This window comes from Sorex araneus, chromosome 1 (genome assembly GCF_027595985.1).
Source record: "Sorex araneus isolate mSorAra2 chromosome 1, mSorAra2.pri, whole genome shotgun sequence".
Classification (NCBI taxonomy): domain Eukaryota; kingdom Metazoa; phylum Chordata; class Mammalia; order Eulipotyphla; family Soricidae; genus Sorex; species Sorex araneus.
This window is the reverse complement of record NC_073302.1, coordinates 136,847,997-136,961,023: the sequence shown is the minus strand read 5'-3', so window position 1 is coordinate 136,961,023 and position 113,027 is coordinate 136,847,997. Positions and strand designations below refer to the sequence as shown.

At 40.5% G+C, this 113,027-nt stretch overlaps 1 protein-coding gene across 3 annotated transcripts; it reads left to right on the top strand.

The window, feature by feature from the left end:
• Positions 1-57,837: 57,837 nt before the first annotated feature.
• Positions 57,838-104,806, top strand: IL6ST (interleukin 6 cytokine family signal transducer). 3 transcript variants are annotated; one of them, XM_055145386.1, is made up of 18 exons: positions 57,838-58,057; positions 67,222-67,310; positions 77,007-77,124; positions 79,251-79,328; positions 81,763-82,089; positions 83,461-83,581; positions 86,308-86,477; positions 86,930-87,084; positions 88,649-88,808; positions 91,489-91,571; positions 92,369-92,579; positions 93,317-93,499; positions 94,974-95,075; positions 95,164-95,310; positions 95,473-95,613; positions 97,035-97,131; positions 98,366-98,447; positions 99,645-104,806. In XM_055145386.1, exons 4-18 carry the CDS (start codon positions 79,265-79,267, stop codon positions 100,383-100,385), a joined length of 2,784 nt encoding a protein of 927 aa, XP_055001361.1. In that variant the 5' UTR covers positions 57,838-58,057; positions 67,222-67,310; positions 77,007-77,124; positions 79,251-79,264; the 3' UTR covers positions 100,386-104,806. The 3 variants fall into 3 exon arrangements, with proteins under 3 accessions (XP_055001361.1, XP_004608497.1, XP_055001370.1); XM_004608440.2 differs by lacking the exon at positions 77,007-77,124; XM_055145395.1 differs by lacking the exons at positions 57,838-58,057; positions 67,222-67,310; positions 77,007-77,124; ... (4 more) ...; positions 86,930-87,084; positions 91,489-91,571 and having other exon boundaries at positions 88,749-88,808.
• The last annotated feature ends 8,221 nt before the right edge of the window (positions 104,807-113,027 follow it).

The following is a 113,027-nucleotide window of genomic DNA, read 5'->3' as shown; positions in this document are numbered from 1 at the left end:
ACAAGACATAGCATGGAACTAATACCTACGGACAATAGATATGAGGGCCAGGAGGACTGGTCCTTAGTAGGAAGCTTGCCACAAAGGTGGATGTAGGGGGAGTATGGTTAGGACAGAGAAAGGACTGCCATGACAACGATAGTAGGAAATGATCAATCTGAACAAGAACTGGGTGCTGAAAGGAGGTAAAGTGATATTCATGACACCCTTTCAGTAACAGTATTGCAAACCACAGTGCCTAAAAGGAAAAAAAAATAATGAAAAGTTTCTGCCATGGAAGCCGGTTGTGGGGTGGGAGGCAAACCGGACATGGGTGGCAGGAAGTGCACACGGGTGCAGAGACAATGTTTGAACATTGCCAGACAGAAACTCAGTCATGAAGAACTGTGTAACTGTGTATCTCATGGTGATTCAAAAAGTGAAAAAAAAAAAAAAAGATTTTTAAAACAAAGGCCAAAATCATGTTTGGCCCTTTTAAGAAAACAGACTGCTTTCAAGTACTTAAAAGTATTTTTTGCAGCATCCATTCGGATACGAACAATTAATTGACCCGATTAGTTTTGTTCCTGTTGGCATTTAAGCAATCCCAAGAGGATTTCTACTTGTTTCCTATTTAATTGTTAAGAACTATGCCTTTAAAGAATAAATATATGTTTATTTTTAAAAATACTGTATAGTTTAAGCTTTCGTCCAGTCAGATCTCTTTGGCAGTATTCTGTGTGGCTGTGTTCGTGGTTGTTGTGTGGGAACTCCAGCAGCAGCCTCTCTGCGTTTCTTGCACTTTAGGCTTAAATTTACTCTATTTACTTTATTTCACTTTCCTTCCTTTTCTGCCTTCTTAATCATGATTTCCTTTCCAACATGCAGTTTCTACATGCAGTTTCCTATAAAACACATTTGCGGATCAGCTTGATATGTTCTCTGGGGCGGCCCCGTAACCTTCTAAAGCAATGATGTCAATTCTAAAACATTTTCCCATTTTCTCCAGAGACTCAAGGGTCGGGAGGGTAAATAATTAGCCCTGAGCCACCAGGCTTTGCTTTCTAGTCTTGGCTCAGATCCCCACCTCCTCCGGGCACTCACATTCACCTACCCCTCCTTAATCTCCCTTCCAGGGGGCTGGCAAGAATCACTACAGGGGAACAGCTGCCCAGAGCACCATTACTCCAAGGCACTGCTTTATGTAGGAGAAACTTCCCATGTTAGACAGGCTGTTGGTTTAAAAAAAAAAAAATCTGACCACTTTATAAGTTGTATTAATCATCAGAGGGCCTTGCAGTCTTTGGATCAAGCAACCTATGACTCCTTTTACTACAGGAAATCTATTGTGTGACAACTCTGCTAACACTGCTTAAATCTCAGAGTAAAATTACAAGAAGCAAAAAGGAAATGGTCTCAGAAAAGCTTGTTGCATACTCGAGGCTTCATTTTTAAATTGTTCTAATTTTTCTCTAAGCAGTATGAAATTTCTTTTTAAGTTACTCTTGTTTAGGTAACTGGTTGCAATAGAGTGAGTTAGCCTTTATGGTTTTGTTGTATACTGCACTGCACCACTGCCAAATTGTGCAAGCCTTTCACCTCCATCCCTATGTCAATTCTAGTCCATCTCTTCATTACTTCCCACCCTATCCCCGACTTCTAGGTGTGCTGAGTTTTGTGATTCAAGTGCAAGCAATGATTCCTATTCCCTTGTTTTACTTCTCTATACGGTACAGATGACTGTGATCATTCAATATTTGTCATTCTCCATCTAACTTATTTCTCTTCACATGATGCCCTCCGGTTTCATGCAAGTTGCAGCAAGCTTCAAAATTTCATCTTTCCTTACAGTTTCTTTCTTATTATTCCATTGTGTGTACATGCCACAGCTTCTTTGCTCATTTATCCATCATGAGACATTTGAATTGTTTCCATATCCTGGCTCTTTTAGATAGCACTGCAATGAACATGGAAATGCACACATCTTTTCAAATTAGTGTTTTTGTGTTTGGGTGCCAAGAAGTGAGATTGCTGGGTCATATGGAAACTCTATTCTTACTTTTTGAAGAAATCTCCATATTGTTTTCCATAGAGTCTGAACCAACACAATGAATTAGTTTTTCACCACATCTTTTCCAACCCAACACTGATTATTTCCAGATTTGGATCTCTCCCTCCTTCTCTCCCTCCCTCCCCCCCTACCCTCCTCTCTCTCCCAGATATGTATATAAATCCATTTTCAAAGATATTTTTTTCCTTTGGGTTCTTGTCAATAGCAGTTCAAGGTTTACATTATCAGAAGAAGGGAAAAATATATAAACTTAGAGATGAGAATTGAGATTTTTCTGGAAAACTCTGAATTAATGCTGAATTAATGTTGAATTAATGCTAAATTATGCTGCTGCGGGGCCTCTCACTTAAGCAGCCTCTAGTCTGTTCTAGGGTTTAGTTGCTGGTAGGAAAGAGAACAGGTTGAAATCAGGAAACATTTCTGTGTAAGCATTTCTGGTAAATTGTTAATTTCAGATGAAAAGAACTTGAATTTCTATAACTACAGTAATTATGATTTATTTTCTCTTTCCACACATTTTCTACCAATTTTTATATTCCTTATTTTATAGTGTTCTACTTAAATAGAGTGCTTCAAATTATGTAAGCTTCAATACCCACAATATCTGGTTCGAACACTATGTAGAATGAATAATTTTTATTTATGATTTATCTCCTAGTCTCTGCTCCTACTTTACTTAATTGGTGGCTCCTTTTGAGAATTCTAAAAACTGTTATTATAGTATAACTTTATCTTCACTCAGCCAAGACTTGGAAACTTGGAATGAGAATTTACAGAAAAGTGTGGTGGTGGGGGGAGGGTTGGTTGTGCTGATGGTGGTAAGGAGGGAATGATGGTATCAGAGCTTTGAAATGATTTATCTATTTGGAACCACTGGTGGCAGCTGCTTCTAACCCACCTTTGCTGTAGTCAGAATTCATGCCACTCCCATGTTCACCCACCCCCGTTCTTGATGAAACCCTGATGCTCCTCAAGCACTTCTCAAGATTCACTGGTCTTCAGGATCCCAGTCAAAGGCATTAGGGCAAAAGCTTCAGAGAAGATTGAAGAGTCTGAAAGACTGTTGAAGGCACTTTGACCTCAGAATGGTATTCCAAATAATATAGAGAGAAAAGAAATCTGGAGAGGGATTGCCAATCTCTCCAAACCCCCCTCAGGATTTGTGCTTTCTGTGGACTCTAGACCTCCTGGAAGAACCAGGCAAAGACTGGTATTTCGGGTCTGGAGCGATTGCGCGTCGGATAGGGCGTTTGCCTTGCACGCAGCCGACCCGAGTTCGATCCTCTGTATCCCATATGGTCCCCCAAGCACTGTCAAGAGTAATTCCTGAGTACATGAGCCAAAAGTAACCCTCTGCAATGCCGAGTGTGACACAAAAAGCAAAAATAAATAAACAAACAAATAAATAAATAAATAAATAAATAAATAAATAAAGACTGGTATTTCTGCCTACTTATGGAAAAACTGAATTTAGTAGGGAATGAGTTACTTCTGCTAGGGTGAATTTGGGTCAAGCCTGTGTCTCTGGGGTTATGGAGATTGCTCAGGGCCTAAGTGTATCCTTTGTAGGAGGAGGCCTGGGTTTGAACCCCAGCACTACATGGTCCTCTGAGCACAGCTGGGAGTGAGGTGTGGCTCCCCAACAACAATGACAATAAAAACTCAAGATCCATCTTCTTCCAGTCACCACTTCTAATTTTTTGTTTGTTTGGGGGCCATAATCAGCACTACTCATATGTAGGGCTGGGGATCAAACCTGGGTTGGCTGCATGCAAGGCAGGCACCGTACTGCGGAGATATCTCTTCAGCTTTACCATCTCTAACTCTTTATTTTTTAAATTTTGTTTCATGTTTCATCTTATTAGGTATCCCTCATATATAGATTTATCTTAAAATTTCCCACATATACATTTGTATTAGTCGGTACATTTGATTTTGTGTTTTGTTTTGTTTTGTTTTGTTTTTATTGAATCACCATGAGAAAAGCTACAAAGCTTTCAGGTTTAACTCTCAGTCATACAATGATCAAATACCCGTCCCTTCATTGGTGCACATGTTCCACCACCAAAAACCCAAGTATACCTCCCATCCCACCCCCCACCCCAACCTGTGTGGCTGATGATTTTCACTTTACTCTCTCTTTACTTTGATTACATTCAATATTTCAACAGAACACTCACTATTATTATTTGGAATTTTCCCCCAACAATCAAACCTGCCAAAAAGGTGTCATTTGGTAATTTGTTTTCCATTGCTGAGAGTGAAGAGCATATGAGCAACAGCCGCTGTGCAGTTTTGGATTTCTGGTATTTTAGTAGTTAAGTCCAGAGAAATTTCTGCCAGAAGTCATGTCACTGCAAGCTTGTACCTCTGTTTAGTGGGCCTCATAAGATGGTGGTCGCCATGCCGCCGCCAAAAGGAAAGACCGAGAGAGAAAACCTTTCCCTTCCCAGGGCGGCATGGGGCCGTAGCTTAGTTCACAGTCTAAAAGCATTTCTGCAAGAAGCTGCTGGGTTTCAAAAGTAGTTAGTGGGCCTCCGGGATCATGGGCTTTCAGGAATGGAGGAGCCGTTCCTGTGCGGCCACTCGGGGTCTCGTCTGGGTGGAGAGTGGTCATCTCTAATTCTTAATAAATATTTATGAGGAATTCAAATTCAGATCAGACTGAAAACAATCTAAGAAGAAGGTACTCCCATTACTCCAGAATTTCCAGTGCCGAATTTTGCCCCATGTGTCCTTCTTATGCAAGTATTCACCTCCAAATTGTCCCCTAGAGCAGCTCTTGTCCCACTAAGTCACTCTCCTCAAATCCCTTTCATTAATACCACTGATCCTCTATTCTCTATTTCAATCAGAAATATTTTTCTCAGACTCTGACTGAATCAGCAGCACAGCAACAAATGTGTATAATTGGATCCAACAACAACCTGTTGGAAACAGCATCCCCAACAGCAACTTGAACTTTCATGTTTAATTGTAACCCTTTCCCTTAGTTTTTTCTATTTTCTGATTGGTTATGGTCTATGAAAATGAGGGTGTGTGGGATCAACAAATGGCATCACATTTGTAAATCAGGGACCAATTGGAGGTCTTCTGGACCCTCTCTCCACACTTCCTAGATAAGTGCGCAAATTTATATTCAAGTCCTTGTTTTTAACTTTTTTGGAAATATATCTAGAAATAAAATTGCTGAAACATCCACTAAATTCTATTTTTAATGTTTTGTAAAATCATGTTTTTCACTGCAATTTCTCAATGTTACATTTTTACCAGTAATGAACAAAACTCTGGTTTCTCTACTTTACTGTCAACACTTGTGATTTCTGATACCCCACCCCACCCCCAATTTCTAATAGAAATCCTAATAGGTGTAAAATGACCCTCACTGGTTTTGATTTTAATTTTCTTAATGATTATTGATGTTGAACATCTCTTGGGTACTTATTGGCAAAAATATTTAATAAATTCTTTGAAGAAAATTTTATTCAAGTCTTTTGCTCATTTTAAAAATAGGATTGTATTTTTGTGGTGTTATTGTGTTGTAAAATTTTTTTTCCAAAATAAAAAGGGCCAGACATATGATACAACAGGTTGGGAGCTTTCCTTGCATCCAACCAACCCAGGTTTGATCCCTGGCACCCCATATGGTCCCTGAGCCCACCAGGAGTGATATTTGAGCATAGAGCCAGGAGTAAGCCCAGAGCACTGCCAGGTGTGTCCCAAACAACAAGAATAAATTTATATTTTAATAAAGACACTAATCTTGCAAGGCATATGATTTTCAAATATTTCCCCCAATTCTGTAGGTTGCTTTTACTACTACTTACACTTACTACTCTTCTCACGTACAAATATTTTATTTTTTCATAAGTCTAGCTTTATGGGGTATTACTTATTATTGCTGCATGTGAATCTACAATCATCTCAAATTTTAGTCAGACAAAATGTAAAAATCATTTCTAGATGTAGATGATAGAACGGAGGGAGTAGAATTTGGTGTGTAAACAGAGATCAACCACTCCCTGCTATGGAATAGAAAACAGAGTTGTGCAATGCTTCCTGAGCTCAAAAACTATCCATTCTCTCTTCCTGCACCTAAACCTCTATATCTGGGACTCAAAAAGTCCATAAATGCATTAGTCACATAAATTGTTATATAAATTGTTATATATTAATGAATATGTGTGTGCATGTGGCTTCATCTTGTTCTGAAAAATTAAGAAACTAACCTAGAAAGTAGCTAGAATTAATTACACATTTAACTTTAAGAAAATGAACACTCCAAGTTTTTATGTTCCTTGAAGGTTTTGCTCTTAAGATATATTGATTCTCTTTGTTGCATTGAGGCAGAAAATTTATTAATATCAGCACTTTTATAGTCTTAAAGCTAACCTTTCTCCTCTCTCAGTAATCCTTCCTCCACAGTTACATGGGCTGGAGTTTGGCCTCACACATTGCTGAAAGATCTAATTGTCAGATAGTCCTGTATTGCTGCATTCCAAGAGTTTCAGTTCCTTTTAAAACTCAAGCACAGTCATGTTTAAAGGTGTTCATAATGGTAATGCTCTAGTTTTGAAATAAGGAGATAGATGACTTCATACTTTTTGTAATGTTCTATAATTTAACCAAATGTTACATTTTATAATATATATTTTTAAAAATAGTTCAATTTTGTTTTAGTTAGGAGTATTATCATATAAAGGCACCAACACAATTTCAGGGGTCCTGGTAGGGATAAAAGAGAACTTCTCCAAGGCCCAAAGCTTGCTTCAGATTCTCTGACAATTCAACAGCCTCCCATCATCCAACTTGCATTCTTCCAGTGCATTCTTTGCTTCAATGGGACAGGTTCAGGGTTTTGTTTGTTTATTTGTTTTCCAGATGTATCTCAAGTAAGAGGATATCTGATTATATACTCTCATGCTTAAAACATTTTACTATGGGGCTGGAGAAATAGCACGGCGGGTAGGGCATTTACCTTGCATGCGGCTGACCCAAGTTCAATTCCCAGCATCCCATGTAGTTCCCTGAGCACCGCCAGAAGTAATTCCTGAGTGCATGAGCCAGGAGTAACCCCTGTGTAATGCAGGGTCACTGTCACTGTCACTGTCACTGTCATCCCATTGCTCATCGATTTGTTAGAGCAGGCACCAGTAATGTCTCTCATTGAGAGACTTACTGTTACTGTTTTTGGCATATCTAATATGCACAGGTAGCTTGCCAGGCTCTGCCGCTCGGGCTGGATACTCTCAGTAGCTTGCCAGGCTCTCCGAGAGGGGCGGAGGAATCAAACTTGGGTCGGCCACGTGAAAGGCAAACGCCCAACCGCTGTGCTATCGCTCCAGCCCGTAATGCAGGGTATGACCCAAAAAGGGAAAAAAAATAAAAGATTTTAATAGACTCTCATCAATCTCAAAATCAAGACTAAAATGCTTACCATGGGCCACCAGACATGGGCTCTTCCCAGTCTCATCTGCTGCCCCCCACACTCTGTTTGGTGCCCTTACCTATCAGACTACAGAGCACTGTTTCCTCTCTTCGAAAGCTGTATCTACCATATGTACAGCACTCCATGTCAGGGGCATATGTTTTCATTTCTCTTGAGTACATGCCTAGTAATGAGATTTTTAATCTGTATGTTAAGAATGCGTTTGTCAGAAACTGCCAAATTTGGAAAAGGAGGGTAGGGCAGAGACAGTACATTTGCCTTGCCTGCGGCTAACCCGGGTTTTACCCCCAGGTTCCCATATAGTCCCCCAAGATCACCACAAGTGACCTATAAGCATAGAGCCAAGAGTAACCTCTGAACCTCTGAGCATTGCTGGGTGTGGCCCAGAAACACACGAAAAGAAGGAAGGGAGGAGGGAGGGAGGGAGGGAGAGAGGAAGGGAGGGAGGGAGGGAGGGAGGGAGGGAGGGAGGGAGGGAGGGAGGGAGGGAGGGAGGGAGGGAGAGGGACGGAGGGAGGGAGGGAGAGAAAGAAAGGAAGAAAGAGAGAAAGAAAGAGAGAAAGAAAGAAAGAAAGAAAGAAAGAAAGAAAGAAAGAAAGAAAGAAAGAAAGAAAGAAAGAAAGAAAGAAAGAAAGAAAGAAAGAAAGAAAGAAAGAGAGAGAGAGAGAGAGAGGGAGGGAGGGAGGGAGGGAGGGAGGGAGGGAGGGAGAAAGAAAGAAAGAAAGAAAGAAAGAAAGAAAGAAAGAAAGAAAGAAAGAAAGAAAGAAAGAAAGAAAGAAAGAAAGAAAGAAAGAAAGAAAGAAAGAAAGAAAGAAAGAAAGAAAGAAAGAAAGAAAGAGCCAAATTATTTTCCGAAGTGCTTGTACCCTTTTGCATTTCTATCAGCAATGAATGACAGTTTGTTTCTTCAAATCCTTGCTAATATTTGGCATTGGTAGTTGTTGCTATATGCTGATTTATTGTGGAAGTTTTGTTTTTGTTTTTGGGGCTGTACTCAGTAGTACTCCAAGGCTACTCCCTGTAGTGCTAGGGCTCTGTGAAGTGCTGGATGGAACCCAGGCCTCTAGCACACAAAGCACACATTCCAATCTTTTAAGCCATCTCTGACAGAATGCTCTATTTTTGTTTGTTGGGGGCCATAAACACTAGCACAGGGCGACTGCCAGCTTGATGCTCAAAGGGTCACTCTAGGCTGTGCTTGAGGAGTCATGAATTGTTGGGAATCCTGCATGTAAAGCATGCACTCCCACCCAGGAAGCTCGCTCCTGCTACAGGGTGTTGGGTTTGGTTTGGGGGTCACACCTTGTGGTGCTCAGGGCTTACTCCTGACTCTACAACTCAAAACTCATTCCTAGCAGAGCACAAGGACCATCTTGGGTGCCAGGGAATAAAACCCTGGTTGACTGTGTCCAACCAAAGTTCTCTACCTGCTGTATTATCTTTGCAGCCACTATATGTTGTGTTTTTAACAAAGAAAAAAAAATAATATCTGACTACGAGGTTCCATCAAAATACAAAGTAGATGATTCATTCCTTTAAAGTCATTTCACTAAGAGAGCACTCTGGTTTGTTACCTCCTACTCAACCTCCAGTTTTCATAGGAATAAACTTTAGTCACACATCTATGAAGATATAGGGGCATTCTGACATGCTCAAACCACAGAGATTATTTTTCAGATTAGATTCATAAAAGTACAGCCGCTTCAAAGTCCTGCCCCAACACCTCTCAAGACTCAGATTTGCCCCTGACCCAAACCTTCTCTGCTGAAATCAGCGCTGTGAGCATGAAGATCACGTGTGTGGAAAAGTCACAGAGATCAGAGTCCCAGAGGGCCTCAAGACGCCTGGGAACGGAAACGCTTTTGAAGGTTACTTAACATATTTTCCAGATCAAACACTGGGTTCACTGCTTTAGAAAACTACTGGTGAATTCTTCCTTTCCCCCCCTTCGTACAAAATCTGCATGTCAGTGAGCACTGAGAAGAGGGTCTCCTTTGACAATAGTAGCTTACAAAACTACAAAACTGAGTGTATGTGTGGCTAATTAAAACACCGACTAAAAGGCTGACATGAAAATCACTAGCAGAGTTCTGCAGACCGTTTGCTTTTTATTTCATTAGACTACTCCAACGAGAATGATTTTCACTACGAAGGTGACAGAAGGCTGGACTGGGCTCTGGGGCTGCTCTGCGTTAAGGTAACTCTTGGGTGAGTCATCAGAAGTTATTAATAGAACTCAGCCTGAACATCTGTCCAAGATTGCACCACTGATCCTACAGAGGAACTAACAGCAACAGCCTGCTGGCCACGAGCACAGCCAGGGACTGTGCAGATGTAGGAAACACAGCCCTCAGGAACTATGCTCTGGCCCTGCTGTGGGCTCTAGTGTTTTCGGCACTCTCAGGGCCTCCCTCTTGGCCCGTGCAGTTGCTTCATTTCCTTTAGGGATCACCATTGCCTATGGCGGCCAAGACTTGCAAATTCTCTCTGATGACAAATCCCAGACATGGCTGCTTCAGGGCAGTTACTTCTCTTTATCTTTATTTCGCCTCCCCCATGCCACACGTACAGAGAGTGCAGCATTGCACACAGCACCCGGCAGTTGCACAGGTGGCTCTATATGCTGACATACTGGCTGGAAGGATGGATGATGTGATGACATGTGAACTCTTAGCCCCCACATAATTCTTGCCTCGATAATATTGAATTTTGCCCTTTCATATATGTATCAGACAACTCTTCAAGTCAATTGCCTTATCCAGAACAGAAAAATATCTCCACCCACAGCGCCCTGCCATGTATTTTTCACACTCCTGGCCTGCCCACTTTTTAAGATAATCGTGAGAGGGGGAATGTCAACTGGATTCAGGGTGCTGAAAAATGTTTATGTCACTCTTGGGATGCTCAGGAACTATTTACTGCTCAATGCTGAGATAGGGGAGGGGCACAGAAGCGAGGGAAAGTGGAGGTGTTGCTCCTCCTCAGCACACCATGAGGTGCCTGGGATTGAGCCCAGGCCTCAGGTATACAAAACATGCACTCAACCCTTTGAGCTCTCTCTTTGTCTGTCTCTGTCTCTCTGTCTCTGTCTGTCTCTGTCTCTGTCTCTCTTTCACTCTCTCTCTCTCTCTCTCTCTCTCTCTCTCTCTCTGGACCATGAAGAATTATTTCTTTTCTTTTCTTTTTTTTTTTTTTTTTTTTTTTTTTTGCTTTTTGGGTCACACCCAGCGATGCTCAGGAATTACTCCTGGTGGTGCTTGGGGGACCATATGGGATGCCGGGGATTGAACAGGTCAGCCGCGTGCAAGGCAAATGCCCTACCTGCTGTGCTATCGCTCCAGCCCAAGAATTATTTCTTAACAAGCATATTTATTTTGGGTTAATGCAGAAGTTCTAGAAAAGGGTAACAGGGATGGTTGCACAATGTAATGTACCAGTCAGGTTACCCTTTGGACCCCTGGGACCTGCCAACTTATCATTCCTTTGGTTAGTACCATAGCATTTGAACATTCCCATAGACTACACATGAGGACGGCATGTACCTGAAGACATGATAGAGCCCATCACAGGCCCATGGTGGTTGTTTCCCAGTGTTTGTTCAACTGAAATCATCATAACAAATGCAGTGATTTTTGAAATATCTTAAACATGTGACTTATAGTTAAATGTGTGTATGTGTGTGGAGATGTTATGTAGTTCTTTCTTTCTTTTTCTTTTTTTTTTTTTTTGGAGTGCAAGAAATTGAATCCAGGCCTCATACACACAAGATATGGGTTTTGCTACTGAGTGTCACATGTAGCACAACCTTTTTTTTTGTTTGTTTGCTTGGGGTCCACACACTGTGGTGTTCTGGGGCTGCCCCTGCCACAGTGCTTGCTTGGGTTTTTTTTCCAGAGTTACAGGGGGAACGTGCAGTGCGAGGGATTGAACCTGAACCTTCCACGTACAAAGCTTGAGCTCAAATCCTTTAAGCTATCTCCCTGGCCCCAATATTTCATCTCTTAATCAAATTCACATGCATGTCATCCTCGTCTATGAGAATCTGAAAGCAGTGGATACATTTTCCACACAATATCACATTTCCCAAAATATGCTTAGCAAATTATTTTTAAGATCAACTTCAAGTCAAAAACCAAAACCCTGTACTGGGGGGGTTGCTCAAGGGGTTATAGGGTGTCTTGATGCACAAGGGCCTGAGTTCCATCTGGGAGTTTTCCCACCACCCACCCGCCTGCAAAAAATGACTCCATACCCCCTAAATTTGGATGGGATAAATCCAATGATCCTAACCAACTCTGGTATAGATCACTTTGGTTCTTTTCAGAAAATTCAATGCCTATTTTACAGAAAGGAGAGCTAGTTTGTTTGGTTAATTCCAAAGTAAGTCAATGGTGTTTTTAACAATAGACTTCTCATGGAGTCAGGATTCCTTTATTTGTGATTATTTACAACTATGGAAAACAAAAGAGAGCCAGAAAGACAGTACAAAAGTTAAAATTCCTGACACTGTGTGGTCCATGAGCACAAGGAGAAGAGCCAGGAGTAGCCCCCAAGATGCAGTCATCCTGGTTCAATCCCACATATGGTCCCCTGAGCACTACCATTACCCCGGAGTATAGCCAAGTGTGGTCGTCCCAAAACAAATCAAAAAATGTTGTCCATTACTGGCTTACCAAACAAGGTGGATGAGTCAATGAAGGGGCCAGAGAGATAGTTCAACGGAGTGAGCTTGTGCTTTACATGCAGGAGGACAGGGTTCGATCCTAGGTACCACTTAGTCCTCTGAAACCACCAGGAGTGACCGCTGAGCACAGCTGCATGTGCTTCTCTCCCTAACAAAAATAAATGAAAGTTATTTAGAATCACTCTAGTTTAAGAAAGAAGTAAGAAGCAGAAAGATGGGAAAATAACATTAATATAGATCAAAGGAAAGAACAAAAAAACTTCTCTTTGTGCAATGTAGTAGATCTTATCTAAAGTTTCTGTACTACTAGAATATACTTTCTAAATGACAATCCTCTTTGTTTGCCCTAGTCTCCGGCTATTTCTGTTAACCCCATTACTTTGCTTCCTCATCATTCTGCAAACCATAGCTACAAGTCTTTCAGGCTCTGTTCACATTGCTTCTGTTTTAAGAGCTGCTTAAGGCAGGGAGGAAATGGGGCTACAAGTGTTTCCTTTCTATTCAAAATTAGCTCCGTTTGGTCAGGAAGGAGGCAACTGTGGGGTTTAAAACTTGCTCCCACAGATTGAGACAGAAAACTGAGTTTTCATGCCCATGTGAACTCTTTGGTTTAGAAATGACCTAAAGGGGCCAGAGCAATAGTACAGCAGGGAAAGCATTTGCCTTGCATGTGGCAATTGCCATTCCACGTGCAATACATATACATACATATATATATATATATACATATATATAATGTGTGTATATACACATACATACATACATATACACATATATACATATATATATGTAGAGGAACTGCAGGAATTTGATCATTTAAAAATTGTTTCAGGAAAACTGCCACATTTAATGTCTTAGTCAGAATTCTTTTGCTGGTCACCAACAGACCATGTCAGAAGAACCATGTTGCTTTTCTCTGCAAGTGCATGACATGGCAGGACTTTTCACTTCATCCTATAAGAGAATGAGTGTGAATGTAGCATTGTAGAAATGCTACAAATACATGCACGCACAAGCACACACACATAATCACATATACTGAGAGAGTTAGACGGCATATTAGAGCGATGTGGCTCAAAGAAACAATCCCTCAGAAGTCTGGGGAGAGGACCAGGGAGAGAACTCCAGGTCCTGAGCATACGTCTCTCAGGCAGGAAGTCCAGGTGCGACCTGGAGCTATACAGTCCCCCGAACACTGCTGAGAAGAGAACCCTGAGTTTTGCTGGTTGTTGGCTTAAAAACAAAACCAAAATGCTTGAGAAGAGTATATATATGGCCCCTGGGAAATTGTTCTGATTCGGAAACAGATTATTTTTATCTTGAGGCTTCTCCAGGCATAGACCTCAAATTCCCAACAATGCATTTACGTCAGTTTCCAAAGCACAGACAGGCATCAACAGTATCTCGGAGGACCTCAGTTTGGATGCACTGTACGAGTTCTAGGGAAAAGGTGTCTCTGTTCTCTGATAAGACAGTTGGATGGATAGTGAAGGCCTCAGGCATCTGCAAGAGATAAAGCGATGAGAGTAAAAAGCCCAGTCAGGGAGAAGGCTGAGAGGGTAGGAGTGTATGATCAGCATCCAGGACCTCCTGGTCCTATTCTGGCACCACATGTTCCCCCAGCTCCACAGGGAATGACCATTAAGCTAAAAGTCCCCAGAATAGCAGGCATGACCCCCACCCCTACCCCACCAAAAGAATAAATAAAAACCTTCCTTAGAAAAAATGAGGAGTAATGTTGGATTACACAAAGAATAATATGGGAGAAATAAAGAAGAGCTCAGCAGGCATCTGCTGTTACACTAAATCGCTATGTCCCTTGCTTGTAGCAGATCCTAGATTTGATTCCCAGCACCAAAGATTCCCCTCAGCACCACTGAGTATGGCCCCAGGGGCCATCCAACACTCTGGGATAATAACCTCAGTAATAATGGCAAATCCCCAGGAGTGAGAAGGCCAAAGAACTCCTAAAAATTACAAACTTAGTATTAAATATGAGTCTGTTTATGCTGCTGTTGTATAAATCCCAAGAAAGAGACAGATTAGCTATTCGCAAAACCATTGTATTTTTTTTTTTCCTACTAGAACTAGGTGATAGTGGTCCAGGAAGGAGCTCCGCAGCTAAGCACTTGCCTGGCCTGTGTGAGATCCTGGCTATGCTCCACAAAGGAAAAAGCCCGGCTTCATTTCCTTGCCCCTGTCGCAGTTTGGTCCTACCACATGACTAGTTTCAGTAACTAGAAAGTGGGTGTGGAAGTGGCAAATGTGTCCCTTCTGGCCCGGGCTCACGTAACTCCTGAATCATCTCTGCTCTCTCCCTCTCCTGCAGGCAGAGGACAGGCGGGAACGCCAGGGGAGGTGGCAGCCCTGGCAGAGAGGCTCTCAGTCTGGGAAGGACTATCTGGGCAGGCCCCTTCCAACTTCCACTGAACTGTGATAGGAATAAGAACTTTTCTCTTGCTGTTGTTAGGTTACTGTTAGGTCTGATACAATGGTTGACTTATCCTTACTATAAACCTCTTCACCGGATCCCTCTCAAATATTAAAAATGTCTAATAAAAGTCATGGAGGTAGCTCAATGGGCAGAGTGCACTTTTGCCTGTGGAAGGCCCAGATCCCACCTTTGGCACCACTAGGAACAAGCCCCACATCAAGCCAGAATTAGCACCTGAGCACCTGCCAGGCATGGCCTCTAAACAAATAAAAGTCTACTTCTAGGGCTGGGAATGTAGCCCTATAACTAGGAATGAGAGCAGCTCAGTGGTTATCCAAGGAGACTGAACTTCATATCTGCCTTAAAAGTATCAGAGCAGAAACCACATTTTCAAGATAGCAATATTGGGGCCAGAGCAATGGTACAGTGTTGGCCTTGATAGGGTGTTTGCCTTTGCACACGGCGGACCCAGCTTTGATCCTCAGCATCCCATATGATCCCCCTGAGCACCATAAGAGTATTCTTGAGTGCAGAGCCAGAAGTAACTCCTGAGCATTGCTGGGTGTGGCCCAAAAACAACAACTGAGAAAAAAAAATTAAAAGAGTAATATCTTCTATAATCAAAACCTATTTGCAAAAGAAGCTTTTGAAGACCTAGAAGTGATACGTACATAAAGGCCTGAGGAATTTGCAGACAGAGTGGAATGGCTTTCACACCCACAGGGCATGGAGTGAAAAATGTAGATACAGGAAAGTATCTACAGCAAATGGAAGGACGTGGAGATAACATTGGGATTTTCATGTGATTCATGATGCTCTGAGTGGAAAAACATTGGGGGCGATGTTTGGGCCAGGTCCAGCAGTGTTCAAGGATGCTCCCAACTCAGTGCTCAGAGGTTGCTGCAGGCAATGCTCAGGGTACCAGCTGATGCTGGGGATCAATTCAGGCCTCCTGAATACAAAATAAACACTCTGGCCCTTTGAGCCATCTCCTCAACCCCAAAAAACTTTTTACTCACATGATAAGGATTTGGGATTTAATAATTCTCATTCTCACAAAATCCTGAAATAATACTTACATTCATTTAGATACTTTCAGAATTATTTTAGTCTGAGACATCTCTGATGACGTCTCAATGGGGTCTAGTTAGCAGCCAGGATCTGTAGTTCCCAATTTTTGTACATCATTACATGCTTGTTGAGCATCATTACATGCTGGTCCTTCTAATGTAGTTCTGACAACTCAAATCCTTTTAATTATCTGATCATTTGAAAATGCATTGTCACCTCTCTGTGTGAAGAACAAATGATTCTTATTACCTATAAATGTGAATTTTTCCCCTCTTTTTTGTTTTTTGAGTCACACCCAGCAATGTTCAGGGCTTACTCCTGGCTCTACACTTAGAAATTACTCTCATCAGTGCTTGGGGAGCCATATGGAATGCTGGGGATCAAACCTGGGTCAGCTGCGTGTAAAGCAAACACCCTACTCACTGTACTATCGCTCTGGCTTCCTGTGTATTAATTTGTTTTTGAGGAGGGGAGGACAGGCTTTTTGAGTCACACCAACAATGCTCAGGGCTTACTCTGGCTCTGCACTCAGGAATTAGTCCTGTCAGTGCTCAGGGGACCATACGGAATGCTGGGGATCAAACCCAGGTCAATCACATGCAAGGCCAATGCCCTACCCGCTGTACTCAGTGATTTTGAATTCTTATACATGAATTTTACAATTAGGTAGGGTTATAATATACACAATATTTATGTATACATATATGTATTAATATATATATATGTGTGTATATATATGTGTGTGTGTATATATATAAAACATCTGATTCTTCCTAGAAAACACAGAAGTCTTTTTCCTGTGTTTTATCATATAGGCAGAGCTCAACACTAAAAGTGTTTCTTTCCTTCAATCCAGGCTACAGCAGTGTTAAGTAAATGGCCTTCCTGGCTGAACCTCAGCTGACCTGCCTACTGGAACCTCTCTTATCAGTGTTCCAGGAACGATCACTTTTGTTTTTTAAGAACCAGATATTAGAAGGGCATAGTGGAATCTTTTTTTCTTCCTGATTGCTTTGTCTGAGTCTGGCAGTTCTTCCTCACACAGATTAAAATTAAAATGACATATTTACTGACTTTTATCCGACCACCCCCCAATCACGGAATCCAGAAATCCGAATTCCCTTCTTCATATTTTCTCAGCAGGGTTTTATAGTTTTGTGCAAATTTGGGTTGAATATGTAGCTATCTCTTTTCCTTTGTTTGCGTGTAAGATTATTGGTGCATATTCAATAAAAACCTAGTGATTTTCTTCCATCTCACACCTCTTTCATCCTGGGAATGAGTTTTTGGGATAACTATTGCTTCTCAGACAGAAAGAAAGAAAGAAAGAAAGAAAGAAAGAAAGAAAGAAAGAAAGAAAGAAAGAAAGAAAGAAAGAAAGAAAGAAAGAAAGAAAGAAAGAAAGAAAGAAAGAAAGAAAGAAAGAAAGAAAGAAAGAAAGAAAGAAAGAAAGAAAGAAAGAAAGAAAGAAAGAAAGAAAGAAAGAAAGAAAGAAAGAAAGAAAGAAAGAAAGAAAGAAGATAAAAAGAAAGAAAGGGAATTAGGAAGTCACCAAGTAATTTACAACGCACAACACACTCCACTTTTGGTGATATTAAATCACACCAAATTATAGCCCTCTCGATTTACCAATACCCAATCAAATGCTATCTCTACCTTCTCTTTGCAGCCTTTCTATCTCTAATACTTTTCCTTCACTGTATTGCAATGACTCGTTCCAAGTTCACACTCCATGTAGTTTCTCAAATATGCCACATGATTTTGTAAAACTACCATCTATTAATTTATTGGTATTTGGTTTGCCAGTTGTGGGGGCCATACCCAGCAACACTTGAGTCACACTCAGAAGTGTTCAGAAGACCATGTGGTTCCTGGTATTGAACCCTGAGTACGCACTTCAGCCCTTTTACCATGTCCCAAGCTTCCCACCATACTACTGTTCACACGTCTTTTGTTTTTGTTTTTGTTTTCTTTCTTGGCCACATCTGTGGTGCTCAAACCTTACTTCTAGCTCTATTCTCAAGGATCACTCCTGAGAGTACATGGGTTCGCATATGGGGTGCCAGGGACTGAACCCAGGTCTGCCACATGCAAGACAAGCTCCCTACCCACTGTACTATCTCTCTAGACACCGTTGTTCACACTTTGACCTCAGCCTGGAATCTCCTTTCCTATCTGGTAGCCCTTTCCATCTGCCAATACCCAACTCAAGACTACCTTGTTTGCAGCCTTTCTACCTTCTCTAATGCTTTTCCTTCCCTGTATTGCTATACTCGTCCATGAAGCCAAGCACCTTGAGCCTATGTCTATGTGCCTCTTGCAGCACCTAGCACTGGTATTTCACTTAATAGATCACGAATAATATAGTAGGAGAAGTGGACGAATTAATAAGTAAACTGAGTTTAACATTCTCTGCCAGAAATTATTTACTCCTGGGGGGAGAATACAGCTGGAATAGGGAAGGGATCACTAAGAAAATGATGGTTGAAGGGATTGGTTGGAATGAGAGATGTGTGTTGAAACTAGATAAAAGACCAAACATGATAACCTCTCAGTATCTGTATTGCAAACCATAATGCCCAGAAGTAGAGAGAGAGTATGGGGGAAATTGTCTGCCATGGAGGCAGGGGGAGGGTGAGAAAGAGGGAGTATGCTGGGGAGATTGGTGGTGGGGAATGTGCACTGGTGGAGGGATGGGTGCTTGACCATTGTATGATTGAAACTCAAACATGAAAGCTTCTAACTGTACCTCATGGTGATTCAATAAAATAAAATTAAAGGAGAAATTATTTACTCCTTGGGAAGGTACAGCAGAAAAAGAGAAAAATTAGAGATGCTTTCTGTATTTTGTTTTGTTTTAGGGCCACACCCAAGAATGCTCAAGGATTATTCCTTACTCTGCACTTAGAAATCTCTCCTGGCAGTGCCCAGGGAACCATATGGGATGCTGAGGATCAGACCCTAGGTCAGCCACACACTAGGCAAGCACTTTATTACTTTACCCATTGGACTATCCAGTCCTTCTTTTTGTACTGTTTGTGTAACTCTATTAGCTAATAACCAGCCTTCAATCACTATAATATCTTGCTGAGTGCTGACATAGACACTTTTGATTTTCTTCCCCTATATTCAGCTTTCATCATGTACAAGTAGTTATTGTACTAGAATGGAGATCATAAGATCGATATCAGAAGTTTTGTCAAATACTGACAAGTGAGTTCCTTTGTTCACTGACAGACCAATCTGACCGGCCCATGAAGTTGGCAGAGCAGGCTAATCCTGACAGAAAAAAAAAATGCAGATCTCTGGAATAACTAGGACTTAATTCTAAAGTTACCCTTGATAAAGTGCTAAGCACATAGTTAGCCCTCCATTAGTATTAGCTCATGATTAGTGCTTTCCAACCAGCGGTGACTTTTCAAAAGCATTTTTAGTTTTAGTTTTAGTTTGGTTGTTTGTTTTTCGTTTGGGTGCTACACCCAGCAGTATTCAGGACTTACTACTGACTCTGCACTCAGGGATCACTCCTGGAAGGCTTCAGAGGACCATATGTGGTACAGGGGAGCAAACCTGAGTTGGCTGTGTGCAAGGCAAGTTGTTGTACTATCACACTGGCCCCAAAGTCTAGTTCTGAAAAAAAGTTTAAAGCTACTAGTAAACTCAGCCATAAAAAAACTGACTTGATCAACCACTCATGTCTCCCTGCGTACAAGCAAGGGAAATGAAATTCTCATCCTTGATCTAAAATCTATAGCTTTAAACTAAAGTTTTGAATAACTTTCAGAGAAATGAAATAAAGGTGAACTTTTGGAAAATTTTAACATTTGTAGAGGGCTGGAGCAATAGCACAGAGGTAGGGTGTTTGCCTTGCATACAGCCAACCCAGTTTCAATTCCTCTGCACCTCTTGGAGAGCCTGGCAAGCTTCCGAGAGTATCTCGCCCACACGACAGAGCCTGGCAAGCTACCCGTGGCGTATTCAATATGCCAAAAACAGTAACAAGTTTCAAAAAAATTTTTTAAATGGAGACGTTACTGGTGCCCACTCAGCAAATTGATGAGCAACGGAGATGACAGTGACAGTGATACGGAGTTTCTGCATGTCATGTATGGTTGATTACTGTGCTGTGAATATGTGGCAACGTAGGTTTAACTTAATTACACTTTAAATTTAAATCCAGTTCTTTTTAGTGAAGTGTGGGGTGGACCTCATCTAGCAGTGCTCAAAGTCTATTCCTGTCTCTGTCCTCAGGAGTGACTCCTGTCATATATGTTGCCAGAATGTAAACCAGGTTGGCAACATATAAGGCAAATGCTTTAACCCCTGTATTGTATTATCTTTCCAATCCTAAATTCAATTCTTTCCACTCCAGGTGCTCAACAATAACATGTGCCTGTGCCCCACGGTATTGTGCAACACAAACCTAGAACATTCTGGTCATCATGGAAAGTTTCATAGCATAGAACTGCTCTCCAGGAGGCCCTAGAAAATCATGCTAATAATGAAAGCACATCAACTTATGTGTTGTCGATAGAGTACATTTTTTTTTACTTATGATGGTTATGGGGCCACACCCAGAAGTGTTCAGAGGCTACTTGGCTACAGTCCTAGTTCAGTGAACCCCATGCAGTGCTGAGGCTTGAACCTGGGCCTCCTCCAGTACATTCACCTCTCTCTGACCCAAGAGTGCCAATTTTTTGTATTATAAATTTGATTAGTGAACACATTTTTTTTTTAGTGAACACATTTTTTTTTTTAGTACTCTTCTTTAAGCCTTGAAGCATAATATATCAAACTTCCCCATGCCAGCGGGAGTGAGTGATCTGCAGAGCAGGCACACACAGGCTGACATCAATGTGGTGGTTTCCCTTACTGGGATAAAGAGCACAGGAGGATGAAATCAAGAGAACTGATCTTGCAAGAGATAAGAGGAAGCATTTAGAATTTTGTTTGGCTTTGTTTGGGGGGCATACCTAGCACTGCTCAGGGCTTACACCTGGTTCTGCACTCAGGGATCACTCATGGCCTGTTCAAGGGACCATGTGGGGTGCCAGGGATTGAACCAGGGTCATCCACATGCAAGACAAGCATCCCAGAAGCCGTACTATTGCTCTGCCCACTGTACTGTTGCTCCAGTTCTAGCATTTCAAATTTCTGAGGTTGAATAAGTGTGTGGGTTTGAGGGCTAGTTACTGATACAAAAGCAACATGACTATAAAGAATGAATAATGCCACTTTAAATAAACCAACAAAATATTCTATAAATAAATAATCATCCTGTCGGAGCCTTGGTAGAGAGAACTCAATAGTCAGAGCACATACTTTGCATGCAGAAGGCCCAGTTCAATCCCAGCACTAGTTGGTCCCTGAGTACCACCAGAAATGACACTATCCCAAGCACCATGCCTGGAGTAGCTCCTAAGTGCCACCAGGGTTCTCCCCATAAGCCCAACAAATAAACAAAAAGATTGGTTAGCCTGTAGTGTAGCTCAAGTGTACTAACCCAAAATATTAACTTTCTCCCTATAATGTGTGTATAAATAAATGACACTTTCCATGGACGCAGCTATCTGCAAATATTAAGAACTTAAAAACAAAACACAGGGGCTGGAGCTATAGTACAAAGGGTGGGGCATTTGCCTTGCACACAGCCAACCCGGCTTCGATTCCCAGCATCCCATATGGTCCCCTGAGCACCGCCAGGAGTAATTCCTGAGTGCAGAGCCAGGAGTAACCCCTGAGCATTTGCTTTTGGTGTGACCCCAAAAGCAAAATAATAATAATAATAATAATAATAAAAGTTAGGTATGTGTGAGCAACACCCCAAAACCACTTCCAGTTCAGCTATACAAGCTCATTTATTGGCCTTTCTTCAGAGACCCATAAATAAATCCTGAAAGTGATCAAAAGCCTCAGTTAATCACAGACCCACACAAGATTGAATAGACCATGGTAAATCAATGGAGGGGGGTCAGCATTCAGCATGGTGCCCACCCAAGCAAAGCCCTGGTAGCAACTTGCTCCCATAATCTAAAATTGCCGCCATGCACCCAGTCAGACTCCACCATCTAAGGACGGACCTCACTGAGATATTAACCTGTTGAACATTTGGATATGCAGGTTTTGTGACTGAAATATCTAGGCTTTTTCAAGGTTGGGATAGGTTACCTTCCTGCACTTTCCTCCTGGAAGCACCAGCAGTCACCCCCACAAACCGTCTCCAGCTCCACCATGCAAACTTTTCTTCCAGCCTTGCTTTAGAGACCCATAAATAAACCTTGAAGAGATCAAAAGCCACAGTTAATCTCAGATCTAGACAATGTTGAACAGACCAGGATAAATTGAAGGGGGGTGGGTTTGCCTGGTGCTTACCCAAGCAGAGTCCCCTGGCAGCCACTTGCTTGTACAATCCAAAATCGCCGCCATGCTCCAGGGTGGACTCCACTGTCTCGGGATGGATCTCACAGAGATATAATTTGCTGAAAATTTGGGTATGTGAACATTGTGACTGAAATCTCCAGTCTTTCTCAGGGAAGGGATGGCCTCCCTCCCTCCTCCTCCCCGTACTTTTCTGGAAGCCTTGGCAGTCGCATCCATACCCTAAAGCTGCCACCCAGTTTTTTTTTTTTAAAAAAAGCTACTCCAACCTTACCTTCCCAATAAAAATACTGAACAATATGAACAAACATGATCACCTCTTAGTACGTGTATTGCAAACCATAATGACAAAACGAGAGTGAGAAAGAAGAAAAATGTCTGCTATAGAGGCAGGCTGGTGGGGGAGTGAGGGGTGTTGGGGGATGGTGAGAAGGAAATGGGGAACATTGGTCGTGGGAAAGGTACACTGGTGGAGACATGGCTATTGGATCATTGTATGACTGAAACCTAATGGTGAAGAGCTTTGTTATGCTCTACCTCACAAATGATGAATAAAATTTTTTTAAAAATAAAAATAAAAGTAAGGCATAGTAACATATACATCTTATCCAGATTTTAATAGAACAAATAGTCTGACCATTAGAAATGTAAATAATAGTAATAATAAAATAACTTTCTTGAATATTTATTATATGTGCCATGTTAGATACTTTATAGACACTTCATCCTTGATAACAACCCTGTAAGACATTATAGTTTTTCTTCTTTTTTTTTCTTTCACACCCAGAGATGCTCAGAGGCTATTTCTTACTCTGTGCTAGCGGTGGGTGGGAGAGGGAGGTGTCAGGGTTTCCTCCTTGTTGTTCTCAAGGGACCACGAAGTGCTGAGGATTAAACCCAGGTCTTCTGCATGCAAAGTATGCACATGACTCAGCCATCAAGCTCTCCCTTAGGTCCTTTAACTCTTATCATGAAGGCAACAGCATTCAGCAGAGTCAACTTTCTTCCTCTTATTCTTCTTTTTTTAAAGTGAATAGTTTTTTCTTTTGGGTTTTGGGGCCACACCTTGCTGTGTTTGGGGCTTACTCCTGGTTCTGTGCTCAGGGATCATTCCCATTCCTGACAGTTCTTAGGAGTAGATGTGTTAAGTTGAGATGGAGCAGTTTGGTCACATGTAAGGCATGTGCTTTACTGCTTTATTATTTCTTTAACCCTCAATTTTCTTAGGATGACACCAATAGAATTAGGGAGTGGTTGAGCAGGAGAGCACTTGCTTGTGTGTATGAAGTCCTGGGTTCAGTTCCTGGTGCCAAAAAGAAAAAAGAAACACATCAGCTAGGCAGAGGAGAACTAGCATTTGAGTCCAGATTTGTTAACTCAAGGGCCTGAGCCTCTAACTTCTGCTGTATACGGTCTTTGCTATATTTCCAACAATTTGCAGAAACTAGGTCTAAAAAGAGAATGTCGGGGCTGGAGCAATAGTACAGTGGGTAGGACTTTTTGCCTTGCATGAGGCTGACCCAGGCTCAATCCCCAGCATCCCATATGTTCCCCCTGAGTACCACTAGGAGTAGTTTCTGAGTGCAGAGCCAGGAGTAGGCCCTCAACATCACCTGGTGACTCCAAAAGCAAAAAAATAGAGTAATATAAAAAGAGAATGTCTGCTCAGTTGAATAGGACAAGTAGTTTGTTGCTCAGAATTTGTATATTATACAATACTCTGATTATCAATCCCCTGCCTTTGGCTATATGAAGACACCCTAGCATGTAGATTTATACTTCAGGATCACCAAGATGGAGTTGCCATGCAGTGAAATGGGGGGAGGACCCTCCAAAATACCCAGTCACGTTGAATTTCAGAAGAACAACAAATTGTTTCTAGGCAAATATGTCTCATAAAACATTTGTATTATATTTGGCAGTCCTTATTGAAGATACCACTTAGTTTCAGACCAAAGGGTTCGGTAGCCCTACTACTTAATTTAGTAAGAAACTGTAACAGGAGCATGTAAAATTAAAAATGGACACACGCTTGTTTCCATCCCTTCCACTGAGAATATCAGTTTATTCCTCTCTTTCTATGGGGCAAGAGGGTTCTCCCAAGCAGCGATCAGGAAACCCCAGGTAGGGGGATAGCACTGATGATTCTTGGCCAATGGCAACTCAATGCAAGAGGCCGAGGACCTGGGCCACCCCAACAGTGTTAAGTGCCTCCAGTACTCCCTTAGTAAAACTTGGGGGCCTCCAGGGTTGCACCCAGTGATTCTTGGAGGACTCTGTGATGCCAGAAATTCCACCTGGGTCGGCCATAAGCGAGTCAAGTGCCCTAGCAACTATACTATCTCTTTACCCATGTTCTTCCTCTCCTTTTGAATCCAGTCTGGTCTTAGGGACTCACCTGACAGACAGAACATGGCAAAAGTGCTGATTTGTGATTTCTGAGGCTGACTCACAGGAAACATGCAGCTGCCACCTGGATCTCTCTGTGTACTCTCTCAAAGCCCAGAACCACCAGGAAAGAAATCTAATTTCCCTGAATTCTCCACGCTGGAGAAGACGTGCTGGTGAGCTGGATGACGATCTCTGCAGAGCCAGACTTCTGGCACTGCTGAAACTCTAACTTTTTTTTTTATGTAAAACTTTTCCCCCTCGTCACCATGAATCACAGTTGCAAAATTGTTTATGATTTGAAACTCCAGCTTTATCAGCCAAGCCCAACTGGCCTCCTGGTGTGTGTGCTACTAAATGACTCAGTTAATCTCACATGGAGTACACACTTTTGACAAACCCCGGCCAAATTCCTGACCCACAAATGGAAATACTTTTGTTTGGTTGAGTTTTGGCTTCTTAAAAACTTTGATTTGTTTATTTTATCGGGGTGGGTCCTCCCAGGCCGTGCTCAGGGACACGAGGTCCACTCCCTGTAATACATAACCAACCGGGTAGGATGGTTCAAGGCTAGGGCTTGGGGATGTGATGCTTATCAGGGCCCAGTGGTGCTTAGAGGGTGAGAGGACCTCCAGGATCACACCTGGGAGGGTTCGGCGGGAACGTGCAGGGCTTCATACATACCAGGCGTGGTTCCAGCTTGAGCTATTTTAAGAATGAGCTCTACTACTGACCATCATATATTCATGAAGCTCCCCCTTTCTCTTCTCTAAATGGACAGTTCTGGGGGTGTGGCTCAATGCTAAAGCACATTTTCTGCCTGTATGAGGTCCTGGGTTAGACCCTTGCTACTGCTTTTAAAAAAGAGCATTTGTGGGGAGGAAAGGGGGAGCCAGTGCTGACACTTCTGTATGTCCTGAGTCCAGAGCTGTGCCTCACCGAGATCAACCCTCCTTTGGAGATGCTGCCATGAGCACTTATGATCAGACCTTTGTATTGACATTCTTCATTGTTTTACATCCTAACCTCACACTTTTTTTTTTTTTGGTGGGGGCGGGGGAGTTGTTTTGTTTTGGTTTTGCTTTGGGGCCACTCTTGATGATGCTCAGGTGTTAGTTCTCTTTCTGTGCTTAGAAATTACTTCTGGTGGTGCTAAGGGGATCATATGAGATGGCAAGGATTGACCACATGCAAGGCAAATGCCCTACCCACTATACTATCACTCCAGCCTCTAGTCTCACACTTCTTATACAAGGCTGTTTCCAAAATACACACAAACCTGGGTAGCAGACTCCACTTCCTGAGAGGAACTCAGGCAAGCACAATGAATTTGCAGTGAATTTCAAGGCCTTGTATGCTGCCATTATTTAGATGACAGAGGTTCAGATGTAATTACGACCAAATTTCCCAACATCATACAATTTACATTCCAAGTGACAAGCGCAAAGTAAATAAGTGAATAAAGAAGAAAAACAAAACCAGCCGTTCCTGCTGCTGCTGTCAGGAAAAACATCAACAAGGTGCTCTAGCGGCTGGGAGTGTGAGAGGGAGCTATGGCTATGGGACCAGAGGCCTGAATAATGAGCAGGTAAAAATGCAGCAAGGGCTGCAGAAAAGAGAGTTCCAGAATTCTGAGTGACGGGTCTGAAGGCCCTTAGGAGAAAGAGTTCCACCCCACAGGATCATGTTGTAGAGTCTGCATTTTAATCCAACTGCCATGGGGAACCTCTGAAAGGTTTTTCCATTAGCGTGCATATGGTGATTTGGTTTATACAGTGTTTCCTGTAAGGATATGGCTTGGAGGGACCGTTCAGGAAGTGATGGCAGGAGTCCACATGGGTGCTGCTGGTGGCGCCAAAGAAGGTGGAAGCTGGGAAGACAGAAGGGCAGAACTGCATCAGGGCTGGGGTTTTGCAGCTGAGTCCAGATCTGAGTGCCGGCCAAAAAGAACATGAATGTACCAGAGTAAGAAGCAACACCAGCAAGTTTTCTTTGGGTGCACTGAAGTGACAATACAATAGGTAGGGCATTTGCTTCGCAACCAGCGGACCAGGATTTGGAGGGTTTTTTTTAGGTTTGTTTTTTGTTTTTTGGGGTTTTTTGTATTTAAGTATTTTTATCTATTTATTTTTAAATTTTTAAATTTTTAAATTGAATCATTGTGAACTATAGTTATGAAACATCTATCATTTTTTTTAGCTTTTTGGGTCACACCCGGCAATGTTCAGGGGTTACTCCTGGCTCTGTACTCAGGAATTACTCCTGGCGGTGCTCAGGGGACCATATGGGATGCTGGGAATCGAACCTGGGTCAGTCAGCCGCATGCAAGGCAAACACCCTACCCACTGTGCTATCGCTCCAGCCCTGAAACATCTACCATTGTATGACGGACCAGGATTTGATCCCTGGCATCCCATATGGTCCCCCAAGCATCACAAGGAGTAATTCTTGAGAGCAGAGCCAGGAGTAACTCATGAGCATCACTGGGTGTGACCCAAAAGCAAGAAAATTAAGTTTTCACTGGGTGTAAAGGCTGACACCATGCCATATCCCCACAGAGGGGAGAGGGAGAGAGAGGAGCATAGGTGAAAAAAGGGAAGGAAGCAGAGAAAGCACCAGCCACCAACTCCAGTGGAGGGGAGAGGGGTGGGGAGAAGGGGACCAGACCCAAAGTCTAGAGGTCAGGGGCCAGAGCCATAGCACAGCGGGTAGGGCGTTCGCCTTGCACGCGGCCGACCTGGGTTCGATCCCCGGAATCCCATATGGTCCCCCAAGCACCGCCAGGAGTAATTCCTGAGTGCAAAGCCAGGAGTAACCCCTGAGCATCGCTGGGTGTAACCCAAAAAGCAAAAACAAAAACCAAAAAAACAAAAACAGAGTCTAGAGGTCTGCTCTGGTTCTCAGAGAAGCAGTCTACACAAACTCACCCTCACTTTTTTGTACAAGAGGAGAAAACAGGAAAAGAGATTGCTTTAGAGACTGCATTTTTCCATAAATGTTCACTTCCTATAATTTCCACAAATAAGTCTTTTAACAGAATCATCTGGAAATCTCTATTGGGTATTTGGGTCACACCTGGCAGTACTCAGAAGCCACTCCTTGTTCAAAGTTGGGAGGTTGCTCTGGGCGCTGTCAGGACACTGTTGGGAGTGCTGGGGATTGAAGGCAGGCCTCCTGCCTGCAAAGCAGGCTCTCAGCCCATTGAACTGCCTCTCCATCTCTTCTTCCTCTTTCTTTATTTTCATTTTTCTGACTGCACTTCCCTAGGGTTGCTGAGGGTCCCCAGGACTACACTCAGAGAGTTTGAGAGACCATGTACGAGAGATTGAATCTGGAGTCTTGTGCATGCCAGCCATGTGCCCTAGTCCTGTTTGTTTATTTATGTCGTGTTGTTTCATTTTGGGGGCCACACCTAGCAACACTCAGGGTTTATTCTGGCTTTGTGCTCAGGAATTACTCTCAGCAGTGTCAGGGGACCATATGGGATGTCAGGGATTGAACCCAGGTCCACCATGCACAAAGCAAACACCCTATCAGCTGTACTATCTCTCCAGCACTGTGCTCCAGTCCTTTGAGTTCTCTTCCAACCCAACTTTTGTCCTAGATGGAGATAAACGAGGGGCCACAGAGATAGTATAGAGAGAGAGTAGGGCACTTGCCTTGCATGTTGCTGAACTGGATTGATTTCAAGCATCCTACATGGTTCCCCCCTCCTAAAAATTTCCAGAAATTAGAGTGTTATCCTATTTTTACTCACAGGAATGACTAAAATGGAAAGGACATGTTGCGTGAACGTTCTGCAATCGGAGGCGCTGAGATAGGAACTCGGAAGAAATAATCACTGATTGGAGGACTAAGGCTCGCTCTGGCTCTTAGCAAAGGCAGAGGGCCTCGTGGACCTCCTTTTATTGATCATGGTACCTCTAAAGAGCGCAATATAGTGACGTCACCAAAGGCATCAAAAAATGTTACAGGGAGAACATTGAGACAATGGAACATATTGTTTCCTTGTATGGGTAGGCCTATAGCCTCGGGAAAAGAATACAGAACTCAGAAGGGAAAGATACAAAACCGAAACTGAAACCTACAGGCACCTGGATACAAAACCGAAACTGAAACCTTCTTCAGGCACCTGGATTTACATCCCAAAGACTAGGCTGTGCTTGCCACTACAAATACAAATTGGGCAGGCACCTGAAATCTGCATCCCAAAGACAAAGCTGGGCCTGCACCTGAAATCTACAATTTACAATATCAAAGGTCAGGCCTGGCTAACACCATCTGCATGTCAAAGACCAGCCAGGCTTCTGTGAGAGAAGGAAAAACTGCTCTTTTCAGTGTTCTGAAATTATTTTTCTGAAGGCAGCTTGAAGGGGGAAAATGTTCAGCTTCATCCAAACCAGTCAGGACACACGAGAAGTCTCGCCCATTTTCATGGGTCCCTATGTTCCTGTCCGTAGCACGGTACAGTATACATGGGCTCGCCCTGATAGCTCAGTCCAGCCCCAACAAGGACATAAAATAGTACATGTTGGGGCTAGAGCCCTGATATAGCAGGTAGAGCATTTGCCTTGTACACGATTGAGCTAGGAGTAACCTTTGAGCAAATTCAGATGTAATCCAAAAAAAAAAAACAACCCCCTCAAAAAAGAAGATATACTATATCTCCTATATTATATAGAGATACAAATTATATTATATAGTAGATATAATATTTGATTATAATAATATACTATAATAGTAACATGTAGATAACATATACATATATAATAATGTAATAGATATAATAATAGTAATATTATATAATTATATATCATAGTAATATATATTAAAATATAGTATATATCATTGTCACTGTCACTGTCATCCCGTTGCTCATCGATTTGCTCGAGCAGGCATCAGTAACATCTCCATTGTGAGACTTGTTGTTACTGTTTTTGGCATATCGAATACGCCACGGGTAGCTTGCCAGAACGAGATACTCTCGGTAGTTTGCCGGGCTCTTGGAGAGGGGTGGAGGAATCTAACCTGGGTCGGCTGCATGCAAGGCGAATGCCCTATTATAATATATATGGTAACAATATATAGTAATATATATGATATGTAATACATATCATATATATTATATATGGGCTGGAGTGATAGCACAGCGGGTAGAGCATTTGCCTTGCACAAGGCCAACCCAGGTTCTGTTCCTCCGCCCCTCTCAGAGAGGCTGGCAAGCTACCTAGAGTATCTTGCCCACACGGCAGAGCCTGGCAAGCTACCCGTGGCATACTGGATATGCCAAACACAGTAACAACAAGTCTCACAATGGAGACATTACTGGTGCCCGCTCAAGCAAATCGGTGAGCAACAGGATGACAGTGACACAGTGAGATATATATAATATATATAGTAATAATATATAATAATAGTGATAATATATAGTAATATATACTATATTATATATAGTTATTATGCCTACTATTTTATATAGAGATACCCTGATATTATCTATTCAGATTTAAGAGTGGGGTAAAAATTGGTTTTATAAAAAAGCAGCACTGCAAAAAGCAAGGGAGTCATGACTCTGTCTTTTTGGAAGCAGAAGAAATCACTCTTGGAGTCACCTAGATGCCCATGCATTGAGCTAATGATAGCCACAAAATTAGAACCCAATCGGGAGGAAATAAAGCATACAGCTCTCCCTCTGCCAATTAGCTCCATTTGATAAGCACAAACAAGATCCACATAAGATATGTTTGAATTGTCTACTCATTTTATTTTTATAACATACTGCAGAGGAATTGAAGCCAAAACACATGAACTCAACTTCTGATTTATCAGCCATATGACTCCAGGCCAATCATTTAATTAATCTCTGAATCTTAATTTGTCACTGCTCAAACAGGAATAATAAAAATGCACGGTCAATCAACCTAAATGAGTAGGAGTCATCTGAAAATGAATATTCTCAAGGTAAATGAAAATTATTACTATAATTAGATCTTTCTTCATGGAAGGACTGTCATTGTCACTGTGCAAGAGTGACCTCTGATCAAAGGAAGGACAAAAGTCGTGGAGCACTATCAAAAGTCACAGACAACAAGCTTAAGGAACCAGAGAAATGGTACCAAGGCATTGTCCTTGCACGTAGCAGATACACTGCACTAGATATAGTTACCTGAACACGAACGCAGAGACAGAGTAGACCCTGAGCACCACTGGGTGTGGCCCATCACCACCCCTAGGGAAAGACAAAACAAAACACTGAAAGACAATCTTCTAAGGCCCACTGCCTGACTCCCTGGCACTAAGAACCTCAGGAGAGGAGAGAGTGTGAGTTCCACTACTGAAGCACAGATTAGTTACCTCTGCCTGGTTCCAAGCGTGCTTCCTCTATGTGACTTGAATGGACTTGTATTGTAAACAGACATTACATTTGAAGCTTATACAGGAATATTTGCTGTTAGTCACATGTTTGTCTCAACTCAGTGAACATCCAAAGCCAGATGTTATTGTGCATGCTTTTTTTTCTTAGTTAATAAGTGTAAAAAAGAGAAACATAATTATGTGGCAGCTGTGTATGCTTTTTAATCAAATTATGTTGCCACATCGACTCTGGGAGAAGCAGACACAGTCTGACCTGCACTCGAAGCTGAATCCTTACAGCATTCTCCAAAGTTCTTTTCCAAGCAAAAGCAGCAGGCCTCTGAAAGTCAATCCATACACTGTGGACCTCACAGTTAATAACAAAAATTATCTGGAGAGAAAAGATTCTACGCCAGCTGTGCAAAGTCCATAATACTCAGATTCTCCAAATGTAAAGTGAGGTCTAGATGACTTGTTTTGTTTTTACGTCCACACCCGGCAGTGCTCAGAAGTCACTCCTGGTGGTGCTTAGGGGACCATATGCTGTGCTAGGCATTGTATCCAGGTTGGCTACATACAAGGCAACGCCTTACCCAGTGTACTATCTCTTTGGCCCCAACCCTTATGGTAATTTCTGACTAATTATTCATGACCGTAACTGTCAAGATCCACTTAGTTCTTGATTCCAGTTCCTGTATTGATCTATCAAGACAGTGCAAATAAAATTCAAATTTCTCCCTGAGCACCGTTGGGGAGATGTACCATCTTGGGGCTCTGATGCACACTCTTGGGAGAAACTCATATTTCTCTGGTTGATTTTCTTTCACCTATATCAAGGGATCTGCAGGGCAAAAGGAGAATCCTACCAGGAGCCTAAATTATGCTCCAGCTTGAGTATGTAACAAAATACCACAGCCAGTTGGGGTGAGAGGGCGATAGAGAGGAGATCATAGAAAATAGAAATTTAACTTCACCGACTCTGGGGTTCTTCTGATAGTATCTTTCTGGCTAGTTGCATCCACTTTCTGTCTTCTCTTGGCCTTTCCTAGGTGCTTGCATAACGAAAGAACAAGGATTCTCCTGTTTCTTCCGACAAGGGCGCGATAGTGTCAAAACAGGGCGGCACCCTTGTGATCTCATTTAACCTATTTTTTAAAATTAGAATAATCATCTCCAAATATAGCTAAATTGCTGATTAATGGGGCGGGGGGACACCAGTGCCCCCAGAATGAGTTCCTAGTAACCAAAGATCATGGAACTTCTTGCCTAAAATTCCAACCATTTGACAGAGGATCCACCTGAAGAGCTCTTGGCACACTGCAGGCCTGGCTGCATGTGGGGTGGGGACTGAGGATGACTCTGGGATACTGAGGCTGGTGCAAGAAGAAGTGGGTGAGAGGAGAAGCTGGAGGCCAGGGCACGATGCGGGTGGGCACTGGTGCTCTCTCTCCCACTGGCCCTCCCTCTTCTGGCTTGGTACTCTGAAAATTCCACATTCGTGCGTGCACTTCCAGACCAGTGAGATGGTATATTTGTCAAGGTAGGGGCACAGAAAATGATGTGTTTGAGTTTGGGGGTTTCTGTTTGATTTGGGGGGCTAGGGGCACAGCCCAGAGTACTCAGGAATTTCCCGTTTGTGGTCAGGTGACCTCACGCAAGGCAACAGCTTGGTTATTTATTTATTTATTTATTTATTTATTTATTTATTTATTTATTTATTTAATTCAGTGTATAGCACTTACATATCTAAAACATGACAGGCTGTCTCCTTTACCAGCTTTCCTAGAACCTTCCAAGCCTGGGGAACATGCCTGGTGACAACTTGTCCCATTTCCCCAGGACTCGTTTCATGACTCCATTAACCTGTCCTAATCAGGAAATAAAGTCAATGAGGGTAATATTGGTCTGGTTCTACCTGAGATAGGAATCTTTTTCAATAAATTTGTTTTGAGGGGCCCTCTCCAGTGGGCATGAGAGTCCATGTACCCTCCCCAGTGATACTTGGTCCAAGACTGATGGCGGTTTTTGATGGTTCAAGGATGGGCCTGTGATGTTCAGGCACTAGGGCCCCTTCTGGCTGGCTTGAGGGCTGCGCTGGAACTTATGCCCTCAGGCATGCTGCACCTGGGCTCCAGCCCTGAGATATCTGTCCAGTCACTGCAATCAGGATTTTGACCCAAGACTTCTGTATCTTTACAGGAGTTTTGAGTATTATGTGTTTGGGAGAATATCCCCAGTAGTGCTTAGGAACTACTCCTGGCTCAGTCTCAAGTTCACTTCTGGCAGTGCTCAGGGAACCATTTACACAGTTCAGGGAGTTGAGACTGAGCCTCCTACATGCAAAGCATACACAAAGATAGTTGAGCTATCTCTCTGGCCCTTGATAGGAATTTGGTCTTGATTCCTGTCTCAGAGTATTACTAATGGCAGTATTAGTTATTAGCACTAGGAAATACATTAGTAGATATTAGCAAACAGCAGTGTTGATAACACTTATGTGTTAATTGCTGTTCAATTCACTTTACATGCATAAACTAACTTGATCCTTCCAGCAACCTATGAGATAATCTTATTCCTGAGGCCAGGGAGATAGCTCAAGGGGCTGCAGAACATCTTTGTCATGTGAGTCATCTAAGTCCAATCCTCAACACCACACGGTCTGGGAGTGATCTTAAGAACTGGAAGTGATCTTAAGCACAATCAGGCACTGTGGCACTGTCCTCCCGTTGCTCATCGATTTGCTTGAGCGGGCACCAGTAATGTCTCCATTGTGAGATTTGTTGTTACTGTTTTTGGCGTATTGAATTTGCCACAGGTAGCTTGCCAGGCTCTGCCATGTGGGCGGGATACTCTCGGTAGCTTGCTGGGCTCTCCGAGAGGGACAGAGGAATCGAACCCAGGTCGGCTGCGTACAAGGCAAACACCCTACCCGCTGTGCTATCGCTCTGCCAGCACAATCATGTATAGAAGAAAATGAAAACAAAATGCTGTTAACACTATCCTCGCTAAATAAGAAAATATATACACAGAAGAATTTGTAACTTGTCCAAGGTAATCAAGCACATATATAGCAGAGATGGGATTTGAACAATTTGGCTTAAAATTCTACCCCTAACTATTCTAATATAGTCTCCTCAAATTAGAGCTGTTATTTATTAAACACTCTCTATATAGCAGACCTGGTGTTAACTAGTATTGTGAAGTCAGTACTATTATTTCCTCACTTTATAGGTGCAGAAACTTTGCCTTTAGAACGGCAAAGAAGTTCATCCTAAGATACACCCATAATCAAGGTGTGTTGTTAGATTTAAACAGGCTTAACCTGATTCCAAACACGTACTCTTAGCCTGATCAACGCTTTCTCAATTGCGGACCTGGAATGAGAACACAGAGGTCTCAAGAGCCTGGTTAAACCACTGGGTCATATAGTGACAGTAACCACGGAGGAAATTCACCTATGCCTAAAGAAGGCGTAGAGCAATTTGAGGAAGTTAGGTGGATTAAGATTACAGTCATATTTCACATTGGGACACACACTTGCAGTTTGAGTTGCTGTGGCTTGATATGAAATCTCAGAGTGAATCATTACTACCACATTCTGACTTGAAGCATGTGTGCTAGTCCTAGTAAGAGTGACTTATTCCTCAGGAATTTACGGAGTGGTTGAGGTAGGTGAGCTCTGAAGCAACCTAGCCCTTGCCTCTGTCTAAATTTAATCCAACATAATCTGAGGCTTCATTGTAATAATCCCATAAGAACAATATTTGACTGCATCTCAGTAGGTTGGCTAGGAAGCTTTCCTTCTGATGCTATATAGTTCTCTTGCTGAAATGCCCATGGATGTGATTGAAAGCTGGAACTATAATATACAGGATGTCACAAACACACATCATGCCCACTCTTAAGGACCTTTACCTAAAGTTTCAATCAAAACCAAAGGGGTAAACCAGGAGACTCCTGGATCAGAAAATCTTGTGCCTGTCGCAGTCTATAGGTGTCACAGTCTAGCCGGCTCAGGGGTTAAAGTTGCAAGAGAGGACCCAGTGGATTGCCAGGGCTCAGGCTTTTTGGGCGCCTTCCAGTTCTTTTGTCTAGCACAGGACTCTGCTGACCTTACTTGAAAACATTATTTGATTTGGAGAAAAAGCCTGCCTAGAGAAGTTTAAACTATAAACTCATAGTCAACACTGAGAGTTTTAGCTGAAGGAGAGAGAAACTGGCTGCTCATACTGCTTTCCTGGAAAGGAGCCTGCCTCTCAAAACCAGGAATCAGGGAACCTCTGTCCGTACATCCAGACTCTGACATTTCTATCACCAGACTTCAATTTCTTTAACACAACAAAGCCTGATCTATGCACATATTTATAACTAGGAAGTCCTCTAGATCAGGAACCTCTAGTATCTAATTCAATTGTATTCAAATAACCTGTTCTGAACACCAGAGGCTAGATTATGACTATCTCAATTTTGACTGGGTATAAAAATCAACTGGAAGGTTTTAAAAAACACAGATTCTTAGAGTCAGAAACACCCCAAGAGTTTCTGATTCGGTAAGATGGGGACAGGCCCAAGAATGCACATCTCTAAGTTCCCAGGTGATTTGATGCTGCTTATGTGTGAATCATGCACTGGGAGACACTGAACTGATGATTCTCAAGCTTTATTACTGGGGTTAGGACTCTCTCCTCCAGTAACAGAGGTTCACCAGGGCGACGAGCCTGGATACACAGTAAAAGTGTCAGATTTAAAGATATACACCAATCTGGGGCTGGGGAAATGCTCCCAGGGCTAGAACACAGCTACCATGCAGGAGACCTGGATTAGATCCATGGCACTGCATGGTTGCCCAAGCACAACCAGATATATCACCCAGCACTGTCTGGTGTGGCCCCAAACCCAAAACAAAACAAATTAAAAAAAAAAAAAGCCAACAACTCAGCATCCAAACCAAAGAACTCAAAATGGTTCGAGGCAGGTTCTAGGCTGGGGTATATTTTATTTTATTTATTTATTTATTTATTTATTTATTTATTTGGTTTTGGGGTCGCACCCAGAGATGCACAGGGGTCACTCTTGGCTCATGCACTCAGGAATTACTCCTGGCTGTGCTCGGGGGACCATATGGGATGCTGGGATTCGAACCCAGGTCGTCCGTATGCAAGGCAAATGCCCTACCTGCTGTGCTATTGCTCCAGCCCCTGGGGTATATTTTATAAAGTTCCCCCAAGCAATTTCAGTGGTAGCCAGAGCTGAGAACCTCCTAGGGCCCTCTCAGACTGAAGGCAGCAGAGATTCCTGTGTTAATCTTCCCCACCCCTAGTGTTTTAGTACCTCTCAGTGGGGGAAAAACTTTTGTTCATTTTGTAACCAGGTTGAAAATCACCAGATAAGAATGTTCAAAAGTTAAAGCCTGTACATGACATTCCCAATGCTAAACAATCAGTCACATACCAAGATTCTTTTATGATAATAATTTTCCTTTTTTTTTCTTAACCTGTCATTGGATTGGAGGAGAAGAACAAGTTTGGAGCAACCATAAGAAAAAGGAGTGGGTATAATCATGGTACCTTCTTAAGACATTTCCTGAGCCCACTAATCCCTATACCTTCCTCTGTAAGAGCTGAAACCCAGACCAGGGGGCAGCCTGAACACCACTGGCTCAGAAAGAGGACCTGAAACTTCTGAGAACTTCTTTTCTTTTTCTTTTCTTTCTTTGTTTTGTTTTGTTTTGTTTTGTTTTAGGCCACACTCAGTGGTGCTCATGCATCACTCCTGGCAGGGCTCAGAGGATCATGGGGATCAAACTTTGGTTCACCTAGTGGACGGTAAGCACCCTGCTCAATACACTATCTCTCCAGCCTTTTGTTGACCTCAGGTATGGAACCCACACACGGACTCCTGAGTTATGACTAAGTGTGATGGTAAAGACCCTCAACTTCCAAAGTAATCCAGATCCAAAGCTGTGCAACCTCTTCCACTAATTGGCTCCAGATCCAACATTGCTCAATGACGATCCCAAAACCTAAGATCTCCATTCCATAGGAACATTCCCTGAGTAAGAGTAAGGCATCAGTCTTACTCGAAAGTTTCCCTACATATACAGCCAGGAAGACAGGCCAATCTCTTTACCAGAGAGCATTATGAGACCCACTCTCATTTTCTTACAATATCATAGAGAATATAAGATGCTCAGATGACACGTGCATCCTTTCAAATAGAAAATATTGCCATGGGGGTTGGGGCCTGCCAAGTTGTCTCTCAATTGATTAATCAATTAATTAATCAGTCAGCTAGTGCTTCGAGACAACTTCTGGCAGTACTCAGCCCAGCTGTGCAGGCCAGATGATTCAAAGCTAATGCCCTGGCCCTGTGGTACTGGGACCGCCAGCACCATGCCATGCTTTCTCTGCAGTTCTAGATATCACACACACTACACATGTGCTCCAGTCCCTCGAGCAATCTTTCTAGCCCCAATACTACCATTTCAAAATATTGATAGGCACCAAATTCCCCTTCATAAACATTCAGGATTTCTAGAATTTGTAATTCTGTACTCTTGTTTTAATACATGGACATAAAATCCAGCCTTCTGCCTAACAAGCAGGATGAATGCTTGTTGGCTAAAAGATGGATGATTAATCAATTGATTAAATGAAAACATTTTCAAAATCAGATATAGTACTAATAAATAAAATCATAAGCTGTTATTCGAAATGGATAACTCAATGACTACCTCCTAAGATGAATTAATTGTATAGTCTATGACAATCCTGCATTAGAGATATTAAATATGAGAAATACATTACAAACTTCCAAATTAATCAATTTACCCATGGGTGAGTTTGAAGCAGCCGAGATGGAGAAAGTGACAATCATGTTAATGAGGTTCAGGTCTCTTACAGTGCTATGAGCCTGAGAATAGAGTCCGGAACCCCGGGGGTTGCTGCTTTATTTTTTCTTGTATTCCAGAGCATGTAGCACCTTCCAATATCACATGTAATTTATTGATACATTACATAAACCAACTGGTTCTTGGAGTTTACATCTTTTTGTTTTGGTTTTGTTTTGCTTTTTGACCTTTTGAATCACACCTGGCAATGCTCAGGGATTACTCCTGGCTCTGCACTCAGGAATTACTCCTTGAAGTGCTCTGGGGGACCATATGGGATGCAAGGGATCATCCCATAGGTCATGCGTGTTTGTGGCAAATGCCTTAACCATGTACTATTGCTCTGAGCCCTGCATTTCACATCTGTATCATGATCTATCAGCTTTCATTAAACTTCCACACTTTATTTTCATATGGTCTCCAATTCAATAATCCAGGAACCCACTGTATTCTTGCACTCAGGAAGAAGCTTACAAAAAATATGAATTTCAGTTATACACAAGTTTAACCTGAAATAGAGCATGTTTTTTTTTCAATACCCTAAAATAACATTATGTGACCCATAGGAGGATAAAGACTCTAGCCCATAGGAAACAATGTCTTAATATGTTCTTCATAGGTCCAGTTGCATACAGAATAGTTACACACTGTTCCAGACAAAAATATTTTATAAGACAAAAGTCTGTGATCTCAAACTAGGCAGTGAGAGTGGACAAAAATCTGGAGTTGTATTAGATGAAAATATGGAATTCACTGTGAATTTTATTTTAGGTATTAGAGAGGGCATGATAGCCAAGAGGTCCGGCATAAAAAACACAAACAAAAAAAGAAAAACAAACAAACAAACAAACAAACAAAAAACCAGGTAGCACAGATAGTCTATCTTAGCTCAGGTTGGTATTGTAAAATAACACAGAATGGGTGGTTTGAACAACAGCCATTTATGTCTCAGATCTGTAGTCCGCAGGGACAAAATCAAGATGTGAGTAGATTGAATTCTTGGTGAACTCTCTCTCCTTGGCTATGGATGACTTCTTCGCCTGTGTTAACATTTGGGCTTTCCTAGCTGATGGTTTCCCTCTTAAAGGCCACCAACCCTGGAAGATCAGGACCCCACACTTATAGTCTAATGTAACAACCTTAACTATGCCTATCCTCAGATACATTGATGGTTAGACTTGAACAAAGAATTTGGAGAGGGACTGAAGAGAAAGTAGAGCAAGAAGGGTGCTTCCTTTGCATGCAGCCAATCTGCCTTGGCCCCAGGAACCATACATGTCCCCAAAGCATTGCCAAGACTGGTCCTTAAGCACTGACTCAGGAGTAATCCCTAAGCATCTCCAGGTGTGACCCCCAACCAGTCTAAAGCAAAAATAATTAAAAAAAAAAAAAAGAATCTGGAGAGGCCCCAATTTTGTCCTTAATATAGCTTTTAGCTTTCAGTTCTGTAAGCCAGCCTTTCTCAACCAGGGGTCTTACAGTCCTCTAAGAGGACCCAGGAGATTCCTAGAGTGGAACCAGGTGTGTGTTGGGGGCCCCACAGGAAAAAAAACCAGGTTGAGGTCAGAAGGGGACCATGATGGTGGTGGTGGTGTGTGTGGCGGAGGGCGCGGGGCTCCAAGCCTTCGGTGAACAAACATACTGAAAGCTAAGTCCCAAACTCATGGTAAGAAAACTTTGTAGCTAAAGCTGTTCCACAAAGACTGAATTGCCACTCTCAGGCTGTGGTTTTCTAGCCCTGGAAGTCATTACTCAGTTGTGCATTTGTTTGCTTGGTGGGGAGGATGAAGATTGAATCCAAGGCTTCACAAATACAAGCAGGCATGTCCGTGGCCTCTAATTGAAGAACTGTCTCCAATACCACTAGGTTGGAAAGTATTCCTTCAGTGAATGAAGGTTTAGAACGAAAGATTGGAGATCTCTCCAACTAAAAATTTGTACCACATTTAAATCTTTAAAATGTTGCTGCTCTACTAAATTCACCCCAAATTATCTTTCCCTTTAAGAATTAGAACCAAATGTGGTTATTTTGGCATGAGAAGAAAAGTCTAGTACAAGACTTTTAATGACAAAGTTAAAATAATTTCGGATTAAGTAAAATTTCATAATTCTTGGTTTTACAAAGAGCACTGAGATATCTGAAAGTCTCATTTGGATTTTGCGGGTGGGGGAACCTAATTCTGTGTAGTATTAGGAGGAAATGGTTTAAGTAAATTCTTAAACTGTATCCCAAACTGTTTACTATTATTTTCTTAAGAAACCCACAAAGTTAAAATCTGATTTTGTGAATAAATTGGAGGAGTCTAATATGTAACCTCATTTAAAATGCAATCTTTTGCAACCTTAAACATAAAATAAGACAAAACAAACAAAGAGAGGGTATGACTCAGTGGTAGAACACATGCATTGCCTGTGAAAGGCCCTGGGTTTGATCACAACAACAACAACAAAAACCCAAAACATCAAACAAACAAACAACACTACAAAACAAAACAAAAAAAAACAGAACCTCCAGTTAAAAAAAAAAAGATTGGGTATGGAGAGTTAGTAGTCAGTAACATGCGTGCCTTGCACATGTCCAACCCGGGTTTAATTCCTGGCACCACATATGGTCCCCCAAGCTTGCCAAGAGTGATGGCAGAGCACAGAGTCAGAAGTCAGTCCTAAGCACCATCAAGTGTGGTCCCAAAATGGAAAAAGAACATTTAAAAACCAAAATTATGAGAGAAAACAAGTATATTCTTTCTTTTTAATTTCATAACACTTTTAAATTCTTATTTTATAAAATAGTTCACATTTGATTATATTTCATATTCAAACACCAATTCCACCACCATTACACCTTCCCACCACCAAAACATATTCTTTACTACTGTTTGTTTATTTGGGGGTTGTGTTTGTTTGCTTTGTTTAGAACCATACCTAGCAATGCTCAGGGGTTACTCCTGGCTCTACACCTGGGAATCACTCCTGGCAATGTTCAGGGGACAATGTGGGATGCTGAGAATCATACCCAGGCCGGCAATGTGTAAGGCAAGCACCTTGCCCACTGTTCTATCTCTCCAGCTTCTCTTTTTTATTTTTTTTATTATTTTTAAAATTTTTATTTTATCACCATGTGGAAAGTTACAAAGTTCTCAGGTTTATGCCTCAGATATACACCATCCCTTCACCATGCCCATATTCCACCACCAAAATCCCCAGTATACCCCCCGCCCCCACCCCCCACCCCCAACTGTATAAGTGATGAATATCACTTCATTTTCTCTTTACCTTGATTACGTTCCATATTTCAACACAAAAGTCACTATTGTTGTTGGAGTTTCCCCCCAAGAAAGACAGGAAGCATTTGATAATTAGTTTTCCATTAAAAGATTGTATGTTTTCAATTTTTAAAAAAGGTCGCGCGGTTCGGAGGTGTCCCAGTCCTGCATCCAGGAGCCGTGTTAGTTGCTGCTCAGTGTCGCCAGGGCTCCATCTGGAGAAGGTGTGGTGGCTGCACCTCCTCCGTCTGGATCCCCAGTGTTGTTGGCCCGGTTTCGGGTCCGGAGCATTCTCTGGCCGCATTGCTCACCAGAACGTCTGGATTCTTCTCTGTTCTCTCCAGCTTCTCTTTACTACTTCTTTTCCAGAAATTTCATGTCAGTAAATTTCAGTAAAAATCTTTCATTTCAGGATAAAGCACTACTTATAACTATTTAACTCTCTTTTACTATAAGCTGAATCATGGTCAAGGTTTAGAAAATAAGATGCTTTCATGTAATACAAATCCATTTCATATTTTTATGAAAATTGACAGTGAACATAAAATGAGTTAGTTGCTTTAGATGCCCTCTATTTAACAGAATTAATTACTCCAGGTGGGGGCAAATACCTGGCAGTGATCAGGGGCTCTTCTTGGCTCTGTGCTCTGGAGATGTCCCTGGTGGGTCTCAAATACCAAGAATTGGAACCAGAGTCACATCCACTACAGCTGCATGCAAGGCACAAGTGCCTTACCTCTTATACCATCTCTCCAGCCCATAGAATGAATTATACCTCTAAGAATATTAGGAGTGGAAAGAGCTCAAAGGGCAAGAGTGAATGCTTTGCTAGCCTTTTTACATTTTTCCTTTTCACATAGTCAAATTCCACTCCCATTCAAAACCAGATTAATTCACTCCCTCCACCTTCATGCAGTTTGCCTTAATAGCTTCACCACATCTCTTCTCATCAGAATTTAGTTTTGCCTATATCTGAAACACATCAGGTATTGTCATCTCTTGTCTTCTACTGTTTTCTCTCATATCTCAGTGCCTGACCACGTTTCAAAACCTGTCACCTGGTGTTGGGTGTGACCCTTCAAGGATGCTCAGACGATCTTACTAAACATGGTGATTCTGTTGGGCTATGGTGACGAAGATCTTGGCATGCAATTGTTGGTGCCTCTGTTAGAAAGTGACCCTCTTACAAGGCCTTTCTTGGCTCTGACCAATACATGGAGCTTGGCCTTAATGACAGTGCTAATCCCACTGAGGCCTATAACTAGAATGAGCTACAGTAATGCCATCAAAGTAGCCAGAATTTCCCATCTAAAAAAAAAAAAAACAACAAAAAACTAATAGGTTCTAAGCACCATTCATAGAGCAGGCTCTCATTGCTCTGAGGGAGGCCTGTGTGCTGAATAGGGGGTACTTATCAGACATCCTGAGTACCCCCAACTCTAGCCCCTTTCTCTGCATTTGTTGTCTTGAGAATTTCCTTAGAATTTTCTTAGAAACTGGATACTGCCCATGGGGCTCTTCGTGGTGGCAGGAAGTATTTGAGCGTATGAAAATGTGTGTAAGCCAGAGGTCACTCTGGCTTCTTAGAAGACAGGAGAGCTTTGTGTTGGAGGATGTGGGGTAGACAAGTAGACCACCTGGATGAGAGGCTGTGGATCCAGTGGAGACTGCTGTGCACCCATCATCGAGCAGCTCTGTGGCATCGTTGACTCTGCATTCTTACTGGTAAAACAGGCTGATAATCATGCCACTCTCATTTTAATCTCATGCCTGGCACCTCATCAGCTCTCAATAATTGGCTGCTACTGTAAATGAACCAACTTCTCTGCCACTCAACGCTCACTTCCGTCCTCCCTGTGGTTGTGGGAAGGGAACAGCTTCATGTTTCTCTGCAGAGGCCTGGTGGTGAATGAACAGCAAAGAGAGGAAACTGTAGTCTCAGGTGCAAAGAGAGATACTTTGCCCCAGTGCTCTCTCTGCCTGCCTAGCAGTTGTGGTTTTGTATCTCAATGTAAAAACCACCAGTATCCTCTTGAGCACTTGCCCTTCACCCTACATACTCAGAATCAGACCTACAGCAAGGAAGGTCTGTGGTTGCTATTAATGCCTTAGATTTGCCCAGAGCACTAAGGACTAATCCTTAGTGGTTCTCTATATTATTGTTGAGCACATTTCTCTCTTTTAAAACGTGAGTGTTACAAACTTTAGTACATAATTTCTCACCAAGGCAGTTTTAATGATATAACCTATTTGCTTATATAAGAATGAATATGAACTAACACTCCTAAGGCTGACCTTTGAATCCCATTTGACTATTCCGAAAGGAAACTTAGCATGACTCTATGACTTGTAAAAGGCCACTAAGTGGTTCACTAAGTTAGAGTCAGAGCTCAGAGATCGCAGAGATTCTGATTTAGTCACAGACCATTTCTTCAAAATCTACATGCCCTGTACAGAGATGAGGTTTTCCAAAGAAAAGCATAAAGCGTGCAGTGTACATCTGACATGCAAGATTATTTCTATTTGTAGAATAGTGAATTAAAAATTATTTTTTCTGGTACCAAGGATCAAATCTGGGCTGGAGCAATAGCACAGCGGTTGGTCATTCGCCTTTCACGCAGCCGACCCGAGTTCAATTCCTCCACCCCTCTCGGAGAGCCCGGCAAGCTACTGAGAGTATCTCACCCACGCGGCAAAGCCTGGCAAGCTACCCGTGCATATTGGATATGCCAAAAATAGTAACAATAAGTCTCTCAATGAGAGACATTACTGGCGCCCGCTCGAACAAATCAATGAGCAGCGGGATGAAAGAAGGATCAAATCCAGACCTCACATATACAAGTCAAGTAACCTACAGCAGGCTCATATCTCTGGTCCAATTTATAGGATGGCTGAAAACTCTCCCACTTTCACTCAAGAATTCTTTGCTTAATGTTCAAATATGTTTAAGGATGTTGCTCCCAAGGAAAAGAAGAGCAGGGGCCTTGGAGATAGTACACGGTTAAGACACTTGCATACATACATACAGCTGACCCAGGTTCAATCCTCAGCATCCCATATGGCCCCCCAAGCACAACCAGGAGTGAATCCTGAAAGCAGAGCCAGGAGTAAACTCTAAGAAACACCCAGTGTGGCCACAAAACAAAATTAAACAAAAAAAAAGAAAGAAAAAGAGGATCAAAAGAGAAAAGAAAAAATAAAAAGGGGCTTTCATTATCCAAAAGGAATTTGATATCATGCCTTAGTTCTTAGTACCCTATGTAAGTTGAGTGTTTACACAAAGTTTTATTTTTTACGTTTATTATATTATTAATTATCATATTGAAGAAGGGAACTCGAATGCTTATGATATAATGATGGGGTTGAAGATATAGCTCAACAAGCTGAACTCATTCTTTCCGATGCTCAGGAATTACTCTTGGCTCTGCACTCAGGAATTACTCCTGGCGGTGCTTGGGGGACCATATGGGATGCCAAGGATTGAGCCTGGGTCAGCCGTGTGCAAGGCAAATGCCCTACCCAATGTACTATAACTCCGGCCCTGAACTCATTTTTTGTATGGCAGGCCAGGTTCGGTCCTCAGCAGTACACCATCTTCTGAACATGGGGTTGGGAAGAGCCCCTGAGCACTGCCCAGTGTGGCTCCCAAACCAAAAATAAATAAATAAAAATTGTTTAATTGTTAAAAGGACAAAGTCCAATGAAAAGATTTGTAAACCTGTGGGGAAAAAATCATGACCTCACTGCAAATGGGAAAGATTCTAAACATTTGTTTGATGTAATGAGACAATTTTTTTAAATTTTTTAAAATTTTAGAAGTTTGTAATCTTAACTGTGAATCTTATTATGCAAGAAATCCTGGGTTAGGATAGCTAATCCTTGTGTACACGTTTCACTTTTTCACGTTAGTTTGGAACTAAAAATGTGGCCACCAATGAATCAATCTTAGTCTCTGAGTCATCCATACTCACTAGCTGTAGGAGATGGAGAGTATCTGGGTTTCAGCATCTTACAGACTTTGCTTAGAAACCTGACTGACATTTGCCAGTTCTGTGAACTTGAGGAGGTTCCCTAGACTCTTTATGCTTTGATTTCATCAGTAAGTTGGGAGACTAGTTCCAACTTTCCAGATAGCCAAGGATTGTGTTTCTTATTTAAGTGAAGTAGGATAGATGGCAAATAATAGATGATTAATAAATGGTGAGTCCAATTTTGAATACACACCATTTAACAACCATTATACCATCCAATGAAATTTTTTTTTTTTTTTTGCTTTTTGGGTCACACCTGGCGATGCACAGGGGTTACTCCTGGCTCTGCACTCAGGAATTACTCCTGGCGGTGCTCAGGGGACCATATAGGATGTTGGGATTTGAACTCGGGTTGGCCGCGTGCAAGGCAAACGCCCTACCCGCTGTGCTATCGCTCCAGCCCCCATCCAGGGAATTTTAAACAATATTCTTACAGATAATAATTCAAATATAGCAGGAAAATGACAAAAATCTATTGGTAATTCTTTTTCTTCTTCTTCCCCTTTTCCTTCTTTCTTTTTTGCTTTCTTTTTTGTGTGTGGTGCTGGGAACCACACCCAGGTCCTCCATGTCCCTGCCCCTCTCATTAACAATATTTTTAAAGCATTTTTACTTAGGTACTGGGATTAATAGTACTGGTTTTAGCTATGGTTTTCACAGATTTATCATTTCAACACCACACCAACCTCCAAAGATCCTACATCCCTCCACCAAGTGCCCCTTCCACCTCTACCCTCCCAGTAAGCTCAGTTCTCTTGATAACATAGTAAGTTCTGATGATTTTAACTATTTGTTGTTCCCTTACTATGAGCAATAGCACAGTGGGTAGGGCGTTTGCCTTGCATGCAGCCAAACCAGGTTCGATTCCTCCATCCCTCTCGGAGAGCCCAGCAAGCTACCAAGAGTATCCCGCCCACATGGCAGAGCCTGGCAAGCTACCCGTGGCATATTGTTTATGCCAAAAATAGTAACAACAAGTCTCACAATGGAGATGTTACTGGTGCCCGCTCGAGCAAATCGATGAACAATGGGATGACAGTGCTACAGTGCTAATATAGCCCAAAGGAAATATTTGGGCTACATCTCCTTTAAAAAAAATTGTGGAGGTGATCATATCTATACACATGTAGGTGACCAGAGCCAAACTACTAGAATTCCACAAAATAGTAAACCAATGATAACTTGATAAAGTAAAAGTTTTTCAAAAATTATGTATATTTAAGGTAATTCTTTTTAGCGGGGGAGGGTGTCATTTGAGCTACACCCTGTGGTGCTCAGCTATTGATCCTGACACTATTCAGGGGACCACGTAGTGCTGGGAATCAAAGTGGGGTCAGCCACCCAGCCTAGTAATTCTTCCCTGGCCTCCATCAGCTCCAATCATTTACTCACAAACCTCAGTAATTTGCAGATGAAAGAGTCTGATTCTCCACGTGACAGGATCACATTAGGACCTGATATCAGAGCAAGTTACAACAAGTCATTCGCTCTTGTGTCTTATGTACCTAGGACTTGGCGTCATCCAAATTCTGTCATTAACTGTGTTTGAACCAGGTACAAATTGGAACAGGGTCAATTGCCAATTTTCTCATTTGTAAAATGAGAAGTTTGGACATAGAAGTTTCTTCCAATTCTCAAATGCTGTGCTTCTGGAATAATCAGGAAAGAATGCTGCCTTGACTGCTCAGCAAATGCAAATCAAGAACTATAAAGATGAGGGGAAAACCCAAAATATGCTATCATTACTAAGGGTACCAACTAAGAAAATTACATTGTGTGTGTATGTATGTGTAAAATAAGGCTCTGATGTGTTTTCATTGTTATTTTGAGATCCTAAACTATAGAACCCTGCTGAATCTTCCTAGTTACTAAGCTCTAATTCTTTCAATGACTATAGTAATCAAAATCATATTAAGTTAAACATAATCAAAAATAACATAGCTCAATATTTATAAAGTATATGTTTACATAAAACACTTCTACTTACATTATCTATTTAGATTTCATAATAGTTACTGAAAAGGATTATAGTTGTATTTTACAGATAAGAAAATAGAGGCCCATAAATAATAAGTAATAGAGCCATCTGGTCTTCTATTTCCTGATCCAGATATTCATTTTTGTTTGTTAGTTAGTTTTAGTTTGAAGTCATCCCTGGCACTGCTCAGGGGATAATTCTGGTTCCCAGGATTGACTCTGGGTCTCCTGCATGCAAATCATGCAGTCCAGTCTAGTAAGCTATTTTTCTAGCCCCGGAGATTCCTTTTAGATCCATCACCATAAATGACAAATCATGGCCAATTGTCTAATCTGTAAAAGGTGTTGTGACTGCCTTGCTATACTGACTGATTGTACCAAGACCCAGGAGAACAGAAATCAAAGTCAGTGGTCATCCACTCCTTGATTAGTGCCTCATATCCAAAACATCATGTGATTAATTGCTTGAACTTTGTTTAGAGACTTACATAAAAAATGTCAAGTCATCTGAAGACACAAAATAGTAATTAACAATTCTGCATTGGCTATTCACATTCTTCCACAATGTTAGCTTTATAAATACTGTTATATTATTTCCTGGAAGGCAGTTTTAATGATGCGAGCTGTTTTCTTATGTGACAAAGGCTTACGAAGAATATGAAACTCATTACTTGCCTCAAAGAAGAAAATAGTTTGTTTGGCCCGATGTCAATAGTTAATCCACAGGTTCAATCTGACTATCCTTAACTTAGAACAAGCACAAACACGTATGGAGCCCAAATTCTGGATCTGAATCATTCCAACCCAAACTTTGAGAAACTGGCTCTGGTACAAGTGAAAATTCTAACCAAAATGAAGAATACCTCACACAGAGGTTATACTGTATGTCCTCACAGACTGATGGCAGGGTCCTGCTGAGGGGTGTCAGGAGTTTAAGATCTGCCATAATTCTAATGAGTTTTCCTCCATTGTTTGGTCTTTTTAATCCAAGCCAGAAAGTTTGCCAGGCCCTGCGGGAGTATATGCTGGTGTCTCAGCTTGTCTGACCTGGGGACAAGGCAAAGTGGGCCAAATGCTCCTGGGAGACTTTACTGTCTCCTCAACTCTCCCATCAATAACTAAATCCCACCAGAGAGACATCACAGCTAGTAAGTCACTTGCTTTGTATGTTGCAGACCAGAGTTAAATTCCCAGCATCACATATGGTCCCCCAGCCCTGCCAGGAGTAAGTCCTCAGCACAGTTGGGTGTGGCCCACCCCCAAAGAAACCAAATCCTAAAGCTGTGCAGAGAAGGGTTGGTAGCTTGGTTGTAGGAGAGACAAAGGTAGTGAAAGTAGTGGGAATAGTGAAGTGGTATCTCCTTCTGAGATCCTGTTCTGGCCCGTAAATAGTCCCCATTTCCTGCCAATATATTTAATACCTATTGAATCTATTGTCGGTTTTCCTTGAGCTAATACAAACATTATGAGTGTTGTTGGCAAAATAACTTGTTAACAATATGAAAAATTGCTTAGGTCATTCTGGCAGATTAAAAAAAAAGACAAGTATTTGCAGGCAAAAATATCCTTAGAATACAATAAAGGAAACCCATAAAAATATTCATACTTCTAGACCAAGGGAGTGTGTGCCATGGATACCTTCGGTTTCCTGCCCAATGTACCTTCTCTGTTCAGGGCATAGTCTCCTGCACTCACTTTGGGAAGCCCCCTTTGTCGTCAGATGTGTGTCTGGGAGAGCTACAAAGGTGGAGCACAACGAAGGGAAACAGATCAAGTTATCTCACTCCTGAGGCAAGTATGTACATAACCTAATCAAAGCCAGTGAGACCTGAGATGTTACTAAAACTTAAGGGAAAAGTGAAGCCATTTTCTTCTATTGGAATAGTGTGGTAATATTAGACTTCAAGCGCCTGCAGTCACAGAAGCAAGTCTGAATATCAACCCATCATACAGGCAAGGCAACTGCCCTACCACTGAGCTTTATCTCCAGCCCCTGTAACTTTTTCCTCTGTAATTTATGGATAGCCACCTCTACAGTGTTAAAGAACATAGTCTCAGAATTCAAATCACAGAATTTCCATTTAGTAGCAATGACACCTAGGGAAAATTGCTTTGCCATTCAGGCTAAGTTCCTCCATTCCTAAAAGTGGGACAATATTAATACCTACTCTCATAGAATGTTGTGGAAATTGATAATTAAGATATGCAGCACTTAAAAAAAGATATAGGAAACTTAGAAAAGTATCTGGCACATAATAAACTAAACACTTGCTATTATTATTCTGATTTTCACACACAATAATCTTTACTCATAGAAATCACTGCCATTACTCTCCAGTGTTCTAGAGATATAACAGGAATAAAAACATGTGAATAGAAAAGATTCTTTTTCCAAATTTCTCTATCATTACATTTTAAATGTGCTCAAAATAAAGAGAATCATGAGAAGGTATTATGGTAAAGTAATAACATGGACACATGAAAGAGTTTAATTTTTAGATTAGTAAATTTAGGTTTTAATCTTCATAATCCTATTTCTAGTTGTGAGGCCTTTTCAAGAGCTTAAATTCTCAGAATTCTGACTTCTTAGTATATAAAATAGGAACAACAATCCCTTCCACACTGGTTTTGCAGAAATGGAATTGAGATATGAAGTGTTTAGTATTGTATCTGCCACATAGCTCAACACTTAAAAAAGAATAGCAGTTATTCAGGCATTCAAAATTTTCTTTGATAATTTAGAGAAACAGTTTAATTTATTCATACTGGGAAAATGTCATTTAATCTTTTTGGTCATGGGTATGGGACTGGGAACCAAACTCCACCGTGTAAGGGAAGTGCCCAACCACTGAAGTACACACCCCATCCCATTTAATCTTTCTTTTTTTAATTAAGATCATAATTTCAGTTGTTCCAAACAGAGCCATGCATTTGAGGTTAGATCATCTAGTCCATCAATAGCCAGATACTAGAGGAATTTAAAGACACATTCAGTTTTTTTCTACCCTTGTACCATCACAAGAAAACTTGTAAGAACTAGTGTTCATTCTTTCACTTCTTATTTGTGCATACAAAAAAGGCAGTGAGTGGCAGAGGTGAGGGGCACTCACAATCCAGACACCATGAGTTAAGAGGACAAAGCAGAAAAAAACTGCAGAAGTGGCCAAATGGAGTGTCTCTGTGGAGTGGCACCTCTGGGATTTAGTGAGCCTCTTCAGTGCAAGAAGAAAGAGTTCGTGCTGCACACTAAGCAAAGTTCCAAGTCAAGCAGCTCTTTCATAAATTTTTCCTTTGTTTTTTAAGGCACTTCTCTTTATTTGCCACAGTTGAAAACGTGGGTTGTCTAATATCACTTGGGAAATTTCAACATAAACCTCTGAGACTTAGTTTCCCAAGTTGAACAACTCTTGGGGAAATATTTCATTTCAAGCACTGGTCCCCCAAAATCAAGTTTTCATATGGTTGACCTCTTCTCTTTTCTCATTATTTATGTAGCAGGGAACACATAAAAGAAGCATATATCTTCATTCTAATTTGAGGTTTCACACCTATGAGAGGCTTTGTAGCTACAATAAAAGAGAGGCTAGATTTGGGAGAGCTATAAGCCTTATTCTGGTAAGTCAAGATATTTCAGTAACTGTTCCAGGATATGTTTGTTTCTCTTTTAACTCCCCAATTGCTGCCTCTTCCCCGTTACATTACCAAAAAAGAAAAAAAGAGGGGGGAAAAAAAGAAAATTCACAGCACTTGCAGAGAATAAAAGATGTGAAACTCTTGACTTTCAAAAAACTTGGTCCAAGTACAAGACTGAAAGATTTGAAAAGAATTTTTGTCAGTCAGTTCTCATTGCTCTCCCACTTGATAGCCAAGCTCCCACCCAGAAGTCAGCTTACTTTGGAAAAAAGGACATGGAGGAGAAAATTCTGAAATGAATGGTTCTATTGCTGAAATTGTTGTGAAAACACAGAAATCTTAGACAACACTTCATTCTTCATCAGGTAGATTAGGGTCTTCAAGAGGAAATTAAGGTTTAGTTTTGTTTTCTTTGAAGGACTAGTAATTCTCCCCCCCCCTTTGACCCTTTAGTTTTGTAAAATCCATCAATATTAGTGGAAGGGGAAAAAAGGTTTATTGAGCAAAAATGAGTCTATAGAACTATAAAACTCAATTAGTAGACTGAAACATAGTGTGCCTCTAAGGTCCCAGACAGCTACAAAGTCTGTTTCTTAAATTTGTGTGGGTATGACCCCTTGCGCTTCATGCTCCCCTAAACACCACTGAAGCAACCCACTGGACTACTAAGCATGAAGTAGCCACTGAGTGGTGGCTACTGAGTGGTGCCCACAAACAAACAAACAAAAATAAAATCAGACAGCAATAATTGACCCAGGGAACAGAAGCACAAGCTATCTTCTCTTGGCATGAAAGCAAGAAACAGTATATTACATGATGATCCAGGAACCATTAGCAAATTGGTAATATGACAGTCTGGCATTGTAGGTTATATTTGAGACAAGTCTAGAGAAATAGATGTCAGGGAAAGAAGGACTTTTATTGTCTACAAAAGGGTTCTAGTGACGGGAAGAGAGCAATACTGTCAAGAAGGATGAGATGGTTAGATTTCCATCATTATGCATGATGGATGAGAAAGTTTCTTTCTGGCTATTACATGCTACAAAACTCAATGACTTAAATTAATAAACATTTTATAGCATTTCACAATTGTATGGGCCAGGAATCTGTGGAGATTTTAGTTGTGTGATTATTATTATTATTATTATTATTAGCCATACCCAGCATGCTCAGAAACCATGCAGCATTATGAATCAAGCCCTGGGTTCTTGCATGCCAAGCATGTGTTCAGCCCTTTGAGTTATCTCTCCCGTTCCCAGCAGGGTAGTTTTTTTGGCTCTATTTGCTGCCGATGGGCATCACAGTAGTATTCACCTTATAAGGGATCTGGTCCGAGTGTTCCACAACCGTTTTTCTAGTGTTTGGTGCCAGCCAGCAGGCCCCTCTCCCTCTCCAGGAAGTCTCACCCTTCTCCACGCTGCCTAAGAAGGTAGTTGAGCATTTTTACAAGACAGTTCAGTCAATCCAGACACCAAGGCAAAATCTCTTTGTTGTAGTTTTGTTTTGAGGGTCATACCTGGTGGTGGTGGTGCTCAGAGGCTACTCCGAACTTGGTGCTTGCGTGTAACTCCCAGTGCTACTCAGCTGACTGGGTGCTGCCGGATAATGAACGTGGGGTCACATGTAAAGCATGTGCTCCAGTCCTTTGTGCTCTCTCCTGGGCACTATGAAAACTCTCCTTAACGGCTAGACCCAGGACTGCACCAGGTTGCCTTTTCTATACTCTCCTGGGGTGCAGCACACCGTTCCGTACTCAAGCCTACCCAAGCTCACGAGGAGAAGGGAAAGAGTCACTTCTCCAAGGGATTCCTTTTCTCCTGGGATTCTTGGACTGCAGAGCAGTCTCCTGTTTAGATATATTTTCTTCTCTAGGACCAGATCTATTTGAATCGAAAGTGTTGGGGGCTGGAGTGCTAGCACAGCGGGTAGGGTGTTTGCCTTATAGGAGGCTGACCCGGGTTTGATTCCCAGCATCCCATATGGTCCCCTGAGCACCTCCAGGAGTAATTCCTGAGTGCAGAACCAGGAGTAACCCCTGTGCATCGCCAGGTGTGACCCAAAAAAGCAAAAAAAAAGTTAGATTTGAATATATAAAATTACATCAATTGTTAACATCTATGCATATGACTTTCAACTTTTGCTTGGTCTAGTGGCCTTTTTCTTCCTCTCTTTCTTTTTTATTTATCTTTTACTTATTTTGAGGCCACACCTGGTGATGCTTAGGGGTTGCTCATGGTGCTACACTCTGGATTAGTGCTGGCAGTGCTCTGGTGATCATATGGGATGTCTGGGAATAAACTCAGTTTTGCCACATGCAAGACAAATGCCCTACCCACTGTATTACTGGTTGGACCACTGTTATATATAGTTTATTCAGGGGGCAGAGGAGTTGGGCCACAACCGGTGGTGCTCAAGGTCACTCCTGGCTCTGTGCTCAAGGGTCACTCCTAGTGATGCTTGGGTGGCCATTTGTGGTTCCAGGGATCAAACTGGGACCAAGCAATGAAAGTGCATTATCCCTGAACTATCTCTTTGCTCTATTACTACAACAAATTACTATAAACTTGGCAGCTTAAGTCAATATATATTTATTATCTCATAGTCCCTATTAGGCAGAAATGTAGTCAGTCTATTGGATAGGCATGAGATCTCATCTGAGGCTTGATTGGTGCAGAATCTGCTTTTATTGGCCCAACTCAGTTTCCTGAGGTTGTAAATTGCATAGCTTCAATTTGTTAGCAGCTGTTGGCTAGCAGCTATTCTCTGTCCCTTGACATGAGATCTGTCCAGGTAGACACCCACAATAGGAGAGTTTGCTTCTTCAAAGCCAGCAATGGCTGCCTTCTCACAAGATAAACATTATAATCTCAATAACATAGAGGCTATAACATGACAATTAGATCTTTTCAAATCCACAATGGGGATCTGATATAATAAGGGAGAGCTATAAGCAAGATGGTTACTATAATCTTATGTAACATAGTCACTACATAACTGTTCACTGCTGGGAGGAGGAAATCACACAAAGAAACTAGTAAGTGGAAAGTCATAAGGTTCACTCTTAAAGTCTAGCATTCCTAAATACATAGTATGTCTTATCAAACTGCAAATTGGTGCTGGAGAGGTATGACACAGTGGGTAAGGAGCTTGTCTTGCACATAGGTGACCCATGTTTAATCGCTAACACCTCATATGGTCCCCTGAGCACCACCAAGAGTAATCCCTGAGCACACAGTCAGGAGTGAGTTCTGACACACTTGGGTATTGGGTGTAGTCCCAAATCCAAAATAAAACAACCCCTCAAACAAAAAAATAACAAAAACTAAAAGTCTATTATACCTGCTTATAGCAAAAAAAAAAATGACTTGCATAATTTGAAAGTTGAGCTAATTTAGCCTTATTATTTTTTACTATGACACGAAATTCTTTTTGTTACAGATAAACTCCTAAAGTTCTCTCTTTAAAAAAAATTATTTTGGGGCCATAAGTGGTGTCAGGGATCAAATCTAGGTTGGTCACATGCAAGGAAAGCACCTTACCCACTGTACTATGTCTCCAGTCCGTTTGAAATTATTTTATGTTAACAATAAAAAATAAAACCAGGGGACTAAATATAGTATTAATAGGATCAAGAACATAGGGACCAAGGAATCTTCCTTTGGTTGAGAGTGGCACACTCTGAAATGCTAGAATGCTACTCCGGGTTTGGTAATGGTGGGATCACGCAATTCTGGGGATGGACCCATGCCACCCACCACAAAATATGCACCCGGCCCATTGAACTATCCTTCTGGCCCAAGAGGACATCTTATAACAGAATAAGGATCATTCTTACTCTGAGGCAGTGGGAAAGAGATTCCAAGGAAAGTTAATGTTCTCAAATGATGATCTTGGTTTTATCCTAGAATAACAAAACAAGATTGTGTAAGAATAAATGGAGGGGTGGGGCTGATTGCTCAAGGAAAAGGGGAAATACGAAGTAGCATTGACAAGGTAAATAGAGCTGAAGGTCAAGGGGAAGGTACTAAGCAGTTTAAATGCTTGATAAAAGGGTGCTGCTGTTTAGAAAGATAAGAGCTTGTAGAAAATATCTGATAAACTTGTGGAAAAAAACTAGGGATCACTTTGGGGTCAAATTACAGCTTCTATGAGAAAGAGACAAAAGTGAACAAAACTCATAACTCAAAATTTTAGTTTTAGACCAATAGTTTCTTCTTGTTACTGGGGGCAAGGTGTGTCCTTGAGCCCAGTAACAAAGTACTCTGTGGGTGTCTGACTTAGAGTGAGGATGAAGATATTGTTAGAGGAAAATGAACAATCATGAGGTCAAGGCACTGAGTCACTACCATGAAGCTGAAATCATTAGGTGGGGATAGTTTAGGGCTGGCCCAGACTTCAGAATCACAACTGGGAACCAGCAAGGAAATGCATATAGTTATCTTCCTCAGGAGCAGATTTATGCAACTAGCATGATAGGCAAAGTTTGTTGATAATCGCCTTTGTTAGCAAACACCTTATTTGAAGTCAGAGAAATAGAATAGTGAGTAGGCTGCTTGCTACTCCGGTTTTATCACTAGCACTGCATATGGTCCTGAGTACCACCAGGAGTGATCCTTGAGCACAGAGTCAGAAGTAAGCCCTGAGCACTGCTGGGCATGGTCCAAACACAATAAAATTTACCTTTTCTGTGGCATTTCACCCTAGTTTTTGTTTTTGTTTTTTTAATGTTCAAGTAACCTGTGCACTCATATTATAGCCTCTCTGCTCTAGCTTTTCCCCATCAGCTGCAACATAACCAAAATCCTAAAATGAGCCCTGGTCATGGGTGGAAAGTTATCAACTGATTAATATCACTCCACACCACTGCCCCCCCCCAACCTCTTACCTTTGCATTTTGACAGGATTTTAAAGTTATTTTATTTGGGGAGAAGGGGTTTTTGGCTACCCCACTTTGGTCAGTGGCTATTCCTGATTCTGTGCTCAGGAGTGACCCCTGGCGGCACCCAAGGGGGTACCCAGTGGACCATATGCCATGCAAGGGATCAGAGGTCAACTATATGGAAGGCGAGCACTTTATTCCAGTTCTATCTGTCCTGCCCTTAACAATATTTTGTTTTTCTGGGGGGGGGCATGGAACACCCCCAGCTGTACTCAGGGATCACTCCTGACAATGTTCAGGGGACCATATGGGATGCTGGGTAGGCCACCATCCTATATGGGTACGCTGGGTAGAGCAAGGTGTCTTTATCCTCTATGCTCTTTTTAAGCCCATTAACAGGATTCTTAAAATGATGAAGCGGGGAGAAACCAAAAATGGTCATTTTAGGCCAGTACCCTACAGTTCTGCAGAGCCTGTGATTTCAACAAAATGAAAAATGGCTTTTGCGTTCTGAAAACTCTTTCTCCAACATTGATTCTTTTAACCTAGGACTTTAATCTCTACAAAGGGGATTTTTTTTCTTTTTGGGTCATACCCCGAGATGCACAGGGGTTACTCCTGGCTCTGCATTCAGAACTACCCTTGGCGGTACTTAGGAGACCATAGGGGATGCTGGGAATTGAACCCGGGTCTGCCGTGCGCAAGGCCAACGCCCTACCCTACACACTGTGCTATAGCTCCAACCCCACAAAGGGGATTCTTGCTGCTGATCTAAGTCAATACAAAGATATACACCAAAGAATGGGTTTCAGGCTTCTTGCTTTCCTGACCAGCATGAAAAGCACTGAATGTTCTGTGAGATACACATCCCCTCTGATGACTTCCAATCCCAGAGAAATATCATTTTTAATATGTGTTAAAAAAATTGAGAAGCACTAATATTGGAGATATTCCATTTAATAATGCTGAAGTTTACTGAGCACCTATTATATAATAAGCACTTCATGGAATTATTTAGTCCTTCAGCAATCCTATTAGGTTGGTACAGTTACTCTCATTTTACAGATGAAAACCTATGTCAGGGCACAGATATCAAAAGCAGCAGCAGTGGGATTCGAACCAGGCAATTCAGAACCAAGTATGTACTGTCCCTAAACAAACGTTGACTAGATCTAAATACATTTAATACAATATTAAAGAAGTGGAGGGGGGGGAGCGGGGAGAAACAACCTTGTATAAGACACCCAAACTAGAATCCAGCCTTCAGGCTGTAGGTGAGCTTTGTCTCTCCTGAAGCACTTGCCTAAATTTGCCAGCGACTCTTACAGCACTTGACACAGTGCAGCTCTACAGAACCATTTTCTGCCTTTCAACAATGTGGTCTGAATCTACCAGAATCCTCAACTTAATGTTTTCCCCAAGGGAATAATACACTTGTCCGCTCTCTGTCACGCCCCCCCCCCACACACAAATGGCACACAGCACACATACATAGAATAGAGTTTAATACGCAGCTTGACAGACAAGTACTAGACACACACACACACACACACACACACACACACAGAGCTTTGCTTTGGAAACAATGATCAGGTTCCCCACACATAAAAGCTACTTCATCAAGTGGTCCATTTTCCAGGCTGGGACAGAGTGGGTGGGCGGTACACTGTCACCGAACTGGGTTTGCCTCGATCTTTTTTCTTCCCTCCAAAACATAGGTTAGGAAGAAGTGCAAACCGCAACTAAAGACTAGTTCCTCGGCGGGTCTCGGCTTCACGGATCAATTGCATCCAAACTCATTTGCTAACTTCAAAATACAAAACGTGGCCAGGTTCGTTTACATAACACTTGAACCGAAGCCACAGTCTGCGGCGATCTCCGCGGAGCCGCCGAGCCCCTCTCGCTGCGAAGCGCCTCCGCCTCCGCAGTCCCCAGAGGGAGCGCGACGGTCCCCAGCGGCCGCGTCCTACTGCCAAGGCCGCGAAGGCAGGCCTCAGGAGCCGGCGCGAGAAGGCGGGCAGAGCACCCGGGCTTCGGCCCACGACCCCGCTATTCCACGGGGAAACGGAACATTCCGCTCCTTCTGCCCGCAAAAGGGAGGTGGGGGAACCCTTCGATCTAGTCTGGAGAGGCGACGCGGACGCAGCCACCAGAATCCGGGAGGCCGGGAGACGCGTTACGGGAATCGCAGCCGCTTCGTGTCCCGCCCCCTTGCCGTCGACCGGCCACTGGACCAATGCTCAGACGCGCCGGCTCTGGTGGGAGCCAATCAGCGCACGGACCTAAAATCCGGAGGCTGGGCGCGGCACGGGGAGCTGCGGGGCGGGGTCGAGGGGGGGGCGGGGGAAGCGCTTAACCCGGCTCCCGACGGGGAGTAGCGCACGCCGGGTGTGCGGGGAGTCGTCGGGAGCGAATCGGAGCTGGGGGCGAACCTCCGAGAGGCGAAGCGGAGGCGCGCGGTCGGCGTCCGGCCGCTGCCGAGCCAGAGTCCGCGGCTGAGCGGCCTACGGGGCCCGGCTGGGCGCCGCGGGAGCCGTGACGCTGTGGAGACGCGGAACGGGGTTGCCGCGGCCTGAGGTGAGGAGGGGCGGTGATCGCACGAAGGAAGGGCCGCGTCGGGGTGAAGGAGGCTGAGGCGAGGGTGTGTGTGGGCGGTGGGGGGGAACCCTAGCGCTCCAGGGCCACCCCCCCACTCACAGCCTTCGGACGCGCGCGCGCCCCGAGCTGGAAATCCCCGCATTCCTTCCTCCCCCCCCGTTTCCGCGCTTCCGAATTGGACTTCCAGAACTTTTGTCACCTCGATCTCCCTCTGGCGCACTCCCCACACCTCTCCTTATCCAGTCCGGCAAAGCCCCCCAAACTCCCTCGCTGGACCCTGCCCCCGGTTGCTTACCAGACACCCCCAGCCCCGCCCCCGTTCCCTTTCCCCTTCCCCAACCCCGCTCGGCCTCGGCGGAGGTTCCTGTCCCTTCCCCGCCAAGCCGACTTTCCGCAGTCACCGCGTAGCGCTGGCGTCGGGGCTGCAAGTTCCCCCGCATCTCGGCACTTGGCGGAACTTGGCGGCCGAGCGCCGGCTCTGGCGTCCCGCACCCCCTGCGCCCCGAGCGCGCGGACCCCCGCTGCCGCGCCCCTTCCAGCAGCGCCGAGGAGGGCTTCCGTGCAGCACGCGTCGTTGTTTTCAGGCGAAGAGCCCCCACCCCCACCCTATCCCCACCTCCCCACCCCAACCCTGGAGTCTTAGCTCCACTCAGAAAAGCGTTCTGGGGCTGAAAAGAAAAACAAAACAAACAACAAAAAAGGTGGTCTTGCTCTGGATCTTGCTTTTTCTTAGGAAGGATCCCGGCGTTGGTAGAACGCGTGTTGCATGGGGTCTCCCCTGCCATTCTGCTACTTGAAAATCATTTATTGTCAGAATGCGTGGACCGTCGTCTAAAAGGTCTGGAGTGTTTGGTTCTTTCAGTGCAGCGGACAGATGCTGTAGGATGAGATGACTGTCTGCTCCTAGGAACGACTCTCCTAGGAAATGGTCCTAGGAAATGACTGATTGCACAGCGTCCCAGGAGCTCTTGGTTGACCCTTTATCACGAGCCCTTACACTCTCATTTAATACTGATTTGGAACTTGTCTTTAACCGTAAACGAGAGCCCACTTTTATGGAACCATCTTGCTATGAAGTTGGATTGTGCTCTTCGGAATAATTTTGAATCTTTGTTCTTAATTACAAGTGGAAGGAAAAATTACAAGAAAGAAAGGGTTCAGGAAAGGGGGGTGCATTTTGTAGATCTCCCCATCGCAAGACTGTTATTGAAAGTCCTTTACGTTTTCTCCTAGGTAATTTAGTATATGATCAATATAGCCACCGTCAGCGAACTGAAACATTTTCTTATGGACAAAAAATGTGCTCAGGTAGTTTCAGCTCTATATATGAATGCAGTGATTACAGTTCATGTAAAGATTCCCCAAGGGTTCCTTTGTATTAACTTAAATGTTAGGGTGAGTTTCAGCTAACTGAAGAACTGTCCAGATACCCACTTTGTAGAGAAGGAAATTGAGGTTCAGATTCCCTATGTAACCTAAAACTGTCAGACGTACCTTATACTTGAAGTCATTTTGTCAGAGGAAACTTGCTGCGGTTTGGTTTCTGAACCTAGGGTTCTCCAAAACTCCTGCAGAGCTGATTCCCCCCCCCACTTCTGTCTCCCAGAAATTGCTTCAGAGCTTCTCATTTTAATTGTAGTTACAATTCCCTGATCCCAGTCAGTACCTTACTACTTGACTCCTAGCGTGGAATATTCTGTCTTACCCATTTTTCTTGTATCTCAAGGCAGTATGATCAGGGCTGAGTTTTCCACTTAGTGTTATTTTTACATAATAGATCCTAAGCACCTGCTGTTGATTATTGGAACTCAAGATGCTTGAGGTCTTAGAACCTTTGTTCAAGAGTTTATGGAAATTGTGGGGGAGGGGCAGAGTGGTGGTACAGCAGGTAAGGCTTTTGCCTTGCAAGCGGCAGACACTCGACAATCTCCGGCATCCCATATCGCCTGATGAGCGCTGTCAGGAGTGATTGTTCCAGCGTGCAGAGCCCAGGAGTAAGCCCTGAGCATCACAGGTTGTTGCCCAAAAAACAAAAACAAAAGAATTTCAGGTTGCAGAGTATTTTAAGTTCATTGTTTAGTGGTACCAAAAAAAATGCTATAGATTGTGATCATTTAGAGGTTGGGATGATCAAAGGATTATCTGAGCTCAGCCTTGACCCTGGGTATCATTTAGTTAAAGCCAAAATGAACAGAACCGATTCTATCCATTCCTAATAGAGGTATATGTATGGAAGGGTTGGGCTGGAGCGATAGCACATTTGCCTTGCTGTCCGGGGTTCGATTCCTCTCTCCCTCTCTGAGACCCAGCATGCTGCTGAGAGTATCCCGCCTGCTCGCACGGTAGAGCCTGGCAAGCTACCTGTGGCCTATTGGATATGCCAAAAACAGTAACAAGTCTCACAATGGAGATATTACTGGTGCCCGCTCGAGCAAATCGATGAGCAACGGGATGACAGTGATACAATGATGGGAAGGTTAAGAAATAACCAAGGTTTATTAGTTATGATAGCCAAATACATTCCTAATCCTAGGTTCCATTCTCTTTGCTGAATATTTTGCCTATATTCACTTAATTCTTATAACCTTGTGAGGCACACTTTATTATCCTTTTTTTCTTACAAGAAGGAAAATAGATGCAGAAAGGTTAATTAATTTGTCCTGTGCCAAGTGACTAATACATGATAGAATCAAAATTCATACTAACATCATGGTTTCAGAATCTGAATTATGTTGTTGTTTTTGGGCCACACCCAGTGGTACTCAGGGCTTACTCCTGACTTTGTGCTCAGGGATCACTCCTGGTAGGACTCAGGGGACCATATGGGATTTCTGGGATCAATCCCAGGTGGGCCCATTGCAAGGCAAGCACCCCATCTGCCGTCTGGCCCCCAGACTCTTGAATTCTTGATCATACTTCATACAGTGTTTCTTCATAGAGTATATTTGAGTGAGAGTGACTGGACTAGTATAGCCGTACCAATAGGTTGTTTTTAGGGTTAGAATGAGGGCAAATTTGACAGTACTTGGATGCTTCTCCAGGGTTTGTGCTTGGGGTCACTCCCAGCAATGCTCAGGGGATCGTGCAGTGCCAGAATTGAATCCAGTGTGTGCAAAGCATGCACTTCAGCCTTAATGAGCTGTCTCCCTGGCTCAGTAAGGTAATATATTAAGAATTGAGGTGCTGAATGTCTAAATAAGATTGTGGTGTAGAGGGTAGAAAGGGAAGGACTGAAGGGACAAAGACATGAAAGAAGTCTGGGTATTGTAACTGAGAAGATCTGTTGTATATTGAGTAGGTAATAGACAATAAACAGACCCCAATAACTGAAGCAATTGAAGAAGAGAAGGAATTTTAGATGGGGAGAAAAATATAAGTACTGTGATTTTGCATTTTCGGGGGGGCGGGGGCACATACTTGGCAGTGCTTAGGAGACTATTCCCGAGTCTGTTCAGGGATCACTCCTGGCTGTGTTCAGGGGACCATATCTAGTGCTGGGAATCAAACCAAGGTTGGCCACACACAAGGCAAACATCTTACCCACCTATACTATCTCCTATCCTGTGATAATTTTTTTTCTCAGTGTGGAGTTATGTATGTCTGCATGGGCATGTGTAATATGCAGGACCTGTTAAATTTGAGCCAGAGACAGGATATCCAAGATCATGATAAACAACTGGAATTTAGTAACAAGAGGTTCAAGCCTGAATTCTTGAAATTCTTTGAAGGTAATAGTGTTTTATATATCATCAAGGATGTTGTTACTTTAAAAGAATTATAAATACCAAATACTTTTGAGTATATTCATAGTCAGGAGGAAAAAAAATTAGCAGAGAATTAAGTAAAGGAGAGAAGAAAGGGGGAAGGATTCAGCTACGTGATACTGTTACATAGAAACCAGGAGATAGAAATTTAAGAAGCAGAGATTGGTCAACATTGCAAATGCTTCAGAAATACTTGAGATATTGTCACAGTTGCTACCTATAGTGGGGTCTATTCTAATATGTCCTAGATTTAATAGAAATGAATTCGCTAATTGACAAGAGAGCTACATCTGTTGAAATGGGTCTGTTGTATACGTTATTACTCAATTCCAGAGCAGGAATTGAATCCATTTCAGTACAATAAATCTGTCCCTGTTCAAATTTTAATTTTCTCGTTATTTAAAGTAATTTCATCTTTTGCTCTGGTATATTGGTTTATCATTACTTTTGAATCATGCTTTTCATATTGATCTCCTCCTAAAACAGAGTCAGCTCATCAGAGCTTTGTTTCAGATAAGATGATTCTGGTTTGTAGGCAGCATAATCTGGAATGTTACCATAATTAGAGTCAGAAATTATATATGCTGGTTTTGTTTTGCTTGTCTAGAAGACATGACTGGGTTATGTTGGCCCATCTGAATTGACTATTCTTTGTGCTTTGTATAACTGCATGTTCTTTCTAAACATTGAACTTTTAAAGGGCAAGTGCTGTATGTTTGACTCAACTATATTTGTTATGGCTTTTTTCTTTTTTTTCTTTGTATTTTGGGGTCACACTCAGTGATATTCAGAATCTATGATCAGCTCAAGGCCCAGGCTTTCTCCTGGTGGTGCTGACAGTACCTTGGAGTGCCAAGCTCTGGGCTGTATCCTTGGCACATGTACTGTTTCATATCTTAAGCTATGGTAAGAATATGGATTGACATCATAGTACTTTAAAAATAGTTAAAAATTTTTTTAAGATAGTGATATTTTGCAGGTGACCTTTAGGTGCTCTAAAATTATAAGCATACTTTAAAGTATTTCTTCCATTGCTCTTATAGTTTTGTTTTTGCATTTAGTTAGTGAGTCTGGAATGTGTAGGAAATGGAGCTCTTAACTTTTTCAGTTATAGGGTTAGTTATAATAGTTCTATTGCTTGGATAGTCATTACCTCAGCGAAAGCTTTTAAAAAAGTCAGGCAAGAAATTCATATATATATAAATACATATAATATCTTACTAAAAGCATATCAGATACTTTGCATATATTAGAATGATCACAATTTTTTAATCTGATAATAAATATGCTCTTTGGAGCTTTTTGCACGTTTAACCATACTAGTATTTTCAAGCTAAATATGTATATTAGTTTGTTTGATTTTGGGAGCAGTGCTGGGGGTTGCTCTCAAATGTGCTTGGACTAATTGGTGCCAGGGATTGATGCCAAGCCTTTTCCATGCAAACGACGCACTTAGTAGAATAAGGTTTCAAGGACTTTAGACCTCTGCACACCATTTTTCTAAAAATAGTGGTTTGACAGTAGTTTTCTTGTGCAATCCTTATTTGATTTGATATCTGCATGACTGCATCCTGCACTACTGGCCAAAATGAAGTAACAAAGATAAGATTTTTTTTCCTCTTGCCTAAAGCATCAAACCAATAATAAAAAAAGACTTGAAGCAGTAATTATTAAGACACTGAATAATGAAACTCAATGAACTGGAGAGTTGGAAAGCAAATATGGTGAACTTTACATGGTTTTTTTACATAGAATTTTGACTTTATTTTAATTATGTAAAGTTGAATTTTACATGGTTTTCAGACCATGTCACAGATAGGGAGATTCTTGGCTCAGCACATAAATACTGAGTTGAAGTGATGACTGGAGACCAGGATGTCTAGACATAGAACAGAATGCTGGAGAACTCTTGAACCCAATGCTCCTGCATGCTGAGCATACTCTCCAGATAACTGAGCTGTCTCCCTGCCTCAAAGATACAAAACTTTAAAAATTATTTGTATATTTCATTTGGTGGTGGTGGTGGAGGGGTCACTGCACAGCTGGAGGTACTCAGGGCTTACTGCTGGCTCTGCACTCAGGGATCACCTGCAGGTTGATCGCATGCAAGGCGAGTTTTCTATCTGCTGTCTTATTGCTTTGGCCCAGTTTGCAGGTTTGATCCCTGGTGCCTCCACATGTCCCAGGTGTGATCCTGGCAGCTGTGCTGTTGTGCTGTTAGTGATTTCAAGCAGCACTACGGCTGTTGGGGCCATACTGTGTATGAGCATCACAGCTTACAAGGTGGAATTCCTGATGCACACCACTAAACGTGTGTGAGCACTATGACCAGGAAGTGTGATCTCTCACAAACACTTGTGTGACCACCACTGTGACCTCCAGCAAATACAGCCAGCACCCAGAATGTGTGTGAGCACTGCAAATAAATGGAGTACAACTTTCAGCCAGCAGCATAGCTTTATGTGTGAGCACCATGTGATGCTAGTTACCCTAGTTATAACAGTTAAGTGAAGAAAAGGGACAAAAATGACAATATAGTTTATAACACATGTAAAATTCATATGCAGCTTATAGCATAAGGAAATGTAGGTTGTATGCTGAAAGTATGTCAGGAAAGGTGAAATAGATGTTTTACTCTTATTATCAAAAGGTATTGTAATGTCACTTAAAAGTAGACTAATAAATTTAAGATGTTTACCATGAACCTTAAAACAGTTACAGAGCTAACAAAACCCAGACTGTTAGTATATAAGCCAAAAAGGAAAACAAAAATTATTAAAGATATTAACAAAGGTTAAGAACAGGAAAAGGAGAATAAAACAAATAGGTAGAAAATAAATATTAGAATGATAGCCTTTAATTTAACTATATTGATAATCACATATACAAAATAAAATCAGTGATTTTCAAGTTGTTTTTTTTTTTCCTTTTTTGCAGTGCCAGGGATTGAACTCAGGGCTTCACCTTTAAGGCAAGTGCATCACCACTGAGCACATGCATTCTTTTTACATAGGCACCTGTCTGTGGATTGGCAGTGAAACATCATTGCTCTAAAATTTCCTGAGACTTAGAGACCGGATAGAAATGTTGCCTGCCTCATTGTGGTTTCTGATAGACCTACAATACCTCTTTCTAGACAGCCCTAAGTCCTTGAGTCCTTGGCTTTTCTTAGCCTACAACTGAATTGTAATCTCGGCCTCTGTTGTCCCTGGCATTCTTCCTATGTATCTTTTTTTTTTTTTTATTAACCCAGTATTAGTCATTGTGTATTAATTACCTGCCACTCCCTTCCCAGTTTTACATCTAAACTAAGAAGAACAGAGTTGCATTTGGAGGTTCTGGGAGATAAGAATTCAACAGATCTGTTTTGGTGTTGAGCGTAACTCAACCCCTTACACAATAAGCAAATGAAATAAAACAGTATTTTAGAATAAAGGTAGAGAAACCCTGGTACAGACTAGATCCATCATGCCGTTACTTATGTAGAGTTTTATTGGAACTCAGCAAGAACCCATAATTGATGCTTTTGCACTTCAGTAACAATTGATTAGTTAAAACAGACTTCTTTGCATTTTAAAAAAGTATTTTTATCAATTTAATTCTTATGTCAGAAATCTAATGTATGGGAAGCAATAATGGATTTGACTTCCTGCCTAAAGTTAAAGTTATTTCATTACATTTCTCTTCCTTTTCCCTCTCAGCTCTTTTCCCTGTTTCCCTCTAATTCTTGGCGTGGATCCTGGGACTCATGCATTCAAGGCATGCCCTTTATTTACCACTGACCACGTCACTAGCCCGTCTTGTTGCATTTCAAAGAGGAACCCCACTACTTACATTAGAATTTAACCTAGTATTGAGAAAATCTTGATCTCTTAATTTCTTTGGAGAGGGGGGACGGTTCACCCAAGCAGTGCTCAGGGGACCTAGGGGCCTCTCACAGCGAACCCTACTTGCAGTTTTTAGGTCACTGTGCTGTGTGCTGATGATTGAACCAGCTGAGCTACATACAAGGCAGACTCTTTAACCACTTTAATATTTCTCCAACCCTACTGAAATTTTTTTGTTCCTTTGTGCTGATTGTGCTTAGGGCTAGTCCTTCTGCACTTTTGGTGATGCTCAGGGGATCATACATGGCAGAATTAAACCTCGGTCTTCAGAAAGCTTAGTGTGTGCTCATTAAGCTATCTCTCTGGCTGGAGAAAAATCTGAAAACAATTTTTTGCTGCTTCCCTTCTCTCTGTTGATGTTGTAATCATTGGGATGAGTGTGTGTGTGTGGGGGGGGGGGGGATCGCATACAGTCTTGGTCTCCTTGCTCCTGAGGCGCTCCAACAATTTTGTCATTGTGCTCACTGGGGCTTGCCCACCAGGTTGTGGTACTCAACATGCTTGACTGGGCTGCTCTCTTGGGGTCATGATCCTTTTGTTGCAGTGCTTCAAGGGGGAATTTCCTGTATCCTGGTTGTAGTTCATTGCCAAGGGTCACTGTCATGGTCACACATGTACTGACCAGGGATCACATTCCTGACCAGTGGGTATACTAACATCTTTGGTTGTGCTGTTTGTCAGTTTCACACTCTGTAGTTACATGCCCTTAACTGGTTGTGGTGCAGCTGAAAATCACTTGTACTTGGGATCTCAGACAGTGAGCTGCTGGGTTCACACTTAATGTGGGCCATTATCATTAGACTGAGTCAAATGATAATGTTTTCAAGTATGTATCAAAACAGTTCTAGAATATTTGAATACTTTCATATAGCTAAATGGTTATAGTTTAAATGGGATTGTTAAATGAGATTATTTTATACTGAAGCTCAAGGTATTCAAAATATGATTATTTTCTTAAACCCTGAAAAAATCTCATCTGGAGAGATAGCTCAAAGGGCTGGAGTACATACTTTTCCTGCAGGAGGCCCAGGGTCAATTCCCCAGGACATGTGGTTCCCTGAATTCTGCCGGGAATGAACCCCAAGCCACACATAGGAACTTGCTCCTGAGCACTGCCGACTTGTGGCCACATAAATAGAAATACAAAATCTGAAAACCTAATAGCTTCTGATCTCGCCCGCATGGGAGAGCCTGGCAAGCTACCCGTGGTGTATTCGATATGCCAAAAACAGTAACAAGTCTCACAATGGAAATGCTACTGGTGCCTGCTCAAGCAAATCGATGAACAATGGGAGGACAGTGCTACAGTGCAGTGCTACACATAAATATTACCAAAACTGACTTTATGATTTTCAGGATTTTTTTTTTATTTGCTCTCCTATGTTTTGAACTCAGGGCCTTAAACATCACACATAAAATGTTAGGCGCTACCACTAAGCATATGCCTGACTTTCAAAAATAACTTTCTGAATAAGGTTCTTCTCTCTTACAGTGAAATATTCAATGAAAATAACTTGGCCTTTGGAGTGGAAGAAAGACTTAATTTCAAATCCTGTTCCCTCACTTTAGTTTTATGATTTGGTAAGTAGCGTTTGTCGAAGTATTTTTGGTCACGTTTCAACAGTCTCCATCATCATAAAATCTGTAACACCACGAATGTATGTAATGTTGAGGACTATTGGCCATATGATTCTGGTTTATGAATAGTGTTGGTTACCTCTGTTCTGGTAAGTTGATGATTGATAATGGGGGGTACTATGCATATATAGGGAAAAGGGTAAATGGGAAATCTTAGTACTTCTCAATTTGTTACAACTTAAAACTAATCTGAAAGTGATTTTTTTAAAAATAAAACTTATATAAATGTAACCTCTTCCCTGCCCATTTAGATGTTGAGAGAATCAAGTGAAATAATTTATGTGAAACTAACTTGTGTATTATAAAAAATATGCAATAAAAATAATGTTATTCAGAATTAATACTAATGCAATAAAGCAATGTTGGATAATTAAAAAATAATTTAATAGTATAATATAGGCCATTTTGTATTATACTTTTATTTTATATTTTATATTTAAATATATTATTTATATATTATAAATTTATATTATATCTTAAATATACAGTGTAATATTGTAACAGACTAATTCAGAGTAATACTACTGATTATGATATGATGTACCATATTGAAAATTTTACTAATCCTGAACTCTATTCATTTAACTAACAATACTTTGAGGTTTTTTGGTCTTGTTTTTTTCTGGGAAGGGGGGATGTTTCTTTACTGGGGTGGGAGAGGGCATTCCTGGCAGTGCTCTTGGCTTACTCCTAGCTTAGGAATGCCAGGGATTGAACCCAGGTCAGTCATGTGCAAGGGAAGCACCTTACCCACTATCTCTCCAGCCCCTACTATTAAGCAATTGTAGTGTATCTGTTCTACAGTTATAGTAGAAACATTGCAATAGTAATAAAATACTCTTACTTGCATTGCAAATCTGAGTGCATTATTCATGCATTTTAATTTTTTATTTAGGTCAGACTCAAAAGGAAATGGGAAAATATTAAAAATTTCAAGCCATAAAAAATAAAAATAATTTATAAGGGGAAAATTGTTAAATATTTTATCATTTGTAACTCAACTTGCTTTTTCTGCCATGAGAAAATCCATAGGAATGAAAGTAAATGAAAATTAAAAACCATAGCAATAATCGTAATTTTTTTTTCTTTTAATTTGGCCACACCTCATGGTGCGTAAGGCCTACTCCCAGCTCTGTGGTTGAGGGGTGGGAGCTGTCACTCTGGGAGGTGTTCATGAAATATCAGGGACTAAACGTAGGCTTCCTGCAAGCTAATTCTGCTTCATCAATCTACCTCTCCAACCCTGTGCTGATTTTTAAACATAAATCATTCATAAGCTTTGTTATAACATTAAGAGTAATAAATTAATTTATGATGCATCGTACTGTGTCGAACCATCAAAATTGAGGAATTGCTGCTCAGTTCTTTTAAGAAAGCTTTTCTGTAGTCATCTTTTCCAAGAAACACTCAGATTTCAGGAGAAATTGCTATATGCAGTACGTGATTATAAAGTACATGCAATAAAGCAATGTAGAATAATTTTTAAATAATTTAATAACATAATATAGGTCAGTATAATATTGTAACAAACTAATTTAGAGTAATGCTGCTGATTATGACATCAAAACTTATATGCATGTAAGTTTCTGCAAAAGATGAGAGAGTAGTACTAATAATAGAACTTCAAGCTAAATATTTATTATCAACAGATTGAAAGGTGGGTAAAGATAAGCCAGTAACTTTCAGTTTTATCAATTTTAAAACCAGCAACAAAATTGCCTAAATGCATATACTATGAATAGATGTTCTTCTTTAGGAAGCACTTTCTACTAAAACATAGAAGCTGTGTTTGCCTATTTTCCTTTTAAAAGTACTTCCTAATACTGCAACATAGAAGCTGTGTTTGCCTATTTTCCTTTTAAAAGTACTTCCTAATACTGCTCTGATTACTTTTTTGGGGGAAAGGGGGGGCCACATCCGGCAATACTCAGGGGTTACTCCTGGCTCTGCACTCAGGAATTACTCCTGGTGATGCTCCAGGGCCCATATGGGATGCTGGGAATCTAAACCAGATTGGCCACATGCAAGGCAAATGCCCTACCCGCTGTACTATCACTCCAGCCCCTGCTCTGATTACTTTTTAAAGTACTGATGAGACCTCTAATTTCAGAGTTTTGTCATAAGATTGTAGTAATAAACCAGTAGAAAGATTGCCAGTTCCCAAGTACTGTAGAGAAGCTGTAGTGTGAGCATACTTACACTATGCTCACTATGCTACACTTACACTAATGTAGGTGGGTGCCCAGGATTGTATGATATACATTCTGTTTAATCAGCATCAGGATACCTGTTTTGTTGTTCTAATATACAGTTTATTTGAGATTTTTCTAGTATAGGAGGACCGAAAGTTGGTAATGTAAGGGATGAAACAGGTGGACAAAAACGCTTTCTATAGCTTAGTGTCTTACATTTTAGCTGCTTCTTAATAGCTTCAGAGTTATTTGTGAAGCTGATGTGCTGACCATATAAGCCCTAAGTGACCACAGACTGAGGTCCCAAAGCAGTCAGTGTTCTCTGCAGTTGACATTCTTAATCTTGACAAGCAGGTTACTAGATGATGGCTATGTGGAAAGGACTCTACCCGGATGCTAGCCCCCAAGCCAGCCTCAGGCACCAGTGCTGTAGGCTCCCTAAGGACAAAGACAACAGTGCCATCATCTGGTTCTGGTTGCACAAAAACAAAATCCAGCAGTGCACTAACTGGAGCCTATTACAGGCTGGTGTCTTGCCAGTTGGCCCCCTGAGCTGCTGCACTATTATGTGCTATAAAGTTTTTTCCTTCCAATAAAGACAAGTCATTGCACTGGATCCTTCTCCACGAAAGCAAGATGAAAATTAGCTATTAATTTTGTTATAGAGTGATTATTACCTGGTTAGGGAGTATGTGAAGCTGATATTTAACATTTAATTTTTAAAAGGCTGTATTCCAAGTATGTATTCCAAATGTTGTATTATGAAGCCCCATCAAGAAGTTAATAGTTTTATTTTTGACTTAATGGCGTATTCATTAATTATTTGTAATTATTTTTAAAATTAAGATTATACTTATTTGGGGAAAGTGACTTAGTGATAAAGTTCATGCCTGGTATGCATGAGGCCCTGGCATTACAGAAAAAACCAAGGCAAAACAAAAAGCATTTAAGTTATATTATTTGTTTTATATTCTGTTTTTTTTTTTAATATAGGGCATTGAACCCAGGGCCTCACACACACAAGGCAAGTGCTCTATTGCTAAACTATATCTCTGCCTAAACTATACTTATTTTTTGATTAAATATTAAGGCCTCACAGTATAACATTGGAAAAGTATGGAATGTATATTGGAAAAGTATGGAATGTATATTGGAAAATCTCCCATCAACCTGTGCATATTTAGTGGAAGCTAGAGTTTGAATTTTTATCAATGGAGAGATATTTTATGTATATATAAGCAAATGAAATGTATGCTTTTTTTCCCCCTTCCCTAAATGTATGCTTTTTTGTCAGTGATTATTATCTGCACAGAGAGCACATTTTTTTGTTATGACTACATATATTATGTTTGGATATGCCATAGTATATTTTCATCATGAATATTTAATGTTTCTTCAGCCTTTTACTATTTAAAATTTGTATTGTTTTGTTCATATCTATGGAATAAAGTACTAGAAATAGAATCATTAGTTCAAACCGTAGGGATGTTTTCATTTTGATGGATATGGAAAAATTGACCACCACACTCTTAAGTAGTTTTTTTTCCTTTTGTTTCTGATAGTGACATCTAATAGCCTAGTTCTCCCTCTTGGAGAACCTGACAAGCTACGTAGAGTCTATTGCCCACTCAGGAGAGCCTGGCAAGCTCCCCGTGGCGTATTCATATCCCAAATACAGTAACAGATACATTCATACCTCTTGGAGAGCCTGCAAGCTACCGAGACTATCCCGCCCGCACGGCAAGCCTGGCAAGCTACCCGTGGTGTATTCGATATGCCAAAAACAGTAACATAGGTCTCATTCTCCTGACCATGAAAGAGCCTTTGGGAAAGACGAGGAAGAAGAGATTGCTAAAATCTCAGGGCTGAGTATAATAGAGGACGTTATTGGTGTCCGCATGAGTAAATCAACAAAGAACAGGATGCCAGTGATACAGTTTCTGATAAGATCTAATTTATAAGCAATATAATTCAGTGAATTATGTAATTTGCTAAAAAATGTATACCACTTTACACCATACGTGTAAAGTATGGAATGCTTTTTTGTTGGTTTTTCTTTGTTCGTTGGTTATTTTTTGTTGTTGTTGTTTTTGCTTTTTGAGTCATACCAGTGATGTTCAGGGGTTATTTTGGCTCTGCACTCAGGAATTTCTGCTCAGGCAGGGATGCTGCTAGGGATTGAACCTGGGTTGGCCGGATGCGTGGCAAACACTCTGTCCACTCTAGTTTAAAAAAAAAAATTAAATAAAAGAAAAAAACTAAAAAAAACTCCAATAGGTTGTGCTCATGATTGGAAAGCAGTATAGAGATTTTTAAAAAAAAATAACGATTAAAATTCCATATTTTTACTTATACCACATTCTGATTATTTAATAGGAAAATACAAAAAAAAAACCTATTCGACTATAAAACCAATTAATGGTTACCAGGGGTAAGGAATGAGAGGGGGGTGAAATGGATAAAGAAGAATGGTGAAAGAATTTATTTAATCTTTTTTTTTTCCCTAAAAATACTACATGTGAGTGAAAACACATGTTTTCCTTTTTTACCATCCAGCTTATTTTAGTAAGCTTGAAAAACTTCTGGGACCCATCCATATTGCTGCAAACGGCAGTATATCAACTGTTATTATTTTTTCATGTTTAAAAAATATTTTGATTTTCAGAACATATTTGTTGGTTTTTTTTTTTTTTGGCTTTTTGGGTCACACCGGGCGATGCACAGGGGTTACTCCTGGCTCTGCACTCAGGAATTACCCCTGGCCATGCTCAGGGGACCATATGGGATGCTGGGATTTGAACCCGGGTCGGCCGAGTGCAAGGCAAACGCCCTACCCACTGTGCTATCTCTCCAGCCCCTCAGAACATATTTGGCAGTGCTCAGGGTCTGTTACTAGCTTGGTGCTTGGGAATTATTCTTGTCAGCTCGGGACTGTGTGGTGCGTGGAATTGAACTCCGGGCATCACACATGTAAGCCCTGAGCCACATTCCCCATCCTCATTTTTTTTCTAATGGCAAACTAGCATTTCATTGTGTATATGTACCACATATACACAGTCATCAGTTTAAGGGCATACAGGTTATTTGCAGTTCTTCGCAATTATAAGTTATACCGTAATAATAAACATGGGAATGTGTGTATATCTTTTTGTTTGATTTAGTCCCAATTATTTCTGCCTTTGCCATTAGCATCAGGGCACTGTCTCTAAGCTGATTGCAAGGAGCTTATTTATGTTTTCTTCTTTCATTTATAATAATTTTAGTCATGTATCCAAGTCTCCAATCCATTTTGAGTTAATTTTTTTTTTTTTTTTTTACTTACTGGGTCACATTCAGCAATGCTCAGGGGATACTCCTGTCTCTGCACTGGGGGAGCGCAGAGGATCGAACCCTGATTGGGGGGATATGTTACTATTGCTCTGATCTTGAGTTAATTTTTTTTTTCTTTTTGGGTCACACCTGGAGATGCACTGGGATTACTCCTGGTAGTGCTCAGGGGACCATATGGGACGCTGGGGATCAAACCTAGGCCGGCTGCGTGCAAGGCAAATGCCCTACCCAATGTGCTATTGCTCCAACCCCATGAGTTAATTTTTTATAGTATGAGATAGTGATCTAGTTTCATTCTTCTGTTGTTGATAACTAGTTATCTTAGCACTTCTTACTAAAGAGGCTTTCCTTAGTCCATTGTAAGCCTTGATTCCTTTGTCAGTCAGTTGTCCCTATATGCATGGTTTGGTTTCTGATCTCTCAGTTCAGTTCCATTGATCTGTATATCTAGTTTGTTTTTGTTTTGGGGGCCACACCCAGCTGTGCTCACAGCTGACTCTTTGCTCTGCAGTTAGGATCACTCATGATTTTGTGCTTAGGGAGCATGAATGAATGGTGCTGGGGATAGAACCCAGGTTGGCTGCATGGAAGGCAAGGGCCCCACATCCTCTTCTGTCTCTCCAGCCTTTATATGTCTTAAAAATCCCATTACCATGCTACTTTAATTACTATTGCTTTGCATTGTAGTTTAAAGTAAGGGAGCACAGTACCTCATTTTTGCTCAGGGCTTAGCCCTGGCTCTCTGCTCATGGATCATTCTTGGCAGTATTTGGAAAAGCACATGCAGGGATGGGGATCAAATTGGGTTGACCATGTGCAAGGCAAATGCCTTAAACCTTGTACTATCTCTCTGATCCTGATATCTCTATTCTTGACTTTATCCTTCAGGAATGCTTTGTTCTTTAGGGTCTATAGAAGAATTCCACTCATGGTTTTCAACTGTGGAACCCACTCTGCCTTTTACAGGAAACTTCAAATCTCTGACTGTTAGGATCTACTTAATATGTATGACGTAGGCTCATGTGATATAAGGGAATTCAGATCCGGGATTCTCACTTGCTTTCATGTTCAGCCACCTGCCTGGTCCTTTCTCGCAAAGGTCACAACTGTTTTGCCATTATTATGTTGCCTGTGACCCCAGAGTTTGAATTCATGGTCCTAACCCTTGCTAGGCAAGCACCACAAACCACTGAGTCTATCTTTTGGGTCCCACTTTTACAGCTTATATACCTGTGGCCCAGTGAAAACAGAAATTTTTTGAAGAGTTCTAAGGCAGAAATAAATAACATAGTTAATAATATAATATTTCTAACAGTACCACTACATGATCCAGGCTTACCATGTGTTAAGCAGCAGTAACTTTTTCAGACCAGTTGAAAATTTCTCCTCTCTGTCACTAGTCTGTGGAATAGTGATTGAAAATCACTGTTTTAGTTAATATAACCATTTTAGCTATGTTAATTTAATTATGTTATTCTAATTGCGCCTGTACGGCAGAGCCTGGCAAGCTACCTGTGGCATATTCAATATGCCAAAAATAGTAACAACAAGCCTCACAATGGAGACGTTACTGGTGCTGACAGTGCTACAGTTCTTCTAATCTACAATTAAAAAAATAGATTAATTCTTCTAACCTATTTTTTCAACAACATCTTGTTTTCTCTGTACAGATATTGTATTTTTCTAGTGAAATTTATCTCCGGACATTTAATTCTTTTTCTTGTGATTATAAACTGGAAAACTTGGTTAATCTACTGCCACTCAGAACAATCTATAGAATTTATCCAGTATCTCACAATGTTCTTTTCTGTGTTTTCTCCTACTCCAAAATTTATCACTACTTGGAAATCTATCATCACAGACTATTTGCCTATTTTTGAACTTCATATAAGGAGACTTATGTCCTTCATATAAGGAGATTTATTTTGTGTCTGGTTTCTTCTTATGTATGAAATTCCATTTTTCTTGAAGGTACTTGAGATATATTCTTTCTTATTTATGATTCAGTTGTTTGACTGCCACATGTTATATCATTTATTCCCTGTGGATTTTTAGTAGCTTATGCTTTTTCAGCTTTTATGAATAAAATTTCTATTTACATACTTATAAATGTCTTTTGGAAGAATAGACACTTCATTTCTTTTGGCTAAGTACTTTGGGCATGGTTGGTGTGGTTTGATTGAGGTCTAGTTTATAGACATTAAAGCTCATCTATTTTTAGATACATTTTGTGAGGGAACAATTCCACACATATCTTCATTATTTCTGCAGTGCCTTATACATAAAACTGCCTTTGAAAAAAAAATGAGTGTCTTTCTTTTCAAGGATATTGGAAGGTAGAATGGTTGTCTCTCTGAGTGAAGGACAAATTTGCTTACATCTTTAGAAAATAGAGATACTGGTCTTTCTTCAGAGTAAAGGGCAGGCATGCTTGCTGCCATTTAAAAGACTTTGTTTTTTTAAGCTTAGCCTGCATATTATATGTTACCTTACTCTTTTTACAATGCTCTGTGGAAATTGGGTTCAGGCAACAGGCCCAGGCTAACACTCTTGGTATTAGAATGATTAATGAAGTCCTTTGTCTCTGACTCAGGAGCCGTGACTTCTAATATCCATGAAACTAGCGGGCCAACTGGTTAGTTTGTAAGTAGTGTAAAATCTGGCACTTTCACAATGTGTATAGTTCAGTGAATTTTGACCACATATAAAGTCTTACTTGTGACCATTACTAACAGGTCATAAAATATTTGTCGCCCCCAAATTTCCTTTGTGCATTTACATTGATTCCATTTCCACACCTCATCCCCAGCTAATCCTTGATATGCTTTTTTTTTTTTTTTTTTTTTTGCTTTTTGGGTCACACCAGGCAATGCACAGGGGTCACTCCTGGCTCTGCACTCAGGAATTACCCCTGGCATTGTTCAGGGGACCATGTGGAATACTGGGAATCGAACCCAGGTTGGCCATGCGCAAGGCAAATGCCCTACCCTCTGTGCTATCACTTCAACCCCTTGATCTGCTTTCTGTCACAGTTTAGACCACTTGTATAGTTACAACCTATAGATGCAACCTTTTGCTTCTTTCTTTATCCTTCCCTCCCTCTCTCCCTCCTTCCTTCCTTGTCTTCTTTGCCACATTTGGCAATGCTGTACCTTTAGGGATCACACCTTGTGTGCTTCAGGACCATATATGCTGGGGATTGAATGGCCATGAGTAGGCAAGTGCATTACCCACTGTACTATCTCTTCTATGTCTCTGACATATGTCACTTTTATGCTTTTATACCTATCACTGATTCATTTTCTTTACTGCTGTATGATATATTGTATGAGTATAGCATTGCTTGGATATGTGTTTATCAATTTACCAGTTGATGGACATTTGGGTTGTTTGCAATTGGTAACTATCATAAATAAAGCTGTGTTGAATTTTGTCTTTATGGGACATAAATTTTTCTTTTTGGTATTTGGGTCACACCCGGTGATGCACAGGGGTTATTCCTGGCTCATACACTTAGGAGTTACTCCTGCAGTACTTGGGGAACCATATAAGATGCTGGGAATTGAACCCGGGTCAGCTGTGTGCAAGGCAAACGCCCTATCTGCTGTGCTATTGCTCCAAGTCCCATAAATTTTTCTTGAGTACAAGCTTAGGAGTGAATGTGCCTAGTCTTATAATACACTTTTTTTTTTTTTAATTAAGACACACTTTTAACTTGGTAAAGAACTCTAAATTGTTTTCTTAGAGATTTTCAACTTCTCTATCCCTGTTCTTTAACCTTTGGTCCATAGACCCACACCAGTCTGTGGCAATTACATGGTAATCTGCCAAAAATTCTCCCTTCCCCAATCAGAGACACAGTATATGTCACCGTAACTAAAAATTGTAGTTTAATAGCACTGTATTAATAAACTACTACCTATATTGTTGTTTGTTTATATCTTAATCTTCAGCCAGTTTGCAAAGTGTTTTTCCTATTTTCTCCTGTCTGCAGGTATAAAAAGGTTGAAGAACACTGATCTCTATTATTTGCATTCCTCCCTGGGTAGATTTAATTAAAAACTTTTATTATGAGTTGTAACTTGAAAGTAACATATTTTTTTCTTCCTTTATTTAGGCACTGATTTACGATCCTGTGATAGTAATCTCAGGCATACAGTGTTCCAATATCATATGCACCACCAAAGTGACTGTCTTCCTTCACGTCCATCCTGCCACTCTGTGCCTTTTGATTGGTGAGTTTAGGCCATTCACATTAAGCAAGATTATTGAGATGAAGGAATTTATTGCCGTCATTTAATAGAAATTATGATTGTGAAGTTAGTTTGGCTTTTTATTTATTTTTGATCAGGGGAATAATTTTTTGGGCCACTCCCCAGCAATGCTCAGGGCTTACTCCTGGCTCTGAGCTCAGTGATCACTCCTGGTTGGCTCCAGGGACCATATGATGTGCTGTGGATTAAACCCAGATTGGCTTCATGCAAGGCAAACACCCTACTTTCTGTACTAAAGGAGGCCATTTAATACTTCTTGCAAAGCTAGCTTTCACAACTACGAATTTCTTCAGCTGTTTCTTGTCTGTAAAACTTTGTGTCATTCTTTTCAAGTTTGAATGACAGCTTAATTGGATAGAGTATTCTTGAGTGCTTATTTCATTCAGTTTTTTTGCTGTATACCACCATTCCCTTCTGACCTATAGTTTTAATTAATGTATCTAATGTGAGTTTGGGGAGGGGGGCACATTCTCTTTGTATTTCAGTTTTTTTTTGACTTGCTGCTCTCAGAATTTTCTCTAGCTTTGGATTTTGTCATTTTTATCTACGGTGTGCTGGAGTTTTTCTGTTTGAGGTGGTTATAACTGGAACTCTTTAAGCTTCTTGAATCTGGATTACAGCTCAGTGAGTTGGGAACTTCTTAATTATTATTTCTTCAACGAATAGTTCTCCTTGACTTACCCTTTTTCTTCCTTATAATTTTTACATTGATCCTCTTGAACTCATAATTTTCTGATATTTTTCATTTTTAAAAAAATCATTTGTTCAGCTTCTGTTCTTTACTGATGGTTTCTTGTATTGATAGTTTGAGCTCACCGATTAATACCTTCCTTCTGTCACTCTGCTACTGACTGAAGCTTCCAGTATGTCTTTTATTTCACCTACAAGGAGCTTCAGTTCTGTGACTTCAGATTGCAGTTATGTCATACCCTCTTTGCTTTATTGGAGGTCTGTACTGTCGTTTCTTCAGCTTATTGAACAGCTTCACCATGGTCACTCTGAAGTCATCATCTGAGAAATTACAAAGCTGGTGGGTGCCATAGGGATGTACAACCCTTTCACACTGGATTATCATCACTCTAATTTTGGTGGGCTCCTGCTGTGCAGTGAGGGATGTTTCTGTGCAGACATGGGTAGCAACCTCAGGCTGCTACTCACCAGTTCCACCCAAGCCCCATGCCACTGTGTGTTATGTCCACGTGGAGTAGAGCCTCTACAGCAAAGTCTGTGCCTCTGCATCTACTGCTTTTATACAAGATCCTAGTGACATACCCTTGCCCTGTTGCTCCAGATGGAGTTTGGGGGGAGGGTACTATCTTTTGGTACACTCTTTTGTCTTTGTCTGACACCACCTTAGAACAGAAGCCATGGCCTGAAGTGCTGCCTCAGCTTCTAAGCCTGTGGCTTTGTGCCGCTCGATGTCTGAAAGGCTGTGAGTGCATTTGTGGTCCACAGATTCACTGTTGTGTCACCTCCATCAACCTTTGCTTTTTAGCTTCTCTGTCTCTCCTACTCCTGTCACCATACTCTAGGTTAGCTTACTTGAAAAAACATTCTTCGGTGGAAACTCACATCAGTGATTTTAGCAGGTTACTGCCACGCTCTTTTCTGTAGGACCCTTGAGGAATCCTTTGATCCTTTGTTTGGTTGCATTTTTGACCTTTGTGATTAACAGAGCATCCTTCTCTGCCATCTTAGCCAGTCTCCCAAGATATTTTTAGTCGTCCAAGGATTCTTCCCCCACAAGCCATTTTTATCAGTTATATATTGTTCTTATGGTAGGTTTTACCTCAAAAATTTGTCTCTGAAGTTCATAACCTCACATAAGTATTTACTACTAGTGCAAGACTTTATAATGGATATGATTGCTCTTAATTAACCTTAAAGTATGTTAGATTTTTCAGCAATGTTTTAGTAATAATAATTCAGTGGGAATAAAAAAATATTCTACAGTCTCATAAAAATTTTTACTACGTTATGGAAAACAGCTGTACAATAGGAACAAAAATCTTTAAGTATTATATTATTATTTATATGTATGCAGTAAGAGAAGGAATATTAAATAATATTACATGTGTCTTTTACAGAAATACTTTGCAAGATGTTGGCGTTGCAGATTTGGAGTGTGCCTGCCTTGGCTCTTTTCCTCATCTCTGAAACTCTAGGTAAGGCTCATAAAATACCCTCATTACTTCCATTTGGGAAACAAGAAGAGTAAGAAAAAGGAATTGGCAACTCAAGTTGATGTGAGCAACCCCAGAAATAGAGTGTTCCAAGAGGCAGGCATTAAGGGAGAAAGACTATATATAATTATACAGTGTGTGTGTGTGTGTGTGTGTGTGTGTGTGTGTGTGTGTGTTTGTAACCCAGGATAGAACTTGGATCTGATTCATACAAAGTTTAAGCTTTACTTTGAGCTATGCCCTGTCTCCCCAAAAAAGTATAATTTTTAAACTTTTTGTCCTTGCTCATTTCATGAAATAATGAATTTTTTTAATTCAAAATTTTTGGTATAGTTCTATCCTGTGTGCAGTTTAGTTTGTGTTGTCAAAGGTGGGAATTGAAATTGAACACATTGAATGATAGAGATTAACTCTGTAAAGGCATGTTAGCTTTCAAAATAAAGAATTCAAGTAATGATTCTTCTCAATTTCATAATTATATTATTGTTTCATTTTTAACTGCTTGAGTAGGTCACCTCTGAGGGAACTGGTTAGGGTCCTTGCCTTGTATGCAGCTGACCCAGGTTTGATTCCCCAGTACCCCATTTCGTCCCCTTCACACCAACAAGAGTGATCCAGGAGTAACTCTGAGTATTGCTGGGTGTGGCTCGGGGAAAAAATAATTGTAGGCAAAAAAGAGAAGACTAGAGAAATAGAATTATTCCAAATAGTTGATCCTTTTATCTTGAGGTAATAGGGTATAAATAATTAAGAATGGGAACATGGAATAATCATTTTTGAACATGAACTCTGGCAGCAATGTGTAGGATAACTGAAAGGTCAAATAATTGTGTAATAAGATATCCCAGGCTTTAGCAGTCAGAATTGATGAGAAGAGGTTGCTAGACAAACTAAGAAATCCAGGGGATGGTGAAGTATCTCAATAGGGAGCACATGATTTGCATGCAGGAGCCCTAGCCCTAGGTTCTATCCCCAGCACCACATCGTCCCATAAGCACTGGTGCTGCAGGCAGCAGCTCATGAATACTGAGCCAGAAGAGGCCTGCCTACCACCCCAACCCCAGCAATAAATGTAAAACCCACAAGTCTTAGTGTCATGCCACTAGTTGACAGTGGGAAGAGAGAATGATTGATTAATTAGAGAAAGATATCTGGCTTAATTTACTGGGGATGATGCTGATAAGCAGAAGTAGAGAAATAGCAATTTTGTTCGTACTTATTATTTTTTAATTACTAATTGTAAAATACTTATAATATCTCAGGAGAATTGGCCTTTATTTTTGAGATAGGAGGGGTTTGAAGCACACTTACCAGGGTTCTGGGCCACTCAGGCTCTTAACTAGGGTTGGGGCCTGGGGGATTCTAATGGTGCTCTAGGAACTGTGCAGTACCAGCAGAGAACTGAAGTTAATTGCATACAACTCAAAGGCCTTAATAGCTGTACTGTCTCTGATTATAGGAGGTTATGACTTATGAACTATTGAGCACGTTGGAAGTTAGGGCTAGAGATAGAAATTCAGATATCAGCAATGACTAGATGATAATTCTAAAGTATCTAATTTCATATTTTTAAAAATACGTCTTATTCTTTAGGGGGATGTTTTGGGGTTTTGTTTTTTTGGGTGGGGGCATAGCTGTTTGTGCTCCGGGGTTTTTTTCCTGGATCTGTGCTCAGGATTACTCCAGGCAGGGCTTGAGGGGCCATATGATATGCTGAGGATTGAACCTGGCTTGGCCACATGCAAGGGAATTACCCTACTCACTATACTATTGTTTTGACCCCTCTTTGTTTTCTATTATGGGAGTTTATCCCATACAGTTTTAAAAAATTATATATTTGGCTATTTTGTTTTTCTGTTTTTTTTTTTCCTTGTTATTTCCTTTGTTGCCGAAATGTTCATTTAAAATTTTTTTGTTTTGTTTTTGGGCCACATCTCATAGTATTCAGGGACTGCTTCAGGAGCAGTCTTTGGGATTAAAATTAAATTGCACCACATAGCGCCAAGGATCAAGTCTGAATCTTTCACATGCCATGCATGTGTTCTCTAGTCCTTTGAGCTATCTCCGTGAGCCTGCTGCCTGAATTTTGATATATGAATGATGAGTGCTCTTTCCTTCCTCCCCATCCGTAACTCCAGCATCAGAACTGGAGTGGACCATTGACAGCTACTAAAGGTTTAATTTTATTCCCTGTGGTCAGAAGCACAGAACAGAATTGGTGGTGGAGCAGATACGACCATGCTGCAGACAGTCTCTTGTTTCTTAAAACAAAGTCAACCTATTAAGAGCTAAATCATCCATCTTTGTGTCTTTAGAGATGTTTTAGTGAAGATTGAGTGGCTGTATTGATGGAGACTATTATCTTGTACTTAGATATTTCAGTTTATTTTTTACATATATTATTGTTCCTTTTCAGGTCAATTTATAGAAACATGTGGTCATATCACTCCTGAATCTCCAGTTACACATACTCCTGAATCTCCAGTTATACAACGTGGTTCTAATTTCTCTGCAATTTGTGTACTAAAGGAAAAATGTATGGATAATTATAGTGTAAATGCTAGTCACATTTTCTGGAAGATAAACCGTGCTATTGTTCCTAAAGAACAATATACTATCATAAATACAACAGCATCTAGAGTCAAGTTTATAAATATGTCATCAAATGTTCAACTCACCTGCAACATTCGCATATATGGACAGATTGATCAGAACATTTATGGAATCAGAATAACTTCAGGATGTAAGTTTTGTTTTTGTTTTGTTTCAGATTTTGTCAGAACCCTTGAATTACATTGTCAATGATTGAACAGTAACATGTCAGCTCTTATTTTTTATTTTTTTATTTTTGGGGCACATCTGGTGATTCACAGGAGTTACTCCTGGCTTTTGCACTCAGGAATTACTCCTGGCGGTGCTCAGGGAACCATACAGGGTGCTAGGAATTGAACCTGGGTCAGCCATGTGCAAGGCAAACGCCCTGCCCATTGTACTATCGCTCCAGCCCCTGGCTCTTTATTTTTTAATTTTAATTTTTTTTTTTTTTTTGCTTTGTTTGGTGTTTTGGGCCCTACCCAGCTATACTCAAGGCTTATTCCTGGCTCTGCTCAGGGATATCTCCTGGTGTGATACTGGGGATTAAACCTGGGTTAGATGCGTGTAAGCAAATGCCTTACTCACTGTGCTGTCTCTCTGGCTCTCAGTTCTTATATTTTATTGGGAATATTTATTTTTAATTTTCATCATGATTATATGATAAGCCTAAAAAGTAATAGTTTTTTTTTTAATTTTTGAGAGTAATACAGTTTTTGTCTTTTCTAGTAGAAAATTCAGTTTTCTAGAAAAATATTTTACTTGAGATGATCCAGTATTATGAAATTGAAATCTATGAATGTATTATAATAGTTTTCAGTATCCCTTAATTGCTGAGAAAATATTACAAAGAAAGTAAAGCTGCCCTAAAAGGTAAATAAATACCAGAGAAGTAAATATACTGAAATAAATGCTGAATTCCTTTTATAGCAAAGTAAGTGATTCAGTATTAACAAGCTTATCATATTTGTTCATTGCAAAGCTATGATTTGGGCATTTGCTTTTTCCCTCAGTGTTCAGAAAAGTGTTACAAAGAAAACTTTTTTTTTAATTTAATTGCTTTTAACTAACATTCAAATATTACTTTATGCTTAATAGACAAATCAGTTGTTATGAGCCAGTTATAAATGAAAGTTCATGTAATTTCATAAATATTCTTTAATGTTATGATAGGTCTATTATGATAGGAATATGTATATTACCACCTAGAAGAAAGTTTGAGTTTATAGAAACTGAATTTTTAGTCACCAATTTGATTTTTTGGTCCATACCTTTTTTAAAATTTTTGAATTGTTGTGAGGGCACATCTGGTGTTGGTCGAGAGACCTGTGCAAATTTGGGGGAGTAAACCTAAGACCTTGCACATTTGCTTGTGACACTTGAGCCACATTCCTGGCCCTGTCTATACATTTTTATTTACTTTTTCCACCTAATTTACGTTATAAATATGTATGTTGCCTGTTATTTGTGCATGTTATTTGTGGATATAAAATATTTTGAATTACTGATTTTTCCCTTTTAGTACCCCCAGAAAAACCTAAAAATTTGAGTTGCATTGTGAAGGAAGGAGAAAACATGAAGTGTCAATGGGATCCTGGAAGAGAAACATACCTAGAGACAAACTTCACTTTAAAATCTGAATGGTAAGTTAGTTAAGCATTTTGTATATTGAATTTATGAAATTAATCATTGTGCGGGATTTTTTTATTTGGTAAGTAGTAATAGTGAAGGCATGTTTATTTAGCCTTACTAACATTTCGTTTTAGAACATCTAAAACATAGGAAATTAGATAGTTTAATAAATCTCCATGTACTCATCATCCATTTCTAGCAGTGATCAGCTAATAACCAATCTTAATTGATAAATGCCCCACTTGTACTTCATTTTTTGTTACACTGGGATCACTTCAGGGCCTGTAGTCCTGGGCCTCAAACCGCATTTGCCACATGCAAGGAAACTGCCTAACTCCTGCACTGTCTTGTACAGTTCACCCATATTATCTTGAATAAAATCAGACATTATACTTTTTGTAAATATTGTAGTACATATTTGTAAAAGATAAAGATCCTGTTTAGAAAAGCTTATGACCTACATTGGTACCCCCAAATACAACTGAAATTACTTTATTATTGTCACATTTTCAGTTAGTATTAATTTTCCCAGTTGCCTTATAAATATATGTATATATTTTTATGCTTGTTCAAATCAGCGTCTGAGTACACTCGCTTGTGTTGCAGATCGGTATGTTTTTAAACATAGCATCAGTATCTGTGTCTTTTAAGCACCAGGTTGTTTCCTTTTCTTTTTCCTTGAAAATCAGTTAAGGACTGAAGCAATAGCACAGTGGGTAGGTCATTTGCTTTGCACTCGGCCAACCCAGGTTCGATTCCCAGCATCCCACATGGTCCCCAAGCACTGCCAGGAGTCATTCCTGAGTGCAGAGCCAGGAATTAACCCCTGTGCATCGCCGGGTGTGACCCAAAAATAAAAAATCAAAAAATTACCTAAGATAAAGGTTAAACATATTAGTATTAAACATATTGTTAAACATTACCCTGTTCATTTATTTTCTAAATGTTGCTATTAGACATAGAGACTTGGTCAGGTGTGATTTATTTTATCCACCCTGAAAAAAATTTTCAGGGTTGTTAACTTCCGTATATTATAAAATTCTCTGGTTTTGCAAACAAAGAAAAGTCCTCAGTTGAAGAATGTTTCAGTCAGTGAGCTTTTATTAGGGGAAGGAGAAGGGGGACAAGATCTGAGAGTTGCTCAGTGGCTACTGCAGGAGCCAGTCCTGCTGGTGCTCGGGGACCATGTAGAGGGATCAGGCCTGGCCTCCTGCACACAAAGTCTGTGCTCTAAGCTATTTTTCTGGCCTGATAGTAAACTCTTAACATTCTCATTGCCTCTGTTCTCCAATAAACATTAAATATATTAGCTCTTATACTATATACTAAAATATAATACTATATACTATATACTAATTCTCTCCATCTATCAATTCATTTTTCCCTACTACAGTGTGTTTCAGACATTAGTTGACCCATTTTAATACTTCTCCATTTACATCATTGTATATAATTAAATGGACACTATAAATGTATTCTTACTTTTAAGTAAAATTTATGTACATCTCAGGTATCCTTACATATCTTAAACATATCATTCAGTGAGGTTTTTTTGTTTGTTTTATTTTGTTTGTGGGGGAGAGGGTGCTTATCCATTAGTGCTCAGGATTCTCATCTAATCAAGAATCATTCTTGGCAATGCTCAGGGGACTATATGTGATATCACGGATCGAACCAGGGTTAGTCGAATGTAAGACAACTACCTTACCCCCATAGTATCTGTTAGTCCCACGCAGTGAGCTTTGATTAGTGTTTACACCTCTGTAACTCCTGTCCAGATACAGAACGTTACCAGCACCCCCTCGAAAGTTTCTTCATGACTTTTCTAGTTAATCCCAGTCACAACCCTATCCCACCCAACTCACAAAGCAAATAACCTGACTATCTTCACCATAGATTAGTCTGTTCCAGAATATATAATTTTGGAGAAGACTCTGAAGATAGAGCATAAAGTTATCAGTCTTGGACCAGAAAGATAGCTTAGTGGTATGCTTGACATGCCAGAGGCCTGGGTTCTATATTCGACACCATCATGTGGTACCCTGATTACTGCCAGGGGTAAATCTCCTACACTAGAGGATGTGGCCCCAAAACAAACTCCCCTCCATCCCCACCTTAAGAACCTTCTAAATATTAATCGAATAAATATTTTAAATAATTTGGTGTTTTAAAATAAATATCAACATCAGTTTTTTTATCTGAGCAGCAAGAGTCATGCCATCATTAAACAGGTAATGCTGAATATGTATGAATTTGGAGTATTAAGACATTGAGTTCAAACACCCACAAAACTGCTTACTCCATACCACTAAGCTATCTTTCTGGTCCAAGACTGATAGCTTTATGCTCTATCTTCAGTACAGTGGGCAGGGCGTTTGCCTTGCACACAGCTGATCCGATTTCAATCCTCAGTATCCCATATGGTCCTCCAAGCACTGCCAGGAGTAATTCCTGAGAGCAGAGCCAGGAGTAACCCCTGAGCATCACTGGGTGTGACTCAAAAAACAAACAAAAAAAAACAAAAACAAAAACAAAAAACCCTCCGTTTTCAAAAATAGGCATTTTTTAAAGAAATTTTGTTTCCACAATCAACAATTTATTATAAACTTACTGGAATTAACTTATTTATTATGAACTATAATAGTCTGAGTTTCATCAAACCTTGTCAGGTAATTTTTTTCATTCAAATCTTTTCAGATCTGTTCTTAATAACTGATTCTCCCATTTTTGTATATAGGGCAACGGAGAAATTTGAAGATTGTAAAACAAAACGTGGCGGCAATCCCACCTCATGCACTGTTGATTATTCTCCTGTATATTTTGTCAACATTAAAGTTTGGGTAGAAGCAGAGAATGACCTTGGGAAGGTTATATCAGATCATATTGATTTTGATCCTGTGGATAAAGGCAAGTTTTACCCTGAAATTTAGAATTTATTAGAGATATACAATATAATTTATTAGAATTATTCATTTATTTTTAGTTTTAGTATGGAAACAGCATTATAAAACTAGAGCTCATCTATAGTTAGAGCTATTTTCACTTTTAATATCATATTTTGTTGCTTAAAACAATATGTCTCATAGCATTGTTGCCATAGTTAACGTGCTACTTTAAAAATTTTAATGTATATTTAATTTTCTTTGATATCTGAGCCCAAATGAATAGTAAGAATAATAAACTGACAAGAAAACCTAGTTCCTTTATAAACTTTGCTTCTTCGTTGTAGATGCTATGTATAGAATAATTTTAAGAGAAATTTATTCACTTCAGGAGAATGAAATCATAAAGCATATATTTGAGTTTCTGTAATAACTTATAAAAATAAATGACAAACTTTTTCTTCTTTCATTCTTTAGTGAAGCCCAATCCACCACATAATTTATCAGTCACCAACTCAGAGGAGCTTTCTAGTATCTTGAAATTGACATGGATCAACTCAAGTATTCAGGATTTCCTAAGACTGAAATACAGCATTCAGTTCAGAACCAAAGATTCTTCAACTTGGATCCAGGTAAACCAAAAATTACTACTCATCCAAACAGTCTTTCTTGCAACTTTGTGAACTAGAGGTTTCCAATCTTATTTAATGTATTGCATCCCTTTCAGAGAAAGAAATAACACCCCCTGGAAATCAACCTGCCTTTAAGGGGACAAGCAGAAAGCATCCCCTGATGATGCTTGAGACTCCCAGTATCCCCAGGGGCACATTAGTGTTACTACTTGGAGAAACTGCTGTGAAGTTGTAATTTTCCTCCTAGCTTTTGGTCACATCTGACTGTACTCGGGACTTACTCCTGGCTCTGTGCTCAGGGATCACCACAGGCAGTGTTCAGGTACCATATGTGGTGCCAACTATCAGACCCATGCTGGCCACATGCAAGGCCACATCCTACCCAGTGTAGTACCTCTTCAGACCGCAGTCATTTTTTGTGTATCTTAATTTTCAAGCCATGTGTGACATCTCTTTTTAGATCTGTATTTCAAGCAAGACTGAACAGAAAGACTTCCAAATAGAAAATAAAATTTTTCTGTGTGCAGTTATCTCTGCTACTGTAAAATATGGAAGTAATATAGATTAGTAGAACTGACATTTGGTGGAAAGTAAAAAGAGCACAAATAGTGAGAAGAGTAGAAGTAAAGAGATTTTGTGGGTAAGGTAGAACAGAACTTGATAACTCACCCATATGTCAAATTCTTCCTTGCCAACTTTTTCTTGTAAATGAAGTTTCATTGAAACCTGTCCACACTGATTTGTTTACATATTGTCTCCAGCTATTTTGTGCTTCATCCAAAGAGTTAATTACTTTGCCACAGACTCATCGATAGCCTGAAATATTTACTAGCGAGCCTTTTGTAGAAAATTTGCCTACTTTAAGATATAGGAAGGCGTTGGTTGGTGGGGCACTTGTAAGGCTGAAAAGGAAAATGACTGTGAATCCAAAGATGATGCTGCCAACTAAAGAAAAATATTAAACTTTGGGGATGGGGGGCAGGGATTGTAGTTTTTGTTTGTTTGGGAGATACAGCTGGCAGTGCTCATGTGCTAAAGGGTGTTTACAAATCGTTATGGGTAGTAGGAAAGCACCTGTGTTGAAAAACACCTAATTTCTTTACCTGGTTATAATTGTAAATGGAAAGTTGACGGAATTAGTTAAAACCCGTGCGTTCAGAAGAAGTCTGTCAACTTGGAAGGTCAGAACTTCAAAATGAAACATTTTCTCTTCTAAGTTCATAGGGAGGGGATTCTATGAGCACTGGGCATGCTCATGATGAAAGAACCTTGTCATATGTTACTGAATTTGGACCAAGTCACGTGAAAATAGTCTCTCAGAATTTTTCTCCTAAATTCTTATGGATCCATCTGAAGAGCTGTCTATATATAATATAACCTCATAGTGTATTTAATTAGGGCAGATTGTTTACTTAAAGATGTTTCCATACTGTAAACTTGACTGTTTTTGACTTTTTTGACTTGGCAGTAATTTCTGTACAGAGCTTGAGTTTAATTTACTAATCTTAATCTGTAAAAAAATATATATCAATGCCGTTTATTACTCAATTTGCTTTGCTTTCAGGTTCCTCTTGAAGATACACCATCTACCCGAACTTCGTTCACTGTCCAGGACCTTAAACCTTTTACAGAATATGTGTTTAGGATTCGTTGTATGAAGGCTGATGGCAAAGGATTCTGGAGTGACTGGAGTGAAGAAGCAAGTGGGGTCACATATGAAGATAGTAAGTAAATAAGTACACGAAGAAATAAAGCTGGGGCTGGAGAGATAGCTTAGCAGGCTGAGCTTACGCTCTCCGACGGGAGGCCCGGGTTTGAGCCACTGCACTTCTAGGAGTGAACCCACGAAGTACAAATCTGGAAGTAACCCTGAGCACATTTGTGGCCCAAAACAAAACAAATAAATTAAATAAAGCCCCAAAATACAACAAATAAATAAAGCTATTGGAATTCTGGCTTTGTCTGGTTTTAATAATGCAGACCTTTTGCTTCTTATTTGTGATCATTTTATTCAAATTAGTAATCAAAATGTAAATATCAACATGAATTATTGGTAATGCAAATATATTTATTTCCATATTGAGAAAATTATCATGAAATGTGTCTTAAAGGACCATTATTCTGAATCAATAAAATCATGCTATCAAAAAGGTATTTGTACATTTTTATCCATTATTTTTGTCTGCACTTTAGTATTTTGCACTTCTTAATGACATCAAGATGTAAATATCAACATGAATTATTTGTAGTGCAAATATGTTTATTACCTAATTGAGAAAATTATCATGAAATGGTGTCTTAAAGAACCATTATTCTGAATCAATAAAATCATGCTATCAAAAAGGTATTTGTACATTTTTATCCATTATTTTTGTCAGCACTTAATAAACCCCTGTTAAGTATCCTGGAGTTTATGGCTGGTTTATTTTTATTTTCTCCATGATGATGATGATGATGATATACATATATATACACATATAAAATAAAATTCAATAGTAATAAAAAGATATATGGTCTGAAATAAGATTCCTTCTCCAAAGCAGCTGTCATTACTAATTTTTTGTATTTCCATCAAGAAATAACTGTGGCACATAGGTTTTCCTTTCTGAACATTTCTCTTAGATCTCAGTGCCCAGTACTGTGACTTTTAACACCCATAGCCCATCCCCTGAGTATCAAACTATATAATTTCACTTCCAATTTTTCTAGAGATTAGAAAATGACATGATTTGAAAAATGTTGATGACAGGAAAAAAATCTCTTAAGAATCTTCTCTTTGGCTGGGAAGATAAGGAGATAGCATTAGAAGAGCTATGGTTCACTACCTGTAATACATGGTTCCCTGACTTCTACCAGGAGTAGCTCAGAAAAATAGAAAAAAAAAATCATGTACAATTATATATCTGTATCTCATCGTGATTCAATAAAAAGAAATGTAAGAAAAGAGGGGGAAATTTTGTTTTACTCTCCTTAATGCTAGAAAAAAAAAGGCAATCCTATCATTGCTTGGGGGACCATATGGGATGCCGAACCCAGGTCGGCCGCATGCAAGGCAAACACCCTACCTGCTGTACTGTCGCTTCAGCCCCTTGGCCAGGAATTCTTTCTTTTTTTTTTTTTTTTGCTATTTTGGGTCACACCCAGCAATGCACAGGGGTCATTCCTGGCTCATGCACTCAGGAATTACCCCTGGCGGTGCTCAGGGGACCATATGGGATGCTGGGATTCGAACCCGGGTCGGCCACTTGCAAGGCAAACGCCCTACCTGCTGTGCTATCACTCCAGCCCCTTGGCCAGGAATTCTTAAATGAGATTCTTCGGCCTTAATAGACAATTTGAGTCAGTTTGGGGAAGTCCCTGAAATACTTTGTTATAATTTTTGGTTCACACCCAGGCAAAATGCTGTTAGTGCCTCTACATTTTGTTATGAAATGGTACATAATCTCAGTCAAATCTGTGGCATCCAAATTTTATAAATTACTGAATAAAGCTTTAATTTAGTTAATAAAGCCTCTAATATCTATGTTAAGGAATATTATAGGCCTGGGGCTGAAAAGACAGTATAACAGGCAAGGTGCTTGTCTTGCAAGCAGCTGACCTCTGGGTGTGAGCTCAAAACTAATTTAAAAAAGACACTATAGTCCATATTCATAATATTTATTTTGGGATTGGAGGGAGTGATATAGCCTTAACTCTTTGTTTTACCATATATATTCATCTCTTCATGATCCACAAAGCACTGCTTAGATTTTATTCTGATCCTTTTTTGTTTTATGGTTATAAAATATTTGAAAAATCACTCCTACGGGAATTCTAAATCTGACGTTTTATAAAGTGCATCTGAACATCTTCGGCGATTATCATAGTAGTCTTGTGTATTTTTCTGTATCATTACTCTAAATATAGCATATAGGTAGTATACTACATTTTCTTTGTTTAAGTTTTTAATTTTTAGGTGTTTTAAACATTTATGATTTTTAATTTTTAGGATTAAGAAATAGTGGTGCATTTTTCATTATTGCTTAGGATATATTTGTACTTTTACAATTTTAAGATTAAAGTTTCATTGTGTTAAAAAAGTGCCAGGTATATCATCATGGTATTGGAAAAATTGTGGTGTAAAGAATCATATCATGTGGTTGAAATGAATATTAAGAAAAAAAGACAATTTCAAGAACTTCACTTTACTGTTATAAAGCTTATTTTTTATTGGGCCATACCCAGTGGTGTTTAAGGGCTATTCCTGGCTCAGAGTTCAGGTTTTTCTCCCAACAGTAGTAGAGGAACCATGTACCAGGGAGTGAAGTCATATCTTCTGCATGCAAAAACATAGGCATTAGTCCTTTGAGCTAGTTCCTACTCCTGCTAGGAAAACGTATTTTAAAATCTTTGTCTTTTCTTTAGGACCATCAAAGGCACCAAGTTTCTGGTATAAGATTGAGCCATCCCACACTCATGGCTATAGACCTGTACAGCTCATATGGAAGGTAAAAACATGCTTTTATATTCTGGTACATTTTAAGTGGTATAAATGGAGTAGTTTTTACTTAAATTTTTATTCTAATGTCAGAAAAGCATTTATCTAACTTTTTAATAAATAGCAGAAAGGTTTATACCATAGTTAATGAACTGTAAATGAATCTTGCAGTATTTCAACATTATTTTATGAAGTTCTAGAAGAAAAGGAACCTTGTTTTTCACTCTATTGAATTTTTTGTGAGTGCTTCATAGAGAATGAAAGGTTGGGGGAAGGAAATTTTTCAACAGGAATTATAAACTTTTTCTTAAATGTGTTACTATAATATATAATATTTAAATATACAAAATTTAATATTAGAGATCAAAAGTTGTATGTTGAACTAAGTAATCCCGCTTAGAAGACTACCTTCCCCCATACCATTAGAGACTTGCTGTCTTTTTCTCCATTCTGTTGTCTTAAAATCATTTTCTGAATTTGGAAAAACAAAAAGTGGTACACTCCATAATTATGCATGGATATTGAATAAGTAGAGCTGAAATTGGACAGAAAAATACTCAGCTTTGAAATAAATTAGGTGCACATAGTCACAGTGCAGAACTGTATATGAAGTTCAAGCTAACAGTAAATTCCTGCTTTTCACTCAATATTTAGTAATAGTTGCTTCAGTAATTAGTTGGAAATGAGCCTGTCAGTTCCTTTTAATGAAATATTTAGATACTAAGTATCTAACTAGATACTAAGTATCTAGCAGAATTTGGGAACTTCATTAACTGATTAGCATTGTATATAACTATTGTATTACAGACTTTGCCTCCTTTTGAAGCAAATGGAAAAATCTTAGATTACGAAGTGACTCTCACAAGATGGAAGTCACGTTCACAAAATTACACAGTTAAAGACACCAAATTGAAAGTAAACCTCACGGATGATCGATATATAGCCACTCTGACAGCAAGAAATCTGGTTGGCAGATCAGATGCATCTGTTTTAAGTATTCCTGCTTGTGACTTTCAAGGTTTGTGCCTGTGAGATGGAGCCTGTCATTTGGGTGGAATAGGACTCCCATAAAAAATCTGAAAAGTAGTCTCAGATTGTTTCCTTAGTTTCAGAAAGGATGACCATCGATTTAAAAATTTTTCTAAATAGTTTTGTTTAGAAAATAGAGGAGAGGGGGGAGAGTGAGGAGAGAATGGGGAGACAGAGATAGTGAGCAAGAGAAATATTTGATAGTTGAGTTTTTGTTGTTTTGTTTTAATATTTTTTAAACTTTTATTAATCACCAGGAGAGCATAGATTTTTAAGTCAGTCAACAAATAATGTGTTCCATCATTATGTGGCTCACTTAAGCTTTGTAGTAAGCAATTTAATTCATTTAAGTAGTTTCTAATTATCTTTGTACCTGCTTTCTTAGACTGTTTTGATGTTTGGGGGACTTTATATACTTATGGCTTAATGTATAGCTTTATATGTAACTTTCAAAAAAGAAAATATGTAATTTAAAAATTTTTGAAGAATTTGGGGAAAGGAAGATTTTAAGCCTCAAAGTAAATTAACTACACAAAAGGAAAAAAGAAGAAATTAACTACTTAACATGTAAATTATAATGAAGTACTTTATACATAAGAATGTATATTAAAGTACTACAGAAATTGATAGTTTTATCAGATGGTTATGGAGATAAATATAAAATATTAATATGGCAGGTTCTTAAATGTTCATTTATTGTATCAGTATTTTAATTTTGTTTTTAAGCTACAAACCCTGTAATGGATCTTAAAGCATTTCCCAAAGATAATGTGCTTTGGGTAGAATGGACTGCTCCAAATGAATCTGTAAACAAATATATAGTTGAGTGGTGTGTGTTATCGGATAAATCACCCTGTATCACAGACTGGCAGCAAGAAGACGGTACTGTACATCACACCTATTTAAGAGGTACGGCTAGTTAGAAATAAGTTGATTTTTTTTTAAATTATTTAGACAGTTTCCTTTTCAATTTTCTGCTCTGCTTTATAGGTATTGTGGTCTATTAAAAAGCTTCCAAGTTATCATTCTTAACTTCACCAAACTATAGAGTGTACTTACTGGCAAAAGAAGGGTTAAAACTTACCTCTTTCAGTGTTGTTGTGGTTGTCAAAAGAATGCTCATGAAGCTATTAATTAAAAGAAATATATGACTTAAACTAATACGGATAACTTTGGTTGTCTCATCTCTGTAGTGATTTGGAGTCCTTCATTGAGAAAATAGTTTCCTCAAGCATCTGGCTAATTTGTGAATTTGTTAGCTGTTGAATAGGTGAAGCAGAATGAAAACTTGGATATTCTTATGCCTTTTAACTGGAAATATCAATAAAAAGTAGAAGTGACACCAAAAAACTCTAAGCAATCTTGGTGTGCATTTTAAAGTTTATTAAATGATTTTAAAGATTATATGATAATCTTTGTATAATCAGCTTTGCATAATCAGAGCAAAATGTAAACAATAGTGGGGCTGGAGTGATAGCACAGTGGGTAGGGCATTTGCCTTGCACACGGCCAACCTGGGTTCAAATCCCAGCATCCCATAGGGTCCCCTGAGCACTGCCAGGAGTAACCCCTATGCATCGCCAGGTGTGACCCAAAAAGAAAAAAAAAATGTAAGCAATAGTATGTATAGTTTGAGCTTTATTCATAAAATAGGGTGTTTGGTCTTCAGTAACTTACTATAGAAAGTATAATCTTAATAAACTTGGTTATCTTATGTATTGGTCTTATCAAATTAAAAGCATTATAGAGCTACAGAGGAGACAGATTGGTAATAACTGGACAATAGAAACTCTTTAAGTAAATCAGAATATAAGCTATGGAGGCCTTCATATTGGGCAGGTATCATCATTATAGCTCAGTAGCCTTTTAGTACAGTGTATTATAGCATAATATAGAAATTTTCCTAGAATATTGAGTCACCAAGAAAATATAAAATTATTTAAGAAGGCTAGGAATATGTAACTTTTTAATCATAGTGAAGGTAATAAAAGTTCCTATTAAGGGCAGAACTTCAGTGTAATAAACCCCATGTTTCCTAATGCAGACAGATATGGTGCAATGTAAAAAATGTTACCATGGCATGCTAATGAAATAGGTTCATTTGGAGAGAAAATAAATATTCAAGATTATATTTCTTTTAAAATTATGTTACTTTCTCAGGGAAATAACTCAAATTCTTTTTTAACCCACTGTATTGGCAAGACTTTCATAAACACTGTTAATCATGAATGCAGTATGTAAATGATAATATTTACTTATAAGTACATTATAGTGGAGTTTGAAAGAAAAAAGTTCAGTGGTCATAAAATTATAAAGATAAATTATGGAATTAATTTGAATTTTTTGCTTATAGTGGAAAATTATTCATCTGTATTTTATTTAGGGAAGCTAGAGGAGAGCAAATGCTATTTGATAACAGTTACTCCAGTGTATGCTGTCGGACCAGGAAGCCCCGAGTCTATAAAGGCATACCTTAAACAAGCTCGTAAGTCTACAGACATACAACAATGACTTACTATGTCCGGATCACCTGGGATTATTACTCATCAACAAATACCTTTATTCCATTTCAGCACCTTCTAAAGGACCTACTGTTCGAACCAAAAAAGTGGGAAAAAATGAAGCTGTCTTAGAATGGGACCAACTTCCTGTTGATGTTCAGAATGGATTTATCCGAAATTATACTATCTTTTATAGAACCATCATTGGAAATGAAACTGGTATTAAAACTTTGCTTAATAGTTTATTTGAAATTGCAAATTAAAAATTGCCTTTTTCTGAAGCTTGTAATACTTTTACACTGTCAGATAGGCCTAATGGAGCAAAAACGTTGGGAGATGAATAAAGCACTCTAATTGATTCTTTATTTTCCCCCTCACTAGCTGTGAATGTAGATTCCTCCCACACAGAATATACACTGTCATCTTTGACTAGTGATACTTTGTACATGGTACGAATGGCAGCATACACTGACGAAGGTGGAAAAGATGGTCCAGAATTCACTTTTACTACACCCAAGTTCGGTAAGAAAAATTGATGCTTGATTTTTTTTTTCCTCTTTAAAGTTTAATCAGACTGAAAGTGAAATTAACAAATATGTGAAAAATTTATTAAAAGTGCACCTTTATATTCATAGGAGTAAACTTTATAGATTATTATTCTTGCGGTGTTTATTTAATTTTTGTTCTTTCTTTAAACTGTAGAAAATATTGTTGCTGAGCTGTTCCTGAGTTATTTATACCTATACTGTAAAAAGAATTTGTATCTTTCAAAATGAACTCTTTTTTTCACTGGTAAAACTTGAATCTTGTCTTTCCCTCTCTTGCTCCTCCCTTTGTTAGGCTAGAAGATAGTCTCAACATATTTGTATATACTATTACTTTAAAAAGAAAATCTTTGGGCTGGACCGATATAATACAGCAGACTCAGGTTTAATCCTCGGCACCCAATATGGTCTCCCAAGCACTGCCAGTAGTGATCCTTGAGTGTAGAGCCAGGAATAAGCCCTAAGCATAGTCAGGTATGGCCCCCAAACAAGCCAAAAAGTCCATTATAGTCCGGAGACGGCACTCATCAGCGTGAACTAGAGTACATTTTGTGTGCCGGAAGTCTGCGTTGTCTTTAGCATTACTTGGTCCCATGAGTTTCTCTTGGAATAGCTATTGAGCACAGAACCTGTAATAGCCCCTGAGCACCACCAGGTATTACTCTAAAGTAAAAAAATTTTTAATTCACTATAAATTGTCCCAATTATTGATCCATATAATTGATAAACCCTCTTTTTAAAGGCAGACACTATAATATCTTAAGCTTAATAGATACTATTCCTATTTCTCTTTTTGTGTCTATTGAATTCTCCTAAAATTAATTTTACATTGTCTCTTTGAAAATAATAAAACTATTAAAAATTTTGTCTGAGGTTTTTATTTTTATTCTTTCCAGAAGGTTAAATTTGTAGTTTAATCATTAATACTTTTTTATAGCTTTTCCAATTCTACCCATTGCTAGTGTTCTAATATTTCTCTATGGCATGATAATTAGAATTCAGAGATAAGCTTCTGGTATGATTCGGCTGAGTGAAGATAATAAATACAATACGATAATAAATATAATAAATGTTTATATTTGAAAGCTGTGTTAGTAAATAGATTGTGTATCTAATAAATTAAACTAATTCGTATTTTCCTCAATCCAACATGTACTTATGTAATGTACATGTAAGGACTATGCTTACTGTGTAGCTAGATTACATTGTAAGGCACTAAGTGGCTAGAATATATGGGTTACCAATGAGGCAGGTAGGAAGGGAATCTTTCAGTTTGAAATGACTGCAAAAATCTTCCATCAATTCAGTAGTAATCTGATTGGGAAGTTGAATTACAACATTTTAGCATGTGTATGAGCAATTATTTTCCAACTTATCCCTTCTGTTTTTTTATTTTAGCTCAAGGAGAAATTGAAGCTATCGTTGTGCCTGTTTGCTTAGCATTCCTATTAATAACCCTCTTGGGAGTATTATTCTGTTTTAATAAGCGAGATCTGTAAGTATTCATTCATACTTTTACATTTCCCCATTTTTCGTTTGAGTTATGTATTTAACTCTAAGTGAAACTGCTGATATGTTTTTCAAAGTGGCTGTGCCAGTTGTTTTCCCAGCCAGCAATGTGAGAACTCCAAATATTCCACATTAGCAATATTTGATAACGTAAGAATTTTAATCTTTTGCCATTCTTTTGTATGACTGTGTAGTGATCTTTGTGGATTTAATTTTTGTCTCCCAGAAAACTAGTATTGTATCTTTTAATCTGCCACTTACAGATATTTTCTTTATAAGATATTTTCTTTATAATGTATCCAAATCCTTTGCCCATTTTGAAATCGAGTTATCTTGTTAATCTTATTAATGTTGCACTTACAAGTTCTTTGTATGAATTATTTGGGTTACAAAACTTTCATCAAATACATGTTTTATAATTTTAGTTCATGGCTTTTTGAATTTTTTTGGGGGGGGGTCACACCCAGCAATGCACAGGGGTTACTCCTGGCTCATGCACTCAGGAATTACTCCTGGCAGTGCTCAGAGGACCATATGGGATGCTGGGAATCGAACCTGGGTTGGCTGTGTGCAAGGCAAACGCCCTACCCGCTGTGCTATCGCTCCAGCCCTTGAAATTTTAACTGTGACTTTAGCAAAGAAAAATAATGTTCTGTGAAGTTTATTTTATTCATTTGTGTATAATAAATTGTTCAGAGGGTCATACCCACCTAGAGCCTGGTGCCACACCTAGCAGTGCTAGAGTAACATACAGTGTCAGATCCCAGAATCTAGTACACCCATATTCTTGTGGGTATTCCTACAAAGGAAGTTAGTTTGATAGGATCTTATGCTGCCATAAGCAGAAACTTCACTCTTATTTATATTTTTACATTCAAACTCTTAATTTTGGGCTTGGACTGTATTGAGGTAAGTATAGTTAACTAGGTTTTTTTATAGCAAAGATATCCTGAATAAGTTACATGTTTTTATTTGGTAATTATAGTGAAATTTTAACTGATTATCTGGATATTTTTGTATATCAAAAAATCAGTACTTGAATTTGGGGAGGTGTTTCATGACTTGGCTAAGATGTCATGTATTGCAGGATTTGATTTCCGAGTAATATTTTAAACAATTTTCTATTGGCTCTAAGAAAAATAATTCGTATTGACTTTAGAAATAAGGACTATTGTTTATTACATGTGGTTCTACATGTGCCATATTTCTTTTCTTTCCAGAATTAAAAAACACATCTGGCCTAACGTTCCAGATCCCTCAAAGAGCCATATTGCCCAGTGGTCACCTCACACACCTCCAAGGGTAAGATAAAATGCATTATATAAGAATTTATATTAGTAAATTTAATACAAAGGAATATTTAGGTATGATTATAGAGTTCAACCAAGAGATATAAGCTGAATTGTAAAAAGTAAATGAAAATAAAAAGAGTTTAAGATTTCTAATCAAAGTTTAAAATACTTACACATTTAGGATTTGATTATGACATAATATTTCTGATAGTTTCCGTTCTGTTCAGTAAATTTCTAAAATATTTTATTGAACTTGAAATGTGATAATTGTCGTGAGGCAAGCATTTTGGATTAAATATTCAAATGTTGGAATCATTTTATCACTGATGAAGTTGATGACTGGAAACTCATACTGTTTGCATTCCTTAAATTAGAGAAAATTATGTTTGTTGCCATCTAAAAATCTTTTACTTCATATTGACAGAGTAGGCTGTGCACAACCTTAACCCTTTTGAGTTTGAGTACTATTTGTGGGGGTCTCTCAGAGGGTGCTCAGATCCCCTCCTGGTTTTTCTCAGCCGACTGGACTGGCCATTTAATGAGGACCCAAGGATGTGATGCGTCCAGCCCAGAATGCTGGGAATTAGTAGATCCACTTTTTTGCTGCTTAGGGGCCGCCAGGGCCACAGCTGATGGTAACTCATGGGCCTCCAGGACTGTCCTGGGTGATGCTCAAGGAAACGTGTGGTACTAGGATCAAACCCAGGTTGGAGGCATGTGAGACATATGCCTTAACCACTGTACTGTTTCTCTGGCAGCCATCTTTAATATTTTGGCTTTTCTACCTAAATAATCCTGTCATAGTCTAGACACAAAGTGATAGGGGGCCAAGGAGAGCCCGGGGTGCACAGAGGTTACTCCCAGTAGTGCTCAGAGGACCATGCAGGGCTGGGAATTGAACTTAGACCTGCATGAAAAGCATCCCTTTGAGCTAACTCTGGCTGTAAGGTACATTTTAGCAAACCAGTGGTTGGGAATAATAAATTTGATTTAGAATTCTGAAATGTCTTTCCTATTTCTTTAGCAACATTTCTTTATGATACAGGTTTGTCAGTAATAAAGTTAGAGAAAGTATCTCTGAACATCAAAAGTTACTGAGAAGTTTCAGCGATGTATCCATTCTGTGGTTTTAATACTGCTTTAGAAAGACATTTATTTTTAAGTGAATGTAAACTGTAGTGTAATGATTTGTTTTCTCTCTTTCTAGCATAATTTTAATCCAAAAGATCAGATGTATTCAGACGGCAATTTCACGGATGTTAGTGTTGTGGAAATAGAACCAAATGACAAAAAGCCTTTCCCAGAAGATCTGAAATCATTGGACCTATTCAAGAAGGAAAAAAATAGTACTGAGGGACATAGCAGTGGAATTGGAGGGTCTTCTTGCATGTCGTCTTCTAGGCCAAGCATTTCCAGCAGTGATGAAAATGAATCTGCACAAAATACTTCCAGCACTGTCCAGTATTCCACTGTGGTACATAGTGGTTACAGACACCAGGTCCCATCTGTTCAAGTCTTCTCAAGATCTGAGTCCACCCAGCCCTTGCTGGATTCTGAGGAGCGCCCAGAAGATTTGCAGTTAGTAGATAATGCTGACAACGGTGATGGCATTTTGCCTCGGCAGCAGTATTTCAAACAGAACTGCACTCAACATGAAACCAGCCCAGATAGTTCACATTTTGAAAGGTCAAAACAAGCTCCTTTAGTCAACGAGGAAGATTTTGTTAGACTCAAACAACAGCAGATTTCAGATCATATTTCACAGTCTTATGGATCTGGGCAGATGAAAATGTTTCTGGAGGTTTCTGCAGCAGACGCCTTTGGTCCAGCTACTGAGGGGCAAGTAGTGAATTTTGAAACAGTTGGGATGGAGGCTGCAGTTGATGATGGAATACCGAAAAGTTACTTACCCCAGACTGTACGAAGAGGTGGCTACATGCCTCAGTGAAAGACTAGCTCCTGTTACAACTTCTGGATTACCTGTTAACTAAAGCTAAAAACATTTTATCTGTAATTTCAGATAAAAGAATCTTCACTAACTGAAGACGATCATTTTGCCCTTAAGGACAAAAATGTACTGAACCTTCCCATGGGCTATTTCCATTCCAGGTGATCCGGAAGTCTACTTTAAGCACTACATAAACTGACTTCATCCTCTGAAGAGCTGAATGACTTTGTGCTGTTCAGGATGTTTGCACTGAAGTAAAACAGAAAGCTTGTTTAAAATGTATAAAGTAAAACTTATCTAAAAAATAGAGGGTATTTAAGTAATCAGCAGTGATAAACGTGGTGGGCACAGCTGACTTTCATGAGAATAGTCATGAAGTGAAGCAGTTTAGGGAGAGTTCATATTAAAAAAATGTAGAGGATCAAGGTCAACACCCTCTGCCTCAGCTGACAACAGAGGTCCAGAATACATTACTGTGAGCCCAGCCTTTGTTGTCTTAACTCATATGTAGTCCTATCAACATTAAATACCTGTTCTATTCCATTGGTAACAACGCTACCAGATACTAGAGAAAAGGAATTCTGGAATTTAATTTATCAGGTTTAAAATATGCGTCTTTTGTTTATTACATAATTACCAATCTCACTGGATTTGAAAATTTGCTCTCTCTCTTTATTGAAACCTTTTTAAAGTTGTTTCACACTCAGCAGAGTACCCAAATCAGAGCCAGGTATGAATGCCACAAATAGTCTCAAGTATTTTAGAAGTTGTTTGCCATTATAAAGGCCATTATAAAATAACCATTTTCAATATATCATATGTGAACATTATTGACTTTTCTTGTTACTACTTCACAGTATTTGGTAGATGAAGCACTTTATACAATATTCCTTTAGCCTAAAGTTTCCCTATCCTCACTCCCTAGTGCTAGAGCTCAAACCCGGGGCCTCAACAAACAAGGCAAGTGCTCTACTCCTGAGTTATTTCCCCAGCCCCATAAAACGTTATTTGTTTGTTCATTGTTTTTTGTTACTGTGGTGCCAGGGATCAAACAACATGCAGGGCAAATGCTCTGCTCTTGAACTACGTCCCTGACCCCATCCCCAGTTTTTTAAATATGCTTTGTTTTTAATTTTAAATAAGCTGATGTTGAATTTTTTTCTTTTTTCTAATACATGTTTGAAAGAAACTAAATTAGAGAATTTGGGCCATATTCAACACAACAAACACATCCTCAGAAATGTAAATATTGATCTTAATAAATGTGACAGCAAATGCCCTCATTGTAGAGACACTTGTTGGAGAGATTATTTGAATAGCTACACACTTCTGCATTAGGTGGGCCTTAGTTTACCTTGTGACTTAGGAACCTCTTTCCACATGTTCTGTTCTTTACTGAAGAAATGAGCTGGGCCTCCAGTTTACTGCTGAAGACACTTTACATTTATATCATCCCCTTACCCACCCCATTTGATGTGGAAGCAGGGGCTAAAGATAGAAGCTAAGGAAGGGAAAAAAATAGTTGTAATACATTAGTGGTTGACTGCTACTGCCCAGTTACTTAGGAAAAAAATTGGTTTTGGTGTTCTGCCTATTTGGATTACTAAGCTATATATGTCATACGTGGTTTCTATATTTGGAAAACTAAGCTCAAAATAATTTGTTGAGGTTCTTGAAGAATAAAAGTTTTTTTTTTAAGTTGGTGTACATTTGCAGTTGAAGTAGAATGTTCACATTTGACTTTCTGTTGTACATTTATCCTTTGCTTTCTTGTATTTACGTAATGTCTATTACTCACATTTCTTTCACGTATATGGTCATTTTTGTAAGATTAGCAGATGCCTTATTCTGATACAACCAGTTTACTTTAAGCAGAATAAACACAAGATTAGTAAAACAACAGAATTAGATGAGAAAAATTAGGCACCAAAAGTCAAGTAGCGGCAGACTCCTAACCTCACACTACAGGATAAAGCTTTAATTATTCAACATGTGCTAATCCACATCAGGACGAGAATTTATTGTTAAATCTTTATCAATAAATTTATATTTATTTTCCGTTTCTTATTAAGTGGTCCTATTTAGCTATAGCCTTCGTAACAAATAACATTGTGAAGAGCATTCTCGTGTGAAGTTTCTAAAGAGTGTGGGGGAGGAATTATAAAATGTGAACTTATGATCTGAAGAAAGAGATTCATTTTTATTCTTTTTTGTTAATGTTTTTTTTTGCCAAATCTGGCAGTGCTCAGGGGTTACTCCCAGTTCTGTGCTCAGGGGTCCCTCCTGGCAGGGCTCAGGGGATCATACGGTGCTGGGAATCTTCCTAGGGCTCCAGCATGCAAAGGGCGTGCTCAGCCTTATGGAGCCATCTCTGACCCCAGGAGTTTCATTTTCTAAAAGGACATCGTGCAAGCAAATTTTTATCTTGCAACTTGTATAGGTGTTTTAGTGTCCACCATTGGACTTTGATTGTCTTCAGTGTTCACTGTCCACCAACTACAAGAACACTTTAAATTATAGTCACTAGTTACTGTACAAACTTCCATTCAGGAAATACACATGCCCGAGAGAGAAAGAATTATGAAACTTGTTTTAAGTCCAGAATTACTTTCTTAAAGCATATTGATGTTATGATGCATGTTAATTTTAGGCAGGCAGAGAAACAAACTTGGTTTTATTTATGTGAATTTTTTTTATAAATTAGTGGATTTATTACCCATTGAGTTACTAGTATCCCAAAATTTAAAATTCTGAAACATCAAAAAAAAAAACCTTTTTGCATACAAAACTAATTTGCTTCTTAATATAGCTGCCCTTGAATTTAACAGGCATGTTACATTTACTGCTACTATAATTGACTATTAGCTGCTGGTGGTTTTGGTTTCCTACCATCATGAAAGCATAATGCCGGATAACTATTGGAAAATCTTATAAACTATTAAACTCACAGAAAGAGAAATTGAATACCTTTTAGCATGGATCGGAGGGCTGTCAATCTCCCCCTCACCATTGTAGTATTGTGAGGGGAGGTGAGGAAGCAAAAATATTCTGAGTTCTTATTCTTCTCTAATTTGTTCATTTAATATAAACCTTGTTCCTGAGATTTTAAAGCAGCCATTCCATAATCTAACATACTGTGAAGTTAAAAGTGGCATATACTTTCAAAACATTAAAATAGAGAAGTAGACTATAGTATTCCCTAAAATTTTTGTTGATTGACATATTGACAAGTTAGTCAAGTGGGGAGATATATTAGAGTCCACATCTCTCTTCTCTGGTTTTAAGAACAAATTTCTAAATCCTATATTCCGTTTCAGGTGATTTTTGTTAAAAATAGGTAAAATAAAACAATAAGCTACATAAAATTAAACTTTTAAAGATTTATGGAATAACTCTAGGTTGTGTAGGTTGTATTAGGTTCTGTTTCCCAGGTAAAATACAGATTTGTTTGTTTTTTGCACTTGTCTATAACTTAAGAAACGCTGGTGCCATAAAATGGCAAAATATGTAGAATTTGCGTAAAATTGGGTTGGACATAGATGCTGAGGAGATTCAACTGTAGCAAACTTACAGTCTAATTCTTTTTTAGACTGTTTCTGACAGCAGTTACTTTTCAGACTACTTGTAAATAGAATTCAGATGTAAGTCAGAACAAGTTTCCAAAGCCAGTGAATATTCTGAGATTAATCTATTTTTTGAGGATATTGCTAAGAGTATGTGCATTTAGCATGATATTCTGGTATACATTGAATGTTAAAAATTTTTTTTAAAGGCAGCTCAGGGTGAGCTCTTCTATTACCTATTTGCTCCAAAATTTTAAAGGGCTTTTTGTAGTCATTTCCTTCACATTGATTAACTTCATTACCCCGTCAGTTCTTTAAAGTTGTTAGATCAAAATGAAAATTCAGTTGAAGAAGGTCAGTGGTGATAGATATTCTAGATCTTTTATCCTTAAACACAATCTGTGTCTGAATGATAACTACATTTTTCTAATGCTATTACATGAATTCCATAATGTGAGTGTTGGAATAAAGGGATATTTTAATGGTAGATATTTGAAAATTCTTTAGTCTTAATGTATATGAGTTTTGAATAATATACGCTAAAAGTTAGTGTGCAGTTGCTTGTATTACAGTGTAGTAATTAGCATTAGGTATGTTTCCCATTCATATCGTAGTTATGTCCCATTTATTTATATGTGCAATTCTTTCAAGTTCCCTGGCTGTACTTCCACTCACCTAGTCTAACTTTATAAGAAGGCTTGTCTAGAGTACTGTTGTATTTTTACATTAACAGTGAATTGCATGTACTCATTGTAACCACAGATACTGTTTTTACATTTTTATGTTGACGGAACTCTATAAACTTTCTCATATATCAGTTCTAATTCTTTAATTTTACTGAATAAACTTTTGTTCACATTTGTGTGTGATAACATTTGATGTCATTTTAAAAATTGAAGGCTAGATAACATAGTTAGAATAATGTTAACATTTATAGTTTTGATGTACAAAATTACTGCACCTTAACCACCACCAGAGTGCCCAAGACTCCACCACTAGTTCACCACATATTCCCTGCCAACCCTAACCCTATTGCTTGGTAATCTTATGTTTTGCATGCAAGGCCAAAGGTTGGTCATCAGTTCTGTCTATTTCCTGGTTTTGTTCTCTCTACCATAGATGCCGGGCTCTCCAAGAGGGGTGGAGGAATCGAACACGGGTCAGCCACGTGAAAGGCAAAAGCCCAACCGCTGTGCTATTGGATATGCCAAAAACAGTAACAATAAGTCCCTCAATGAGAGTCGTTACTGGTGCCCGCCCGAACAAATCAATGAGCAATGGGATGACAGTGACAGTGACCATAGATGAGTGAAATCACCTGACCTTTTCTTCTCTCTCTGGCTTCTTTCACTTAATGTGATGCCCTTCTAGATATATCCAAATTGTTTCAAACTACAATATTTCATCTTTCCAGACCCAGAGAGATAGTACAGCTGATAAGCCTTGCACTCTGCTGACCTAAATTTGCTCCCCAGCATCCCATCTGGTACCTCAAACACAGCCAGTAGTCAGACCTGAGCACCACTGATGTGCCCCCAAAACAAAAAGTCATCTTTTCTTACAGCTACATATTTTGTTGTGCATATATTATCACAACTTCCTTGTCTATTCGACTGTTGCTAAAAATTCAGGTCATTTCCATATCCTGCCTATTGTTCTTAGCACTGCAATGAACATAGACATGCTTATATCTTTTAGAATTATTTTTGTGTCCAGGGGCTAGATGCCAAGAACTGGAATTGTTGAGTCATATGAAAGCTCTATTCTTTTTTGGGAAGTCTCCAGTTTTCCACAGTGACTGAACTAGAGAACATTTTCTTGGTGGCTTTTTAAATAGTTACCTAGGGCCTGGCAAGCTACCGAGAGTATCCCGCCCGCATAGCAGAGCCTGGCAAGCTACCCATGCGTATTCGATATGCCAAAAACAGTAACAAAAAGTCTCACAATGGAGATGTTACTGGTGCCCACTCGAGCAAATCGATGAACAACGGAATGACAGTGCAGTGCTACAGTGCTACCTAGGACGAGGGAGATGGGTTGACAGGCTGAGCACCACCAGGAGAGAGGTCTATACACAGAACCAGGAGTAGCCTCAGACCATCACTGGATATGGCTCCCAAACATTTTGTAGTAACTGTATCAGTTACAAAAAGTAGTAACTGATCCAGTCAGTGAAACAGGAAGGGCAAGACACTCTGAGTTGCACTTGTAAGTTTTCCTTCACGCTGACCTGCTGGCTGGGCGCTCACACCATTCGAGTCTCCATTCTTGAATGATTTTGGGAAAGTGCCACTGCAGCACAGTCTCCCTCCCAGCTGTCCTTTACAGCAACATTTCTAACCAAGTTTATCTCCTTCTCCCTGGCTTCCCACTAGCATCTGTCTCTCAATCTTTCTGCTCCCCAGTTGCCCACATCAAGTCACCCCGATTCAGCCTTGCATCCAGAGCAATGGATGTTTCAGAATCAGATTAGCCCAAGCAGCAGCTGCTCCAACGGCTGCCTCCCAGCCTCTGGGAATGGTGGGGTCACTGATTCCTCACCCCAAATCAGAGCTACCTCTGGTGGCCTCCAACAATACAAATTACCCGACCAACCCATTTAAGCAGAGAATGACATCCACCTCCTAAATCTGTGACTTTGTAAGATCACTTGATTCCAAGATCATGCTTTTGAAATGGACGGTCCTGGAAAAGAATGCGTAAATAAAATGGGCCCTCAAAGGCCATGAGATACTGGCCACAGGAAACATTATTCTGTGCACATTCTAAAGTGGAAAGCAACTCAAAAATCAGTGTTAATTTTGTTCCTTGTTACAACATCTAGACTGGTTACTGAGACAGATTTGGAGATGAGAAAATGATTTTCGGGAACATCTGTGTTTCACACCTGGGACAGTGACGGGAACCGTGCTGAGGTGGGACACCTGCAAACCAATTCTGCAAACATTTCTGATGATCTTCTGGGTCATAACATGCAGTTATCAGGGGTGTAAAGGCACGTGTGTGCCATCTATAGTATTAACTTTGGGTCATGAACCTCTTGGTAACTTAATAAGCATTCCTAAGCTCATAGCCCAGGGAAGTTGGATAACTTCCCCGGGGTCTAATAGTTGACAAATAGAATGGGCTCCAACTCTAATCCAGCGGACTCTACAGCCCATATTCTGGGCTGTGTGTGCTGACTGTACACACAGTCAGAGATAAGTATATTAATAGAACAAAACAAAGACTGAGCAAAACACTGATCTGCATGCCTAAGGCCAACTAATACACCAATATAGCATTTCTGTCTCAGACTCTTCTTTCCGCAGCCACGGAGCCGGTTCTCCCCTCAGCACATACACACGACTGCTCTATCCACACATGGCAACAGCAACTGAGGAGGGAACTGTGTCCATTTTCCCAAGGAAAGTGCATTTATTGGAACACATCTCCTACTGTCCCATCACTTTGGTCATAACATCCTCTAGTGGCGGAATCTGGTCCACTGCAGCCAGAAACAAAAATTTCTGGAAGCAGGGCCAGCGCCTCCTATCGAGTGTTCAGATCCAACTTCTGTTCTGTGGTCAGCACACTCTGCCCTCCCCATCAAGTATCCGGGCTGTGTGATTTTCTGTGGCTCCCGTCAATCTCCTGCTCACCCACAAGGGGGCAGCAGTGGCTCGGACCACACCTCTGGCTTTAGCGCTCTGCTGGCTCCCTTCTTCCCTGGTCCCGCTGTGCGACCTTTCTCTCCTACCTCCTGGCAAAGTACAGTTTCAGAAACTCGCCATGTTTTTTTTCTTACTGCCCAACCTAGGTGCGTGGTTTCCTCTTAGGAAATGTTCTCCCGGCTCCAACTCCATCCATAGTTGACTCAGACACTCCAGGGTGAAAGCTTCCATTCTCTTCTCAAATTCTTTGGTATCAGGACCCGTTCTTAATCTCCCGTGTCCCTGGTACTTAGAACAGTGCATTATATATAACAGGGGCTGGGTAAACCTTGCTAAGGAAAGAGATAAGTATATTAATAGAACCAATTTTTATTCTTTTCTTTTTTCTATTTGTTTTGGGTTTTGTTGGGGGTTTTATTTTTAGTTTTGTTCTGGGCCGCATCTGGTTCTGCTCAGGGCTTACTCCTGGGCTCTCACTTACAAATCATTCCTGGCAGGGCTCGGAGGACCTCTGTTCAAACCCAGCTCAAGTGCCCTAGCATTTTTAGTATTGCTACAATTTTTAGTATTGCTCCTGTCACTGTTATGGCTTTATGGAGGGAGGGCTGGGGCCACACCCAGTTATACTGAGGATTTACCCCTAGCGGTGCTCAGACCAGGGGACCATATGCATTATCAGGGGTCGAACTTGGCTTGTTTTCTTGTTTCTGCTTGGAAGCTAAACTGACTCCCCACCACCCCGGAAAGCCTGTCCACACAGAATAAGCCTGTAGAAGTTTCTTGAGCTTGACCTAGGATGTCTAATGCTGGGGTGTCGCCTGGGTCACAGATCTAGGTAAACAGAGGGTGTGATACTGCTACCTGGCTGGGCTCCTCCAAAAAAAGTGGAGAGCAAGAAAGCAAGACTTTGAGGGGTCAGGAGAGGTTCCAGGTTCTGGTTGCAGAATCTTGCTGAGCTCAGTATCCCCCTCTGTAAACTGATTTTCAGTAATGCAACCACCTGTGACAGTGAGCTGGGCGTGAGGCCAAACTCCCAGGTGAAGTGTATGGCTGGAGTAATGCCTCCAAAGGCATGAGGGTTAGGCTTAGGGTTAAGATTAGGGCAAAGGGTTAAGGTTAGTCTCAGGGTTAAGTTTAGGGCTAGGGTTTGGGCTCAGGATCAGGTTAGAGTTAAGGTTAAAATTAGGGTTAGGTTTAAAGTTAGTATTCGGGTTAAGGTTAGGGCTAGGGTTAGGGTTAAAATTAGGTTTAGGATTCTATTTCAGGTCCTTGTTTCAAGTATTTGTTTTTCCTCTGGTCAATGAAACACCTCCAGTTCTCACAGAATGCAATATTTACCTTTTGAAGTCTCATTTTAAATATCTGCATAGGTGAAACATGGCAACAAAGGCACACCATTACTTCATGGCCAAAGAGTATTATGGCTTTATTATTCAGAAGATCCAGCACTCATGCATTTGAAATAAAGCATCTTAAAGGCTTTTCCTTTATGATAAGCAGATTTTCATACTCTGAGAGCACAGAGCTTTCTGGTCACACATTACTTGGTGCACTGATTCATTACAATACGTGAAAGTGACAGCGTGCACTATGTATAGCTTCCACTCTCATGCTCTCACATTAGTGCAAACACTATCCTTACAATGCCCAATCTGACGGGCACATTTCATCCTTATTTATTTCTTTTTCTTTTTTTCCCTTTTGTTTTTTAGTTTTTGGATCACACCCAGGAAATGCTCAGGGGTCACTCTTGGCTCTACCCTCAGGAATTACTCTTGGCAGTGCTCATTATTAGGGTGGAGCCACAGCACAGTGCTTTGCTTATTTTGAGCATGCAGGAGGCCTAGGGCTTGTCCCCAGCTCTGCTTAATCCCCTGAGTACCACTAGGTCGGATCTATAAGCAACAACAAAAATTATTCTTTGATTTTGTATCCAAGTGCTCATAGATGCTTCAAAAACTGGGATGCGTGCACCAGAGTGCCTGAAGCAGCAGCTGCAGTAAGTACAGGTGCAGGAGAATGCGGGCTGAATGGCCACAGCACCTAGCAAGGTTGCCCGAATATTCCTCACACAACCTTCAAATAGGGTTTTGATCCTCTGCTCTCTTTTCATAGCAAGATGAACATGTGATCTTTGCCTTTTAAACAACGTCTCTGCTTTTTTTTTTTTAAGACTGTTCTGTTTCTGATATTAAAGACCATTAATAGAGCATTGACCTAGTTGCTTTCATGGTTTCCAGAGCCTCAGAAGGCTCTAAAAATAGAAACTTTAGCCATTTGGTTTTGTCTAGGGCCCGCACCTGGCAGTGCTCAGGAGTCACTAGTGGTGGTGCTCAGAGGGTCCAAGCAGTGCCTAAGGCAGAACTTCCTGCATGAAGAAGGCACACGCTTGGCCTGCCCGACTTTTAGCTGTTTCCAATGTCCTGCTGAGAAGCAGGTTTTTCCTGTTTGGGCCCTCTGCACTTATAAGCTAGAAGAACACGGAGAAAACGCAGATAGGGGTAAGAGAGTGAGCTCCAGACCCTGCGGTGGGAACAGTCGCTGTCAGGAAAGGAAGTGACCGGAGTCTGCGGGAAGCCCAGGCCCAGCGTCCTGTGTTGGCTCAGGTCAGGCTTCCTGGGAAAAGCTCATCTTCCCAGCAGGAAGGGCTGGTGCCTACGAAACGCCCTTTGGACCTCTAGAACAAAACAGAGCACCCCCCTTACCCCCTATCTTGGCCCTCAAAGGGAACCAACATAGTTCTGGACAGTGATCAAAGGATGCTGACGGGAAGGGGATGGGGAGGGAAGAGGATAACAAACAGAAGTCAGAGAACTGAGGGGCTGCGGTGCTTGCTGGGGCAGGAAGCAGACGGGAAGCAGGGAGGAGAGGGAGGCAGCCGGGCGGGGTGGGAGTCTCTGAACTCTGTGCGGCCCCCAGCCAAGGCTGCAGGAGCTCATGACGGTCTAGGCAAGCGTGAAACCGCGTGAAACCTTCTCTTTGCTTTATGTTTTGACAGTGTGGGGGAGGGGGGTGAGTGATGCCCTGGGAAGTGCTCAGGGCTTATTTGTGGCTTTGTGCTTGGGGGTCCCTCCTGGCAGACTCAGGGGAGTGTATGTGGTGTTGGGGATCAAAACCGGATCTACCACGTGCGAGGCAAATGCCCTCCCAGCTGTACTACGGCCCCAGCGCTGCCTATAGGAGTCAGCTTGGCACCTGCTCTCTCCGGGGCCAGCACATCAGTGGGTTTTTCTAGGTTCAAAAGGCTTTTCTAGGCCCTCCAGGGATGGGCCAGACAAGGTGGGACTCACCCAGATGCTCCCCGCCCCCTCTTGCCTCCCCCACAATATGAGACCATTCTCAAGTGGGAACAGAGAGAGAGCCACAGGGAGAGAGAACAGTGGTGGGGGACAGGGTTCCAAGTCCCCTCCCCACCCACTTTCCCATCACAAATCCCAGTGCAGAGTGGAACAGGCCTCAAAGGAACCCTGCGGGACAAGGAGGCTCACAGAAGTGCTCAAGTCACAAAAGGGAGGCTGGAGGGTATGAGAGGGAGATCGGACCTCAGCCCCAGAAATCTGGTGTGTCCCCTCTGTCGTCCCTTTTGACTCCCCCACGCTCCCCCAGGTCCCTCCGCCTCCCACTGTGCAGCTGACACTATTCTGCCCAGTTGGGCGTGGGGAGCAGTCGGACTGCGCTGAGATCCATGAAGACTTGGTGCCTCACCTGGCCCTGCCCACAGGAAGGAGGCAGCAGATGGCTGAGGAGAGTGCCAGGGTTTCCCCTGCGGAGCAGGTGACTCAGGCCTGTCCCTGCAGCAGCGTGGAGCTGACACCAGAGAGACCCAACCTGAACTGACGCCTGAGAGAGAACTCTGCAGTTCCCCCGGGTCAGACCCAAGGGTACGGGAGAGCCGATTCCAGGCATGGCCGAGTTTCGAACCCAGGGACTCAATATCACTAGCGCAGCTGCCAGTCTTTCAAATGTCAGGGGCCTGGACTTGAACTTGGTTTTGGTTATCTGAAAGGAGGTGCTTGCTTCTGCAACCCTGGGCTACCGGTCTGTGAAATTTGCTCATCTGAAAACTCCAAACCATCCTCCCTCTGGCTCCTCACTGAACTCCTCCCTGGCCCCCATCCTCTCTGAAACCTCCCCCACCGCCACGCCTCCTGCCCCGAAGTCACAGACAGAGCATGGTCAGGATGCAGGCCCGGGGCCAGCCACAGGCACTGCTCTGGACACATAAGCTAAAGGTGCCACCTGCTACAGACATGTGAGCTCAAAGTGCCACTGACTGTCACGAGCACTATGCCATAGCTGGGCAACAGAGGGCGATCCGGGTGTGAAACAAGACGCAGCATCGGTGCGTGTCCAAGCCCTGCCCGTCTGCATGCTGAGAGCTGGAAGAGTGTGTCCAGGAAACAGTTCCAGGCTCCATGCCAGGCGGGGGTCGGGCCCTCTGAGCACTACCACTAGTGACCCTGAATAGAACTGACTGCAAGTGCTTGGTGCATTTCTACTTCCATGCCGGGGTGCCAGGTAGCAGGGCAGGGAGGGTCAGTGGGAACTCAGGGCTGGGCAGTGGCCTGGAGAGGGGAGCAGACCCGGGGCCTGACCTACAAACCATCACTCAAGCCCTAGGGCCCTCCCCATCTCAGACTCTCTTGAGTTAGGTTCCTGGAGGTTTGGGGTATTAATTAATGTTACGTGTACAAATATCATTAAACTTTGGAAATTTGAGCCTATTGGGCCCCCACTAAATCCTGGGCTTACTAGGAGTTAGTGTTAGGTTTAGAATCAGGGCTAACATTAGGGGTAGGGATGTGGAAGCTTTAAGTGGGAAGATAAAAAGGCAAGTGAAGCATTTTGCAACTGTTGTCTTGGGTTAATAGGATTGTGCGTGTTTTAGGGTCCAGTTTATTTGAAAGATGGAAATGGTCTTCGGCAAGATTTGCCATTAGGTTCTGGCAGTTTGGGGTGTTAACTTTTTCAGTGTTATTTCAGAAAAATAAATGTTAAGCATACAGAATCATTGAACTTTGGAAATTTGCAACATTGAGGCCTCACTGGATCTCAGGCTGACTTGGAGTTAGGGTTATGGGAGGCCAAAGTGGAGTCCGGGCGGGCATGTCTACAGACACCTGAGTCTTTTTTCACACCTTTGAATACCTCATCCATTCCACCCACCACCACCTCTGGGAGCTAATGAAGGGCACAGGGTCAGGCCACTCTACCTACTGTCTCTTTGTTAAGTGATGAACATCATATCCAGGGCCTGGGAGTTGGCTCTAGGGCTGCAATGCATACTTCGATGAGGGACCCCCGGCTCAATCCCCAGCACTGCATGGTCCCCTGAGTACCATTGTGAGGAACCCCCAGCACAGAGAAAGGAATAGCCCCAAAACTCCTGGGTGTGGCACCCAAACCAACATCCAAACAGCAAGAAC

Bases quoted from the DNA above. Each gene is read 5' to 3' on its own strand.
- IL6ST (XM_004608440.2), top strand. From the start codon at position 79,265: ATGTTGGCGTTGCAGATTTGGAGTGTGCCTGCCTTGGCTCTTTTCCTC. The intron at 79,329-81,762 runs GTAAGGCTCATA...GTTCCTTTTCAG, and splicing joins CCTCATCTCTGAAACTCTAG to GTCAATTTATAGAAACATGT. The intron at 87,085-88,648 runs GTAAACCAAAAA...CTTTGCTTTCAG, and splicing joins ATTCTTCAACTTGGATCCAG to GTTCCTCTTGAAGATACACC.